The sequence below is a fragment of the Crotalus tigris genome, unplaced genomic scaffold, assembly GCF_016545835.1.
Source record: "Crotalus tigris isolate CLP2741 ecotype Arizona unplaced genomic scaffold, ASM1654583v1 scf7180000017999.2816498, whole genome shotgun sequence".
Lineage (NCBI taxonomy): Eukaryota > Metazoa > Chordata > Lepidosauria > Squamata > Viperidae > Crotalus > Crotalus tigris.
The window spans coordinates 267,734-381,588 of NW_024096765.1; the positions used below are offsets into that span (position 1 = coordinate 267,734).

Below are 113,855 nucleotides of genomic sequence, written 5' to 3' on the forward strand. Positions count from 1 at the left end.
ATACATACCAGTTGCCAAGCATCCGAATTTTGATCACGTGACCACGAGGTTGCTGCAACGTTTGTATGTCATGAATAATTGTTCTAAGTGATTTTTTTTTCAGTGCTATTGTAACTTCAAACAGTCGCTAAACAAATGGTTGAAAGTTCAGGACTTCTGTATATTGTTTTACAAGTAGTCCTTGACTTACAACAGCTCGTTTAGTGACCATTCAGAGTTGCAACAGCACTGAAAGAGGTGACCTGTGACCGTTTTTCACTCTTACGACCAGTGTGGCATCCCCATTGTTATGTGATCAAAGTTTGGGAGCTTGGCATCTGATTCATATTTATGACCGTTGCTGGGTGCCGGGGTCATGTGATCACTTTTTGTGACCTTCTGACAAGCAAAGTCAATGGGGGAAACCAGATTCACTTTACAACCATGGCAGGAAAGGTCTTAAAATGGGGTAAAGCTTAATTAACAAATGTCTCACTTAGCAACAGACATTTTGAATTCATTTGTAGCCGTAGGTTGAGGACTGCCTGTATTTTGAGGCTCTAAGCCACCCAGACTTAAAAATGGTGACTATACTAATGTTTTAAATAAATTGAATAAAATTAATATTCAGTCTTGTGGGCTCTCAGTTGCCAAACCCAGTTCTAGCAGCTTTGATTCTGAGGGGTCCTTGGTGCTCTCTGAGCTTGGTGGTTTTCTTGCAGATGTTTCATTACCCAAACTGGGTAACATCATGACTAGCCCTGATGGTGTTATCTAGTTCAGGGCTTTTCAGCCAGTGGTACGGGTACTACCTATGTACATTGGCACCTGGCAGGTGGTACGCGAGCATCCTAGAAAAGTGGTAGTGGGGGAGGGGAATGAGCTGAACCACTGGCAGCACTGCACAAGCCTGAGCGAGAGATGGCTGGAGCTGCAGGGCTGTCAGGGCTCAGCGGAAGCGCCAGGATCAGCGCCAGGGTCTTGCTCGGCTGTGGCTTGGGGGGCACTTTTTTCAGTGCCATTGTAACTTCGAACAGTCACTAAGCGAACTGTTGTAAGTCGAGGACTACCTGTACTCTATCACTTTTTTCCTTTTTTCTTTTTTTTTGGGGTCATCAAGTTTTTGACACCTTGCTAGGCGACTGGTGGTACTCAGATGTTGCCGTATCCTAAAAGTGGTACAATGGGTGAAAAGGTTGAAAAGCCCTGATCTAGTTTGGTAGTGAAATGTCTGCAAGAAAACCACCAAGCTCAGAGAGCACCAAAGATCCCTCATTTCAAACTTGAGCTACAAATATTCTCCTTTATTAGCTTTGATCCTTGAGGTGACCTTTCAGAAGTTCTCACTGAAGTACAGTTCTGAGTTCAAGTTTTACGTCTGACATCTTGGTGCCAATCACTTTCAGAGCTTCAGGGCAGCTGACCGGGAAAGCCAGCCAGTTGAGGTTACAGTTGAGTTTACTTAGGGTTTAAAGGTTACAAAGAAAGGAGACCAAAGACTGCCTCAAGGAATTTTGATTGAAATTTTATAATGGAAAGTAAAATGTCTGCAGATAAATTGGGAGGTTGTTTACTAAACAGCTGGAGAGATTAAACTTGAAATGATCCTCAGTTAATCCAACCTCCCTCCAAAAATGATTTTTAAAAAGATAATAAGAACACTGCCAAACTGTGCTCAACTGATTTCTCGCATAAAAAAAAAAAAAACAGAGCTGCTTTGGAAAAGAAGAGAACATATAAAAATAACCAGAACCTAGTAAAAAAAAAAAAAGGAGAAGTTAAGGGACAGAAAGCCATTTTTATTTTTATTTTAAGTCTAGGAGTCTCTAAACATGTCTCTGCAAATCTATTTTAAAACAGAGGCTAAGAGAAAGAAAGATAGTCTTAAGTTAACCTCAAATTAAGTAAGAGGTGAGGGGCGAGACCTCTGATTAAAATATTTTATAACTGTTTTTATAAAGAGTATGAACAGGCTTGTTGGTTTATGCCTTTTGGCATGATACAGGGGGAATCTGAAGGCTAAAGAGATAGCAATGCAAAATATCAAGATAGAATTGCCCTAGCGGGAAGGTCTGGAAGAACCAGGCAAATATGTATTATCAATCCTAGAATTCACTAAGATGCTTAAAATAATAGCAAAGGCAATCAGATCTCCCTGGAAAACTGAAAGGCAGAAAATGACAACAGACCCTCCTGCTGCTTGCTATCCCCATCCAACAATTGGCATTGACAGATGCTGGCTGTGTTCCCACAACATACTTCAAACCCAGTCAGTGAAAGATCTAGTGTTTGTTTCTAGTTTTCATCTTGATTGAGTGTCTTTTTGGCTTAGGATATCGTGTGTAGGAACATCCATGGGGAAGAGTCAAAAATGACAAGCTGATGGCCACAATCCGCACAACTGAAGGCCTGCCCCATTAAACTCCAAACTCTTTATCGTGATTCTCAGTCATCCAAGTCATGGCTGTCCCAAAGGTGCTTTTTTCAAAAGGCAACTGGAGTTTTCTTTGTTTTTTTTTTCACCTTGAAGACCTTTTGCTTCTCATCCAAGAAGCTTCTTCAGTTCTGACTGAAGAACTGAAGTCAGAACCGATGAAGCTTCTTGGATGAGAAGTGAAAAGTCTTCAAAGCAAAAACAAAGAAAAGTCCAGTTGACTTTTGAAAAAAGCGCCTTCGAAACACTTTGGCCTCCTCATAAGTGAGCTCAATGAAGCCACCAGTCCTTCAGATCCTTTGACGAAAAAGCAAACAGAATGTATTTCACATCTGGTCTAATAAGAATGGTTAAAGAAATGCAGAGAACATTTGTAGCCCTGCTGAATTCAGGATGAAAATCTTGAAAATTCCCTATCAGAGTTCTTACATTGTTTAAGACTAGCGAAAATGTTTAAAAACATTTTGAACAACTGTTGGAAATGCAAACAAAAAACAGGTACCTACTATCATATCTGGTGGGTATGCCCTAGTGCAGTGGTGGCGAACCTATGGCACAGGTGCCAGAGGCGGCACTCAGAGCTCTCTCTGTGGGCACTTGTGCCGTCGCCCCAGTCCTAGGCCTTCAGCTGGTTTTATAAAACCTTTTCGCTTTAGGCCTCCGCCACTGTGTGCAAAAAAAAAAAAAAAAAGGTTCAATCAATCAGTCAATTTCAACTTCTCGTGGGGAAAAAAAGATCTTGCAAAGTTGGAATTGATTGATTGAACTTTTTAGTCCCACCCAGTCTGCCGTTACCATTGCACCCACGCCTACCCAATGGGCCAGGCCCACCCAATGGGCCACACCCACCTGGCACCCGACGATGCATAAGTGGGTTTTGGGTTGCAGTTTGGGCACTCAGTCTCTAAAAGGTTTGCCATCATTGCCCTAGTGCAAAAAAATTTTGGCTTAAGATTCATACATGGTTGGAAAAGATGACTAAAATACAGATAGAATTTAACTCAGAATTGTTTCTGTTAGGAATACTAGGAGCCAAGTATGAGAAGGAGAAAGAGTATTTAATACTGCATACATTGACAGCAGCGAGAATAGCATTTGCCCAATATTGGAAAAATGAAAATTTGCCATCTGAAGAGATCATAATTAAGAAACTTTTAGAATGTGCAGAAATGGACAGATTAACCTTAGAGATTAAAGAGAAAGAAGATTCAGTTTACTTTAAAACATAGGATAACTTTTATCAATGGTTAGCAAAACGAACTAGTGAGAGATAATTGTGATATTTAATGGCGAATATATTTTAACAAGATGAAGGATATGTATGGATTAACTGAAATTGTTTAGGATTATTGTTTCTCATATTTACTATAGCTATTCACTATTATATTAATTACTGCTGTTGAACATATGTACCCGGACAATAGTCTGTTTGCTAAAGCTTGAAAATGTTATTGTGGGGTAACCCCATTGGTCTTCCTATCCCTGTTACAACTCCAGCCCTGATTCCTACCCAGAACCCCAATTCCTATACTGATCCCATCACTTCCCTAACTTTATAAAACTCAATAAAACTCTAATAAAAAAAAGAGTTCTTACATTGTTGAGTGTGATCCTTGGAGATCCGGCTTCTTAGTTCTAGGTTGCTAGTCCAATGCCTTAACCAGCAGACCCAACTAGCTCTGACTGCACATTGCTGATGTGCTTTTATCCAGGCCAGCTTCTGCTCTGGCTGAAGTGTTATCGGACATAAATTGAATCCATACAGAACTCAAGGCAATGGGTTCCGATATCTCAAAGGTTGCCATAAAGAAGAGGGAGTCAAGCTATTCTCCAAGGCGCCTGAAGGCAGGACAAGAAGCAACAGATGGACACTAATCAAGGAGAGAAGCAACCTAGAACTAAGGAGAAACTTCCTGACAGTTAGAACAATTAACCAGTGGAACAACCTGCCTCCAGAAGCTCTGAATGCTCCGACACTGGAAGTTTTTAAGAAGAGACTGGACAGCCATTTGTCCGAAATGGTATAAGGTTTCCTGCCTGAGCAGGGGGTTGGACTAGATGACCTCCAAAGTCCCTTCCAATTTTACTATTATTATAATTATTATTTTCTGGGACTTGCTCTGCTGATCTGGTCGTAACAATAAGAAAGCTTTATATTTTAAAATATCATCTGGATTATCCAAAAACCTAGTTAAGACTAATTTAGAATCTAATATAATGGCCTGAATAGAATCTGTTTTAATATACCTTTCAGTCCATGTAGCTTGCTCTTGGCTTTAGATCATACTACTGTATCTGTATTTATCTTCTGCTGGTTTGGCAAGTTTTGATTCTCATCATTATTTAAAGGGTGTATTGTTTAACTATTTCATCTGGGCTGTTGTCAACCCTGCAAGGTAAAACAGACTCTGCTGTGACCAATATAAACTGCATGTTATTTCAAAACAGCTGTGCTAAGACAAGCAGTGAAGTTTTAAAAAGACATGTTAAGATGGGATAAACTACAACTGTCATTGCTGGGAAGAAATTCAATGATAAAAATGAAAGTCTTACCTAGAATCAGGGTTTTTTTTCTCATAGAACGCCCAGAACGGAGTTCCGCGCCTTTTTTGGATGGAACCTTGTAGGGTAGGCAAGATTTGAGATTTGGGTGGCATGGATATTTGTGGCACAATACAGAGAGTTCTTGATTTACAACAGTTTATTTAGTGACTATTCAAAGTTAAAACAGAACTGAAAAATGCACTTATGACTTCACACTTACGACTGTTGCAGCATCTGCACGGTGAGATGATCAAATTTCAGAGTTTGACAACTGACTCATATTTAGGACAGTTGCAGTGTGCCGGGGTCACACGATCACTTTTTGTGTCCTTCTGACAAGCAGTCTCCATGGGAAAGCCAGATTTATTTAGCAAATGTGTTACTAACTTAACAACTGCAGTGATTTACTTAACACTTGTGTCAATAAAGGTTTTAAAATGGGACAAAACTCACTTAACAACTGCCCCGCTTAGCAACAGAAATTTTAGGCTCAATTGTGGTTGTTAAGTCAAGGACTACCTGTAAAGTCAAGGTTAATATGGATTTTAAAAATCATTATGGTAGATGTGCCATATTAAGAATAAGGAATAGATATAAACCTGAGGTGTGCCCAAAAACAGCTTTGTGGTTCTCAGCACAAGAAGCATTTTATAAATGAGAAATAATAGACAAACACAAATGGCTAACTTATCATGCAACACTAAAATTCTGCCAAAGGGAATGTAAAATAAAATAAAAAGAACTAGTGACAGAGGGATATAGTGATTGATGGTTCTCTTATTTACAGTTATTAGAAAGATATAAAGTAGAGAAAAGAATTTATGCTGTTGAACATTCTAAAACTGAGTTTGAAATGGAACCATGTATTCTACTTCTATAAAATTCATTTAGGGAATAGAAATGTATAAACCTTAATTGAAATTTGAAAAAGAAGAACAAGTGGGGAAAAAAACTATTAAAGAATGGGTTAAAATGTTGGTTATAATTTACAGATGGAACAATGGTGAAATAAGTAGTTGAAGGAATCAAAATTTGCATCGTGTTATAATCTTAAAAAGAATTTTTACAAATTGAAGTAGAGTTGCTCTAGGCCACCAAAGAAATTGTCTAGAACAGGGGTGTCAAACTCAATTTCATTGAGGGCCGCATCAGCATTGCGGTTGCCCTCGAGGGGCCGGGTGGGTGCGGCCAGGGTGTGTGTGGCGTACTGGGTGGGCGTGGATGGTGTGGTCTACTGGGTGGGCATGGCCAGCTCTACATTGTTTGCGTCAAGTGTGCCTGTGGGGACCTGGGCAGGAGTAGGGCAGATCTGAGGGTCTCTGGCAGAAGGGGGTGGGACCGGGGCAAGCGCCAAGGCATGGTCCATTTCTTCATTCCTCACAAAGGATGACACCTCCCAGCATGCACCCAGAAGGCAGGGCTAACACAGCAGGGGCTGGTTCCTCTCTGTTTCTAGACGGCCTTGTGGATCTAAGACTGAATGCGTTTCAGCATAGATGGCCACCACAAAATTGTACATTGGCTCCCGGCCGGCCTGGGCCAGGGCCAAGGCAGCGGGGGCCGTTCCCTCATTGTTTCCAGGATGGCTTTGCGGGCCACATGAAACCACTTCATGGGCCACATCCAGCCCCCAGCCCTTGTGTTTGACATGTCTGGTCTAGAATAAAGGCACTTCAAAGCTATGTTGGAAATGTGAACAACAAGACGGGACATCTTACCGTGTTTCGTGGACTTGCAAAATAGCTAGAAAATTTTGGATTTAAATACACACACTGATTCAGAGGATTTTTAAGATTAATATACCATTGAGACCAGAAGTTTTTTATTTTGGGATCAATGGCCAAACAGTTGGGAAAAACTGAGAGGAAGAGGTCAGGATACTCACAAAATGGTTGCCTGGGAAGAATGGCCTGCACAAAACAAGTGTTTTTCAGAAGGCAACTTAGCCTCCAGAATGCTACCATTATAGGAGATCAGCAGACAGAGCCTGGAGGTGGAATCAAGAAAGTAATCAGCCTAGAGTCCTTATGTTCCCACAAACTAAGTCCAACAGTCTTGAATTCCATTCACCTTGGTGCCAATTTAGTGTTGAACAGCAGTTGACTAGATTCTTGTTTATAAGCTTGAGCAACAAATCTTCTGAACTTGTGTGATCCCGATTCTTTGTGCCCATCCCTGTAGGACCTTTATAAGAGCCAAAACATTCTGACAACATAACACTAGAAATTGCTGCTTTGCTTTGAATTAGGGTAGGATTCATTTTTTAAAGTGAAAACAAACTAAGGAATCTTTCAAAAACTCAGATAGGGTTACCACAGGAGGGATTGGGGGTACTGAGGCCCACCACATCTTCCAGGAAGCGTAACAAAAGAGGCATTTAGACATTACTCAAGCTTTAGGTTTTCCCAGACACAAAATGTCTGCATTATTTCAAAAGCAGAATGACTCAAATCATCAACTCGGGTTTTGATAAAAAAGGGAAAGCAAAGTTTGTTCATGACTGCCACCATGGCAGTTCCTCCATCTTGATATGTACCCATGGAAAAATAAATACAACTCCCTGATTTCTCTCTTTTCCCAGCTAAAATGCTTGTTATCATTACTGAGCAAGGAAACCTCAAACTCTTTGGAACATTTTGAGACAATAGATCAAAGGCCTCTGATTATCTCTGGGTAAAGGAGCTGTTATTTTCAATTTGCTTCCTCTTGAACCTAAGCTACGCCTACTAGAAATATCTCTTTGACAAGCTGCATCTTCCTTTGCAAAGGTTTTTTTGGTCATCACAATATAAAAAAGATGTTGAGACTTTGGAAAAAAAGTGCAGAGAAGAGCAACAAAGACGATTAGGGGTCTGGAGGCTAAAAGATATGAAGAACGGCTGCAGGAACTGGGTATGCCTAGTTTAATGAAAAGAAGGACTAGGAGTGACATGATAGCAGTGTTCCAATATTTTGAGGGGCTCTTGAAAAGACAAGGGGGGTCAAATCATTATCGGAAGCACCAAAAGACAAGACAAGAAACAATGGAAACTAACCAAGGAGAGAAGCAACCTAGAATTTTCCTAAAGGTGAGAGCAATCAATCAATCAATCAGTTTGCCTCCAGAAGTTGTGGGTGCTCCATCACTGAATGTTTTCAAAAAGAGACTGGACAACCATTTTTCAGATATGGCATAAGGTTCCCTGTCTGAGCAGGGGATTGGACTAGAAGACCTCCAAGGTCCCTTCCAACTTCATTATTCTGATAGCTGGCTTTACATCCAGAAGCAAAGGATGGCTTGTCATCCTACATAAAGGATCATGCAAAGGGTTTAAACCTCAGTCTGAGAGTAAAGGTAAAAAGAAGCTGGGTCAAACCAAAGATGGATCTAGTGTGGACACTTTTAGATGGGCAAATGAGGAAGTGATGTTATATGTGTCGTGACCACATTGCACAAAGGATGCCAATGACATCCTTTAATAGAGTTGGAAGGGACCTTGGAGGTCTTCTAGTCCAACCCCGTCCTCAGGCAGGGAAAATCCTATACCCAGTGCTTTTTTTCTAAAAAAAAAAAAAAAAAAAGGTGCCGGAATTCACACACATCATATAACCCGCCTTGCCTACTCTACAAGTTTCCATTCAAAAAAGGTGCTGGAACTCCGTTCTGGACATTCTATGAGAAAAAAAGCCCTGCCTATACCATTTCACACAAATGGCTATCCAATCTCTTATAAATGTGCCATTCTACTAGAAAGCGCAAAATATGCTTCTCTTTTACTTGACTGCTCAGGGTCTTGATTCTCCACTCAAGAAGGCATCTTGATTTCTATGTCAGCAATGGAGTCACATAAAGCTGTCTTGGACATGGCAGCTTGTTGTGGCAAAGATATCTGCAGAGGTCACAGAGTTTGAGAGAGAGAAACATTGCAGCCTTACAAAGTCCTGTAATGCTCACAATGACTATGTTGGAATATGGAATAATAGGGTTGGAAGGGATCTTGGAGATCTTCTAGTCCAACCCCCTGCTCAAGCAGGAGACCCTATACCATGTCAGGCCAATGGTTGTCCAATCTCTTCTTTAAAGTGTCCAGTGATGGAGCATCCACAACTTCTGGAGGCAAGTTGTTCCTCTGATTAATTCTTCAGGAAATTTCTCCTTTGTTCTGGGTTGGTTCTCTATCCATTGCTTCTTGTTCTACCTTCCTCCTTTGAGTGATGGCATGATGCATACAATGTGATCATGGCTTGTACAGGATACCTATAGCACCTAAATGAAATAAAATCTTTATTCATTTGGATGGACTCATGTCCCAAGGGCCTCCATAGCTCCTCCGAGCCAATTTCCTTCTGGTCGCAATTCTTTGTATACCTACAATTCAATGCCACTGAATTCAGTGGTAATAAACTACAGGAAATCAGTGCAATTTATTTTGGAAGACATAACAGTAAGATGTTATTATTAGGGTAATATTTGCAATGCTTTTGATGTTCTGTGTGGGTTTGTGCAAAATATGTGTGTATGTATTCTGCTTAGAGGCTTCTGCTTATTCTCCAACATCCAATGGACAATTGTTTATTCATTTTGAAATAGCTGAAATTCATATCCAACATTCCACATGTTAGGAAAATGTTTATGATGTTTTTAATCACAGTTTATTTAATGGCAAATGTTTGGGGGAGAAAGTGGTATAAAATGATGGGACCACACAGAACTGTGCCCTGCATATTACAGATTTACAGAATTGTGTGCTCACAGATATAAGACACTGACTTAAGCATATAATAAGCTAATACCCTTTTATGATTACAGAAAAGAAGGGAAATTTTTATAGCGACAGTTAACATAGATGCTTGCTTTTTAAAGGAAAGTCCAGAACACCCTAGGACTACTAGACTACACTTTCTGATCAGCCCTAGAGTGCATCCTTTAATTTCTCAAAGACAGTATATACAACAGTTCATTTAGTGCCTGTTCAAAGTTACAACGGCACTGAAAAAAGTGACTTGGGACCACTTTTCACACTTAGGACCATTGCAGCATCCCCAAATTCACATGATCAAAATTCAGATGCTTGGCAACTGATTCTTATTTATGACTGTGGTGGTGTCCCAGGGTCACATGATCCCCTTTTGCAACCTTTTGACAAGCAAAGTCAAATGGGGAAAGCAGGTTCCCTTAATAGCCATGTTACTAACTGAGCAACTTCAGTGATTCACTTAACAACTGTGGCAAGAAAGGTTGTAAAATGGGGCAAAATACATTTAACAACTGTCTCACTTAGCAACAGAAATGTTGGGTTCAATTGTATTCATAAGTCGAGGATTATATGAACAAATGATTATTGTTCATTATGTAAGTACTTGTCTTTCTTTAAGATTATCTTGGCTGGAATGGCAGGTCCCAAAATCCCAAATAATGCCCACCAGAGATTGAAGCTTCCCTGTAGCTAGCTCATCCTTGATCTATACCCCCAATGTCATTCTGATATGAAAGAAAGAAAGTGTCAACGCTGCTCACATCGGATGTTTTTGCATTGACAACAAGTGGAAATGTAACCATCTTTTACCTTTTGCTTTTAGAGTTAGATAATGCTGGGAGGAGGGGGGATGTGAATGAGAGTCCAGCTAGACATAACAACACTAAACTTAGCGTGAGAATCAAGGTTATTGAGCCCAGAGCTGATAAAGAATTGGCCGGGCTAGAGAGCTGGAGAGGAAGCCCATGCTTCAAGCTAATTGGGGAATGTGATTTATGACTGTTAATTGGAGGAGGAAATTATGCTTTGATACTACCTGCTCAGGGGAGGGGAATTCAGTTTTTAGCTTTGATTATGCAGTGCCGATATTATGCTACTCAAAGTAAAGATTCTTTAAGGTAAACAATCCTCGAAGTTGTTTTGAAGAGTTTCATCTGTCTGGAACCATGACAAAAAGTCTGGGATTTTTTTCATCATCATTCTAAGTGATTGATGGAAATGATGTCTTCCTTGCCAATTTATATGAGAAGCTGGATAATGAAGGGGTTTTTTTTGCCTGCCCTGGTTCCTTTCCAATGCACCGACCTCCAGTTCCCATAATCCTAGGACAGTGATGGCGAACCTTTTAGAGACCGAGTGCCCAAACTGCAACCCAAAACCCACTTATGCATCGTCGAGTGCCAGGTGGGTGTGACCCATTGGCTGGGTGTGGCCAATTGGGTGGGCGTGGCTGCAGTGGTAACAGCAGACTGGGTGGGACTAAAAAGTTCAATCAATCCATTCCAACTTTGCAAGATCTTTTTTTTCCCTGGAGGTTGAAATTGACTGATTGAACCTTTTTTTTTTTTTTTTTTTTTTTGCACATGGCAGCAGAGGCCTAAAGCAAAAAGGTTTTATAAAACCCAGCTGAAGGCCTAGGACTGGGGCGACAGCGCGTGTGCCCACAGAGAGGGCTCTGAGTACCGCCTCTGGCACCCGTGCCATAGGTTTGCCACCACTGTCCTAGGAGCTGATGAGGTTTTTGTGGTTAATTAGAGCCGTTCTTTCTAAACCACATTAAGCTGCCCTTTGATTTGGTATTGGAGTCCAGAACGTTTGTCACAAGCAAACTTCAAGGTCACTTTGGGTGGAAAAGCAAAGTAAGACATTATAAAATGGGTACATGCATGGCAAAATAAAAGGGCTGTCATAAGTAAAGAGGTAGTTCGGTGGAGGGGTTAAAACCCCTAGTTGGAAACCAGGAGACGATGAGTCCTTGTCCCACCATAGGCATGAAACTAGCTAACCAAGTGCACAGGTGTAGTATAGGTGGTACCTTGCTCAATAGTAGTAACTGTGAGAGGGATCTTGGAGTCCTACTGGACAATCACTTAAATATGAGCCAGCAGTGTGCGGCAGCTGCCAAAAAAGCCAACACAGTGCTAGGCTGCATTAACAGAGGGATAGAATCAAAATCATGTGAAGTGTTAATACCACTTTACAAGGCCTTGGTAAGGCCACACTTGGAATACTGCATCCAGTTTTGGTCACCACAATGTAAAAAAGATGTTAAGACTCTAGAAAGAGTACAGAGAAGAGCAAACAAAGATAATCAGGGGACTGGAGGCCAAAACATATAAGGAACAGTTGCTGGAATTGAGTATGTCTAGTTTAATAAAGAGAAGGATGAGCGGGGATATGATAGCAGTGTTCCAATATCTCGGGGACTGCCACAAAGAATAGGGAGTCAATCTATTTTCCAAAGCACCTGAAGGCAGGACAAGAAGCAATGGATGGAAACTAATCAAGGAGAGAACTGAAGCAACCTAGAACTAAAGAGAAATTTCCTGACAGTTAGAACAATTAACCAGTGGAACAACCTGCCTCCAGAAGCGGTGAATGCTCCAACACTGGAAGTTTTTAAGAAGAGACTGGACAGCCATTTGTATGAAAAGGTATAAGGCAGTGGTTCTCAACCTGTGGGTCGGGACCCCATTTGGGGTCGAACGACCATTTCACGGGGGTCGCCAAACAACGCAGTCTGCCATTTTCCCCCCCTTTTCCTTAGCTGTGCTGCTCCCTTTTATTCTATTGGCTTTTGAAAGCCAATAGAATAGACTCTCTTGAATAGAGTCTAATTCTATTGGCTTTCAAAAGCCAGTAGGAATTATCCAGGCTGTCTCTGCCCTGCTGAGCCCGCCAAAAGTCCCATTCTGCAAACGGTGCTGCACCAGTTGAGTAGTCCTCGACTTACGACCGGTTGAGTAGTCCTCGACTTACGACCGGTTGGGGGTCACGGCATTAAAAAGGTTGAGGATCACTGGTATAAGGTTTCCTGCCTGGGGAGGGTTGGGCTTCACCACCAGCAATCAGCACTCAGATTAGCATAGATTAACTCCAAAGTCAACTTCAGACCAACAATCAAGCAAGCATACCCCAATCAAGAAACTGCTAAAGAGCCATTAGTAAACAGCCCAACCCAGCCTAAGACTGCCCACACCCACCAGTCAGGCAAGTCACCAGAATATAAACTGTTGCAAACAACACTCCTTCTTAGCACTGATGATGTTACCTAGTTAAGGTAATGAAAGGTCTGCAAGAAAACAAGCAAGATCAGAGAGCACCAAGGACCCCCCCCCCATCAAGTCAATGTCAGTTCTTAGCAACCACAAAGATAGACGTTCTCCAGGAGAATCTGTGCTTAACCTGGTCCTTCAGTTCTTCCAACAGGGCACTCATTGCCACTGTTACTGAGTGCATTCACCTTGAAGCTGGCCCTCCTATTCTTCTCTTTCCACCCCTGGCTGCAGGCTAAATTAGACTTTCCCACCCCTTCTTGTCCCAGAGTGGCTTAATGGTTGATAAAACAATTTATGGAGAAGTCAAGGGACTAGGGGAACTTGAAACAGAGAACTGTACAGTCCATGATCACATTGTATGCATCAAACCATCACTCAAAGGAGGAAGGCAGGACAAGAAGCAACACTAGAAACGAATCAAGAAGAGAACCAACCTAGAACTAAGGAGAAATTTCCTGACAGTTAGAACAATTAATCAGTGGAATGACCTGCCTCCAGAAGTTGTAGGTGCTCTATCATTGAAGGTTTTCAAGAAGAGATTGGATAACCATTTTTCTGAAATGGTATATAGGGTTTCCTGCTTGAGCAGGGGGGTGGGCTAGAAGATCTCTAAGGTCCCTTTCAACTCTGTTATTCCTCCCTCTTTTGATTCTATGAAATACAGATAGAAAAGGTGAAAAGGACCCAATGGATTTCCCAAAGGTGCTTTTTCCAAAAGCCAACTAGATTTTCTTAGGGTTTTTTTCCCCTTAAAAACGTTCCACTTCTCATCCAAGAAGCTTCTAACCTTTTCAAAGGAAAACACACACACAGAGAGAGAGAGAGAGAGAGAAAGTCCAGTTGCCTTTTGGAAAAAAAGCATCTTTGGGATAATCACGACCTGGATGATGGAGAATCTCCATAGACATGTCCTGATAGATAGGGGTGAAACAAATCAGATTATCATCCTATTTAATTTACTTCTTTCCCAGTAATTTTATTAAGATTTTAGAAAGAATAAAAGATATTATACAAAGGGGGAAAATGAAAAAGAACAAAAAAATCCCTTTTAAGGAAGGGAGTCCCCTCCCCTCAAGTATAAACAGTTTCATAAGCTCTTTATCACCTCTTAATAATAATAATAATAATAAAAAACACTCCATCCCATCTCTTAGTAATAAGCAAATCAAATAAGTAACACCTCCTCCTTATTTTTTTGACAAGAAGCCCATCTGATCTCTAAAACATTAGCATTAATTAACATATATAAAACTCAGGTTTTTCCCTATCAACTCTTAGCTCTAAGCAAAGCCCCCTTTAAAAGACATAACATGTTTAATTGAAGCTTAACATACATTAACCTGACATTAACCTAAAGTTTAACCAAAACATTTACATTTTTTTAAAGCCTAACGTTTGAGATAACAAAAAAGAGAACATTACTCCTTTAACTGACTTCTAAAGAGATGTAAAAATGTTTGTTTGGCAAATGGAAAAAAAATGACCAACACAATTGGGGAATGTTGCTAAATACCCAGTTGTGAGAACACATTTTCTTAAAGACATTTGCCTGAGAAGCTTATCGGCTCACCTGGTCTTGTACTAATCCCATCATGGGTGGGCTTCCCAGCAGATGAGTCACAAGTTCAGGTCAGCTATATTTGAATATTTTTCCCCCTGCAATTCATCTACAATGTTATCAACCTTCAGGATGTTCTCCAGTCTTTGTTTCCTTTGTTAAGGGTTCAATAATTGCATTTTTCCATGAACAGTAATTGGGTGTTCACCCTCTATTTTGTTTGGATACCCTCATTTCCTTAGCTAAATAGAAATGAATGCCCTATATTGCCAGATTCTGTCCTCCCCTCGCTTTTCCATCTTTCCGGGGAAAATCAATGATTAGACTAGACTAGACTAGACTAGACTAGACTAGACTAGACTAGACTAGACTAGACTAGACTAGACTAGACTAGAATAGAATAGAATAGAATAGAATAGAATAGAATAGAATAGAATAGAATAGAATAGAGTTCTTTATTGGCCAAGTGTGGTTGGAGACACAAATAATTTCTCTGGTGCAAAAGCTCTCATTATACATACAAGCAACCGGTGATAAATCATGATCATAATCAACATAAAATACATTCATCATAAATCATAAGATGCAACACTTAGTGATAGTCATAGGATACTAGCTAAGCCAGCAACATAAATCATACTAGGGTACTAAATAAAACAATATAAATCATAAGATATGCAACAAAGTAATAGTCATAAGAAGATAAGGATAGGTTATAATATAGTATAGTATAGTATAGTATAGTATAGTATAGTATAGTATAGTATAGTATAGTATAGTAATGTAATTAATATAATACAATACAATACAATACAATACAATACAATACAATATAATATAATATAATATAATATAATATAATAATAAAGTTGGAAGGGACCTTGGAGGTCATCGAGTCCAACCCCCTGCTCAGGCAGGAAACCCTATACCATTTCGGACAAATGGCTGTCTAGTCTCTTCTTAAAAACTTCCAGTGTTGGAGCATTCACCGCTTCTGGAGGAGAATAATAGTAATACAGCTTTACTAAGTAGTTTGACAGTGTTTTAGGAATTAGTTGTTTAGCAGAGTGATGGCTTGAGGGGGGGGGGAGCTTAGAAACAGAAGACTTACACCCTTGCTTTCCTGCAAGCAAGCTAACATTCCTGTTTTGTGAGAAATGTCCCTCTCCTTTCCAAGCCTTGGTGTTTCCTGCTTCAGAACATTCTCACCTGTCAACAAAGCTCCTGAGATGGAGTTGGAAGGCCATTTCTCATGGGCTACAGAGCAAAGACAGATAATAGCATGAAGTCCCAGCTAACAAAGGGCAAGGAAAGACATCCCAGAGCTGGATCATCTTTTTAATTTTTTGGTGGCCTAATCCAAGACCCATCTCTCCAGATACTCTCAACACTGATCCAATAAGATCTTTAAGGTTGATAGATTTCTGAACTTATCTTTTTGACTGCAAGAGAGAGATTCAGTTTTCACGTTGAATCTACCTCATGAAGTGAGCCTGCTTGCTTGCTTCTTAAAACTCTTCCTTTCATTTCCTTTCCTTTCCTATATAGGAGAAAGAGGTTTAATCATTTTTGTTATCTCCACCATACAAAGTTGGCTATGCCCTTTTCAGAGCAAAGTACTGCACCTTTATGGTAGGTGAGAATAAAAAATTGTCCTAGATCAGATTTTTTTGTCTTCTATTTTGTCATTTAGCTACATTTGCATGAAGTAAGCCTTCCTTCCTCCTCTCCCTTCCCCTCCCTCTCCTCCTCCTCCCTCTCTCCTTTCCTCCCTCCCTCCCTCCCTTCCTTCCTTCCCTCCCCTTTCCTTCCCTTTCCTTCCCCTTTCCTCTTCCCCCTTTCCTTTCCTTTTCTCTTTCTCTATACCTTTTCCTATCCTATCCTATCCTATCCTATCCTATCCTATCCTATCCTCCTTCTCTATTCCCTTCCCTTCCCTTCCTTTTTCTCTATTTCCTCTCCTTCCCTTCCCCATTTCAAATAGAATTATTAATTTTCCCTATGGAAACAATTAGCATTTGCAGTTACTGTATGTTGCTGCTCCCTTTAAAAATGGCTTAAAATGCCTCATTTCTGGCTACTTTGTGTGCAACATTAAAAAACCTGCAGCTAGAAGGGATTGTTGTACGGGTGGCAAATAGGTTCAGATCGCCCACCTGCATTTTGGGCCCCATCTGGTGATGCTGTTGTCATTCAGGTATTGGATTTTCCTAGAGGAAAAAAGGAGGGATAGAGTAATTTTATTTTAAAATACATTGCAAGCAGGGGCTTTCCTCCCCCCACCTTCCTCTGGGACATTCAGGTCTTTGAAAAATGCAAACTTTACAAAATTCAGCATCATCTCGTGGTGATTCAGGGAGTAATTTAGTTATGGCACAATTAAAACTGACAAGGTCAGTGGTGTTCTCTTGAAAGCATATAAAGCACTCTTTTCTTTTCCACCCCCTTAAAATAAACACATGGGCCGCCTTCTCGATAGAGAATCAAAACTAAGAAGTCGATTCCAAGGCTAAAATTCCTATATGTTCTGCTTTAAACTTCTGCATGGCTGACCTCCAGCCCTGGACCACTAGCATCCCTCCCCCAATCTCATTCTTTAAAAACTGAAATATATTTTAGCTTTGTAACTATTTTGAGACTTTACAACATGGATGCATAACCTTTTAATGAAAAAAAAATGGCCCACTTTCCTCTACGCAGGGCATTATATTATCCATAGAATATGAAGGGGTTTTTAAAATTTTATTTAGCATATGGCATATTGTACATGGACTGGCAATATTTATTAGTGTTTCCCCTAGATTAGTAAAGCACAATAAAATATAAATGTTAAAAAGATCTGGATTCAAATATCAATGTCTAGGCCAGGGGTAGGCCACCTTGGCTCTTTTATGACTCGTGGACTTCAACTCCCAGAATTCCTGAGCCAGCCATGCTGAGGGAAAAGGGAGGTTTCCTAGCTGAGCCATGCTGACTCAGGAATTCTGGGAGTTGAAGTCCATGAGTCATAAAAGATTGGGGGAGGGATGCTAGTGGTCTAGGCCATCTAACCATCAAAATGCATCACTGTTTATATTTAAAAAAAAAAATCAGATGCTGAACCTGTATATGCCCTCAGCTTGCAGCCAGCCATGATGTGATCTACAGTTTGACGTGGAACCCCACAATCACACTGAGGGGAGGATGCTGTGCCCCATTTATACAGAGAGTCCAGGCAGGTACCACATGAGGTGCGAATCCTATTCAGGTTGTCCATTGCTGACGTGGTTGTTCAAAGCCTGGCGCCATTTTTGTGAAGTCATGCATATGTCTTCCTATGTCTGGATATTCAGTGACTCATTTGGGAATCAATGTTAAAGTTGTTGGGCAGATATTGTGCAAGTCAACCTATTTTCCAAAGCATCTGAAGGCCAGACAAGGAATAACCGAGGGAAATTGATCAAAGAGAGATTCAGCCTAGAAATAAGGAGAAATTTCCTGACAGTGAGAACAATCAACCAATGGAACAGATTGCCTTCAGAAGTTGTGGGAGCTTCATCACTGGAGGCTTTCAAGAAGAGACTGGACTGCCATCTGTAGGAAATGGTGTAGGGACTCCTGCTTGGGCAGGGGTTGGACTAGATGACCTACAAGGTCCCTTCCAACTCTGTAATTCTATTCTATTCTAAGTGCAAGCAGAGGTATGAAGCTAGTTCCTGGATAGCGCGACAATGTAAACCTGGGGTCAAATGACCATTTCACGGGGGTCACCAAACCACGCTGTCCGTCATTTTTTTCCCTTTTCCCTAGCTGTCCTACTCCCTTTTATTGGTGGCCACACCCACTTGGGGGTCACCGCAACATGGGGAACTGTATTATGGGGTCACGGCATTAGAAAGGTTGAGAATCACTGGTGTAAACTAAATGAACTAGCAACTGCTGGCAGTCAGACTATTCTGTAGGCTTTCCTAGCTCAAACTACATGGCTACAAAAAATAGGAAGGTTAGAAAGCATCTTGGGAAACATCTAGACGAGCTCCTTGTTCAGTACAGAAATCAATTATTAAAGCACTCTTAAGTGATGGCCAACCTAATTTATTTATTTATTTATTTATTTATTTATTTATTTATTTATTTATGAGACTTATATACCGTTTTAAGTGCGAGCACTCTCTAAGCGGTGTACACCAGTAAGCAATGTATATATATATTTACATTGTCCCCAACAATCTGGGTCCTCATTTTACCTACCCCGGAAGGATGGAAGGCTGAGTCAACCTTGAGCCGGTCAGATTTAAACCGCTGACCTGCTGAACACAGTCAGCTAAAGTGGCCTGCAGTACTGCACTCTAACTGCTGCGCCACCTAATCTACAGCCAATGGTGGGATTCAGCCGGTTCACACCACTTAGGCAGAACCGGTAGCTAATTTTTTGTTGGCCAGGCCCAGAATGGACTTCCGGAAGCGGCATCTACACAGAGAAACATTGTTCACATATTTGAACCCCACCACTGTCTACCGCATATATATCACATTTCATTCAGTCATTCATTCATTCATTCATTCAGTCATTCATTCATATCTAATGTTCCAGACATAAATAAATTTTAAACATATAGAAAACAAAAATAAAATGGGATCCTATCTCTTGATATGAAAATGTTGGTAGTCCTCAAGGTAAGAACCACATACAATTGAGCCCAAAATTGTTGTGGCTAAGCGAGACATTGGTTAAGTGAGTTTTGCCCCCTTTTACAAACTTTCTCACCACAGTTGTTAAGCGAATCACTGCAGTTATTAAGTTAGTAACCTGGTTGTTAATTGAATCTGGCCCCCTCTTTGTCTCTGCTTGTCAAAAGGTCACAAAAGGGGATCACACGACCCCCCGGGACACTGCAGCTGTCATAAATATGAGTCAGTTGCCAAGGTGCCAAGTTTTCATCATGTAACCATGGGGATGCTGTAGTGGCCATGTGAAAAATGGTCATAAGTCATTTTTTTCAGTGCCGTTGTATCTTTGAACGGTCACTAAATGAATGGCTGTAAGTCGAGGACTACCTGCATACCCCCCCAAAAAAAGTCATACCAAGCAATACTCAAGTTATTTTCTAAATCTAAATTAAAGAAACTAAATAGTATAATTTTATTGTTAAAAGTATCGTAAAAACTATGTCACAGGGAAATAAGTGAGATTGCCTTGATAGAAAGAGATAAATACATTTCTCTTGAATCCAATCTTTAGTATCAGGAATAATGCCACTTTTCCAACTTCTCAAAACCATTTGCTGAACAACCTCCCTGGCTTGTTCTAATCAAATCATCTCAGATTTTCAGTTTTGGATCATAGCATTAACATTGTTGTTGTTAGTTGCGAAGTCGTGTCCGACCCATTGCGACCCCATGGACAACGTTCCTCCAGGCCTTCCTGTCCTCTACCATCTTCTGGAGTCCACTGAAGCTCACGCCTCCTGCTTCAGTGACTCCATCCAGCCACCTCATTCTCTGTCGTCCCCTTCTTCTCTTGCCCTCCATCTTTCCCAGCATTAGGCTCTTCTCCAGTGAGTCCTTCCTTCTCCTTAGGTGGCCAAAGTCCTTGAGTTTCAACTTCAGGATCTGGCCTTCCAAAGAGTAGTCAGGGTTGATCTCCTCTAGGACTGACCGGTTTGAGCACCTTGCAGTCCAGGGGACTCGCAGGAGTCTTCTCCAGCACCATAGTTCATAGTTTTTGGCACTCAGCCTTTCTTATGGTCTAACTTTCACAGCCATACATTGCAACTGGGAAAACCATGGCCTTGACTATACGCACTTTTGTTGGTAGGGTGATGTCTCTGCTTTTTAGCATTAACATATTTGACATTAAAAGATGTCCCCTCAAATCTACTTATAGTTATTAAAATATTATTCCCCAAAGATGTCAATAATTCACAAGATCAAATCACCTTTGCCTTTTTTTCTTTCCTTTTCCCTCTTTACACCACTTTTTTCCCTCCCTCTCCTCCCAGTTTTTTATTACTTTTTTGAATTTCTCTTTGTATTTTATATTTTGATAAACTAATAAAAATGTGAGATAAAAGTAAAAGAAAAAAAAAGAAAAAAATAGAAAAAAATCATCTTTCCAACAAACCCTCTCACATTTTTTTATATCACCAACTAAGAAAATCTGCCATTCATCCTTTCCATTATATTGTTGGGGTGCTTTGTAAATTTGAAATAAAATCTTGTTCCTCGACAGATATGGTCACCATATCACGAAAAAGATGTTGAGAGTTTGGAAAAAATTCAGAGAAGAGCAACTAAGATGATCGAAGGCCTGGAGACTAAAACATACAAAGAACAGCTGCAGGACTTGGGTTTGGCTAGTCTAAAGAAAAGAAGAAATAGGGGAGACATGATAGCAGTGTTCCAGTATTTGAGGGGCTGCCACAAAGAAGAGGGGGTCATGTTATTCTCCAAAGCACCAGAGGGAAGGACAAGAAACAATGCTTGGAAACTGATCAAAGAGAGAAGCAACCTGGAATTAAGGAGAAACTTCCTGACAGTGAGGAGAATCAACCAGTGGAACAGCTTGCCTCCAGAAATCGTGGGTGCTCCATCACTGGAGATTTTTAAGAAGACTGTCACCTGTCTGAGACAGTATAGGTTCTCCTGCTTGTTGGACTAGAAGACCTCCAAGGTCCCTTCCAGCTCTATTCTATTCTATTCTATTCTATTCTATTCTATTCTATTCTATTCTATTCTATTAGTTTTATTAAACATTATATTATATAGATATAACTAGACTAGTAAAATTACATAGTAAAAAAAACTATATTTAAAAACTAAAAAAAATCCATTATTTCCTTCTTTTTTTGTAGTCTGTAATTTTTAAATCCACCTGTAAGTCAGTTTCTGTTTTATTTAATGGGGCTTGTTCATCTTCAATTACAGCTTCTGATTCTACTATAGAGTTAAATAGCACTAACTTCTTTCCTGTATACAAACATCAAACATTTCCTTTAAATTAGGCATTTGGTGCCCTCTAGTGTCCAACATTCAAAGTGGTCTTAATGGTTTCAAAACATAAACAAGGGAATTTTCCTATGAGAAAAGATCCTTTTATTAGCTCTAAAGTCCTAAACTCATCTGAGCTCAATGGTGGGATTCAAATACCTGAACAAATGGCATGGACGCCACTTCCAAAAGTGCGTTCTGAGCCGGGAAGGCCTCTCAGGCCCAGAATGGACTTCTGGAAGTGCATGGATGCACTTGGAGACCTCCCTGGCTCAGAACAGACTTCCGGAAGTGGCATCCATGCACTTCCTGTGGTCCTTTCTGGACCTTGCAAAAAAGGGCTAGGTTAGGGCTTCAGCCGGTTCGCCGAAGTCAACAAAAAATTAGCTACCGGTTCTACCGAACTGGTGCGAACTGGCTGAATCCCACCATTGTCTGAGCCCTTAATCCATTTAAAATTTTCTAAAGCCAACATTTTGCTGTATATTCCAAAAAGGTTTCATTTCAAATCTTTAAATTTATAGCTGAACTTTTTTAAAAAAGATTGAAGGAAACTGACCAATTGATTTCAATAATACTTGCCAGTCTGAAGACTCTCAATCTTTTAAAAAAAACAGTTAAGGAAAAAAATTAAATTCAAAAATTAAGAGATGACCTTCAATTGAACTTAAACTCTATATAGGTGACATTAACAGCTAAAAAACATGATGAAATATTGTTATTTCTAACCATCATAAATCAAAGTTAGACAGTCAGTTTGGTCTAGTGCAGGGGTAGGCAACCTTGGCTCTTTTATGACTCATGGACTTCAACTCCCAGAATTCCTGAGTCAGCTATGCTGAGGGAAAAGGGAGAGGTTTCCAAGCTGAGCCATGCTGGCTCAGGAATTCTGGGAATTGAAGTCCACAAGTCATAAAAGAGCCGAGCTTGCCTACCCCTGGTCTAGTGATTAAGACATCAGGCTATAAAGCAGAAGTCCCTGAGTTCTAGTCCTGCCTTAAGCATGAAAGCCAGCTGGGTGACTTGGGCCAATCACCAGGAGACTATGAGTTCTAGTCCCGCCTTAAGCATGAAAGCCAGCTGGGTGACTTTGGGCCAATCACCAGGAGACTATGAGTTCTAGTCCCGCCTTAAGCATGAAAGCCAGCTGGGTGACTTTGAGCTGGTCCCTGTCTCTCAGCCCAACCCACCTCACAGGATTGCTGTGGAAATAATAGGATGAGAAAAATGTGTTGAAAATGTTTGCCCCCTTGAGTTATTTGTTCAAATAATAAAGGTGGGATACAAATAATTTTTTAAAAAATAAAATAAGTCAGCCCTAGGAGATATAAATCAGGACACCTGTGAGTCATCAGCATATTTTGCTCTGTTCTGACAAATTCTATTTTGCTTTGCACTTCTTTTTTCTTTTTTTTACTGGTTTGTCTTAGTCTTTTATTGTTGTATTTATAAACTTATTTACAATTTGACAGTCATCCAAAAGCTGTTCAAGACAGAACCTACTGGCTGGGGAATTCTGAGAAATGAAGTCCACACATCTTGAAGTTGCTGCCATTGAGAACTATTGAGTTAGAATAATATCTGTCTGTGATAAGCATATTTTGGTTCCTGTTCCTATACTGACTGAGGAATAAATAGGACAGGGGAAAAATCTGTGGTGTCTGTGGTTAGAATGTAGTATTGCAGGCTAATTCTACCCAAAGCCAGGAGTTCAATCCTGACCGGCTCAAGGTTGATTCAGCCTTCCATCCTTTTCAGGATTGTAAAATGAGGAGCCAGATTGTTTGGGGTAATATGCTGGCATTATAAACCCTCAGAGAGTGCTGTAAAGTGGGGAGCCCCAATCCCCAGTCTCTGGACCAGTACTGGTCTGCAGCCCGTTAGGAACTGAGCTGTGCAAGTGAGCAAAGCTTCATCTGCACATGTGCATGATCTAGGTAGTCATGAAACCATCTCTCCACCCTACAGCCCATAGAAAAATTGTTTTCCATGGAACTGGTCCCTGGTGCCCCAAAGGTTGCAGAGCACTGCTACAAAGCACTGTGGAGCAGTATATAGACTTATAGCAAGTGCAATCGCTTATTGCAGGAAAAAAAAATCATTGCAGCCCATTGAATTCCATAGTTGCAGAAGAGGAACACTCATAATCCTCCAAGCAATAAAGATTTTATTGCAGTTTAGAATTTATATTTAATAATAATGAGAAGGAGGAGGAGGAGAAGAGGAAGAGGAAGAGGAAGAAGAGGAAGAAGAAGAAGAAGAAGAAGAAGAAGAAGAAGAAGAAGAAGAAGAAGAAGAAGAAGAAGAAGAAGAAGAAGAACGAAGAAGAAGAAGAAGAAGAAGAAGAAGAAGAAGAGAAGAAGAAGAAGAAGAAGAAGAAGAAGAAGAAGAAGAAGAAGAAGAAGAAGAAGAAGAAGAAGAAGAAGAAGAAGAAGAAGAAGAAGAAGAAGAAGAAGAAGAAGAAGAAGAAGAAGAAGAAGAAGAAGAAGAAGAAGAAGAAGAAGAAGAAGAAGAAGAAGAAGAAGAAGAAGAAGAAGAAGAAGAAGAAGAAGAAGAAGAAGAAGAAGAAGAAGAAGAAGAAGAAGAAGAAGAAGAAGAAGAAGAAGAAGAAGAAGAAGAAGAAGAAGAAGAAGAAGAAGAAGAAGAAGAAGAAGAAGAAGAAGAAGAAGAAGAAGAAGAAGAAGAAGAAGAAGAAGAAGAAGAAGAAGAAGAAATAATTGGAAGGGACCTTGGAGGACATCCCTGCTCAGGCAGGAAACCCTATACCATTTCAGACACATGGCTGTCCAGTCTCTTCTTAAAAACTTCCAGTGTTGGAGCATTCACAGCTTTTGGAGGTAGGTTGTTCTCTCTCTCTCTCTCTCTCTCTCTCTCTCTCTCCCTCTCTCTCTCTCTCTCTCTCTCTCTCTCTCTCTCTCTCTCTCTCTCTCTCTCCCCTCTTCATATCTACGCTGGAAGAGGTCTTCTTTCATGGACAGTTGTGACAATGAACTTAGTGCAAAGGTTTTTATTATTCACCACTTTGCATTAACATTTTTGGGCAGTCTCCCAGGGCTAAGTATATACTTTATCTCATTCTGCACAATCCTGCACTACTTAAGTTGTTCCTTCTACCTAATGATTGCTCTCCTGAGCTATAAAGATTCAACATGCCAGATTTCCATCAAGAACCTGATCCGACCCTGCTTAGCTTTTCCAAGACAGACCACTTATACTTTCCTGATGATGGGGATGATGGGGATGTGGAGGAGGAGGAGGAGGAGGAGGAGGAGGAGGAAACATTTGAAAACATTTTGTTCTCATTCAAGAAGCTTCTTCAGTTCATTCAGCTTCTTGGATGAGAAGCAAAATGTTTTCAAAGGAAAACCAAAAGTCCAGTTGCCTTTTCGAAAAAGCACCTTTGGAACAACTATGACCTGGATGTTTGAGAATCTCCATAGACATTCAACCAAGATGGTTATAACTGAGGGGTCCTGGGTGCTCTTTGAGCTTGGTTGTCTCTTGCAGAAGTTTCATTACCCAACTAGGTAACATCATCAGTGCTAGGCTGACTATAGTTTCGGTAATGAAACATCTGCAAGAAAATGACCAAGCTCAGAGAGCACCAAAGACCTCATTTCAACCCCGATCTACAAATTTTCGCCTTTAATGGTACGTTATAACTATTCCAACCAGAACTGGAATTTTCTGCCCATCAGATAAAATATCTGTGAGATTGGTACAAGCTGGGCAGCTTCTAAAACCTCATAAAGTAGGAATCAAAGTATTCATCTATTCCATAAATATAAGAGCATCTACTTTTTGAGTCTTTGGGCCATATTCTGAAGACACCCCCTGTGTAAGTAGATCCCCCTGTGGACAATCATCTTGCATTGGTAGATCACGCCCCAGCAGACGTTTGAGAGCCATAATTTAAATTCTGCCCATGGAAGGGTGGATGGAGAGAACTCCATAGCCATCTAGAGCACAAAAGATTAAAAAAACGTCAGCTCCCCTTGGGAAGAATGAATTCCACCACATTCAGAAACCTGAGTAATAAGTAACTCATTTATCTGATATCGGCCACGAATGCTGTTTGCAAGTATTCAGCCACAGAGCAATTCAATAACACCATTGGGCCATTATCTGCTAATCATATAACACAAACATTTATGAAATGGACATTTCTGAAGGCTCTTTAAGGGGCATTTAAAATGTGTTGGTCTTTGAAGCTTTATCTTTGCAAGCTCACAGAGGCTGATAAGAGACCTGTCTCCTGTGAGCCAGTTCAAATCCTGTCTGTGCCAAAGATAATGACATCTGCTTCGGCTGGCAGGGGAGCTAAAATGGCAGGAGAAAATAGGGGCTCCCAAGCCATAAGGAGCTAATAAATATTCCCTCGAAAAGGTAACAGAATAACAGAGTTGGAAGGGACCCCCTGCTCCAGCAGGAAACCCTGTACCATTTCAGACAAATGGTGGTCCAATCGCTTCTTTAAAACTTCCAGTGTTGGAGCACCTACAACTTCTAGAAGCAAGTCGTTCCACTGATTAATTGTTCTAACTGTCAGGAAATTTCTCCTTAGTTCTAAGTTGGTTCTCTCCTTGGTTAGTTTCTATCCATTGGATGAGGATGATATAGATAGATAGATAGATAGATAGATAGATAGATAGATAGATAGATAGATAGATAGATAGGTGGGTGGGTGGGTGGGTGGGTGGGTGGGTGGGTGGGTGGGTAGATAGATAGATAGATAGATAGATAGATAGATAGATAGATAGATAGATAGATAGATAGATAGATAGATAGATAGATAGATAGATAGATAGCAATAAATGGATAAGGATGGATAGATAGATAGATAGATAGATAGATAGATAGATAGATAGATAGATAGATAGATAGATGCAGCTGTTCCTCGGTTTATGCAACTAATGAAATAATGCATAGGAAATAAATCTTATGATTTTCTGAAAAGCTGCCCATTAAACCCAACCAAGGAATTCAAAATTGGTGTTCGCCAAGTAGGCAGTGGTTAACTTATTCACCTTGAAATTTCTGTTTACATATTCATTCATTTTCAGAATTACAGGCATGGGCAACGTTTACCGATAGATAAGAAAGACTAACTATGAACAGACGGGGGAAGGCTGCCCCAAGGTTATCCGCTTGAATTTTGCTACTTGCAAAGGAAAAAAGAAAACAGAGTTCTGGGAACAAAGGAAACCTTTTCAAGGAAAGATTAGGCTCCCTTTTTTACAATTTCCACCAGGAAGTTCAGAACAGAAAAGATCATCCGATTAAGGGGAGGTGCAACGCATTAGCAAGGGGGTGCTCCACAAAGCATTTTGGTGGTACCGTTGGCCTCTTCTTGAAGACTTAAAGCAGCTGCCTCCATTCAAAAAAGCATCTGGCGGCTTTGAAAGCTATATTATGTGTAGGTATTCATAGCCCCTTTGCTGATCCTTCCAGTGGAAAGATGGCTTATTTATTTATTTATTTATGAGACTTATATACCGCTTTAAGTGCAAGCACTCTCTAAGCGGTGTACACCAGTAAGCAATGTATATATATATTTACATTGCCCCCAACAATCTGGGTCCTCATTTTACCTACCCCGGAAGGATGGAAGGCTGAGTCAACCTTGAGCCGGTGAGATTTGAACCGCTGACCTGCTGAACACAGTCAGCTAAAGTGGCCTGCAGTACTGCACTCTAACTGCTGCGCCACCTCAGCTTGCTAGGGTGATAACAATAGTAATAGCAATAGCACTTATATACTGCTTTACAGTGTTTTCAAGCCCTCTCTAAGTGGTTACAGAGTCAGCTTATTGCCCCCAACAATCTGGGTCCTCATTTTACTAATCTCGGAAGGATGGAAGGTTGAGTCAGTCAGGATTGAACTCCAGGTTGTGGACAGAGTCAGCCTGCAATACTGCATTCTAACCACTGTGCCTCCATGGCAAAAGAATAGAACAGAACAGAACAGAATAGCAATAGCACTTAAACTTATATGCCGCTTCACAGTGCCTTAGAGCCCTCTCTAAGAGGTTTACAGAGTCAGCCTATTGCCCCCAGCAATCTGGGTCCTCATTTTATCGACCTCAGAAGGCTAGAAAGCTGAGTCAACGTTGAACCGGTCAGGATCGAACTCCTGGCAGTCGGCAGAGTTAGCCTGCAATACTGCATTCTAACCACTGCACCACCAGTGGAATGGAATGGAATAGCAATATCAATATCAATAGCACTTAGACTTATATGCTGCTTCACAGTGCTTTTACAGCCCTCTCTAAGTAGTTTACAGAGTCAGCATCTTACCCCCAACAATCTGGGTTCTCATTTTTCTGACCTTGGAAGGATGGAAGGCTGAGTCAACCTTGATCTGGTCCGGATCAAACTGCTGGCAGTTGGCAGAATTAGCCTGCAATTCAGGTAGTCCTCAATTTACAACCACAATTGAGCCCTGAATTTCTGTTGTTAAGTGAGACATTTGTAAAGTGAGTTCTGCCCCATTTTACAACCTTTCTGGCAACAGTTGTTAAGTGAATCACTGCAGTTGAGAAGTTAGACACCCAGTTGTTAAGTCAACTTGGTTTCCCCATTGACTTTGCTTGTCAGAAGGTCATAGCAGGGGATCACATGACCTTGGGGCACAGCAATGGTCATATGAAGTATGCACCAGTTTCCAAGCCTCTGAATTTTGATCGCATGACCATGGAAATGCTGCAATGGTGTAAGTGTGAAAAAATGGTCATAAGTCACATTTTCCAGTGTCGTCGTAACTTTCAACGGTCACTAAATGAACTGTTGTAAGCCGAGATCTATCTGTATTGCACCATAGCTCTTATGAGTGTTTAACCCAATGGGTATAGGATATAATATTAGTGCATCAAGGAGGGAATTCTGCAAATTGGAAAGCTGTCTGCAAGTAGAGAACTTTTCTTACTTGATTCTGTTTACGGCCCAAACATATTGTGGGCAAAATCAGTTTTCAAATGAATGGGACTGTAGACAATTAGGACATCAGGAATGTGGCCTTGCAGCTCACAAAGCCTCACACGTTTTATCAGAATCTCCCCATATTAAGCTCTGAATCTCACGATGCAAATGTTTCTAAGAAAATAGTTCTCTGTAGCTACCAGAAGAGCAGGAAGTAGCCTGAGGCCTATTACATTATTACTTATGAATATGTTATTCTCCAGACCTGAGGGTAGGATTAGAAGCAATGGTAGAAGCTCATTAAGAAAGACCCAACCTGGAAATAAGGATGGGAATTTCTTGACACTGAGAAGAATTAATCAATGGATCCACTTACCTCTCAGACCTTTAGATGCTTCATCACTGGAGAGTTTCAAGAAAACATTGGACAACCATTTGTCTGGGATGGAATCAGGACTCTTGCCCTGGGAAGGGGGTTGGACTAGAATGCCTCCAAGATCCCTTCCAGCTCTATGAATCTATATTTCTATGTATTCATAGCAATAGCATTTAGACTTATATACCGCTTCATAGTGCCCTCTCTGAGCAGTTTACAGAGTCAGCATATTGCCCTCAACAATCTGGGTCCTCATTTTACCAACCTCGGAAGGATGGAAGGCTGAGTCAACCTTGAGCCGGTCAGGATCGAACTCCTGGCAGTGAGCAGAGTCAGCCTGCAATACTGCATTCTAACCACCACAGCTCATGTGAAGTCAACAGTTCTGTAGCTAATGTGTTGGCCTTCACTTGCTTCCTACTTTTTTTCCAAGAACCTTAGGATGTCGAAATGTATTGGTGCAGTGTATTTACCGATCCACGTAGTATTATATGGGTAATCTACAATTAAATTCACAGTCAAAGTCTGATGAAAATCTAATAATTCAAATCCCAGGAACTAGGAACTATTAAAGTTGTGTATGAGGATACAGGCAATTCCAAGCATGAAGCTCATGCACCATTTCCTATGCCTACATATTTTTCCCTTCTTTTCTGAAATGTATAAATGTAGCTGCCTCTCTTTGTCTGCAGGAGTGTGTCTCCCACTATTCCTTTGGAGGAGGCCCCCTCCAGTACGTACTGTCTAATAAACGGTTCCATGAGCCTTGATTGTTTACTGCATCCTCATGACATTGCCTTCCTCTAAATCTCAAGTCCACATCCTAAGTTGTATTCATCCTTAGTTTGTAGCGGTGTTACAATAGGGTTTCTCCTCTTATTTCATTGCAGGTTTTCCTATGGATACAATTTGATGCACTTCAATCATTCTGTCAGTGTTGCAGTCAGTGGTCTCTGAGGAGGTTGGATTAGTTTAGCTCCTGTTGGACACATTAGATTGGTGTTGGCAAACCCCCTCCCTTATATTCTCTGTCTTCTAAGACCATCATCATTACTTTCAAAATAGGTTTCCCTTCTATATCTATCTTGATCTGGAGCCCTACATCAGCCTGAATAGCAGCTGACCAGGAGTGATGGGTAGAGTTGCAAGATAAAATGATGAGACAGACGGGTTGACAGACAGATAACTCATTCTTTGTCTCCACTGCTTAATGGTGCAGGTCCCCCTGCCCATTCATTGCCTGGGATGACTTTGAACACAGGTATCCTTCAGAAAACTGCTGAAGCACTCTTGAGCATCCTCCCAGAAGAATGATGAACTCCTGTCCCAAAGAAACCCAACTATCAACTAATTTCAGAGTAGCACTCTTCTCCCATTGAAACAAAGACTCTGGAAAGAGGGACTAAAACGTATGAAGAACGGTTGCAGGAATTGGGTATGTCTAGTTTAATGAAGAGAAGGATGAGGGGGGATATGGTAGCGGTGTTCCAGTATCTCAGGGGCTGCCCCAAAGAAGAGGGGGTCAACCTACTCTCCAAAAACGCCTGAAGGCAGGACAAGAAGCAACGGATGGAAACTAATCAAGGAGAGAAGCAACCTAGAATTAAGGAGAAATTTCCTGACAGTTAGAACAATTAACCAGTGGAACGACCTGCCTCCAGAAGTTGTGGGTGCTCCATCACTGGAGGTTTTTGAAAAGAGACTGATCTTCTGGATCAGTCTAGAAGACTCCAAGGTACCATCAAACGCTGTTATTCCTTCCTCAGTCTTATTTCCTAGGACAATGCCTGATTAAGGCATATTTTTCCTCCAACGGCTGTGACATGGTGAAACACTTGGTTTAAAGCAGTGGTTCTCAACCTTTTTAATGTTGCAACCTCCAACCGATTGTAAGTCGAGGACTACTCAACCGGTCGTAAGTTGAGGACTACTCAACTGGTGCAGCACCATTTGCAGAATGGGACTTTTGGCGGGCTCAGCAGGGCAGAGACAGCCTGGACAATTCCTATTGGCTTTTGAAAGCCAATAGAATTAGACTCTATTCAAGAGAGTCTATTCTCTCTATAAAAGGGAGTAGCACAGCTAAGGAAAAGGGGGGGGGGAATGGCAGACTGCTTGTTTGGCGACCCCCGTGAAATGGTTGTTCGACCCCAAATGGGTCCCAACCCACAGGTTGAGAACCACTGGTTTAAAGGCCTTGACTACTTTCACTTAGCCCTGACAAGACCATGGCCAGACCACCTTCTGATAAAGTAGCCATTTCCCCTTTATTATGACTGCCTTCCAAGCCAGACCAAGTATGTATATAACCTTTTAGGCTTCATCACCCAAATATCTTGGAGAGAAGACAGAGACTGGCAGTAACTGGGAAGGGAGTCTTCACAAGGGAATCAGCAGCAGGTTGGTTCAAGGATGGGTGAGCAGTAAGTTACAGCCGAACCATAAATAATGATGAGAAACCAAAAAAGGTTAATGCCAAATGTTGCAGGCAAATACATTCCGTGTTTGTTCCAGTGGGATAAAAGGGAGGCTGGATGGCTGGATTTATTTGGATTGATTGATTTGATTTGAGGGCTGCCTGCCTCATCTAGAAGACCCTCAAGGTCCCTTCCGATTCTGTTATCTAGAAGCGACTTTGGGTGGCTTAAAAACCAGTCATCACTAAAACAATAAAACAATACAGGTAGTCCTCAACTTACAACAGTTCATTTAGTGACTGTTTGAAGTTACAGTGGCACTAAAAAAAAAGGTTATTTATGACCGTTTTCAAACTTAAGACCATTGCAGCATCTCCCTGGTCACATGAACAAAATTCAGACATTTGGCAACTGACTCATGTTTATGACAGTTGCTGTGTCCTGGAGCCGACCTTCTGTTATGTAGTTTAACGAAGAGAAGGACGAGGGGGGACATAGTAGCAGTATTCCAATATCTCAGGGGCTGCCCCAAAGAAGAGGGAGTCAAGCTATTCTCCAAAGTGCCTGAAGGCAGGACAAGGAGCAACGGATGGAAACTAACCAAGGAGAGAACTGAAGCAACCTAGAACTAAGGAGAAACTCCTGACAGTTAGAACAACTAACCAGTGGAACAACCTGCCTCCAGAAGTGGTGAATGCTCCAACACAGGAAGTTTTTAAGAAGAGACTGGACAGCCATTTGTCCAAAATAGTATAGGGTCTCCTGCCTGAGCAGGGGGTTGGACTAGATGACCTCCAAGGTCCCTTCCAACTTTATTATTATTATTATTGTTGTTGTTGTTGTTGTTATTGTTATTATTATTATGTGTACACCTTGAGGGCAAGCAACTAAATTTTAATGCCATTATGCTTGCAGTAAAAAAATGACAATAAAGGTTATCTATCTATCAAAGTCAATGGGGAAAGCCAGATTCACTTAACAACTGTGTCATTAACTTAACAAGTGCAGTGATTCTCTTAACAACGGTGGCAAGAAAGGTTGTAAAATGGGGCAAAATTTACATAACAAATGTCTCACTTAGCAATGGAAATTTTGGGCTCAATTGTGGCCATAGGTCCTTGTAAATAACATTGATGATAATTTACACTGAATTACATTGAATAATTGAAAGATGCCTCTTAATTCGATGGCCACCTCCAGAGTGGTGCATCCCTTGGATGGATGGAGGGAGGGAGGGAGGAAGGGAGGGAGAAAGAGAGAGGGATGGATGGATGGATGGATGGATGGATGGATGGATGGATGGACAGGCAAAAAGACAATGAACTTAGTCATCTTCAGTGAGATACTTGCCATTCATATCCATGGATCAACAAAGGACACACACACACACGGCTAGTCTTTATACGTGCTGAATCATTCTGGATCTTGCCAAGGAGTTAACTTTCTGAGAAAATGTGCAAGACAAAATTGCTCAATATTTGTAGAGTTTTGCTTTTGAAACCAGCTAGGGCCCCTAATCAAAGAGACATATTTTAACTTCCCAACTAGCCTAAATGGATGGTTTTGCAAACAAAGAGTTTAATTCTTCTTTTGATTCAAGGTACATCCGCAGAATTGTCTGGTTCCGCCAATACTTCAGTCGTTTGTTACAAGCCTCCGTCTGTAGGTGGCTCTGTTCAACCATTTTGCCTTGCAGATAGTAATGCTGACTTGAGGATGAAAAGAAGTAAATATATATATATATATATATATATATATATATATATATATATATATATATATATATATATATATTCACAGCACATGGTTTAGTCCTTGGACCAGCCTATCACTCTGCATTTTACTGCAGTGTGCTTGGTGGTACATTAAGTTATAATGTCTTGGTAAGGCCACACTTGGAATACTGCATCCAGTTTTGGTCACTACAATGTGAAAAAGATGCTGAGACTCTAGAAAGAATGCAGAGAAGAGCAACAAAGATGATCAGGGGACTGGAGGCTAAAGCATATAAGGAACAGCTGCTGGAATTGGGTATGTCTAGTTTAATGAAGAGAAGGATGAGGGAGGACATGATAGCAGTGTTCCAGTATCTCATAAAATTAAATTGTATGTCATATAGAGTATGACATAATTAGGTTTTAATTAGGATGCTTCTGACGTGAACAAACAAACATTTTACACATGATAAAGTTCTTCTTTTCAGGCTGGCTGGAAAAAGGAGAACATTCCCAGGAAAAGTGAACCCAGGCAGTCCTCAGCTTACAAGCATTCATTTAGCAACGGTACAAAATTACCACAGCAGTCCCATGGTCACATGATCAAAATTCAGGGGCTTGGCAACTGGCATGTATTTACGACTGCTGCAGCATCCCAGACTTTTTCAGCTGCCCTATGACAAGCAAAATCAGGGGGTGGGGGAGCCAGTTTGGCTAAACAACTGCATGATTCACTTAACAAATGCACTGATTTGTTTAACAACCATGGCCAAAAGGGGCTCGTCAGAGAGGGCATGTCTCATTTAACAACCACCTTGCTGAACAGTGAAAATTCTGATACCAAGGGTAGTCATAAGTTAAGGAGAACAGGTTCTTTAAATTCTTTCCAGTTCACCAACTCCTTTTTTAGTGTAGGATTTTTGCAGGCAAAAATAAGAAGCCTAATTCTATTCCTAACAACCTCACTCTGGGTGGAAACAAATTCCAGTCTGAACTCTTGGACCCGGCTGCCGAGAATCCTAAAATTAGATCAGGTGGGCTGATTGGGGGGTATCAGCGGCCAGTTTCCTGTGTTCTGGCTTGGTAAATACAGGTTTAGGACCTGTATTTGCTGACCTAGCAGGTCTTACTGCCTCGGCAGTTGACACAAAGGGTGGAAACAAGGGTGCGTTCATTTCAGCTTCCCAACAGGTACAATTTCCGTCAAACGAACTGTTGCTCTGCGTTTCGTAAGGGATTACATCCCGGAACCTTCTCACTCTCAACCACAGGGGGTAGGGAGGATCCACAGGCAGACAATGTTTCTCTTTTTAATTTTTGAACACTCCTCCAGCTACACAATTTTGAACTGGTCTTTTAGTGTCTTTTGCTACAGTTCTTCTGCCTGAGGTGCGCGGGATCAATCAGCCGATAGGTGCAGTTCCACCTCTCGGCTTCGAAGCAAAAGGGCGCCCTCTAGTGAACACTAATGCACAGATAACCTTTATTGTAATTTTTATTTTTATTTTTACTGTGGGCACACTTGTTGATAGTTGCGAAGTCGTGTCTGACCCACCCCATGGGCAACATTCCTCCAGGCCTTCCTGTCCTCTACCATCTTCTGGAGTCCCTTTAAGCTCATGCCTACTGCTTCAGTGACTCCATCCAGCCACCTCATTCTCTGTCGTCCCATTCTTCTGTTGCCCTCAATCTTTCCCAGCATTAGGCTCTTCTCCAGTGAGTCCTTTCTTCTCATTAAGTGGCCAAAGTACTTGAGTTTCAACTTCAGGATCTGGCCTTCTAAAGAGCAATCGGGGTTGATCTCTTCTAGGACTGACCAGTTTGATCGCCTTGCAGTCCAGGGACTCGCAGGAGTCTTCTCCAGCACCATAGTTCAAAGGCCTCAATTCCTTTGCGCTCAGCCTTTCTTATTTTTAATTTCATTAAAAATGAAATTGTGTCACCTGCTTTCCAAAGTGTACACATACATAACACACATATAAACATGCTATATACAGACGTGTGTACCTACACCCTTACATATAAATATTAATCATTGTCCATCTTGAATACATAGCGCAGTGGTTCTCAACCTTTCTAATGCTGCGACCCCATAATACAGTTCCCCATGTTGTGGTGACCCCCAACCACTTATACATCACCGGGTGCCAGGGGTGTGGCCAAAGAAAAGGGGGGGGGGAAATGGCAGACAGCCTTGTTTGGCGACCCCCGTGAAATGGTCGTTCGACCCCAAATGGGGTCCCGACCCACAGGTTGAGAACCACTGACATAGCGGAAAGAGGAAGCTTGAGAGATCAGAAGGTTGATACTGTATGGAAGAAAACCGGGGCTGAATCTGGATGTTCTGCTTTGGATACCACAAAGTCTCCTCCCAGAAGGTAACAAGGAAAACAGGTTGTGAAGTGGGTGTGTAGTGTCTCAGACAATCTTGCGGACCCCGCTCAAGCAACACTTATGTGCCATGTCCTGGATGGAAGGGAGGGAACTGCCAATGATCTTTTCTGCTATCCTCACCACTCTCTGCACCGCCTTCCTGTCTGAAGCAGGGATGCTCCTAAACCAGACTGTGATGCTGTATGACAGGATGCTCTTGATTGTCCTTCTGTAGAAAGTGGTCAGGACAGGGGAAGGAAGATGTGCTTTTCTTATGCGATGCAGAAAATGCAGGCACTGCTGTGCCCCCTTCACCAGTGTCTCATGGCTGAGTGACCAAGCCAGCCTATCTGTCACCAACAATCACCACACTGGGTGCTAAATTTCTGCATTCAGCAACAATAGAGTTATTGTATAGGTGGTCCTCATCTTACAACACTTTGTTTAGTGACCGTACAAAGTCACAACAGCACTGAAAAAAGTGACATGACCATTTTTCACTGTTATTTATTATTATTTATTTATTTTTTATTTATTATTATTTTATTTTTAAAATTTATAAGCCGCCCCACTCCCGAAGGACTCTGGGTGGCTAACAATAAAAAACACACAAAACATAACAAAACAACAGTACAAGACAATCATCCAGGGGTTAGGTTTTATAAACCCCAGGCCTGCCGGAAAAGCCAGGTCTTAAGTAGCTTATGGAAGACCAACAGGGTGGGAGCAGTCCTAATCTCTGGGGGGAACTGATTCCAAAGCGTGGGCGCCATCACAGAGAAGGCCCTCCTCCATGGCCCCGCCAAATGGCACTGCTTGGCCAACGGGGCCTGAAGGAGGCCCAGCCTGTGGGATCTAACCAGACGTAGGGAACTATGAGGTAGTAGGCAGTCTCGCAAATAGCCTGGCCCTGAGCTAGGCTATTTTCAGCATCCTCAGGGTCATGTGATCAAAATTCACTGTTGCAGCATCCCCAGGGTCATGTGATCAAAATTCAGACGCGGGACCACTGGTTCCTACATATAAGAGTTGCGGTGTCGCAGGGTCATGTGATCATCTTTTGGGACCTTCTGACAAACAGAGTCAATGGGGAAGTGAGATTCGCTTAACAACCATGTTACTAACTTAACAACTGCAATGATTCCCTTAACGATGGTGGGAAGAAAGGTCGTAAAATGGGGCAAAACTTGCTTAACAAACGTCTCACTTAGCAACAGAAATGTTGGGCTCAATTTTGGTCATAAGTCAAGGACCAACTGAAATGAAAGAAAAACCTCTTTCATAGATGAAGAGAACTTCCAATCAGGATAGATAGTCCAGAGTTAATTAAAAAAAAACTTCTCAGGAAAGGAATGATAGAGAAGAAGCTTCATTTGGGGAAAACAATGAATGAAAATCAGAAACGGCCCTAGTTCTAGAAACAGCCAGGAAATCTACATCTACTCTTCCATGATCAAAGGTCTGGAGACAAAAACACATGAAGAACAGCTGCAGGATTTGGGTTTAGCTAGTGACTAGTGGTGGCAAACCTTTTAGAGACCGAGTGCCCAAACTGCAACCCAAAACCCACTTATGCATCACCAGGTGCCGGGTGGGCATGGCCATTGAGTGGGCATGGCCACCGGGCTGTCAGGTCGTGCTCGCTCGCTGTCCGTTCAGACTTGTGCTCGCTCTCTCGCTGTCTGAAGCAAATGCTGCTTCCGTCGAACGTTGCTCCTTTTATAGCCTCTTGCCTATTCCCAGACTGCGCATGCGCGGAGAGCTGCGCATGCACGGAGAGGAGGAGGGAACAGCTCGGCCCAGCAATGGCTCGCGTGCCACCAGAGACGGCTCCATGTGCCGCCTGTGGCACACGTGCCATAGGTTCGCCACCACGGAGCTAGTCTTAAAAAAGAAGAAATAGGGGTGACATGATAACAGTATTCCATTCTCTGAGGGGCTGCCACAAAGAAGAGGGGGTCACATAGAGGGCAGGACAAGAAACAATGGATGGAAACTAATCAAAGAGAGAAGCAACCTGGAATTAAGGAGAAACTTCCTAACAGTGAGAACAATTAACCAGTGGAACAGTTTGCCTTCAGATATTGAAGGTGCTTCATCACTGGAGGTTTTTAAGAAGAGACTGGACAGCCATTTGTCTGAAATGATATAGGTCTCCTGCTTGAGCAGGGGGCTGGACTAGAAGACCTCCAAAGTCCCTTCCAGCTCTATTCTATTCCTCTTCTTTTTTTCTAGAAACTTTTTATAGGCAAGGCTACAAACACATTCACAAGAGAAGGAGCAACCAGGTAGGAATATGAACTGTTTACCAACCTGCTACTTAAATAAGGAAGTAGTCAGAAAGATGGCTGCTCCATCCTGTATAACTGGCTGATGCGGACAATGAAATACATCAAGAGATTTATATCGGCCCATTGCAAAAACAACTGGGAATTCCACTTCAATAATTCATCCAGGATGTATAGAAATGCAGCTTGTGGCTAGCGTGAACACAGGCCCAATTCCCAGCACTGACATTAAAAAAAAGTTGCAGAAATTCATCCTGGGGTGTTTTTTTTTTAAATCATGCATGCAAGAAGAGCAGAGTTGAAACTGGCTGGAGCAGAATTTAAACTCAGAATTTGTTGGGTTTAAAATAAACTTGGACCTTAAATCTGTGAGATTTGAATAAAATTTATTGCAAGAGGCTGGAAAGACAAGTAATATGAAATGAAATGCAAAAATAACAAGTGATCTTAGCCCTTGTGGCATATTCTAAAGTTGTACAGTATTGCTGGTGGAATTTTAAGAGCTGAGAAACAGGGTTGAATAGCAGAATAACAGAGTTGGAAGGGACCTTGAAGGTCTTCTAGTCCAGCTCCCCCCCATTCAAGCAGAAAGTCCTATACTATTTCAGACAAATGGTTGTCCAATCTCTTGTTAAAAAACCTCCACTGTTTGAACACCCACAACTTCTGGAGGCCAGTCTTTCCACAGATTAATTCTAACTATGACATTTCTCCTTAGTTCTAGGATGCTTCTCTCCTTGATTAGTTTCCATCGGTTGCTTCTTGTCCTGCCTTCAGGTGCTTTGGAGAATAACATCAAGATGGTGGCCACAATTATAAGAAAAAGACTCAGGCATGTCTTGAGCGGAGATTTGAAGCTGCTGCAGAGCTGCTTGTCACAGCTTGAGACAGCTTGAGAATCTCTGGGTGTTTATTGGTTTTTATATACTTTTTACATACATAGGCTTTACCATTAAATGCTGACATTTTACATTCATAAGTTTAACCATTAGATGCTGACATAAAGTTTCTTCATTGGAAAATTCCTTCATATAAGCAACTATTTTCTATAACATATTACCTGATCAAAGACCAGGTAAAGAACAAATACAGTAGATCAAAAGGAGAAAGAACTGACAAAGGCAGGAAGAGATAGGAAGTAACTTAAGCATATTATCTATTTAGGTAGGTGAGGCATTAAGTCAAAAGGGGATCACCTTCTGGCTGCTTCATTGGGACAAAGGGTATCAAAAGGTTATGAGGTTTGTGGGGGGGAAAGCACGGCAGTTTGCTGCGAGTGCATTTTTCCCCAAACACAATCATGTGATGGAAGTTCCATCCTTTTGTACATGGACCTCCTCCATGGGGACCCATGTTTAAGGATGTTGTTAATAGTTCCGGCTAATGAAACATTTTAAAGAACTTCCAGGCGTTATTTTCCCAAAAGTCTTTTATTGTTACAAAATGTCGGCACAGGCACAACGGAGGGATGCTAGGATCTAAGTTCTCTTCCTCTGAGCAGCATGTTCCCTCCCTAAATTAGCCGTCATATCTCACATTATCCAATTAGTGTGAAGGTCAAATGTTTTCTTCCTCTTTCTTTCCCGGGCTTTACCCCCAACCCCCCTTCTGCTCTGTATTAACCCCATAATTACCAGACAATTCTGCATATTGTCAAAAGCAAGAATGTACAATATTTGCAGTATTGACATCCGGGCCCCCCCTTACAAGAAGGACAGATCCTGTAAAGTAAACAAAAGCATGTGTTAAGGGTTATCTTTCGGTTTGTTGGGTGTTTCATTGCATCCTAGCACGTTGTTATGGTTCCGGCTAATGAAACATTTCAAAGAACTTCCAGGCATTATTTTCCCAAAAGTCTTTTATTGTTACAAAATGTCGGCACAGGCACAACAGAGGGATGCTAGGATCTAAGTTCTCTTCCTCTGAACAGTTAAATTATCAGCATGTTCCCTCCCTAAATTAGCCGTCATATCTCACATTATCCAATTCATCCAAATGTTATCTTCCTCTTTCTTTCCCGGGCTTTACCCCCAACCCCCCTTCTGCTCTGTATTAACCCCATAATTACCAGACAATTCTGCATATTGTCAAAAGCAAGAATATACAATATTTGCAGCGTTGACAGATGTCTCTCTAGCAAGGATTCCTCTGGGGGCAGTTATGGGCAAGCAATGCAATGTGTACCATAATGTCACAATGCAAGCTCCATGCTTTAGATCTGGCAGTGTTGTAGCTCTGCAAAAAAGCACTTTGTTGCAATGTCACAATCCACACTTCATCGTTTGGGTGTCATTATGGCTGGTTGGGGACATCCTGCTCTCTCTCCTCCTTCCTTTTTTCCTAGCCATGCCATCATTTTCAAACTGGACCCCTTCTTCATCCATCTCTCCCCTTCTAGAGGCATCTGCAGAGAGGACTCAAAAATCAAGATGGTGATTGCAGTCGACACCCTGCTTCTTTTTCACAAGCATCACACTTGTGATGCATGTTAAAAAGGAGCAGGATGCCAGTTGCGTAGTTGCAGCCATCCCTGTCGATCCCTCACACCCACATCTCACCCGCTTTTATATCTTCTATATTCTCTTGAGTTTCTATTCTTTTTTACTTTTTGGGACAACCCAAGCCACTCAGGAGGTCCTTAACTCCAAGTCCACTATGTCTAACAACAGCTTATCTTTTCTCTAATCTTTTTCTAGTGGTTTGGTTTATTGGTTTTATTAAGGGTTTCTCTAGTAGTTAAGTCATCAGGCTAGAAACCAGGAAAGTAATAGTAGTAAAGTTGGAAGGGACCTTGGAGGTCATCTAGTCCAACCCCCTGCTCGGGCAGGAAACCCTACACCATTTCGGACAAATGGCTGTCCAGTCTCTTCTTAAAAACTTCCAGTGTTGGAGCATTTACTGCTTCTGGATGCAAGCTGTTCCACTGATTAATTGTTCTCACTGTCAGGAAGTTTCTCCTTAGTTCTAGGTTGCTTCTCTCCTTGATGAGTTTCCACCCGTTGCTTCTTGTCCTGCCTTCAGGACAGGGTGGGTGACTTTGGGCCAATCACCAGGAGTCTGTGAGTTCTAGTCCCAGCTTTAGACCTGAAAGTCAGCCGAGTGACTTTGAGCCAATCATCAGGAGACTGTGAGGTCTAGTCCTAGCTTTAGACCTGAAAGTCACCCGAGTGACTTTGAGCCAATCATCAGGAGACTGTGAGTTCTAGTCCCACCTTTAGACCTGAAAGTCAGCCGGGTGACTTTGAGCCAATCACCGGGAGACTGTGAGTTCTAGTCCCAGCTTTAGACCTGAAAGTCAGCCGGGTGACTTTGAGCCAATCACCGGGAGACTGTGAGGTCTAGTCCTAGCTTTAGACCTGAAAGTCGTCTAGGTGACTTTGAGCCAATCACCGGGAGACTGTGAGTTCTAGTCCTAGCTTTAGACCTGAAACAGGGCTCTGTTCTGGGCCCAGTACGCTTCAACATCTTCATCAACGATTTGGATGAAGGGATAGATGGGGAACTCATCAAATTTGCAGATGACACCAAGCTGGCAGGAATAGCAATACTCCAGAAGACAGGCTTAAGATACAGAAGGATCTGGACAGACTTGAACACTGGGCACTAACTAACAAAATGAAATTCAATGGTGAAAAAAGCAAGGTTCTACATTTAGGCAAGTAAAACCAAATGCACAAGTACAGCATAGGTGGCACCATGCTCAATAGTAGTAACTGTGAGAGGGACCTCGGAGTCCTAGTAGACAATCAGTTAAATATGAGCCAGCAGTGTGCGGCAGCTGCCAAAAAGGCCAACACAGTACTAGGCTGCATTAACAGAGGGATATAATCAAGATCACGCGAAGTATTAATACCACTCTTCAATGCCTTGGTAAGGCCACACTTGGAATACTGCATCCAGTTTTGGTCACCACGATGTAAAAAAGATGTTGAGACTCTAGAAAGAGTACAGAGAAGAGCAACAAAGATGATTAGGGTACTGGAGGCTAAAACATATAAGGAACGGTTGCTAGAATTGGGTATGTCTAGTTTAACGAAGAGAAGGACAAGGGGGGACATGATAGCAGTATTCCAATATCTCAGGGGCTGCCATAAAGAAGAGGGAATTAAGCTATTTTCCAAGCACCTGAAGGCAGGACAAGAAGCAACGGGTGGAAACTCATCAAGGAGAGAAGCAACCTAGAACTAAGGAGAAACTTCCTGACAGTGAGAACAATTAATCAGTGGAACAGCCTGCCTCCAGAAGCGGTGAATGCTCCAACAGTGGAAGTTTTTAAGAAGAGACTGGACAGCCATTTGTCCGAAATGGTGTAGGGTTTCCTGCCTGAGCAGGGGGTTGGACTAGATGACCTCCAAGGTCCCTTCCAACTTTACTACTATTACACTTACCAGGAGACTGTGAGTTCTAGTCCCAGCTTTAGACCTGAAAGTCGGCTGGGTGACTTTGAGCCAATCCCCAGGAGATTCTGAGTTCTAGTCCCAGCTTTAGACCTGAAAGCTGGCTGAGTCATTCTCCATCAACCCAACTCACCTTACAATGTTATTGTGCAGAAAATAAAAGAAGGGAGGAGTGCTAGGCTTGTTTGCTATCTTAAGTTACTTATAAAAATAATAAATGTGGGATAAATAATCTAAAGTATAATAATAATAATAATAATAGTAGTAATAATAATAATAATAATCTATTTCCAGATGTCCCTATTGCCCCCATTTATTAAACAATAGCAACAGGTTTTAAATGTTTACCCCTCTCTTCAACAATAGCCACAGTTTCCAGCTACCTCAACTTACAAATTTTTCCAACTAGATTTTAACTTTTTGATTATGTATTCCTGGCAAACTCTGACCGGCACCAATGCATGAGTAGTTTGAGTTCTCTGAATATCTCCTTGATCTTCTGGATGATTGGCACCAGTCAAATAATATGTTCATCATTTCAGCCAAGTATGAAATGAGCATAACCAGCAGCACCCATGGGGAGAACAAAGAATCCTTGATTTGATTTGATTTGATTTGATTTCTATAGCCTCTTATCTCAACATATGACCCAGGGCAATGTACATGAAATCTTTGTCTTGTACGTTGGCTCAGTATGTTACTTATTCCTTTACATTAAAGCCATTGTCTTACAGATGACCACAAACATATCAACTACAGGATGTACTGTATCTTGTCAAGGTTAGAATTTTAAGATATTTTTAAAACTCAGATTGTGTAATGATATGTGTGAATGACCTTGGGAGGGAGAGTCACAAAAAGGACAACCAGCCTATAAAAGATATCTTAGCCCACAAAGAAAGAGACAGCATGAGAAACATTCTAGAAAAGTCCCTCCCTAGTTTTCCTAAAAGTAAAAGAAGAGGAAGGGAGAAAGGTTTTTCAGCCTTGTCAGATTCTGTTAATGTAACTTTACAATAAAGTTAGTACTCAGTTATTATGCTTCTTGTCTGGACTGCCTACTAGGAGAGCATAAATCTCATTTTTATATCCATATGTGATTTATAGCCTACCTAGCAAAGAACAGCCAGGGTTGATTTCCTATAGGATTGACTGATCGGATCTCCTTCCAATCTAAGGGATTCTCAAGAGTCTTCTCCAACATCACAATTCAAAAACATCACTTCTTCGGCGCTCAGCTTTCCTAGAAGAATCTCTCCAAGCAAAGAGAGGGACAGACAGGGGATGACCACAGAGTTGGTCTGTCTGTCCATTGGCTTGTTCATTGATTTATTTAGGAAATACACCAGGATATCTATCTTAAGCAAATGAACTCTGGCCTATCTCACAAGGCAAAATGATAAAATAAGGTGACCAACTGTCCTCCATTAGGGAGGACAGTCCTCCTTTTGTAAGTTCTGTCCTCCCTCAAAAAGTGTCCTTCTTCATGTCCTCCTTTTCGATATTTGAAGACTAATCTGCAGGGCTTTTTTTTTTCCCTCATAGAACACTCAGAACGGAGTTCCGGCACCTTTTTTTGATGTTTTTTTTTTTCAACTTTTGCATGAGCTGTGCTACTCCCGCTATTGGCTTTCGAAAGCCAATAGGAATTGCTGCTGAGCGCGCCAAAACACCCGGCTGGCAAACTTTGCACATGCAAGTTGTCTGTATTATTGTTGCAATGAATAAAATGTTTCTTTTATTTACGATATTTTTTTCTTGAATTTATTTGTGTCCTCCTTTTCATTGTAAAAAAGTTGGTCACCTTAGATAAAAAGAACAAAAATACATCATCAATGCAAAAGGCCCAAACTGAGGAACCTCAGAGGTTATCCTCGATCACAGGTTGATCTTTATCAGGCTCTGCTTTGCAACCCAGCCTTAATTCCTGGGGGGGGGGGACCCCAAGTTCTTGCATCCTTCCAGAAGGACAACAGAGTTGGGGGCCGTTCAGATCTCGAGGAGCAGGAGGCTGTTGCCCAAAGCAGGCACTATAGTAGTGGGATAGCAGGTGGGATTCAAATAAGTGAACAACTGCTTCTCTGCGTGGATGCCACTTCTGGAAGTCCATTCTGGGCCTGGGCAACAAAAAAATTAGCAACCAGTTCTACCGAACTGGTGCAAACTGGCTGAATCCCACCACTGACTATAACTCACAGTCTCCTGGTTTCTTGCCTAGAGCCTTTCACAACCGCACCCAATTGGTTCTGATTAAAAAATAAATAACAGTGAGTGCCAATACTTTAGATTGTGCCCATTTAAGCACATCAAGAGTTCCTTATCTACGGTGGAAAAATCCAGATGACCTCTCAATGGCTGCAAGGAATTTTATTTTATTTTATTTTTATTTTTTTACTCCTATCTAACCGTCCGCTGGATTTCTGGGGATTTCTGGATCTGGGAATCCTAAGCCATTTTCATGGAAAGGGTTTCTCAAGTTTGGCAACTTTAAAGTGGGTGGACTCCAGCATACTGGCTTCAACATGCTGGCATGCTGGCTGGGGAACTCTGGTTGTTCCAGTTAAACCAGCATCGCAGAAGAACCCAGTTGCAAAATGCCACTTTGTCTGTTTGTTTGGACTGCTGGAGAGAACAATTATAGGAGAGCTGCATAGTTCTTCAGCAACTGGAACGAGGAAAAAAAATATATCAAACTCCTATCGCGCTTAACCAGACTTCTGTTTTTCCCCATGAAATTTCTCTACAAGTTTTTATCAAGTCTGAACTGTACACGTTAATCCTTGGCTTATTGGGACCAAAAATTTCTGTTGATAAGCAAAGCAGTTATTTTGTGAGTCACACTCAATTTTATGGGGGGGAGGGGTTGGTGGTTTTGTTTTGTTTTTTTGCCAAGGTTGTTAAGCACGTTACTGCAGCATCACATTGTTGCTAAGCAAATCATCAGTAACTGAGTATAAACAGGCTTGGGGTAAGCACATGTCCATCATCCGGCAGAAATTAAAGATAGAAATTAATAAAATATAAAAATAATAGACGAATCAATTACAAAGAAAACAAAAAGCAAATAAATTCAAAGGGCAGAGCTGAACCACTAAGTCTTTTTCTGCTGTCTGTTTTCTATGTTTCTGTTTCTACCGTAAATTTGGCTTTTCCCCCATTGAGTTCACTTGTCTAAAGCCAGCTGGGAAAGTTGCAAATGATGATCACCCAAAGGTGCTTTTTCACAAGGCAACTGGACTTCCTTATTTTTCTTGAAGACGTTTCGCTTCTGCTCCAAGAAGCTTCTTCAGCTCTGACTGGATGGTGGGGAATGGAAGGATTTATACTCCTTGCAGACAGCTGGTCATTTGCATTCTTTTAGAGAGTCACTGAGGCCACCTCTGTCCTCAGGGTCACCCGAGTTGTGCAAATGGATGTGGAGCCTTCTTGGAACTGCTGAAAGGACTCTGTTGTAGACTGGAGATAGATGATGTCGTATCCCTCCCCCTCTGTTGAGAGAGGGCTGTTCAGTTTTGACATAGATGGCCTCTTCGATCCCTCTTTCAAACCAGTGGTCCTCTCTGTCCAGAATGTGGACTTTTCTGTCTTCCAAAGAGCGGCCTTTGTCTTTTAAATGCAGATGGACTGCTGACTCTTGTCCTGATGGCTTTGCTCTCCTATGTTGCACCATGCGTTTATGAAGTTGTTGTTTTGTTCCCCCAATTTACAGATCTGGTGTTGTAGCCACAACAGTTCCAAGAAAGCTCCACACCCATTTGCACTCCTCAGGTGATCCTGACAACATAGATACACTTCCAGGTGGCCTCAACGACTCTCTAAAACAGTGATGCCGAACATTTTAGAGGCTGAGTGCCCAAACTGCAACCCAAAACCCACTTATGCATCGTCGGGTGTCAGGTGGGTGTGGCCCATTGGGTGGGCATGGCTGCGGTGGTAACAGCAGACTGGGTGGGATTAAAAAGTTCAATCAATCAATTCCAACTTTGCAAGATATTTTATTTTCCCCTGGAGAAGTTGAAATTGACTGATTGATTGAACCTTTTGTTTTTTTACATGGCGGCGGAGTCCTAAAGCAAAAAGGCTTTATAAAACCCAGCTGAAGGCCTAGGACTGGGGCGACAGCACGCATGCCCACAGAGAGGGCTCTGAGTGCTACCTCTGGCACCCATGCCATAGGTTCGCCACCACTGCTCTAAAAGAATGCAAATGACCAGCTTTCTGCAAGGAGTATAAATCCTTCCCTTCCCAGTCCAGTTGCCTCATGAAAGAGAATCTTTGGGACAACCATGACCCGGATCACTGAGAATCTCCATAGTCAAATGATGATCACATGACTCTGGGACACATGCTGGTTGCCAAGCATCCAAAATTTGATCACATGACCACAGGGATGCTGTGAGAGTTGTAAGTGCAACTGGTCCTAAGTCACTTTTTCAGTGCTATCGTAACTGCAAAAAAGGCCACTAAACGAACGGTTGTAGGTTGAGAGCTATCTATAACTGTAATTGGCAATATGATCAGAAACCGTCTATGGAGACCCTCAGTCATCCAGATGATGAGATGACTGCAAGGAATATAAATCTTTCCATTCTCCACCGTTCAGCCAGAACTGAAGAAGCTTCTTGGATCTGAAGAGAAAAGTCTTCAAGGAAAAACAAGGGAAAAAGCACCTTTGGGACATGATCAATAACTCTAATATATTATGTCATGTTTTAAACCTGAGTTTGGAATTCTGTCATCTCATTGAGGCTTGCCTTTCTAACGCAGGGGAAGTGCAAGGCATGGCCCAAAAAAGTCAAGATGGATGGCTGCACCTTAAAAAGCAGGCAGAGCTTCAATGGCCTCCATCTCAGCCAAACCCTGCAGATTCCCCTGTGCCCTCAAAACTGTCTACTGTCTCCCGAATTTCCTTTAGCAACGGGTCACACATCTGTTCTGCGATTGTGTTCAGAATTCTAAAAGGAGTGCAAAATTTTATAGTTTGGTATCAAGTGAAAAGAACTGGGTTTTTTATTTTGTTTTTTACCCAGTGAAGAAAGAGGGCAAGGACAGGCAAGTCTCAAAATGCCAGCCAAACATTATGGGAGTTAACATGTAATCTACTTTGATCACTCATTCTGCAAGTCAGGCAAGTATCTGGGAGAATGTGCTCCATACCTTAAATAATCAAAGGAAAGTGATACATCTATGTGTGTGTGTGAGAGAGAGGGGGGGAGGGAGGGAAGGAGGGAGACACAGAGAGAGACAGAGAGAGAGAGAACACTGTCATAGCACTGGTTGATATTTCATCCACCACCAAGGTCCATTCTTTGTCTCTTTTCCCCATCTGTCAATTCTATATCTATTTCTCCTCTTTGTGAGAACTCTGTACTCATAGAAGAAAATATTTACAGCCCCTTCAGCTCCTTGGAGTCCTTGATGCTCTCTGAGCTTGGTGGGTTTCTTACAGACATTTCATTACTAAACTAGGTACATCATCAGTGGAGCACTGATGACGTTCCCTGGTTTGGCAACGAAACATCTGCAAAAAAAACCCCCTCCAAATGCAGAGAGCACCCAGGGCCCCACAATTCGCTACTCCTTGTAGACAGTAAGGGAGATGATCTTGACAGAAATATGCAAGAACCACTCCCCCCAAAAAGAGAGCTGAAATGTTCTTTTAAGATCGTCTTCGGATTCCCAAAGGTGCTTTTTCAAAAGGCAGCCGGACTTCGTTTTTTCTTGAAGATGTTTCGTTTCTCATCTAAGAAGCTTCTTCAGCTCTTAAGAAGAACCTTCTTAGATGAGAAGCGAAACGTCTTCAAGGAAAAACAAAGTCCAGTTGCCTTTTGAAAAAGCACCTGTGGGAAGTCAGCCCCCCCAGAGAAGGAAATATTAAAAGGGCAGGAAATATATTTCCTCAAAGGATCTGGAAGAGGCAGGAAAGTATGCCCAGTTTTCCTAATAGCCCTTGGTCTCCCTCCCCCAAGCAGAGGCCAGCTCTGTACAAATGCAGATGTAAATAATCCAGGAAGGTTGCAGGTCCCCAGCTGGAACATTAAGAAGACAAAGACCTAAAATCTGCATACCCCACCTGAGATAGGACATTTTAGGATTAACTCACAAAGGCCAAAGGGCACACCCAGATTCAGGTCAGAATACATGACACAGGAAATAGCCTCAAAACAGGAACAGGAAATAACTCCAAACAAAAGGCTCCAGAGGGTATAAAAACCCATTCCCTACATATGCTAGTTCCTTTTCTGCCAGCCATCCTCCTGTCTGGTTCTCCTTTTCAATAAACTGTAACCTTCTTTCTAAAGCAGTCGCTATATTGTTTATCCCCGGCTTGGACTGAACCATGATGAAGACTTTTCTTCACATCTATGGGACAACCATAACCTGGATCAGTGGTTCTTAACCTGGGTGATATCACCCCCCAGGGGGCGATTTCATTTCAGGGGGGCGATGGAACAAAAAGGGGCGACGTGGGGGTGAAGGAATAAAAAGGGGGTGATATGGGGGCGATGGAGCAAGAGGTTTTGAGGACACTTTTGAGACTTTTTCGTACAGTGAATCGCTGTATATCTGTCATACAAAAACATCAGATCGCTCGCTATTAGTGGATTGAATTGTGTTTTCAAATGTTCCTCCAGCTAGCTTCAGTACAGAACGCCGTACATATGTGAATATGCATCGCTTATCTTCATGTGCGTTGCGCAGCAGCCTCTACCCTTTTTATATTTCTTTTTGCGTCTTAAATTTCACTTGTAATTCAATCATTAAATATTACTGTTTTTCTTTTCGGGCATTTCACTTTCTCGCAATTGAATTTTGTTTTCAATGGTCATTACATTTAAGAGTCTTGAATAACTAAGATAATAATGAAATACATGTATCACGAAGTTTGGGAACAAAGTGACGGGTGGCACCAAAATTTTCACCCAGTTGAGATATGGGAAAAAGACTGGAAATAAATTATTTGCATCGATATGTCCTGATGACAATTTTAAAGAAAACAAAACAAATGTTTGCATAAATTGAAGAATTATTTCCTAAGTTGTGATTGAGAGGTTATGTTGGGGGAGGGGGGCGATGACAACTTCCTCATTGGCTCAAGGGGGCGATTCGTTCAAAAAGGTTAAAAACCACTGACCTGGATGACTGAGAATTTCCATAGACATAATGTTTGGAGGTGATTCAGACAAAACCTCCCTGGCTCAGTGGGATATAAGAGGGAGGGGAGATTGAGCACCATCACTCTTGCAAGATTTTATTATTATAGCCAGGCTACTTCCCTAAAGTACAGTTCTGGTCTTCCAAAGGAGTTGATTTTCTGGTTTGGTCTGCCTTGTAGAGTCTGGCACTCCTTTCCAGAACGATCCCAACCAAACAGGAATCCACATAGACTAGACATTGGCTACCAGGCCCGATGCCACAGCCACTTTGATGTGGCTTTATTGCTGAGATTTTTCAAAACAAACAAAGCCAGTGAAGGTCAAACTGCCAAAACTCTTAACTATCCTTCCTGAAGAGAAGAATACTGTCATTCTTTTTTTCTTTCTTTTTTTAAAGGCAGTTTATGAACAAGATGTGTCTGAGGTGAAAGAATAGGAGCCATTGCCCTGAGGGCATGATCCAAAGTATGTCTCACTGTTTGAAACCCTCAGAGAAATCAATACTTTTCATTCAAGGGAGTGAAACTAGCTGGTGTTTTCTCACCGTCTCCTATTTACCGGGCCATTTACTTCAACAACAAAAGACAATAGAGGACATTCAGACCCCTCTCCCCTTGCCTGAAGGTCTTCCGAAAGGCTCTGGAGGTGAAAGATGAAGTTATGTCAGGGAAAGTCACCTCATTGATGGTCACTATGTAGGAAGGAAGGAGATAGAGGGAGGGAGGGAGGGAGGGAGGGAGGGAGGGAGGGAGAAGGAAGGAAGGAAGGAAGGAAGGAAGGAAGGAAGGAAGGAAGGAAGGAAGGAAGGAAGGAAGGAAGGAAGGAAGGAAGGAAGGAAGGAGATGGGACAGGGAGAGGGAAGGAAGGAAGGAGATGGGATGGGGAGGAAGGAAGGAAGGAGATGGGACAGGGAGAGGGAAGGAAGGAAGGAAGGAAGGAAGGAAGGAAGGAAGGAAGGAAGGAAGGAAGGAAGGAAGGAAGGAAGGAAGGAAGGAAGGTTGGTTTTCAATGAGTTTTTTTATACTCCTCGACTTACTCCCACAACTGAGCCAAAAATTTCTGTGGCCAAGTGAGACATTTGTTAAGTGAGATTTCCCCCATTTTATGGCCTTTTTTGCCACGTTCGTTAAGTGAATCACTGCAAATCTTAAGTTAGTAACCTGGTCGTAAGCATGAAAAACAATCAGAAGTCACTTTTCTCAGTGCCCTGGTAACTTTGAACGATCACTAAACAAACTGTCGTAAGTCGAGGACCACCTGTATTTGTAAAAGAAGTTTTGTTTCGTTTAGGGGTGGTTTTATTGCTTGAGAATTTTTCTTCTCCAAATCTGTGGCCGGGGGGAAAGGGGGGCCTCAAAATAATGAAAGAAAAACTGACAATTGGCAATGCTAAGCATCAAACAACTTTCCTGCAGTGCTCATTTAGAATTATTTCCTAAATATGAAAAATTGAGGAAGTAGTCCAACTGAATAGGCCAACGTTATGCTGTGTGTGTGTGTGTGTGTGTGTGTGTGTGTGTTAAATTTGGATTACTAACAAAGAGTTAAAGGGAAGCTGGTCTGGTATAGCTATTTCAAGCTCCTTAGCTCTCATCAGCCAGATATATATATATATATATATATATATATATATATATATATATATATATATAATATATATATATATATATGTTTTCTGAAGTTTTCGCGGGTGTTTGTATGTAGGTCTTTGGTTGTTCAGGTTTTCTCCCGCGTAAAATTGGAAGTGCCTTGGCGACGTTTCGACGAAGTCCCATTCGTCATCTTCAGGCTGGTGTTTATATAAATTTATTCATTGCTCCTAGAAGCACGAAGCCGAAAGCACCAGCCTGAAGATGACGAATGGGACTTCATCGAAACGTCACCAAGACACTTCCAATTTTACGCAGGAGAAAACCCGAATAACCAAAGACCTACATATAAATTTATATATATATAAATTGAAATTGTCAAAGGAAACCATGCTTCTGATGCTGTTCAATGACTGAAGGGGAGCAAGGAGCTGGGGGGGGGGAGAGGAAGTAGCAATTGTTTTGTTAAGGTGAGCGTCTTTGATCAACAACACTGAGCTATAATTATGGGAAAACAATCAAATCTCTATGTGGACTTTGTGAAGGACTTGTCTGACCACTTCTTTGTATTATAGCGAGACTGGTTTGGCAGCCTCAGCTCCGCTGAACCTCCTTTCAGCTGCTGGGTTAAAGAAATGCAAACTGGAAGAGCAGGTCGGACCGAAATGCGAAAAAGAAAAAAAAATGGCTTATTGTCTGTGCAGATCTACCCACACTTCTCCTCCTTGCTATCTCTGCTGCATTTCCTAGCATGACTTCAAAGAAGGACAAAGCTGCACAAATCCAGGAGGCAGAAGAAAACGAAACGGAGAGCAACTGAGAAAAAAGAGAGAGGACTGGGGGGAAAAGAGAGAAGATTGTGGAAAGGATGCACCCATTGGACGTGAGTACTGCTACTGGTTGAGGGATGATTTTTAACCCAGATTGCTTCCGGTATTGAACAGGGGCTGCCTTTAGCATATGGTTTGTAGAGAAGAAGTTTTGGGACCTTATTGTAAAAATATACCTTGGAAAAATATGTGCAGTGGGTACCCTGGGAAGTGGTTCCTTGAAGTGAGAACTTTTTTTTTTTCTTTTTTCATATTCAGGAGTTTGGAGAGATATCTGAATGCCTTAACTTGCGCACACTTTTATAGGAGCAGTTCAGAAACCTTTTGAGCCCTGTCCATTTTCACTAGTAATCATGAATGGTTATTGATGATCTGGCTGAAACAATGGGTGGAAACTAATCAAGGAGAGAAGCCACCTGGAATTAAGGAGAAACTTCCTAACAGTGAGAACAATTAACCCGAGGAACAGCTTGATGAAGTGGTGGGTGCTTCATCACTGGAAGAGACTGGACAGCCACTTGTCTCAAATGGTATAGGGTCTCCTGCATGAGCAGGCAGTTGGACTAGATGACCACCAAGGTCCCTTCCAGCTCTATTCTGATTGATAAAAGCTGGGCAGTGCATAGGGTGATCTAAGCAGCCACCTGTCTAGGATTGTCTTCTCAATATATCTGGAGGGTGGACATCTTTCCTGAATGTCCCACTACTAATTTCAAACGAAAGCATCCTTTTACAGCTTTCTACCCACTCAATCCCTATGTGTGCTGGAGAACAGCTTGGCTTTCTATTCTCTTAAGAAATAGATTAAGGGAAATAAAAGCATCTGACTTTAAATAATAAGTTGATTCTCAAAACAGTACAAGTTGGGGTCAAAAATTAATATAGCACCATAGACTCTGGGGCTATATGAGTTAGGCCTTTGTGCCACATAGTAAGATCACTCTTAACTTTGATCAGGCAACTTGTGAGTTCAACCTCTACCCATTTTATGGGTTTTATTTCAAACATCAGGGAGTGAGCTAATCCAGTAGTCAGATTGTGTTGCATAAATGTAATACAGTACAGGTAGTCCTTGATTTATGACCACAACAGAACCCAAAATGTCTGTTGCTAAGTGAGTAATTTGTTAAGTGAATTTTGCTCTATTTTGCAGCTTTTCTTGCCACAGTTGTTAAGTGAATCGCTGCAGTTGTTCAGTTGCTCAGTGACTCAGTGACTCAGATATTAAGTGATTCTTCACTTGAGCCCGTTGCCAAGCGTCTAAATTTTGATCATGTGACTATAGGGAGGCTGCAATGGTCATAAGTGTGGAAAACTAACTCACTTTTTTCAGTGCCGTTGTAACTTTGAACGGTCACTAAATGAACTGTTGTAAATTGAGGACTACCTGTAGACTTTGTATTTGGGGGAAACCAATTGACTCAGGCTCTGTCCTTTAGATTGGAGGTAAGAGAATAACAGAAGGGACCTTAGAGATCTTCTAGTCCAACCCCCTGCTCAAGCAGGAAACCATATACCATTTCAGACAAATGGAGCACCCACAACTTCTGGAGGCAAGTCGTTCCACTGATTCATGGTTCACTGTCAGGAAATTTCTCATAAGTTCTAGGTTGCTCCTCTCTTTGATTGGTTTCTGTCCAATGCATTTCCCGTGCAGGTGTCCGCATTCTATCTTCAACCAATTTTTTCACTAAGGTGGTATGAAACTCCAATCAAAGTATATTTGCCAGATGTCAGTTTAAGGCAAACCAAGATGTAGGAGTGTCTTCAGTCGTGGGCCAAAAAGCTCCAGATGTTGATCAGGAAGGTATCTCCGAAGCTCTGCCCATTTTCACGTAGATCATGGGTGTGATGTCTAAACAAAACCAGGCAGAGCTTTGATCATATCCCATAGCCACTGTCTTAACTTTCCTTAGCCACATGCTGTGGGTCCCCCTACTTGGATGACTGCTGCAAAACCTTGACATCCATCTGAGATTATCAGGGTGGAGAAGTCAGAGAGACCCCGAACAATATTTCTTTAACTGATGATAACCCTACTAGCTAAAGGGCACTATAGCTTGCTATTTTTCATCTCTGCGGAAGAGAAGTGTGCAAGATTAATAGGAAAAATTGCTTTAGCCCAGCTCAATGCAGGCTTGTTTATTATTTATTTATTTATGAGACTTATATACCGCTTTAAGTGCAAGCACTCTCTAAGCGGTGTACATCAGTAAGCAATGTATATATATATATATTTACATTGCCCCCAACAATCTGGGTCCTCATTTTACCTACCCCGGAAGGATGGAAGCCTGAGTCAACCTTGAGCCAGTGAGATTTGAACCGCTGACCTGCTGAACACAGTCAGCTAAAGTGGCCTACAGTACTACACTCTAACTGCTGCGCCACCTCGGCTCAAGTCATTGTTGTGCTGACTTTTGCAGTTTTCATTTGTTCAATGACCCCCTCCCCCATAGATAGTCATCCCATAATGCAAATCAGAGTCCTTGGTGTTCTCTGAGCTTGATGCTTTCCTTGCCGATGTTTCATTACCAAACTATGCACGGATGATGTTACCTAGTTTGGTAATGAAACGTCCGCAAGAAAACAACCCTGAGCTACAAATATTCTCTTTTATTGGTATAATGCAAATTGTCCCAACTGGGGCTGAGAGGTTACCACAAAGAGGAAGGAGGTCAACTTATTTTCCGAAGCACAAAGGGCAGAACAAGAAACAATGGATGGAAACTAATCAAAGAGAGAAGCAACCTGGAATTAAGGAGAAACTTCCTAACGGTGAGAACAATTAACCGGTGGGACAGTTTGCCATCAGAAGTTGTGGGTGCTTCATCACTGGACAGTTTTTAAGAGACTGGACAGTCACCTGTCTGAAATGGCATAGGGCAGGGGTGTCAAACTCAATTTCATTGAGGGCCACATCAGCACTGTGGTTGTCCTCAGGGGGGGCGGGTAGCTGTGGCCAGCCTGGGCGGGGCCTACTGGATGGGCATGGCTGGAGTGGGTGTGGCCTACTGGGTGGGCATGGCCAGCTCTACATCGTTTGCGTCAAGGGTGCCTGTGGGGGCCTGGGCAGGAGTGGGACAGATCTGAGGGTCTCTGGCAGAAGGGGGTGGGACCAGGGCAAACGCCAAGCCATGGTCCACTGGAAGAGCCTGCCGAAACCCCTCCCCCAGAGCCCATCAAGCCAGATAGGTGAAGTAGGCGAGGACCATTTGCTGGCCACTTCCAGGCGATGGTGCATTTCTTCATTCCTCACAAAGGGTGACACCTCCCCAGCATGCACCCAGGGGGCAGGGCCGATGTGGCAGGGGCTGGTTCCTCGCTGTTTCTGGACGGCCTTGTGGAGCTAAGACTGAATGTGTTTCAGCATAGATGGCCACCACAAAATTGTACATTGGCTCCCGTCCGGCCTGGGTCAGGGCCAAGGCAGCGGGGGCCGTTCCCTCACTGTTTCCAGGATGGCTTCGCGGGCCACATGAAATCACTTTGCGGGCTGCATCCAGCCCTGGGCCTTGTGTTTGACATGTCTGGCATAGGGTCTTCTGCTTAGCAGAGGGTTGCAGTAGAAGACCTCCAAGGTCCCTTCCAGCTTTATTCTGATTGATTGGGGCACCTAGTCAAGTTTGACAGATTTCCAAAAACTTAAGCGGGGTTCCCTAGGATTAGTACATGGATTGGAGACTGCCACATAATTCCAGGACTGCTGGCGAGATGGAGAAGTCAAAACCACATTCCAGAAGGGATCAATGGTGAGCCACGTCTACATTGTTGGCACAATCACTAAGAAAGCTTTTCCATGACCTCATCAGAAGTGAACCCAGTTCAAGAGAAGCTTACCCTGTACACAAATTGTCTGGACGACAGGCAAGACAAAAGCAGTCCTAACCTGCAAAACAACAACAGCAACAATGACCACAACTACAAGAAGACGACCCTCCACAAAACCATGAAGGGCACATTACAGGTAGTCCTTGACTTACGACCACAGTTAAGCCCCAACTCTATGCTGCTAAGTGAGATATTTGTTAAGTTTTGCCCCATTTTACGACCTTTCTTGCCATATTTGTTAAGTGAATCGCTGCAGTTGATAAGTTAGTACCACGGTTTCTGGCTTCCCTGTTGACTTTGCTCTACAGAAAGTCACAAAAAAGGTGACCACATGACTTCAGGACACTGCAACCGTCGTAAGCACGAGTCAGTTGCCAAAGGTCTGAATTTGGATCACATGACTGAGGGGGATGCTGCAACAGTCATGTGAAAAATAGTAATTAAGTCATGTTTTTCAGTACCGTTGTAACTTCAAATGAACTGCTGTAAGTCGAGGACTCCCTGTAGTGTAACAGTGGGTAAAATGAGAAGGTCTTTATGTAATGACAAAAATACTCAAAAGACATTAAGAAAAGGATACCTCTGGAAGTTAGACTTTTTTTATGTCACATTAATAATAATAATAATAAAGTTGGAAGGGACCTTGGAGGTCATCTAGTCCAACCCCCTGCTCAGGCACGAAACCCTATACCAGTGGTGGCGAGCCTATGGCATGGGTGCCAGAGGCGGCACTCGGAGCTCTCTCTGTGGGCACACTTGCCGTTGCCCCAGCCTTGCCTCCCCCTGTGACCCCCTCCTCTCCAGCAGCCCCCCTGAAGGAGAGTCGCCCCCTGAAGGAGAGTGGCCCACACAGAGCAGAGCAGCCAAGGACATGGCAGCCAGGCAGCGTAGACAAGACTCTGCCCTCACACCCCATCATGCAGTTGATGCTGCAGGGCACGGGCAAAGGGTGTGGTCGCCATAGCGCTGCTGGGCTGCCTGGGTGATCTGCAGCGGTCCCTGGAGGCAGTGAATAGTCCTGTGGGCAGGCAGGGCAGGGAATGGGGGGGCAGAGCAGGGGTGTGGAGCAGGGGCAGGGCCAGTTTTGGGACACTCGGTCTCTAAAAGGTTCACCATCACTGCCCTATACCATTTTGGACAAATGGCATTCATTCTAAACTGCCCTGAGTTGCTGGAAGTCAGGCGGCATGCCCTTTTAATAAATTATTATTACGGTTGATCTCACAGTCAGCCTGGTGTTCAGACTGGAATTGGCATTTTGATCCACCTCTCCAGTCCTCCCCAAGAACCTAGGAGAGGCAGGTGTGGATGTTTGATGGTGTTAGAGATATTGTCACAGGGGATAAGCTGTTCTGAGTAAAGCTTCCTTTTGCAATTGCCAATGGTATTGGTGCTCCAGATGTTTTAGTAGTGCACCCAAAGCGCCTATTACTGTTGGTACTACCTTTGCTTTCTTTTGTCAGTCGTTCTGTTTTTATTTGCAGGTCCTTGTGCTGTGTTTTGTTATCTTCTCCTGTTCTTTCCCTTCTGTTCTGCTGTCTCCAAGTACTGCCACGTCCACTATTCCGACTTTATTGTCTTTCCTATCAACAGTTGTTAAGTCTGGGGAGTTATCTGACAGGTGCTTGTCTGCTTGAATTGTAAAGTCCAAGATAACTCTATTATTGTTGTTATTATTATTTGTTCTCAATAGCAATAGCACATAGACTTATATACCACTTCATAATTCTTTACATCATTCGTTAAGTAGCTTACAGAGTCAGCATATTGCCCCCAACAATCTTGGTCCCCATTTTACCGACTTGGGAAAGACGGAAGGCTGAGTCAACTTTGAGCCCGTCAGGATCAAACTCCTGGCAGTGAGCAGAGTCAGCCTGCAATACTGCATTCTACCCACTGCGCCACCACAGTTCATTTGAAATCACAGTTCTTTAGCTAGTGTTGGCCTTCCCTTGCTTCCTAGTTTTTTTCCAAGAACCTTAGGATGTCATAATGTATCGGTGCAATGTATTTACTGATCCAAGTAGTATTATATGGGTAATCTACAATTAAATTCACAGTCAAAGTCTGATGAAAATCTAATAATTCAAGTCCTAGGAGCTAGAAACTATTAAAACTGCATATGAGGATATAGGCCAGTGGTTCTCAACTTGTGGGTCGGGACCCCATTTGGGGTTGAACGACCATTTCAGGGGGTCGCCAAACAACGCAGTCCACCATTTTTTTCCCCTTTTCCTTAGCTGTGCTACTCCCTTTTATTCTATTGGCTTTTGAAAGCCAATAGAATAGACTCTCTTGAATAGAGTCTAATTCTATTGGCTTTCAAAAGCCAATAGGAATTGTCCAGGCTGTCTCTGCCCTGCTGAGCCCACCAAAAGTCCCATTCTGCAAACGGTGCTGCACCAGTTGAGTAGTCCTCGACTTACAACCGGTTGAGTAGTCCTTGACTTACGTCCGGTTGGGGGTCGCGGCATTAAAAAGGTTGAGAACCACTGATATAGACAATTCCAAGCAGGGGAGGGGAGCAGAGGGGAGGGGGAAGGGGAAGGGAAAATGAAAAGAGAAAGGGCGAGGGGGAGGAGAGGGGAGGGGAGGGGGAGGAGAGGAGAGGAGAGGAAAGGAGAGGAAAGGAAAGGAAAGGAAAGGAAAGGAAAGGAAAGGAAAGGAAAGGAAAGGAAAGGAAAGGAAAGGAGGTAAGTTTGAGAAATAAAGCCAGCTGGGTGACTTTGGGCCAGTGGAACAACCTGCCTCCAGAAGGAAGGAAGAAGGAATTAAGCTATTTTCCAAAGCACCTGAAGGCAGAACAAGAAGCAATGGATGGAAACTAATCAAGGAGAGAAGCAACCTGGAACTAAGGAGAAACTTCCTGACAGATAGAACAATTAACCAGTGGAACAACCTGCCTCCAGAAGCAGTGAATGTTCCAACACTGGAAGTTTTTAAGAAGAGACTGGACGGCCATTTGTCTGAAATGGTATAGGGCAGGGGTGGGGAACCTTTTAGAGACCGAGTGCCCAAAAACTGGCCCCGCCCTTGCCCCGCCCCCACCCCGCCCCCACCCCACCTGCCCGCAGGGACACTCATCACCTCCAGGGCCCGCTGCAGATCACCCAGCAGCGCCATGGCAGCCACGCCCTCTGCCCGTACCCCACAGCATCAACTGTGCGCGATGGGGCATGAGGGCAGAGTCTTGTCTACACTGCCTGGCTGCCATGTCCTTGGCTGACTGCTCTGCATGGGGGTGACTCTTCTCCAGGAGGGCTACTGGTGAGGGGGTCACGGGGGGAGGCAAGGCTAGGGCAACAGCATGTGTGTCCACAGAGAGGGCTCCGAGTGCCACCTCTGGCACCCATGCCATAGGTTCGCCACCACTGATATAGGGTTTCCTGCCTGAGCAGGGGGTTGGACTAGATGACCTCCAAAGTCCCTTCCAACTTTATTATTATTATTATTATTATTATTATTATTATTATTATTGATCATCACACAGTCAGCCAGATGTTCAGACTGGATTTGGCATTTTGTCTACCTATCGAGTCCTTACCCAGGACCTGGGATAGGCAGATGTGGATGTTTGATGGTATTACAGATATCGTCGCAGGATGGAAGCAGTTCCTAGTAAGGCCGCCTTTTGCAATTGACTAATAGCGAATTTGTCAATGCCAATGGTGTTCAAGTGGTGCTCCAGTTGTTTTGGGATTGCACCCAAGGAGCCTATGACTATTGGTACTACCCTTGCTTGCTTTTGCCACAGTCTTTCTATTTCTATTTGTAGGTCTTTGTATTTTGTTATCTTCTCCAGTTCTTTATTATTATTATTATTATTATTATTATTATTATTATTATTATTATTATTATTATTATTATTATTGTCACTCAGTCTCAGCCCAACCCATCTCACAAGGTTGTTGAGGAAAATAAGAGGAAGAAGAAATATTTGGATATGTTCACTGCCTTGAGTTCCTTATAAAGTAATAAAGGTGGGATTAAAGATGTAATAAATACAATCCACGACTAGAGACAATGCCAACAGCTTCTTGTCATTTGGCCCCAGGGTTATTCAGATGTGTTCTTCCTCTGATTAGGGAAGTGGATTAGCTATTATGCTCATAATAGCCAGATGAATTATGTTTCATTTCAAGATGACGGTATGCACCAGTCACGCGCTTAGTGTCAACAGAAAGCCCCATTCTTATTGTACAGGGAGTCCTCGACTTAAGACCTGAGCCCAACCTTTCTGTTGCTAAATGAAACATTTGCTAAGTGAATTTCACGCCCTTTCTTGTGCCACAGTTGTTATAAGTGAATCATTGCAGGTGTTAAATTAGTAACAAGGGTTGTTAAGTGAATCTGGCCTCCCCATTGACTTTGCTGGTCAGAAGGTCACAAAAGCTGATCACAGGACCCCGGGACACTGCAACCGTCACAAATATGAGTCAGTGGCCAAGCGTTCCAATTTGGTCCACGTGAGCATGGGGATGCTGCAACGGTTGTAAGTGTGAAAAAGGGCCATTTTTTTCAGTGGCGTTTAACTTTGGTCACTAAATGATCTGTTGTAAGTTGAGGACTATCTGTAACCCTAATGCAACCTTGAATTAGGACTCTCGTGCCAACCTCTTGGGGTTTACTGGACCTTAATTTCAGATTCAAACACAACCGGTTATTCCACCAGCAGTGTGTTAACACCGGATGAATGCTTGCGAGAGGAAGAGGTATTGGGTTTTGTTGAAATGTGTTTACTTTGAGCTTAAGACCGGCCATGCAACTTTGCCCCAACATGCATTCTCGGATATCGCAAAGGCCAAAATTATTCTAGTGCTAAAGGCAGTGCGCAGCAATAGCTGTGGTGGGGTGGGGAACCAGGATCAGTTCGTGTCTGTTTTACTTGCTTGGTGAGTTGATGCTAAAAGATGCCTTTAGCAATAGCAATAGCACTTAGACTTATATACCGCTTTGCAGCCCTCTCTAAGCAGTTTACACAGTCAGCATATTGCCCCCAACAATCTGGGCCCTTGTTTCACTGACCTCGCAAGGATGGAAGGCTGAGTCAACCTTGAGCCGGTCAGAATCGAACTGTCAAGCTCGAAATGTGTGTATAATGTTGCCAGCATTATTGCTTCTCAGCTTCCCAACGCATTAGGGGAGAGGGGAGGGAGAAATGGAATGCAGGTTCCAGACATCCAGAAGTCAGCCCTTGTGAACCAAGGACGTTTCAGCAGATGTTTGCAAACACAGAGAGACACTGTCTCACAACAATATATTGGCACTTGATTGGACCATATGACCTGCACTAAGAGGGGAAGGGAGAATTCTATATTTTAACTATAGTAGATTACGCGGGAAATAGCCAGAGCTGGTTTTGCTTCTTTTGTACCAAAATGATGTACTCAATAAAGTTTTGCCTTAAGAGATTGGATAGTCTTGATGGTGGGTTTGTCAGTCGGAACCTTGACATAAACTCCTGGCTGTGAGCAGAATTAGCCTGTAATACTGTATTCTAACCACCATGCCACCACGGTTCTTATATCCTCTTATTGATGAAATATGTGTCTGCTTGCAGCTGGCCAGAGATGGATTAGTGCAGGGGTAGGCAACCTTGGCTCTTTTATGACTCGTGGACTTCAACTCCCAGAATTCCTGAGCCAGCTTGGAAACTTCTCCCTTTCCCCTCAGCATGGCTGGCTCAGGAATTCTGGGAGTTGAAGTCCACGAGTCATAAAAGAGCCAAGGTTGCCTACCCCTGGATTAGTGGCAGATTGCATTCAGCATCCTCGACTTACAACCATTCATTTAGTGACCTTTCAAAGTTACAACACACTGAAAAAAAGTGACTTACGACTGTTTTCCCCTCTCACCGCATCCCCGCGGTCACATGATCAAAATTCGAACTGGTTCATATTTATGACGGTTGCAGTGTCCCAGGGACACGTGATCCCCTTTTACAACCTTCTGACGAGCGAAGCCAATGGGGAAGCCAGATTCACTTAACAACCAGGTTATTACCTTGCGAGTGGAGCTGTGATTCATCGTCCCAGGATGGTGTGAGCTGTAGAACCAGAAACACTGGAGTTCATAGAACCTCTCTTTGCATTGTTGGAGAACTGGATTAATCAGGGCAAGTGCTGTTCTGTTCTTTCTTTCCTGGTTAGAGAAAAGTCCAGCCGGTTTCACCGCCCCGGTATCTTACCGCTGGGAATGAATCTAGAGATTTTGTCTTGGGAAACGGAGTTGCTTTCACTTAATTCCTTAAAACAGGGGTCCCCAATCTGTAGGCTGTGGCCCACTACCGGGCCGTGACCTGCTGGCCAGCGGACTGTCGTACAAACTCACACTAGCGCCGCCACCACTACACAAATGGGGCACCGTGTGGCAAAAATGGGGTGCCATGTGGTAAAAATAGGGCGGTGCTAGCGAGTGTCACGCAGGCACTAGCATTGCCCCATTTGCATCGCGTGTGCTCAGGGCCCTGTTTGTGTGTCTGTGGGCACACACGTAAAATGCTTCCCCCTCCCTTTCCCTCCGGTCCGTCAACCAAGAATGTTTGGAGACCTCTGCCTTAGAACATAGAAAAATAAAATTGGAAGGGAACTTGAAGGTCTTCCAGTGCAACCCCAGGAGACAGTGCAACCTTGACTCTTTTATGACTCATGGACTTCAACTCCCAGAATTCCTGAGCCAGCGTGGCTCAGCTTGGAAACCTCTCCCTTTTCCCTCAGCATGGCTGGCTCAGGAATTCTGGGAGTTGAAGTCCACGAGTCATAAAAGAGCCAAGGTTGCCTACCCCTGCATTATACCATTCCAGACAAATGGTTGTCCAGTCTCTTCTTCTTGAAAATCTTCTGGAGGCAGGTCGTTCCATTGAATTGTTTGCACTGTTAGGAAATTTCTCCTTAATTCTAGGTTGGTTTTCTTTAACAATCTTCCACCCATTACAGGTAGTCCTCAATGTACAACCACAATTAAGCCTATAATTTCTGTTGCTAGGTGAGACTGTTGTTAAGTGAGTTTTGTCCCAGTTTACAACCTTACTTGCCATCGTTCTTGCCACCGTAAGTAAATCACTGTGGTTGTTAAGTTAGTAACATGGTTGTAAAGTGAATCAGAGTTCCCCCATTGACTTGGCTTGTTAGAAGGTCGCAAAAGGGGATCAACTTGATCCCAGGACACTGCAACCATCACAAATTGGAGTCAATTACCGACTGTCTGAATTTTGATCCTGTGACCAGGGGGGTGCTGTAGCAGTCGTAAGTGTGAAAAATGGTCGTAAGTCACTTTTTTCTGGCGACCTTGTAATTTTGGACAGTCACTAAATGAACTGTTGTAAGTCGAGGTCCACCTGTACTGCTTTTATTGTAAAGCTAGATAGGTAATCCTCGACTTACGGCTGTTCGCTTAATGAAGATTCAAAGTTACGACAATCTCAGAAAAAGTGATTTATAATTGTCCTCACACTTATGACTATCACAGCACCCCTCCCCCCACAGGCTTGTGATCGCAATTCGGACACTTGGCAACTGGCTCACATTGATCAGTTGCAACCAGTTACAGCATCCTGTGATGTTCAAAATCTGCAACCTTGCCAATTTCCAACAAAAGGAACCTCAGTTGCGGAAGCTGGATTCACTCACTCTGCAATGCTACTGTTCACAGTAGTGGAAATGTTTATGAGCCGTGACTCAGCTGTTTTAAAGGTTGTAAAACATGAATTGTGTAGATTAGACGTGAATGGAGTTATGAATTGGGAGGATTGTATTTTCTTTGTTTTGTTTTTGCCATTTTTATGCGCCGATTCCTCTAGAGCAGGGGTAGGCAACCTTGGCTCTTTTATGACTCGTGGACTTCAATTCCCAGAATTCCTGAGCCAGCATGGCTCAGCATGGAAACCTCTCCCTTTCTTCTCAGCATGGCTGGCTCAGGAATTCTGGGAGTTGAAGTCCACGAGTCATAAAAGAGCTGAGGTTGCCTAACTCTGGTCTAGGCCTAGGCCGCTTTATGACTCGTGGACTTCAACTCCCAGAATTCCTGAGCCAGCATGGCTCAGCTTGGAAACCTCTCCCTTTCCCCTCAGCATGGCTGGCTCAGGAATTCTGGGAGTTGAAGTGCACAAGTCATAAAAGAGCCAAGGTTGCCCACCCCTGCGAGCAAAAAGCTGAGAAAGGCTGTTCTATACCAGGGTTCTTCAAATTTGGCAACTTTAAGACTTGAGGACTTCAGCTCCTGGAATTCCCCAGCCAGCCAAGTTTTGGGGAATTCCAGGAGTTAAAATCCACAAGTCTTAAAGTTGCCATGTTTGGAGATCCCCTAGTCCAGTGGTTCTCAACCTTTTTTTTCTGGCGACCCCGGTCATAAGGACGCGGCGCGCATGCATGGCGGTGCCCCCGTGTGCGGCGTGCATGCGTGGCGGTGTCCCGGTGCGCTGCGGGCATGCGTGGCGGTGTCCCCATGCACGTCGCACATGTGCGGTGCCACCCCATGTGCAGCGTGCATGCGCAGTGCCACCAGCTGACAAAAAAATGCCGGATCGCGTTGTTTGGCGACCCCCGTGAAATGGTCATTCGACCCCAAATGGGGTTGCGACCCACAGGTTGAGAACCGCTGCCCTAGTCTGATTAATTGTTCTGTCGGGAAATTTCTCCTTAGTTCTAGATTGGTTCTCTTCTTGATTAGTTTCCGACCATTGTTTCTTGTTTTGCTTTGGGGTGTTCTGGAGAATAGCTTGACTCCCTCTTCTTTGTAGCAACCCCTGAGATATTGGAACACTGCTATCATGTCCCCCCTCGTCCTTCCCTTCATTAAACTAGACATACCCAATTCCAGCAACTGTTCCTTATATGCTTTAGCCTCCAGTCCCCTAATCATCTTTGTTGCTCTTCTCGGTACTCTTTCTAGAGCAGTGGTTCTCAATCTTTCTAATGCCGTGACCCCATAATACAGTTCCCCATGTTGTGGTGACCCCCAACCACTTATACATCACCGGGTGCCAGGGGCGTGGCCAAAGAAAAGGGGAAAAAATGGCGGACAGCCTTGTTTGGCAACCCCCGTGAAATGGTCATTTGACCCCAAATGGGGTCCCGACCCACAGGTTGAGAACCACTGTTCTAGAGTCTCAACATCTTTTTTACATCGTGGCGACCAAAGCTGGATGCAGTATTCCAAGTGTGGCCTTAGGCATTGTAATGTGGTACTAACACTTCACATGATCTTGATTCTATCCCTCTGTTAATGCAGATTTGAACAGTTGCTAAGCACTTTTTTATTCAAAATATTCAGAGTGAGACAGTATGCATAGTAACTGCAATCAAGTTTGAGAGCTTTCACGACATCATCCTGGGGTAACAATTCAGCCAGGCTCACAGGCTCAGGCTGAATGGAAATTGGAAAGCCAAGAATACCATCACTTGCAGTCACAGGCTGGTTTATGATTCTGGAACAGGTGCCATGTGTCCGATTAGAAACAGTACTGTATTTCCACCAGCATTCCTGGGCTAGCTTTCAGCTCGAAACTGTCCTACTTTGACCTTAATGGCCTATGCCAAGTTTGATTTAAGCCGGATGGAGCAAGAGGGTAATGTGAGCCGAGAAGTCAGATTGAAGAAACAGATTTGCAATCCCTTGGAAATTCTGATTTAAGTCTCAGGCCTTGCAGAGTGAAGATACTTCATAAAGAATCTGGTGGAGATTGCTCTGGATGCCTGGGGATTTGCAGGAAAGATGTGGGGTGTGGATGGCTTATTAGAAGCTGATGTTAGACATTATTCCACTTGTGCTACAATTAGATCTAGACCAGTGGTTCTCAACCTATGGGTCGGGACCCCATTTGGGGTCGAACGACCATTTCACGGGGGTCGCCAAACAAGGCTGTCCGCTATTTCCCCCCCCCTTTTCTTTGGCCATGCCCCTGGCACCCAGTGATATATAAGTGGTTGGGGGTCACCACAACATGGGGAACTGTATTATGGGGTCGCGGCATTAGAAAGGTTGAGAACCACTGGTCTAGATGTTTTCCAAGATGCTTTCTAACCTTCCTATTTTTTGTAGCCATGTAGTTTGAGCTAGGAAAGCCTACAGAATAGTCTGACTGCCAGCATTAGAAAGGTTGAGAACCACTGATCTAGACAATGCTGCTTCCTTGCACTGGTCAACTAAGTTTGGCAGAGGTCCCTTTTGTAAACTTCCAGAGAAGCACAGATTGGAAAGCAGGAAACTTTACACTATTTCAGACAAATATACTTTCTTCCCTCCCTCCCTTCCTCCTTCCCTTCCTTCCTTCCTTCCTTCCTTCCCTTTCCTTTCCTTTTCTTTCTATCTTAATATTATTATATAAAGTTTTACAAATAATAAACGATAATATAAATTAAATTCCAGGAGAGTGAGGGAAAATGAAGAGTAAATGAATAGAAAGTGGAAGGAAAGAAGGAAGAGAGAAAGAAATGAAAGAAAAAAAGCAATAATTAAAGAAGCGACTTCTGACCTTCATCACAAGTACAGGCAAACTGAATATTTCTTCCAACCCATAAGAGTGTATGCATGCATCTGTTCTTCCAATAGTCCATCCTTTATCCATTTGCAAATCCATAAATCATTAATGTTTCGGTCCAGATATAAGCAAAAGTTCGTAAAGGGGCTCCAGAACTTTATGAAATTATACCTTGCTTTAACCCTGATTGAACAAACTGGCTTTAAATTTCTTGCTTTTGCTTCAAAATGTTGCTTTTTTGCTCCAAAAGCCGTATATAAGTAGCTATTTAGACATTTGGCAATTTAAAAAAAGAAGCATGAAATGATCTAGAACAGACAGAAGAAGAGTGTCCTACAACCCAGATCTCTGGCCAACCCCTTCTGACTTAACTGGTGACCTTTTTTGTTTCTTCCCTTGCCTGTTTCTTTACTAAACTCCCCTGACAGGTTTATTAATAGCATTGGAAAGCGGGGCCATGCAAAGTGTGCTAGCCCATGAAAGCATCTCTCCTCCAAGCATTAAAGCAGCTGCATCCTTAAGCTTTGCACAGCTCTTCTGAAGATTGTTTCTGGTTATTTAACCAGTTGTCAGAAAAACCAACAGCTGTTTGGTTTTTCTGGCAGTCCCAGTTGAAGAGTACAAACAGCCACATAAAAAAATCAGAGGCTACATTCAAAGCAGCACACGTGATTTTCCAAAGGACACATAGGTAGTCGACTTACCACCATTTGTTTAGGACAGGGGTGGGGAACCTTGGCTCTTTTATGACTCGAGGACTTCAACTCCCAGAATTCCTGAGCCAGCCATGCTGAGGGAAAAAGGAGAGGTTTCCAAGCTGAGCCATGCTGGCTCAGGAATTCTGGGAGTTGAAGTCCTCGAGTCATAAAAGAGCCAAGGTTGCCTACCCCTGGTTTAGGAACTGTTTGAAATTACAACTGCATTGAAAAAAAATGACTGATGATTGTTTTTCACACTTACAACCCTTGCAGCATCCCCAGGGTCACATGATCAAAATTCAGACACTTAGCAACTGACTCATATTTATGATGGTTGCCATGTCCCGGGATCATGGGATCCCCTTTTGCGACCTTCTGACGAGCAAATCAATGGAGAAGCTAGATTCATTTAATGACCCTGTTCCTAACTTAGCAACTATAGTGTTTCATTTAACCACCATGGCAAGAAAGGACGTAAAAGGGAGCAAAACTGACTTGACAAATGTCTCCCTTAGCAATGGAAATTTGGGGCCCAATTGTGGTCATCACTCAAGGACTATCTGTAGCCAGTGGTGGGATTCAAATAGGTGAACAACTGGTTCTCTGTGTGGATGCCGCTTCCAGAAGTCCGTTCTGGACCTGAGCAACAAAAAATTAGCTACCGGTTCGGCCGAAGTGGTGCGAATTGGCTGAATCCCACCACTGCCTATAGCTACTTTCATATTTTGAGGAACAGATGTCTGTGGGAAGTCAGCCCCCCAGAGAAGGAAATATTAAAAAGGACAGAAAAATATATTTTCTCAAAGGATCTTAAAGAGACAGAAAAGCATGCCCAGTTTTTCTTAATAGCCCCAAATCTGCCTCCCCCAAGCAGAAACCAGCTCTGTACAAATGCAGATGTAAACCATCAGGAAAGTTGGAGCTAGGAGATTAGGAAGACAAAGACCTAAAATCTGTATACCCCACCTGGGACAGGACATGGTAGGATTAACTCATAAAGGCCAAAGGGCACACCCAAACTCAGGTCAGAATACATGACACAGGAAATAGCCTTAAAACAGGAACAGGAAATAACTCCAAACAAAAGGCTCCAGAGGGTGTAAAAAACCTATTCCCTACATGTGCTAGGCCCTTTATTCACTTCTCTTGCTGCCAGAACCTTCTTCCTGGCTCTCCTCTTCAATAAACTACAACCTTCTTCCCAAAGCAGTTGCCATGTTTATTCCCAGCTTGGATGAACCACGATGAAGACTTTTCTTTCAACACGTCCTCCAGACATATTGACATGCTTTGAAAATGTGGTGCTTTCTGTCTGTCTGTAGGAATGTTCCCCAGCAAACAAGAGCAGTCTTTCCTCTGTAGCCATCAAGTCTAGCTGCCAAAAAAAAAAAAAAAAATTGCACTATGATGTTCTGTGCAAGTCTCTTAGTTAGGCTCAACTATGACTATAACAGCATAATAGAGTTGGAAGGGACCTTGGAGTCTTCTAATCCAACTCCTGCTCAAGCAGAAGACGCTGTATCATTTCAGATAAATAGTTGCCCAGTCTCTTTTTAAAAGCCTCCAGTGATGAAGCATCCCAACTTCTGGAGGCAAGCTGTTCCACTGGTTAATTGTTCTTACTGTTAGGAAATTTCTCCTTCGTTCCAGGTACCTTGTCTCCTTGATTAGTTTCCATCCATTGTTCCTTGTCTTGCCTTCCAGTGCTTTGGAAAATAGATTGATCCCCTCAAATATTGGAGCACTACTTTCATGTCACCCACCACCCTTCTTTTCATTAAACTGGACATACCCAATTCCTGCAACCATTCTTTCTATCAGTGGTTCTCAACCTGTGGGTCGGGACCCCATTTGGGGTCGAACGACCATTGCACGGGGGTCGCCAAACAAGGCAGTCCGCCGTTTTTCCCCCTTTTCTTTAGCTGTGCTACTCCCTTTTATTCTATTGGCTTTTGAAAGCCAATAGAATAGACTCTCTTGAACAGAGTCTAATTTCAAAAGCCAGTAGGAATCGTCCAGGCTGCCTCTGCCCTGCTGAGCCCGCCAAAAGTCCCATTCTGCAAACGGTGCTATACCAGTTGAGTAGTCCTCGACTTGCAACCGGTTGGGGTCGCGGTATTAAAAAGGTTGAGAACCACTGCTTTATATGTTTTAGCCTCCAGTCTTAAAAGTGCCAGGATTGAAGACCCCTGAACTAGCTGGTAGTGGTGCATATTAATAAACATGGATAAATTCATCATACATTTGTCAGTGCAAAGGGAAAGTGGTTCAGCAAAAGGAACAGCCAAAGAAGACATTTTTAAAACTGGTACTTTTTTTCTTTTTTTCTACAGTTTGTAATATTTTATTAGAGTATAGAATAAAATACAAAAGCAAATAGTAGGACACAGTGGGGAGGAAAAAAGGGGAAAAGTGAGGGGGAGAAAGGAAAAAGAGCAGACTTCCTCTGATGCAGTAGAAGGAAGCATTAAAATTGAACCTCAACTTTTTACTTTTCCATAATATTATAAACTACCCATTTCTACAACAACAAATGAATCTAATCAGTAAAACCGAAAATCCCCCCCCCCTTTTTTTTAATCAAGTTTTTGACACCTTGCTAAGCACTGGTGGTACTCAAATATTGTCATGTCCTAAAAGTGGTACAATCTGTGAAAAGGTTGAAAAGCCCTGCCCTAATCATCTTTGATGCTCTTCTCTGCACTCTAACATGTCTGTGTATTTTATCCAGCAACTTCTCTCCGTAATATTATATACCAGTGGTGGCGAACCTATGGCACGGGTGCCAGAAGCGGCACTCAGAGCCCTCTCTGTGGGCACGCGTGTCGTCGCCCCTGTCCTAGGCCTTCAGCTGGGTTTTATAAAACCTTTTCGCTTTAGGCCTCCACTGCCATGTGCAAAAAAAAAAAAAAAAGGTTCAATCAGTCAATTTCAACTTCTCCCAGGGAAAAGAAAAGATCTTGCAAAGTTGGAATTGATTGATTGAACTTTTTAGTCCCACCCAGTCTGCCTTTACCACTGCAGCCATGCCCACCCAATTGGCCACGCCCACCCAATGGGCCACACCCAGCCAATAGGCCACACCCACCCAGCACTCGACGATGCATAAGTGGGTTTTGGGTTGCAGTTTGGGCACTCAGTCTCTAAAAGGTTCACCATCACTGTTATATACTATCTCTTTCTGAAGTCAGGGATTAGCAACCAAAGGAGGTTTTTTTCCAATTTAAATAAACCCACAGATTTCTTTTTAACTTCCTTTATTAGTGGAGTTACTAAGCCTGCATTCCAACCACAGGTACGTATTAATGCAATTTGAGCTTCCTGGAAAGATTTATCTTCCTGAAAGCTTTTCCCATCAGACTCTGTCACGGGTCCTGAACGGAGCTGGCAAAGCTTCAGACTTGTGCAATAAAACTTTTGGAAACCCCTTGGGGAAATGAGACACTATTCAATGGTCACGATAAATTAAGACTGGTAGCTAAAGGAAATCTGTGCAAATGCAGTAATTACCCATGACGAGTAGGTAATTTAGGACATACCTAATCTATTTTCTTCCTTCAGCTTCCTACAATTTATTTGGGCCTTTGAAAAAGTGCTATAAAGTACTCACCTATGGTGAATCACAGTAATCCTCCAGGGGAACCAGGCAATATGCTTTATAGGCATATTTTATGTTTCACTCTGTGGATCAGATATGTCATGTTTTATTTCCTTTTATTAACTTATTTTCCTTAAAACATAAAGGTTGGACATAAAATATTCTATAAACTAAGCAAAAGCATACCCACAGAGAAACCATTATTTATATTACACCCAGAAAACTGCTTGTAGAGTCGACCATATTATCAAATACTGTCTTATTAAAGTTGTTAAACCACTTTACAAACTGTTCAAACTGTCCAATATTCATTTCCAAGACAATGGCTAGACTATTGTAAGAAAAGGAGTGGCAGAACCAGAAGGCAGAGTTAAAAGAGGTATCAGCCTAGAATCCCTACATAGCCACAAGCAGCTGCTAACCATTAGTTGAGAAGATTCCTATGCATAGACTATTCATCAATAAATCAGTTTAATCAGCCCTTCATGTGTGGACTGGTCTTTTGCGCCTGTCAACTATTGTGTCTAAAAATCAGAATTTTGGAGTAGTTCTTTGAATGCTTTAATTACACCAAAAAAAGCATTTGATTTTGTCTAATTTTAAGCAATTGGATTTTCACTTTCTAAAATGCATGAATGATCAATCCCATCTCCCAAAAGGATAAGATCACCATCCAAACATCAGCTTCCTTTCTCCCAACCCAGTAATAAAAATATATTAACGAAAAAAGTTAATAAATACCTAGGTTTTTGACCGTCTATGGCAGGGGTAGGCAACCTCGGCTCTTTTATGACTCATGGACTTCAACTCCCAGAATTCCCGAGTCAGCCATGCTAGGCAACTAATGTTTATATACAGGTAGTCCTTGACTTACAATCTATCATTTACTGACCATTCAAAGTTACAATGATGCTAGGAAAAAAATGACTTCTAACAGTTTTTTTTACACTTATGACAGTTGAAGCATCTCCGCGGTCAAGTGATCAACATTTGGACATTTGGCAACTTGGTAGTTATGACAGTTACCATGTGCCAGGGTCATGTGATGACCTTTTGTGACCTTCTGATAAACAAAGGAGACATTTCCTGACAGTTAGAACAATTAATCAGCAGAACAACCTGCGTTATCAACTTAACAACTAGTGGTTCACTTAACAACTTGTGTCAGGAAAGGTCATAAAATGGGCAAAACTTACTTAAAACTGTCTTGCTTAGCAAGGGAAATTTTGGGCACAATTGTGATCTTAAGTCAGCAGAAGTAATTACCTGTGCTAGTAAAGCTCTCCTATGTGTCTATTTGTAACCTTCAATTGGGCGAAATGGTGGATTACAGGGCGGCCATTTATGAGTCAACCTACCTCAAGTAGTCTAACTTGCAGAATGTGTTCAAAATCCAGAACTCATGACTCTCGTGGGATTGAAATTAGGTAAAATGGTGGTGCTTCAGTGTCGCCATGCTGCTGTGGTTGCTCTGCCACAGTCAGATGATCATCATTTCTGACTCTCCCTACCAGAAAGCAAGGAAGCAAGAGAAGGAGTCAAGAAATTTAGATAAGGAATATCTCTACTAGGAAGACCCAGGGCTTTTTTTCTCACAGAACGCCCAGAACGGAGTTCCAGCACCTTTTTGGGATGGAACCTTGTAGGGTAAGCAAGGCGGGTTGTATGACGTGTGTGAGTTCCGGTACCTTTTTTTTTTTTTTTTTTTTTTTAGAAAAAAAGCACTGGGAAGACCCATTAGTCTTCCTATGGTCCATTAGTGGGTGAAAGTGGCAAGAAGGTGACAAGCAACAGGGAGAAAGCAGAACTATTTAACTCATTTTTTGCATCTGTCTTTACACAAAGGGAAAAAACAGACCAACCTACCAAAAATAGTGCCATAAAAAACAGAATAGAAACGCAAGTTAAGATAGGCAAGAAAACGGTAAGTGAGCACCTGTCCAGCCTAGACGAGTTCAAATCACCAGGACTAGATGGATTACACCCCAGGGTTCTCAAGGAACTGGCAGTTGTGATCTCAGAACCATTGAACTATATTTTTCAAAGATGCTGGAGCATTGGGGAACTATCGGAGGACTGGAAAAAAGCTGATATAGTTCCCATCTTCAAAAAAAAGGAAAAAAAATGGACCCAGGAAATTACAGACCTATCAGCCTGACTGAAATGGTATAGGGTTTCCTGCCTGAGCAGGGGGTTGGACTAGATGACCTCCAAGGTACCTTCCAACTTTATTATTATTATTATAGATTGTCAAATGTCAATGCTGCTAACATTGGATGTTTTTGCTTTGACAACGTTTTCTTCTTATGTTTTACTCTTAGAGTTAAAATTAGATGATGCTGGGGGGAGGAATGTGCATGAGAGTTTAGCTAGACATAACAATACTGAACCTAGTGTGTGAACCAAGGTTACTGAAATAAGAGATGATAAGAATTGGCTGGGTTGGAGAACTGGAGGGGAGGCCTTCATTTCAAACTAATTGGAGAATGTGATTTATGACTGTTAATTGGAGGAGGGAATTGTGCTTTGATACTATGTGCTCAGGGGAGGGGAACTCAGTTTTTGGCTTCAATTATGTTAGTGCCGATGCTATGCTATTCAAATAAAGATTCTTTAAGGTAAACAATGCCTAAAAGTTCTTTGAAGAGTTTCATCTGTCGGAATCATGACATCAAGTCTCAATGAATTCTGAGCTCCCAAAAAAAGCATCGTATCATGCATCTTTTGACTAGGAAATAGCAACATCAGAACTATTCAGAAAGGATTTTTTTTTCTTTTTTCATCTCTAATTCTTCCCTCTTAGGCCACAAGCTGAACACTGGAGAGAGGGAGAAAACTGATCTGAAACCATCCAATCCAATTACTTTCTCCCCACCTCGGACCCATCCATGTAATGATACAAGGAACATGGCCACTGAAAATTTTGCGGAAATCTTGAACAGACTCAAGGAAACACACGAGAAAGAAGTCCAAGGTAAGTAGTGTGTGTTTGTGTGTGTGTGTGTGTGTGTGTATGTGTGTGTGTGTGTGTAAAATAGGGCTTACACACTGTCTGGTTAGTTGGATGAATAGATTTGTGGCAGAGATGTTTAAAATGTAAGAATCAGGTGAAAAAATGGATGAAAAGTGGAAGGATTGCTGATTGTGTAGAGTTAGCTCTTTGTGAACTCAGCCACTCTTTGAGTTGTCAATTGCAAATACAGTTAAGACTGACATGCCAGCTTTCAATCTTGATAGGTTGTGCAGATTTGCTTGCTTGCTACCTGATTTAATGTTTACATATATACTGTAGAATGATTTCAGTTTAAACCTGCTCTATCATCTATCACAGTGGTGGTGAACCTATGGCACAGGTGCCAGAGGCAGCACTCAGAGCCCTCTCTGTGGGCACGTGCGCCGTCGTCCCAGTCCTAGGCCTTCAGCTGGGTTTTATAAAACCTTTTCGCTTTAGGCCTCTGCCGCTGTGTAAAAAAAAAAAAGGTTCAATCAATCAGTCAATTTCAACTTCTTGCGGGGGAAAAAAAAGAACTTGCAAAGTTGGAATTGATTGATTGAACTTTTTAGTCCCACCCAGTCTGCCGTTACCATCGCAGCCACGCCCACCCAATGGGCCACATTCACCCAATTGGCCACACCCACCCAGCACCCGACAATGCATAAGTGGGTTTTGGGTTGCAGTTTGGGCACTTGATCTCTAAAAGGTTCGCCATCACCAGATATACATAAATGTACATACCTATATACAGTATACACACACATTTCTACACAGGTAGTCCTCAACTTACAAAAGTTCATTTAGTGACCGTTACAATGGCACTGAAAAAGTGACTTGTGACCATTTTTCACACTTATAACCCTTGCTGCATCCCCATGGTCAGGTGATCTACATTTGGATGCTTGACAACTGACTCACATTTATGACGTTTGCAGTGTCCCAGGGGGTCATGTGATCCCCTTTTGCGACCTTTTGACAAATAAAGTCACTGGGGAAGCCAGATTCATTTAACAACTGTGTTACCAATTTAAAAACTGCAGTGATCAACTATGGAAAGAAAGATTGTAAATGTGGCAAAACTCACATAAACAATTATCTCACTTAACAACATAAATTTGGGGCTCAATTGTGGTTATACGTCAAGGCGTATCTGTCGATGGAATTGTAATCTAACTAAATGGTTTGGATTCATGCGGTTGGTTAAGCCACAAGGAACCAATCATGGTTTCCATCAACCAAATTGAATGTGTTCTGTGATAGCCAATCATTAGATCTTTAATTGACCAGATTGAATTGTAATGTTGTACATCCAGCAGCAAAGATCACAGATTGTTTCTGAACTCTTCCAGGCCTGCAAACCAAACTGAACGAACTAACCAATGAGAAATGTCGGTGAGTGTGTAACAAATGCCATTCTGTTGGGCATGGGTTCGTGGACTTATGTTCTTTAGAACAAGACAGAATAAATTAAAATAGAAAATAAAGTTTAAGATCCATCCCTATCATCTTAAGAGCTTTGGGGCTAATGCTGGAATCAAAATCTTTGTTTAGCATCTATAGAGGGGAAACATCTGGACAAACTGAGTTTTGAATAATGGTTTGATGAATAAACTACTATTGGCTGGTTGGTCCACACTAAGGCATAAATTACTGCTCACAAAGCACAGTGGCTTTGTCAAGCCAGAATGAAGCCACATTTTGTTTAGCCCAGGGGTAGGCAACGTTGGCTCTTTTATGACTCGTGGACTTCAACTCCCAGAATTCCAGAGCCAGCATGGCTCAGCTTGGAAACTCTCCCTTTCCCCTCAGCATGACTGACTCAGGAATTCTGGGAGTTGAAGTCCACAAGTCATAAAAGAGGCAAGGTTGCCTACCCCTGGTTTAGCCTGATGGGCGAACAATTTCTGTTTCCTAAGTACAGATAATTCATGATTTACAACCATTTGTTTGGTGACTGTTGGATGTTACAATGGCACTGAAAAAATGGACTTGCAACTGATCCTAGCACTAGTGACCGTCACACCATCCTCAGAGGACACGTGATTAAAAAATTTGAGTACTTGGAGACCAGCATGAATTTACGAGAGTTGCAATGTCCCAGAATTGTGTGATCACCATTTGTTGCCTTCCCAGCCAGCTTCCATCAAACAAAGTCAAGGGGGGGGGGAAGCTGGATTTGCTTAACGGTGGCATGACTCGCTTAACAACTGCAGCGATTTGCTTAACAATTTTAACCAACAAGCAAAAATGATCATTGAATTGGTGCGACGCGCTGAACAGCCTCCTCCTGGTTTAGCGACAGAAATTCTTACCAATTGTGGTCATAGGTTGAGGACTCCTGTACTTTATCTCAGGGGTTTTCAAACTTAGCCCTTTTATGACTTGTGGACTTCAACTCCCAAAATTCCTCAGCCAGGCACATGTGCCTGGCTGAGGAATTTTGGGAGTTGAAGTCCACAAGTCATAAAAGGGCCAAGTTTGAAGACCCCTGCTTTATCGAGTCTTAATTGTCCTATCACAGAGCCCTCTCTGTGGGCATGCTCGCCATGCCCCAGAAATGGCAACCATCCTTCTTCAACCAGCAGCCCACTAACTCGCCGAGGTCCCACATGGCTGGATGCATCCCAGCACCCATGTGCTCGCTGGGCTCTGTGTGCAGGGGCCGATGGTGTCAAGCAGCAGCCACCCCGGCCCCTGCCTCACCTTGCCCTGTGACAATGGCACCCCGCCCTGCCTCACCTTGCCTTGCCTCACCCCGCATGACAAGCCTCCTGCCCACCACCCCACCTGCCAGAGACCCCCTGGATCTCCCCCAACCCTGCCCAGCCTCCACAGGTATCCCTCCCCACAAGCTACATTGAGGTGATCACGCCTACCTTGGCCACACCCACCCAATCTGCCATGACCACCACAGCCACGCCCACCCAGTGGGCCACACCCATCCAGCACCCGGTGATAAATAAGTGGGTTTTGGGTTACAGTTTGGGCACTCGGTCTCTAAAGGGTTCGCCATCACTGTCCTATCAGCTCCTATTACTTTAGTTCTCCTTGAAGTTGGAGAGAGAGAAAGAGAAAGAGAAAGAGAAAGAGAAAGAGAAAGAGAAAGGGCAGAGATGCATTTTGAGACCTGGGAATAAGGGTCTTCTCATCTTCCTCCCTGTTCCTCCCCCTTGACTTAGTGACAACCAAAGAATTGAAGAGCTCTTTACCAAAAACCACCAACTGCGTGAACAGCAAAAGGCACTTAAAGAAAATGTGAGAGTTTTGGAAAACAGGTAAACAGCTTTATCCTATCCCAAGTGGGGCATCTGGAGAGGAGGGGGGGTTCAAAAGTATCATGATGGGGGCCGCAATCACTTGGCTGAACCTCTCTTTCATAAAAGTTAAGGTTAACTGGTAACCAGATTTGGCAAATTTGTGTAAGCCCAATTATTCATATCACATGTATAATATTTAACATAGGATCATCATCATAATAACAATGCACAATGTAAAAAAGATGCTGAGATTCTAGAAAGAATGCAGAGAAGAGCAACAAAGATGATTAGGGGACTGGAGGATAAAACGTATAAGGAGCAGTTGCTGGAATTGGGTATGTCTAGTTCAACGAAGAGAAGGACAAGCCCCAATATCTCAGGGGCTGTCACAAAGAAGAAGGAGTCAAGCTATTCTCCAAAGCATCTGAAGGCAGGACAAGAAGTAATGGATGGAAACTAACCAAAGAGAGAAGCAACCTAGAACTAAGGAGAAAATTTCCTGACAGTTAGAACAATTAATAATTGGAACAACCTGCCTCCAGAAGCGATGGAAGTTTTTAAGAAGAGATTGGACAGCCATTTGTCTGAAATGGTATAGGGCTTCCTGCCTAAGCAGGAGTTTGGACTAGAAGACCTCCAAGATCCCTTTCAACTTTGTTATTCTATTCTATTCTATTCTATTTGCATGCACATATGTACTTAATGTCAATGCTGCAAATATTGTATATTCTTGCTTTTGACAATATGCAGAATTGTCTGGTAAATATGGGGTTAATAAAGAGCAGAAGGGGCGTTGGGGGTAAAGCCCATCTTCACACTAATTGGATAATGTGAGATATGACAGCTAATTTAGGGAGGGAACATGCTGATAATTTAACTGCTCAGAGGAAGAGAACTTAGATCCTAGCATCCCTCCACTGTGCCTGTGCCAACATTTTGTAACAATAAAAGACTTTTAGGAAAATAAATGCCTGGAAGTTCTTTGGAATGTTTCATTAGCCGGAACCTCAACACTTATGTACATTAAAAAATCTCCACTACTAATTGGGGATATGAGGTAGCTATTGAAAACTGTGCCCGTTTGATACAATTTCTGTTCTAGCAGAACTTGACTTTCAAGCATTACATCCTGATGAGAAAATGTACATTAGAAATAGAAAAGGGGAATACAGAACAACAGAGTTGGAAGAGATCTTGGAGGTCTTCTTGTGTCCAACCCTCTGTTCAAGCAGGAGACTCTATAACATTCCGGACAAATGACTGCCCAGTCTCTTCTTGAAAACCTCCAGTGATGAAGCATCCACACTTTTGGGGGTCAAGTTGTTCCACTAATTAATTGTTCTCACTGTTAGGAAGTTTCTCCTTAGTTCTAAATTGGACCTCTCTTTGATAAACTTTCACCTGCTACTTCTTGTCCTTCTCTCAGGTACATTGGAGAATAAGTTGATCTCTTCTTTTCTGTGACAGCCCTTCAAATGTTGGAAGACTGCTCTCATCTCACCCATAGTCCTTCTCTTTGTTAGAGTAGACATATCTAATTCCTGCCACCATTCTTCATAAGGTTTTTTGCCTCCAGTCTCCTAACCATTTTTTTATAAGTTATGGCCAAATAAATAATAATTCTGAAAAAGTATGAACCCCAAAGTGGGCTGAAAGAAATAACCTTGAGGAACAAGAGGAAGAGCCAGTGTCTAGAACAGGGGTAGACAACCTTGGCCCCTTCAGGACTCATGGACTTCAGCTCCCAGAATTCCTGAGCCAGCATGGCTCAGCTTGGAAACCTCTCCCTTTCCCCTCAGCATGGCTGGCTCAGGAATTCTGGGAGTTGAAGTCCACAAGTCGTAAAAGAGCCAAGGTTGCCTATCCCTGGTCTAGTAGGTCGGAGAACAGAAATTTGAGTTCGAGGCAGAAATGTAATTCGAGAAAGTGTCGTAGATGAGACCCTCCCCAATTTTCACCAAAAATAAACAGAGGGAGGAGGGAAGCACATTCAGACTTGCAAGATTCTATTACTGGAACCTTATAATAAAAGTAGTATTAGCTTTTATGAATTTGGTTTCCAAGTCTGGTCTAGCTTGAAGTACTGACAGTGGGGTTGGTTTGGAATGTCTGCTCCCAACTGGTTTTGGTGCTCTAAAAATGTCACACTGCTATTTTTATTACTTTGAAGGTTGCGAGCTGGGCTGTGCGACAGATGCCAAGTGACTCAGGAACTTGCAAAGAAGAAGCAACATGAGTTCATGAAGGCCCATTTTCAAACTCTTCAACACATCTTCATCCTCAGTAAGTTCAACAAATAAATACCTAGATTAGATTGAATAGAAACACGGAAGATTCTCCGGTTGAAAATTTTTGAAGACTTTTTGCAGACTTGTATACAATATGGGTAAAGGTAGTCCTTAACTTACAACCGTTCATTTAATGACCGTTTGAAGTTACAACATGACTGATGACCATTTTTTCACACTAACAACCATTACAGCGTCCCCATGGCCATATGAACAAAATTCACATGCATGGTAACTGGCTCATATTTATGACGGTTGCAGTGTTCCGGGATCATGTGATCACCTTTTGTGATCTGCACATAGAATAACAGAGTTGGAAGGGACCTTGGAGGACTTCTAGTCCAACCCCTTGTTTAAGAGACCCTATATTTTTTCAGACAAATGGCTGTCCAGTCCTTCTTAAAAGCCTCCAGTGATGGGGCACGCACAACTTCCGGAGGCAATTTATCCCACTGGTTAGTTGTTCTCAATGTTCTGACAACTAAACTCAATGGGGAGGCCAGATTGACTTTACAACTCTGTTTCTAACTTAACAACTGCAGTGATTCACTTAACAATCATGGCAAGAAAACTCATGTAACAAGGGTCTCCCTAAGCAACAGAAATTTTGCACTCAATTGTGGTCGTACGTCAAGGACTTCCTGTCGTCACAAATGAAGGCAAATAGACGTGTCCTGGGATAATGTTGCAGGATCCAGTCTAGGTCAGTCACCGGGACCAGGGGTTTAGTCTTCTGAGCTTTCGGACTCCATCCTCAGGGAAACTTCTCTCTCACCAGGAGGGGCTCCAAAACAAGTCCGAAAGCTCAGAAGACTAACTTCTGATCCTGGTGACTGACCCAGATTGGATCCTACAATATGTATAGTATCAGAAACCACTTTTGCTGATGATGAAAAATACCATTTCTTGTATTACACTTGTAGATTTATAGGGGGGAGGGTTGGTAATTTTTCATTGTAAGTTTTGTGACAGATGCAAAGAATGTTAGACAGTTGGTGCGTCCTTCTGTCCAATTGTCCATGACTTCCTCTGACTGTTCAGATACCTGGTAGCCCTGGGCCTGTGACATATATGTTCTCGTCTGATATAACCTTGACACCATCTCAGCCATAAGCTATAGAATAAAATAACAGAATTGGAAGGGACCATATAGATCATCTAGTCCAACCCCCTGCTTAAGCAAGAGACCCTATACCAGCAGTAGGCAACCTTGCCTCTTTTATGACTCATGGACTTCAACTCCCAGAATTCCTGAGCCAGCGTGGCTCAGCTTAGAAACCTCTCCTTGTCCCCTCAGCGTGGCTGGCTCAGGAATTCTGGGAGTTGAAGTCCACGAGTCATAAAAGAGCCAAGGTTGCCTACCCCTGCCCTAGACCATTTCTGACAGATGGCTGTCCAGTCTCTTCTTGAAAGCTTCCAGTGTTGGAGCATTCACAACTTCTGCAGGCAAACTATTCCACTGGTTGGTTGTTCTCCCTGTCAGAAGTTTTGGGCCAGGGAAAGTTGATCTAATTCAATATTTTCCTCCTTTTTCCCCATTCCAGCTAATGAAATGAATAAGCTGAGAGAAGAAAACAAGAGCCTGAAAGAAGAGCTGAAGAGGTTATGTGGCCCAGAGTAAGCTTTCCTAACTTTATCTCTTGGTGTTTGGGATACTTGTAAGACAAACCAATATGGCTGATGTCTTCCTAGCAAAGGTGGGCTATCCCAGTAGGCTTTTCTCCCAGAAAGGTGATATGTCTTGAGAAGGTCGGAGAAACGTCTAAGGTTCCTTGGCCAATTAGATTTCAGCTCTGCACACTGAGAAGTTCAAAGCAAGATGGATCTGAAGGATCTCAGGAGCTTCTGGTAGGCTTCATGTTCCATTACTGGAGAAGAAAATGTCCTGGTTCTGTTCAGAAAGAGGATAAGTCCTCCCACAAATAGAAAAACCTGTAGTTGGACCATATATTTTAGCCTGCAAATGAGAACTTGCCTAAAGGCTCCAAAACAGAGTACTCAAACGTCTGCCCTGAAGAAATCTAGTGGATCAGAAAGGATTCTACATCTTGACATACGCAGTCCTCAGCCTACAACCCGTTGTTTAGTGACCACTCGAAGTTACAACAACACTGAAAAAAGGGACTTGAACCATTTTTCACACTGACTACCATTGCAGCCTCCCTAGAGTCACATGATCAAAATTCAGACACTTAGCAACTGGCATGTACTTATGACAGTTGCAGTGTCCCAGGGTCACGTGATCACCTCTGACCAGCAAAGTCAACGGGGAAGCCAGATTCACTTAACAACCATGTTACTAACTTAACCACTGCAGTGATTCACCTAACAACTAGTCAAGAAAGGCCATAAAATGGGGGCAAAACTGGCTTAACACTTATCTTGCTTAGCAATGGAAATTTTGGGCTCAGCTATGGATTTAAGTCGATGACTACCTGTATCTAATTTTCTGAGAGATTGTCTAATGCAGGTGTTCAAGTGAGTGTTTAGCACTAGTGTTTGGCTTTTCTGTTAACTATCTGGAAAATGGGTTAAGTATAGGTAGTTCTCTACTTACAACCATTCGATTAACAACTGTTCCAAGTTGCAAGAGCATTGTAAAAATGCCAATGAAGGAGAATATTTGCAGCTGAGGGTTGAAATGAAGGCCCCTTGGTGCTCTCTAAGCTTGCTTGTTTTCTTGCGGATGTTTCATTACCCTAACTAGGTAATATCATCAGTGCCAGAAGGGAGGGTGTTTGTGAGGAGGAGAAGGACTGTGGGGACCTTGGTGATCTCTGAGCTTGGCAGTTTTCTTGCAGATGTTTCATTACCCAACTAGGTAATATCATCAGTGCTAGAAGGGAGGGTGTTTGGGAGGAGGAGGAGGAGGACGGCGACTATGGGGTCCTTGGTGCTCTCTGAGCTTGGTTGTTTTCTTGCAGACGTTTCATTGCCCAACTAGGTAACATCATCAATACCAAAAGGGAGGGTGTTTGTGAGAAGGAGGAGGAGGAGGAGGAGGAGGAGGAGGAGGAGGAGGAGGAGGAGGAGGAGGAGGAGGAGGAGGACTGTGGGGGTCTTTGGTGCTCTCTGAGCTTGGTTGTTTTCTTGCAGACATTTCATTGCCCAACTAGGTAACATCATCAGTACCACAAGGGAGGGTGTTTGTGAGGAGGAGGAGGAGGAGGAGGAGGACGAAGACGACAACGACTGTGGGGTCCTTGGTGCTCTCTGAGCTTGCTTGTTTTCTTGCAGACGTTTCATTACCCTAACTAGGTAACATCATCAGTGCTATAGCAGTACTACATCTAGTTTGAATAATGAAACGTCCACAGGAAAACAACAATGCTCAGACAGTGCACAGGACCCTTCACTGTAAAAATGACTTGATTTAACAATGTCAAGTCAAATGACTTGGAAAAAAATGACAATTCTCACACGCCGATCACAGCATCCCCACAATCACACGGGCAAAATTCATGTGGGGGGGGATTTTTGTAGCTCAGGGTTGACATGAGGTGCTCTCTGAGCTAGCCTGTTTTCTTGCAGACGTTTTATTACCCAAACTAGGTAACATCATCAGTGCTATGCCTAGTTTGGGTAATGAAACGTCTGCAAGAAAACAAGCAAGCTCAGAGAGCACCAAGGACCCCTCAGCTTATCTCTATCCTAAACTTGCCATTTTGGTCCTTGTCCTTGAAAGTTGCTCAAGTTTTTCATTATCTCCTTTGGCTTTTTTACAATAAAGTTTGTTTTAGTTCTGGGAAGCCAGAATGGCTGGCAGTATAACCGTGATATATAAACTATCCGAGAAGATTTCATGGGTCTTCTCCAAAGATGACTTCAGCATTCATTTATTTAATGCTGTTGACATTCCAAGGCATTGGTGATAATTTATGGCTTCCCAGCCATAAATATACTATAAATATAAAAAAAAATGCTGAAACCCTAGGAAGACTGCAGAGAAGAGCAACAAAGAAGATAAGGGATCTGGAGGCTAAATTGTTTGTGGGAATTAGGTGTGTCTACAAAGAGAAGGATGAGGGTTGATATGATAGCAATCTTCTAATATTGAGTGGCTGTCACAGAGAAGGATGACCTGCTCTCCAAAGCATCTCAGGGCAGGAGAAGAAGTAATGGATGGAAACTAATCAAGGAGAGAACCAACCTAGAACTAAGGAGAAATTTCCTGACAGTGAGAACAATTAATCAGTGGAACAACTTGCCTCCAGAAGTTGTGGGTGCTCCATCACTGAAAGTTTTCAAGAAGAGACTGGATAGCCTTTTGTCCACAATGGTATAGAGCAGGGGTAGGCAACCTTGGCTCTTTTATGACTCGTGGACTTCAACTCCCAGAATTCCTGAGCCAGCATGGCTCAGCTTGGAAGCCTCTCCCTTTTCCCTCAGCATGGCTGGCTCAGGAATTCTGGGAGTTGAAGTCCACGAGTCATAAAAGAGCCACGGTTGCCTACCCCTGGTATAGAGTTTCCTGCTTGAGCAGGGAGCTGAAGTAGAAGACCTCCAAGGTCCCTTCCAACCCTATTACAGATAGTCCTTGACTTACAACAGTTCGCTTAGTGACCATTCAAAGTTACAACGGCACTGAAAAAAGTGATTTATGACTATTTTTCACAGTTACAATCTTTGCAGCATCCCCATGATCATGTGATCAAAACTCTGGATGCTTGGTAACTGGTTCATATTTATGACGGTCACAGTGTCCCGGGATCATGTAATCATCTTTTGGGACCATCTGACCAGCAAAGTCAATAGGGAAACCGGATTCACTTCACAACCAGCTTACTAACTGAACAACTGCAGTGATTCACTTAACAACTGTGATGAGAAATGTCACAACACAAGACAAAACTCTCTTAACCAATGTCTCCCTTAACAACAGAAATTTTGGGCTCAATGGTTGTCATAAGTCAGGGGTAAGCAACCTTGGCTCTTTTATGACTGGTGGACTTCAACTCCCAGAATTCCTGAGCCAGCCATGCTGAGGGGAAAGAGAGAGGTTTCCAAGCTGAGCCATGTTGGCGCAGGAATTCTGGGAGTTGAAGTCCACGAGTCATGAGGGGGCCATAGTTCCCCCGTGCTGGCTCAGGAATTCTGGGAATTGAATTCCATGAGTCATGAGGGGGCCATAGTTCCCCCATGCTGGCTCAGGAATTCTGGGAGTTGAAGTCCACCAGTCATGAAGGGGCCGTAGTTCCCTCATGCTGGCTCAGGAATTCTGGGAGTTGTTGAAGTCCACGAGTCATGAGGGGGCCGTAGTTCCCCCATGCTGGCTCAGGAATTCTGGGAGTTGAAGTCCACGAGTCATAAAAGAGCCAAGATGGCCGACCCCTGTTGTAAGTCAAGGACTACCTTCATTCTATGTTCTAGATCTAGAAAGTGACTTCAACTGTCAGCAGATGGCACTATTGCTGTATTTAAATTTAGCATGAGGAAACCTCTCGAAATGCAAATCTGGCAGTGAAGAAAGTGTTCCTTCCTGATTACCATGCTTGTTTTGTCCTGAACTTGATCGCAGTCCTCTCTGCTCTAGGTGAGGCTATAGTGAGAAAACAGTTAACCTGTCAAAGGCCTTTCAAGGGTAAAACCAAAGTAAGATCAGCCCTAATAAGGCCACACCTGGAATACTGCAGCCAATTTTGGACACCATATCACAAAAAAGATGTGGAGAGTTTGGAAAAAATTCAGAGAAGAGCAACTACAATGTTCCAAGGCCTGGAGACCAAAACATTCGAAGAACGGCTGCGGGACTTGGGTTTGGCTAGTCTAAAGAAAAGAAGAAATAGGGTAGACATGATAGCAGTGTTCCAGTATCTGAGGGGCTGCCACAAGGCAGAGGGGGTCACGTTATTCACCAAAGCACAAGAGGGCAGGACGAGAAACAATGGTTGGAAACTGATCAAAAAGAGAAGCAACTTGGAATTAGGGAGAAACTTTCTGACAGTGAGGAGAATTAGCCAGTGGAACAGCTTGCCTCCAGAAATCGTGGGCGCTCCATCCCTGGAGGTGTTTAAGAAGAGACTGGACAATCACCTGTCTTGAGATGGGATCGTGACCCTGCAACCATCATAAATACAAGGCAGTTGCCAAGCCTCTGAATTTTGATCATGTGACCATGCTACAATGGTCATAAGTGTGAAAAATGGGCATTAATCACTTTTTTCAGTCCCTTTGTAACTTTGAACGGTCACTAAAATGGTCAAGGACTACTACTGTATCGCTAAGCATTGGGGTCATAAAGCCTAATGTCACATGACTGAGACAACTTTACAACAGTAGTTATGGTAGTCTCAGTTGCTGTTGTAGGGCAAATCCCACAAGGTCATAGCATCCCATAGTCATGTGACTACCATCTGTGCCCTGATTCACATTTAGGACGGTTGCAATGTCTTTGAATCATGTGACCCCCTTTTGTGACCTTCTGACAAGCAAAGTCAATGGGGAAGTCAGATTCACTTAACAACTCTGTTACTAATTTAACAACTACAGTGATGTGCTTAACAAACATGGCAGGAAAAATCACAAAACGGGTTAAAACTCACTTACCAAATTTCTCACTTAACAACATAAATTTTGGGCTCAATTGTGGCAAGTTGGGGACTACCTGCGCTATATTTGCATTGCATTTTTTATTCTTGGCGTAGGGCCTTTTTAACCTGATTAATGAAAATAGGGTTTGTAAACCACTTAGAATTAAATTGAGATAACATACAAGCCAAAGACGTAACCATAGTCCTACACATATGATCGCACTTGAGCTCAACGTTTTGGTTGCTAAGTGAGACATTCGTTAAGTGAGTTTTGCCCCCTTTTACAACTTCCTTGCCACAGTTGTTAAGTGAATCATTCCAGTTGTTAAGTTAGTGACACGGTTGTTAAGTGAATCTAGCTTCCCCATTGATTTTGCTTGTCAGAAGGTTGCACAAGGTGATCACGTGACCCTGGGACACTGAAACTGTCATAAATACATGCCAGTTGCTAAGCCTCTGAATTTTGATCACATGACCATGGGATGCTGCAATGGTGGTAACATGAAAAATAGTCATAAGTCACTTTGTTCAGTGCCGTTGTAACTACAAATGATCACCAAAAGAATTGTAAGTTGAGGACTACCTGCACGTACTTACGACTGAGCCAACTTGACCACTGTTATAAAGTTGGCTCAGTCATGTGACAATAATAAAAATACCAGACTCTTCAAGTTTTCTCTCTGACATCATGGGTCCCCGCTCAACCAACACATCTCCATAAAATGCTTTGCTGCACTCGATGCCACCACTTGCAAGAGACATAAATGTGGCATGAATAAACCAGGATAAAAGCAAAATCCTCATATTTGATCTGGGATATTTTACGGTGTGGTGTTCTCAAGTGGTCCGGTGCCAAAGACGCCTGGCTTCTGGTTTATTTTTATTTTATTTCCAGAGCGGTTATCAAAACCACGCGAGATATCCAGACGGATGCCTTGAAACCCTCTCTCGTCTCATCTTTGTTTTCATCTTTGTTTCCTCTGTGCGGCAACAGGGACAGGCCGAAGGCTTTCAAAGGGCAGCCCAGAGAAGGAAACTTCACCCCAGACTTGTCTTTGTCCATCCTCTCCAGCCGAAGCAGGAAACTGAGTGCAGGGGGAAACCTGAGCCCAGAAACAGAAGACGAATATCACGAGACACTGGAAGGAGGCAGGTTCTCCTGCAAACTGGACCCAGTTTGCTCTTCAGTCAGTTCTAGATCTGGAGCCTAGTAGAACATCCAGCAGAAGAGAGACACTACCTTAGGATATTGGATTGGACAACCATTTGTTTGAAATGGTATAGGGTTTCCTGCGTGAGCAGGGGTTGGACTAGAAGACCTCCAAGGTCCCTTCCAACTCTGTTTTCTATTCTATTCTATTCTATTCTATTCCAGTCCAGTCCAGTCCATTATTCTATTCTGTTCTGTTCTATTCTGTTCCCTTCCTTTCCCTTCCCTTCCTTTCCCTTCTATTCCATTCCACTATTATTCTATTGCATTCCATTATTATTCTATTCTATTCTATTCTATTCTATTCCATTCCATTCCATTCTACTCTATTCCATTCCATTCCATTCCATTCTATTATTATTCTATTCTGTTCTATTCTGTTCTGTTCTGTTCTGTTGTTCTGTTCCCTTCCCTTCCCTTCTATTCCATTCCATTATTATTCCATTCCAGTCCTATTCTATTCTATTCTATTCTATTCTATTCTATTCTATTCTATTCTATTCTATTCTATTCTATTCTATTCCATTCCATTCCATTCCATTCCATTCCATTATTATTCGATTCTGTTCTATTCTGTTCTGTTGTTCTGTTCCCTTCCGTTCTATTCAATTCCATTATTATTCCATTCCAGTCCTATTCTATTCTATTCTATTCTATTCTATTCTATTCTATTCTATTCTATTCTATTCCATTCCATTCCATTCCATTCCAGTCCTATTCTATTCTATTCTATTCTATTTTATTCTATTCTATTCTATTCTTGTTCTGTTTTGTTCTGTTCTATTTCCCTGCTTTACATGTCAGAGAGCCCAGATTTAAGTCACTTCTTCAGGAAATCCTGGGAAATTTTTTTTTGCCAAAAACCATGCCCTGTTGCTCTCAATCAGAATCAGTGGTACAGGTAGTCCTTGACTTACAACCATTCATTTAGTGACCATTTGAAGTTACAAGGGCACCGAAAAAAGTTACTTACGGCTGGCCTTCACGCTTAAAACGATCACAGCATTCCCATGGTCACATGATGACAATGTATTTATTTAGTTGTTCAAATGTATTATTTATTTCGATTTTATTATTTTATTAATTGAACGTATATGCCACCTGTCTGGCAGACACGTGACTCTGGGTGACTTACAACATGCCAGATTTGGGTGTTTGGCAACTGGCTTGTACTTGCGGCGGTTGCAGTGTCCAAGGCTCACGTGCTCTCCGTTTGCGACCTTCCCAGCTGGCTTCCAACAAACAAAGCCAACAGGAGAAGCTGGATTTGCTTAACAACCACATGAATTGCGTAACAACTGCAGTGATTCGCTTAACAACTGTGGCAAAAAAAAGATCATGAAAAATCAGGCAGGGCTCAAATTCAAATCCCGATTGTGGTTGTAAGTCGAGGATTACTGGTACTGAGCCAAATGGATCCATTGTACTTAGTGCCTTCCCAGTGGATTGGGACTAAAACTCCCAGAATTTCCAGTATATCTTATGGGTGGTCATGTTGGTTAGCAATTTTAGGAGCTGGATTGTCAGTGGATCCAGAGAGATCCGTGTTGGGAAGAATGGTTTGCAGTTTAAGAAGAGAAAAGTCTCCATTTGCAGCACTACGTTGTCTGAAGTAAGTGTTTGTGGTCCTTTCTTGTTACAGATCAGTCTCCTGAACACAGATTTTCTCCAGAAAGCAGAATCTCTCCTAACATCCTTCTCCGGGGGGACCATGCTCTTGATATGGTAAACAATTCCCTGTCTGACCCTTGTCTTTTTTCTTTATTCTTTTCTTTTTTCTTTTTGTCTTCCTTCCTCACATTCAATTCTTGTTGTTGTTAATTGCGAAGTCGTGTCCGACCCATCGCGACCCCATGGACAACGTTCCTCCAGGCCTTCCTCTACCATCTTCTGGAGTCCATTTAAGCTCACACCTCCTGCTTCAGGGACTCCATCCAGCCATCTCATTCTCTGTCGTCCCCTTCTTCTACTGCCCTCCATCTTTCCCAGCATTAGGCTCTTCTCCAATGAATCCTTCCTTCTCATTAGGTGGCCAAAGTACTTGAGTTTCAACTTCAGGATCTGGCCTTCTAAAGAGCAGACAGGGTTGATCTCTTCTAGGACTGACCGGTTTGAACGCCTTGCAGTCCAAAGGACTCGCAGGAGTCTTCTCCAGCACCATAGTTCAAAGGCCTCAATTCTTTTGCGCTCAGCCATTCTTATGGTCCAACTTTCACAGCCATACATTGCAACTGGGAAAATCATGGCCTGGACTATATTCACTTTTGTTGACATGGTGATGTCTCTGTTTTTTAGAATGCTGTCTAGATTTGCCATAGCTTTCCTTCCCAGGAGCAAGCGTCTTTTAATTTCTTGGCTGCAGTCCCCATCTGAGGTGATCTTTGAGGCCAGAAAAATAAAATCTGTCACTACCTCCATTTCTTGACTTTGGGCTAAAAGGTCTCCTGAAGATGAAAATCTAAATTATTAGCTGGAAACAGCCTAGATCAGGGGTGTCCAACTTTAAGTCCTGTGGCACTTAAGTCTGGAAGTCCAACTTCCAGAATTCCCTAGTCAGCATGAGAGTTGAAGTCCACAAGTCTTAAAGTCGCCAAGGTTGGACACCCCTGACCTAAATGAAGAGAGAAAAGAAATCAAGTCACGGGCTTCTGTGTAAAAAAATGTTGACTATCTGCCAAATTATTAACCTTATGTTTCATAAGCAATTATGTTTAATGTTCCTGTTTTATACAAGCTGGAGAATTTGGCTTGCCAAATTCTTCTGACTGCAGCCTTCAAAGTGATCTATTTATATGTGTGATGAGCTGGTCTCCTTGGACTTTTCTAATTTAATGGCTCTGTTCTTATAACTTACCTAATTGGATCACTTGGGAGATAACGTATTATAGGGACAGCAAAACTGGGTTAATTAACTGACCTAGTCAACTACTGTAATCCCAGAGGGTTATTTTTAACCCAAACCAGATGCAGGCACTCCCAGGGTTAAATTCACCCCAACAGGCAAACATGCCAGGGGGACACCCAAATTCAACTAATGAAACCATTTTCATTCTCAGCCTCCAAGAAAAAAACCTGTAGGGAGGAGATGAAAAAGTAACCCTTGTCATATCTCATAGGGAAGAAGGAAATGGTTATCAATCTGTCTGTCTCTCTGTCTCTCTATTTCTATCTATCTATCTATCTATCTATTTCTATCTATCCATTTATCCATATGTCATATATCTAGCTAATCTATGTCTATCTCTGTTCATTCTCCTGTCTGTCTGTCTGTCTGTCTGTCTATCATCTATCTATTATTATTCTGTTTGTATCTTATCTATCTATCTATCTATCTATCTATCTATCTATCTATCTATCTATCTATCTATCATTTATCTGTTTCTATCTATCTCTATTCATTCATCTGTCTCTCTCTCTCTCTCTATCTATCTATCTATCTATCTATCATCTATCATCTCTATCTATCCATCCATCTAATCCAGGGGTGTCAAACTGCCAGCCTACGGGCCAGATGCATCATCGGGAAACTACACCCACCCCATTGCCAGCAATGGCGAAAAAGCTCCGATAACGTTGCGCGACATCATGTGACGTCATGATTTTGACATGTCTGCTCTAATCTATCATGATCATCTATCTCTATCCATCCATCCATCCATCTATCATCTATTTATCTTCATCCATCCATCATCTGTGTCTCAGTTTATCTATTTATATCTATCTATCTATCTATCTATCTATCTATCTATCCATCCATCCATCCATCCATCCATCCATCTATCCATCCATCCATCCATCCATCCATCCATCCATCCATCCATCTATCCATCTATCATAATCATTTATCTATCATGTTTTTGAACCATCCATCTCCCTCAGAGTGGGACTCTGGGTAGAGTACAGTAAAGGGATAAATTATAAAAACAGTGATTAAAAATTTAGAAGGAGATAAGGATGATTAAACGCTGCTAAAATTATTTAAAAGGGGAAGGGAGGACTCTCAGGGGACTAACCAGCCCCACAGCTGCCCAGCTCCTCTGACCCCCCCATGCCAGTTTACAGACCCGTGTTCTGACGGCTTTTCGGAAGGCCATGTGAGTTGCGAACTGTCTCATCTCTGGGGGGAGGGTGTTCCAAAGGGTGGGGGAAGGGCAAGGAAGGCTCTCTTCCTGGACCCTGTCCATCAGAGTTCTTCAAGTGACAACCTATATATATGACTTACATAAAAACCACATGATTTTAAGAGGGAATTAATGTTATGTACATTTCTATTTTAAATTCAGACTTGGTTCATTGCTTCTAAAGTCCGTTAAAGTATGGGGTCCTTGGTGCTCTCTCAGCTTGTTCATCTTCTTGCATACATTTCATAACCAAACTAGGTAACATCATCAGAGCTAGAAGGGAGCGGGGTTTACTTTAAATTAATACTAGACCAACTAGATCAGTGATGGCAAACCTTTTAGAGACGGAGTGCCCAAACTGCAACCCCAAACCCACTTATTTATCGTCGGATGCCGGGTGAGCGTGGCCCATTGGATGGGTGTGACCCATTGGGTGAGCGTGGCCCATTGGGTGGGTGTGGCCTATTAGGTGGGCATGGCTGCAGTGGTAACGGCAGACTGGGTGGGACTAAAAAGTTCAATCAATAAATTCCAACTTTGCGAGATCTTTTTTTTTTCCCCGTGAGAAGTTGAAATTGATTGATTGATTGAAACTTTTTTTTTTTTTTTTTGCACACGCCGGTGGAGGCCTAAAGCGAAAAGGTTTTCTAAAACCCAGCTGAAGGCCTAGGATTGGGGCAACAGCGCATGTGCCACAGAGAGGGCTCTGCGTGCCACCTGTGGCACACGTGCCATAGGTTCGCCACCACAGAACTAGATCAATGAGTAAAGAATACCCCCATCCAGGAGCTTGGTAGACAAGCAATCTATCAGTAAATAGCAGCCTAATCAAGAAACCACCAAGAACACTCCCAATAACATTAACAGGCAAACTACTATATATAAACAGAGCAAACCCCACTCCCTTCTAGCACTGATGAGGTTACCTACTAGGGCAGTGGTTCTCAACCTTTTTAATGCCGCGACCCCCAACCGGTCGTAAGTTGAGGATTACTCAACCGGTCGTAAGTCGAGGACTACTCAACTGGTGCAGCACCGTTTGCAGAATGGGACTTTTGGCGGGCTCAGCAGGGCAGAGACAGCCTGGACAATTCCTATTGGCTTTTGAAAGCCAATAGAATTAGACTCTATTCAAGAGAGTCTATTCTATTGGCTTTCAAAAGCCAATAGAATAAAAGGGAGTAGCACAGCTAAGGAAAAGGGGGAAAAAATGGCGGACTGCGTTGTTTAGTGACCCCCGTGAAATGGTCGTTCGACCCCAAATGGGGTCCCGACCCACAGGTTGAGAACCACTGTACTAGGGCAATGAAATGTCTGCAAGGAAACAACCAAGCTCAGAGAGCACCGAGGATACTATAATTCAAACCTGATCTACAATCTTCTATCAGGCCCAAAAATTGAAGTTTTATTGTCCTTGCCTATCCCTCTCTCCCTTCTCTGTTTTTTAGAGCTCTCCGAAGAAAGTCAACCAATTGCAAGGAGCCATTGAGCTGATGAGAACAGGATCCCGAACCTCCTCTCAAGAAAGAGATTACCCAGAAAGTGGATCCCCGCCCCTTCCAAGCAAAAGACCACCATCTCCTCAGTGCGACCAAAGTCCCAGCTTTGAAGCGTAAGCGGTTATCCCTCCAATTTTTTAGACATTTCGAAAATTTAGACTTTAGAAAAGAATTAGATTAGTAGGGGCTAAACTGGGGTTGGCCATGTGTGTTTGGGTGTGTATGCGTGTGTGTGTAATTTACACTAGGGCTGTGCATGGTTTAAAAAAGAGAAGTATGCGTTAACAGAGGCATAGAATCAAGATCACGCAAAATCTTAATACCATTTTATAATACCTTGGTAACACCAGACTTGGAATGCTGCATCCAGTTTTGGTCGCCCCGATATAAAAAAAATGTTGAGACTCCAGAAAGAGTGCAGAGAAGAGCAACAAAGATGATCAGGGGACTGGAGGCTAAAACTTACAAGGAACGGTTCTAGAATTGGGCATGTTTAGTTTAATGAAAAGGATTAAGGGTGACATGATAGCAGGGTTCCAATATCTCAGGGGCTGCCCCAAAGAAGAGGGGGTCAACCTATTCTCCAAAGCACCTGAAGGCAGGACAAGAAGTAACAGATGGAAACTAATTAAGGAGAGAAGCAGCCTAGAGCAGTGGTTCTCAACCTGAGGGTTGGGATCCCATTTGGGGTCGAACAACCATTTCACAGGGGTCGCCAAACAACGCAATCCGCCATTTTTTCCCCCTTTTCCTTAGCTGTGCTACTCCCTTTTATTCTATTGGCTTTTGAAAGCCAATAGAATAGACTCTCTTGAATAGAGTCTAATTCTATTGGCTTTCAAAAGCCAATAGGAATTGTCCAGGCTGTCTCTGCCCTGCTGAGCCCGCCAAAAGTCCCATTCTGCAAACGGTGCTGCACCAATTGAGTAGTCCTCGACTTACGACTAGTTGAGTAGTCCTCGACGTACGACTGGTTGGGGTCGCAGCATTAAAAAGGTTGAGAACCACTGGCCTAGAGTTAAGGAGAAATTTCCTGACAGTCAGTGGAACAACCTGCCTCTGGAAGTTGTGGGTGCTTTCATCACTGGAGGTTTTTAAGAAGAGATTGGATAACCATTTGTCTGAAATGGTATAGGGTGGTATTGAGCAGGGGGTTGGACTAGAAGATCTCCAAAGTCCCTTCCAACTCTGTTATTCTCTTAAGTGCTTTGGATCTGTGCAAGGCCTCCGTCCCTCTTTAAAGCCACCATCTCAGCTTCAGGCAAGCCAGGGAAATGCTGCCCTATTGCTAAAGAAGTTGACTCTTTAAATTTAGACTGACTCTTAAAATAGTGACATCTTTTTCTCTGGCTCAGAGAGAGACCCCTGAAAAAAGTCAGGCAGCTTTTATAAATTGGGAGGGAGCTACTGTGCTTGCCCTCCACGGGGCAGGAAATTCTTCCGATTAGCTTTATCAATGAAAAGTGTAAGTAGTCCTTGACTTGCAACTGTTCATGTAGCGACCATTCAAAGTTGCAGCAGCCCTGAAAAATATGACTTACGACCTTCACAGCATCCCCATGGCCACAGGATCAAAATTGGGGCATTTGGCAACCGGCATGTATTTAGGAGAGTTGCAGCATCCCAGGGTCACATGATCGCCATCTGCGACCTTCCCAAAATCAATGGGGGGGGGGCAGGATTGCGCGCTTTTCACTGAACAGCCTCAGCGATCCGTTTAACGTCAGACAGGGTTAGAAAATCGGATGCAACTCATTTAACAACTGCCTTGCTTAGCCACGGAAATTCTGGTCCCGATTATTTATTTATTTATTTATTTTATTTATGAGACTTATATACCGCTTTAAGTGCAAGCACTCTCTAAGCGGTGTACACCAGGAAGCAATGTATATATATATATTTACATTGCCCCCAACAATCTGGGTCCTCATTTTACCTACCCCGGAAGGATGGAAGGCTGAGTCAACCTTGAGCCGGTGAGATTTGAACCGCTGACCTGCTGAACACAGTCAGCTAAAGTGGCCTGCAGTACTGCACTCTAACTGCTGCGCCACCTCGGCTCATTATGGTCGTAAGTCAAGGACTACCTGTGCTAGGTCCCCTACGGAAGAACCGGAGCTGCTTACAACGATGAAATCTTGGCAGTCCGTTTTCCAAGCGCTGACGGTGCTGATTCTTTTAGATTTCTAAGACCCAACAAGTCAGACTGCCGGGCCTCCCCCTCTTCTTGTGAGAACCTGAGGTTTACCACCAAAAAAGAACAGCTCTACCTCTTCAACCAAAGTTTAGCCCTGCATCATCTTGGCCTCCGGAATAACCCCACCGGCAAAGAGGGCGATTTCCCTCACCATCTATTCCTGGCTAAGGAAGCAGGCAGCCGAGTGAAGCCCCAGGATGAGTGGGACGACCAAGCTACCATCTTGGAACTCCCTGGCGCTGTGCTGTACATGAAGGATCGTCATCTGGAAAACAGGCTCCAGCTTCTTAGCAGCTCAGAGAGACTCCGCTGTTTGTTGATGCAGCCGCAGCACGAAGGGAAAGGAAGAAGAGAGGACAGTTCAGATCAATCTTGGTGCCAGAGCCCTTCCACGCTGCCAAGTGTTGGCAAAGAAGGAAAAAAGGAAAGAGCCAGCCCCAAAGATTTGATGGACGATACACTGGAGCAGCTGTTCCAGGTCAATAGAGAAAACCTGGATCAAGGAGAGAAAACCACATCTGGGCAGGACAATTCCGCCGAAATGCCTCTGGATTTATCGGATTACGGAAGGGGTAGAGAAAGTGGCACCAACTGGCATCAGTGCTCAGTGAAACGTGAAAGGCGAAGTCCAGGCAGAGATGAGAATGAAGAGTCTGTTGTTCCGAAAACCACTTTATCCAGCTGGCTTGGTATAATCCAGAAGCAGCATTACAGGAGCCAACAACTGGGACAGTTCACGGCTGGAGCCAAGGAAATTAGAGCAGTTTCTCCGGTAAGAAATATATTTTCCATCTCTATGTCTTTTCTGCAGCTATTTCTGCCCCAACCATTTCCTCTGTGTATTCAGCTACTGTGTTTTCCTGGATCTTATATTAATTTTTGCTCCAAAAGACGCATTAGGGCTTATTTTTCAGGTAGGTCTTATTTTGGGGAAAATACGGAACTAAATGCGTCCGTCTGACTGACAGTCTTAACTGGGGCTTATTTTTGGGGTGGGACTTCTATTACGAGCATCCTGAAAAGTCATGCTAGGGTTTATTTTCCATCTGGGTCTTATTTTCGGGGAAACACAGAATTCACACATAATGCTAGTCCTTGACTTATAACGATTTGTTTAGTGACCGTTCGAAGTTACAACGGCACTGAAAAAAAGGACTTATGACCGGTTTTTACACATATGACCATTGCAGTAACTCATTAGTCATGTAATCAAAATTCGGGTGCTTGGCAACTGACTCATATTTATGACCGTTGCACTGTATTGGGGTCATGTGATCACTATTTGTAACCCACCCAGCTGGCTTCCTACAAACAAAGTCAATGGGGAGAGTCAGATTCACTTAAGAACTACACAATTCGCTTAACAACCATGTCAAAAGCTCATAAAATGGGGCACAACTCACTTAGCGACATCAATTTTGGCCTTAAATGTGGCCATAAGTTGAGGACTACCTGTATTTTGAGGCCACTTATAATGGCTTACAATTACACTTGCCTGTTAATAGCGTTGGCCTAACTAAGGTTTGATTAGGAGGCCATTATGCTACACTAAAGTCTTGATGGTCCCTGAGAATCGACTTCAGTTAATACTGAATTAACTGAATTTTGAGTTTCATTCAATATGTTGAAAAATAGACTAAGATCTGAGTTTACCTTGTGAATGAAGTCACGACAAAGGAAATAAGGTAGAGTGACACCTCAGTTTAATAGAGTGTTCTGGGGAAGGGTTCTCCATTATTTTTATTCGTTATTTTGATTTGTTAAATTTATTTACCGCCTACCTTTCCAGGGGGCTACTCTAGGAGGCTTACAATAATAAAAAAGAAGAAAAATCAAAAGAGTGTAAAGAGAACGGAAGTAAAATAATAGAACAATGAAATAAACAATGACAAAGTGTTTCCATTAAAATACCCAGCAAAACTAAATGTTGCTTAAAGCTTTTCCCCTTCATTTTTTCTTTCTTTCCCTGGGTGCTGATCGTCCTTCATTCTTCACAAACCTTCTCCAAGGCCTATACATTCTATACCAGGGGTCTTCAAACTTGGCCCTTTTATGACTTGTGGATTTCAGCTCCCAGAATTCCTCGGCCAGCATGCCTGGCCGAGGAATTCTGGGAGTTGAAGTCCACAAGTCATAAAAGAGCGATGTTTGAAGACCCCTGTTCTATACATTCCCCAAGTAGGAGAGAAGTCTCAGCTTTGGGGATGCAACCCAGATGTACATTTTGTCCATTGTATTTGAAGTCTGCTAAGCCAAGTTCTGTTAAATTGAGGGCTTACTGTACCAACTAGCCAAAGTTGGCCTGTGGTACAAATGCAGATGGTACGTCTTTCACTCACCTGAATACAATAATTAAAGAGAGAAGCAACCTAGAGTTAAGGAAAAAATTTCTGTCAATGAGAACGATTAATCATTGGAACCACTTACCTCCAGAAGTTGTGGGTGCTCCATCACTGGAGGTTTTCAAGAAGGGACTGGCCAGCCATTTGTCCGGCATGGAACAGGGTCTCCTGCTTGAGCAGGAGGTTGGACTAGAAGACCTCCAAGATCCCTTCCAGTCCTATTATTCCATGTTCTGTCCTCTAGCATAGTCATTGTGAACGTTACAAGACTTTGTAAGGCTGTAACTTTTCTCTCTCTTAAACTCTGTGGCCTCTGCAGATATCTTTGCCACAAGAAGCTGCCATGTCCAAGACAACTTCACATGATTCCACTGCTGTCCAAGAAGTCAAGATGCCTTTTCGAGGGGAGAGTCAAGACCCTGAGCAGCCAGGTAAAAACAGAACCATATTTTGCACTTTCTGGGAGATTGGAACATACTGTATATAAGAGACTGGACAGCCATTTGTCTGAAATGGCATAGGGCAGAGGTACCAACCTTTTGAGAAGTTCAAAGAGGAACAAGCTTTGAGAAGTTCAAACAGGAACAAGCAATCACAATTTATAACCATTCATTTAGTAACTGTTCAAAGTTACAAGGGCACTGAAAAAAGTGAGTTATGACTGATCCTCATACTTACGACTGTTGGAGCATCCCATGGACACATAATCAGAATTTGGGCATTTGGCAACCAGCATATATTTATGATAGTTGCAGTGTACCAAGGTCATGTAATCACCATTTATAGGATAGGATAGGATAGGATAGGATAGGATAGGATAGGATAGGATAGGATAGGATAGGATAGGATAGGATAGGATAAGGTAGGGTAGGGTTGGGTAGGGTAGGGTAGAGTGGGGTAGAATAGAATAGAACAGAACAGAATAGAATTATAATGGAATGGAATGGAATGGAATGGAATGGAATGGAAATGATAGGATAGGACAGGACAGGACAGAACATAATAGAATAATGATAGGATAGGTTAGGATAGATTAGGTTAGGATAGGATAGAACAGAACAGAACAGAATAGAATAGAATAGAATAGAATAGAATAGAATAGAATAGAATAGAATAGAATAGAATAGAATAGAATAGAATAGAATAATAACTCTATTGTCACTTTAAATGTACACTAGTCAGCTTGCATTAAAATGAAATTTTGTTGCATTCAGCTCTCAAAGGGTAACCACCTCCAATATACACTTCATAAACATGACCTCCCCAGATGGCTTCTAACAAGCAAAGACAATTGGGATATGTTTAATGACCACATGATTCATTTAACAACAGCAGTGACTTGCTTAACGACCATGGTAAAAACCGGGTGCAAGTCATTTAACGGCTTCCTTGCTTAGCCACGGAAATGCTGGTCTCAAAGGTGGTCCTAAGTCAAGGATCACTGTACACTTCAGATACATCAGATATCAATTAATTAAAACTTGAAAATGGTTTGATCAACCACTGGTTCTAGAGCAGTAATCTCAATGCATGTTGGGGTTCTAGAAGGGTAAGATATGTTACCCATTCTTGAGCCAGGGACATTTCTCAGGATGGACAAATCGCTAGAATACGAAACTTGAGATCCTTCATTTTCTCACCCGCTGTCATATGTAGCTTCCAAAGAGCCCTTGTCATCGTCCCAGGAAATGCTTAAAGTTGCTCAACCAGTAATTTCATTTCTCTTACAAGGGAAGGCTTACATCCAAGATTACGTGTACCACAAATCTTGTTAAACAAACACCTCGGAGTTTAAGTAAACGTGGAGTCTATTAGACAGTTGGCCTTTTGTGCTCAACTATGGAACTTTGAGCCTTTCATCAAGAATGACTAGAAATTTTTGGCGCTCATCCAACTTTATACAGTCCTGAATGAGCCCCACCTTATCAAATCCTGTGTCCAGGTCAACATTTTGACTTGGAACAGCTCCCCAGAGTCTATAGAGCTCAAGCATTGCCTCCCTCAGTACCAAAATCAATCAAGGGAATAGCTTGCCTTCAAAGGTTGGGGTACCCCATCATGGAAGCTTTTAAAAAGAGAGTGGACAACCAAAGAAGAAATAGGGGAGGCATGATAGCAGTGTTCCAGTATCTGAGGGGCTGCCACAAGGCAGAGGGGGCCAGGTTGTTCACCAAAGCACCAGAGGGAAGGACGAGAAACATTGGTTGGAAACTGATCAAAGAGAGGAGCAACCTGGAATTAAGAAGAAACTTTCTGACAGTGAGGACAATTAACCAGTGGAACAGCTTGCCTCCAGAAATCATGGGTGCTCCATCACTGGAGATTTTGAAGAAGAGACTAAACAGTCACTTGTCTGAGATGGTATAGGTTCTCCTGCTTGAGCAGGGGGCTGGATTAGAAGACCTTCAAGGTTCCTTCCAGCTCTATTCTGTTCTATTCTATTCTATTCTATTCTATTCTGTTTCTATTCTATTCTATTCTCAGGGGGTTGGACTAGAAGACCTCTGAGGTTCCTTCCAACTCTATTATTCTATGTTCTAAAACTGGAACACGGCACCTTCTACAAATAAAGCAGAAGTCAAACACACAACTGAGCAATGGACCCACAAATACTTATGCAATACTGTATGAATTATCCCTAATCCTGGCGATTAGAAAACCACGTGGTTCTCTGTTTTCTGAGCCCTTAAAGGGGGAAAACTCTTTTCTGCCCTACATTTCTCTACTCACAAAAAGAGAGGGAAAAAATGGCGTTTCTAGACCTTGTGACAGACGTTGATCTCCTTACATGCCTTTGTCTCTTTCAGATAATGGCGATTCTGACTCACTGCAGGATGATTCTGATGGGACCATCGTATCTGAGAGTGAGGTCCGTTCCCATGTTTTGAAGGGGTCGAAGTCATCCTGTCTTTCAAAGATGGGATATGACATCATCAGACAAGATGGGGAAATTGGGTCTTCTGGATTTTGCTGAACTACAATTCCAAACAACCTTTCCTATTGGCACTGTTGATATGGGTGGCTGAGAAGAATATGGGTAGTCTTCAACTTTACAACCATTCGTTTAGTAGCCGCTTGGAGTCTTAAGTCAAGGACTACCTGTGCTGTAGTTCAGGAACTTCTGGAGATCTTCAGCTTCCTCACTACGGGTCTGAGAATTTTGTAATTGCTTCTTGTCTCATTAGGCTTATTATTTAAGCCAGGGGCCTCCAAACTTGGCAACCTTAAAACTTGTGGGCAACCTTAAAACTGGCTGTGGATTTCTGGGAATTGAAGTCCCCAAGTCTTCACTAAGTGACCCCCTGATTCAAACCACAATATGAACCGCTTGTCTTATGGCTGTAGCTAAAAGCACATGTCCTTGTGGTCATGGGAATATAACCAGACCTGATTTGACCATTTGAGAGTGGTGAAAAACCGAACAGTATTTTCAATGTAACTGGAAAAGAAGACAGATTCCCTAAATCAGAGGTCCCCAGCCGTGGCAACTTTAAGACTTGTGGACTTCAACTCCAGAATTCCTCAGCCAGCTTGGTTGGCTGAGGAATTCTGGGAGTTGAAGTCCACAAGTCTTAAAGTTGCCAAGGTTGAAAACCCCTGCTCTAAATTACCTGACGTTTTTCTTCATGCATCTTAAACCTGTCTTTATCCATTTCTCTGATTTATATAGATGGTTGGTACTCGTGAAGAAAAAGCTCTCTCAAGAACTTTGGTAAAAGAAGAATACTGCTATGTTACTGAGAACATTCAGAATTTGCAGAGGAAACGGAAAAGGGGCCACGATTCGTCAACAAAAGGTAGAAAAATCTTCCTTTCCAACTATTTCAGATTTTGCATCCCAAAATGTCATACATTGCCCTGATTTGCGCATAAGATAATCCATAAATATAATCAAGGATTAAAGTGCTGGCTTAGAAACTAGACCTGAGTTCTAATCCTACCATAGGCATGAAAGCCAGCTGGGCGACTTTGGGCCAATCACAGGAGACTGGAAAATTTAATCCCGCCTTAGGCATGAAAGCTGGCTGGGTGACTTTAGGCCAATCACAGGAGTCTGGGAAGTCTAAACCCGCCTTAGGCATGAAAGCTGGCTGGGTGACTTTAGGCCAGGGGTAGGCAACCTTGGCTCTTTTATGACTCATGGACTTCAACTCCCAGAATTCCTGAGCCGGCATGGCTCAGCATGGAAACCTCTCCCTTTCCCCTCAGCATGGCTGGCTCTGGAATTCTGGGAGTTGAAGTCCACGAGTCATAAAAGAACCAAGGTTGCCTACCCTTGCTTTAGGCCAATCACAGGAGACTGGGAAGTCTAATCCTGCCTTACTCATGAAAGCCATCTGGGTGACTTTGGCCAATTATCAGGAGATCATGAGTTCTACTCTTTAGGCATGAAAGCCAGCCCGGTCCACCTCACAAGGTTGTTGTGGAGAAAATAGGAGGAGGAAGGAGTCTTAAGTGTGTTTACAACTTCCCGGCAAAAGGGCAACATTTTCATCCTGCTCATTCCAGTAAAATTATGATTGCAATATCCATTCTTCTCCTCCTCCTGTAACCTGGAAGCTTTCAAGAGACCTGGAAAACTTGATCTTACCCAGCCACAATCGGTTTCCCATTTCTCTTTTTAGACCTTCACGCTTTTAGACTTAGTGTATTTCCCTCTGACTTCCAGTACGTGGAATTAGATCTCTGTCGATGGACTTCCTCCCATTTTCAAACTCCATCCTTATTGTCAACTACAGGAGGCAGTCCTCAACGTATGACTACAACTGAGCCCCAGATTCATGTCACTAGGTGAGAAATTGGTTAACTGAGTTCTGCCCCCTTTTACAAACTTTCTCACCACGTTTGTTAAGTGAAACACTGCAGTTCTTAAATTAGTAACCTGACTGTTAAGTGAATCTGGCTCCCCCATTGACTTTGCTTATCAGAAGGTCGCAAAAGGAGATTACGTGATTGCCAGACACTGCAACCGTCATAAATGGGAGTCAGTTGTCAAGCATCTGAATGTAAATCCCGTCACCTGGGTCTTGCGTCCTTCGCGAAATGGCAAGACACGAGAAGCAGTTGTAGTTCTCAAGACTTCTTTATTCTTAGTTCAGCTTACAGTTGGAAGACACCGACAACGCCCAAAACTCCTGGCCTCTTATATAGGCCATTCCCGGGTCAATCTGCAACTTTTGGCGCGCCAGCACTTGCGCATGCGCACAAGTACTAGCGACAGCCTGTCTGGTCCCGGGCAACTTGCACCTGCCCGGGACCGCTTGCAATGCCCTGAGCCTGCTTGCACAGGCTCAGGACATAACACTGGGGATGCTGCAATGGTTGAAAGGATGAAAAGTGGTCATAAGTCACTTTTTTTCCCAGTGCTGTTGTAACTTCCAACAGTCACTAAATGAAATGTTGTAAATGGAGGACTATATAGACAGGTTTCCATGCCTTTGTGTTTACTTCCTGTGGGGCTCTTTTCTAACAGTCTACTCTGGGCTCTGACAAATTACTGATGGGGTTGATTCAAGAAGAAAACCGCCAAAGGAATTATGGTCTGTTGTTCCTTCCATCCTGGATTCCATGCTGTGTAAATATTTAACCCAAGTTATACAATTGTGCTGCGATAAGACACGGAGCAGAGACTCCAGTGTTTTAGCACGGGGTGGGCTTTTCTCTAAATGGTGATCCAGCCTCCAGCTGGGAGAGGGAAAGAGGAAAAACTTCAGCTTGAGTAAGTGTGGTACGTACACAGTCCCGCTTGTTTACTTGGCCTTTTCTAAGGAGTCTTGATTGACAAAGCACGCCCAGGTTCCCTGAAAGAACTATTGACTTTGCCCAAAAGCGTTTTCACACAAACGGTGTTTATTCTACAAACGAAGATCCACAGAAGGGGTAAGCTGCACACAATGGACGATGTTGTACAGGTATTTCCTACAGGTGTGACTGAGCAGGACATTGATAAGGCTGGGCACAAAAACCCTCTGGCCTGATAACCATTTAAACACTTCGCGTCCCAAGCTGCTCCCTTCGTTCTGTTTGCCCAGTCAAAAGTTAGGAGAGAACCGAGTTGACCAACTAACAGAGAGATACGGTGGTTGCAGGGTTTAAAAATGGGACATGTTTGACAAGGGCCACCGTGCCTTTCCGACAGGCTCTGATTAATCTGGACGGAAAATATTAGCGTTTTTTTCTTGTTCAGCCCTCACAAAGCTTGGGCTGGGAAGATGTTAGACAGGCAGCAGAGAAGAAGACTGGAGCAAGCCTGGATCTGACCTGGATCACACTGCTGAACTTATAAGAGAGAATATGTACAGCTCAGGGTTGAACTATGGGGTCACTGGTGTTCTCTGAGCTTGCTTGTTTTCTTGTAGACATTTCCTTACCCAACTAGGTAACTGCATCAGTAATAGAAGGGAGTTGGGTTTGCTCTGGGTTAATACTAGACCAACTAGATCGAAAAATAAATAATATCCCAATTAAGGAACTTGGTAGGCAAGCAAGCTATCAGTAAATAACAGCCTAATCATGGAAGTTCAGTAACACTGATACTGCAAACTACTGTATATAAACAGAACAAACCCCACCCCCTTCTAATTCTGATGAGATTACCTAGTTGGGTAATGAAATGTCTGCAAGAAAACCACCAAGTTCAGAGAGCACCAAGAGCCCCACTGCTGAATATTGTCAGCAGGCTATTATTTGTAGCTCTGTCTCTCTTTAAAAAAAAAAAAAGATTCTAAAAAGACAAAGGCTCCCATCGGCTTATTTTGTTTATTGGGTGAAGTAGAGTTTAGGGTTTCCTCTAATCTTGATCACTCCTTTAAAAAAGATGGTCAGTTTTGGCCCAAGCCCTCTAGTGATGTCCTCCATATCAGCATCCTGCTTCATTCAACAATAGCAATAGCACTTAGACCAGTGGTTCTCAACCTTTTTAATGCCACGACCCCCAACCGGTCATAAGTCAAGGACTACTCAACCGGTCGTAAGTCGAGGACTACTCAACTGGTGCAGCACCGTTTGCAGAATGGGACTTTTGGCAGGCTCAGCAGGGCAGAGACAGCCTGGACAATTCCTATTGGCTTTTGAAAGCCAATAGAATTAGACTCTATTCAAGAGAGTCTATTCTATTGGCTTTCAAAAGCCAATAGAATAAAAGGGAGTAGCACAGCTAAGGAAAAGAGGGGAAAAAATGGCGGACTGCGTTGTTTGGCGACCCCCATGAAATGGTCGTTCGACCCCAAATGGGGTCCCGACCCACTGACTTAGACTTATATACCGCTTCACAGTGCTCTAAAGCCCTCTCTAAGTGGTTTAAAGAGTTAGCCTATTGCCCCCAGCTATCATTTTTTCGACCTCGGAAGGATGGAAGGCTGAGTCAACCTTGAGCCGGTCAGGATCAAACTGCCGAACTGCTGGCAGCCAGCAGTCAGCAGAAATAGCCTGTAGTACTGCATTCTAACCACTGCGCCACCACGCTTCTTCAGCACTTGGAGGACCTTCTTTTTAAGTGGAATAGAGAGAGAAATTAAGGGCCAGAGAAAGAGACAGAAAAAGGAAAGTGGCAGAAATTGGGGAAAGGGAACTGCAGGAAGATGGGTAGCCCTACCCACTTTATCCTGGCCACATCCACTGCTTGCTCAAGCCGGCCCACTCTGCAGTCCCGCCAGATCAACCTAGAGACCCCACGGTTGGCAACTCCAAAAGGGTTTTTTTATTCTTTTTCAAGTTTCAGGTAGTAAAGCACACTACATTTGACTGTGTTTTATCCATTCCAAGTAGTCCTCAATATACGGCCGGTTGTTTTACAACCGTTTGGAGTTACAGTGACCTTGGAACTGGTGTTTTGCAGCTTGTAAAATACTACCGGCCTTCATGAAATGTCACCCTACCCCAGGGGTAGGCAACCTTGGCTCTTTTATGACTCATGGACTTCAACTCCCAGAATTCCTGAGCCAGCATGGCTCAGCTTGGAAACCTCTCCCTTTCCCCTCAGCATGGCTACCTCAGGAATTCTGGGAATTGAAGTCCACGAGTCATAAAAGAGCCAAGGTTGCCTTCCCCTGCCCTACCCCATCTCCCACAGTTACATGACTGTATTTCAAGTGCTTGGTTACCAGCTCTTCTTTATGACCAGTTGTGGTGTCGCGCAGTCACACAACCACAATTTGTAGCATTTCTTTTTTGCTGGTTTCCAGGGTTATTGGGGGGTTTTGGGGAGCAATTTCCAGCAAAAGAACACCCATTTGGAAGAATGGGCTTGCTTAACAACTGCACTGTTCACTTATAACCCCATGATTCACGTAATGACTGATGCAACAAATATAAAAAAAAGAGGTCCGGTCATATGGGTGCTGTTATGTCCCGAGCCTTGCAAACGGCTCGGGCGTTTGCAGGCAGTCCCGGGCAGGTGCAAAGCTGCCCGGGACCAGACAGGCTGTCGCCAGCGCCGCGCGCATGCGCGGGTGCTGGCGCGGGAAAAGTAACCCATTTACCCGGGAGTTGCCTATATAAGAGGCTGTGAGGCGTTTGGGCTGAGCTGAAGCCATCTTCCTGTAAGCTGAACGCTGAATAAAAGAACCTGAGAACTCCAGCTGTTTCTCGTGTCTGTTTTCCCGCCAAGGACGCAACACTGGCGACGAAGGTGGGATGCCTTGCACTACCTGGAAAGGAAAAAGTGTAAGCTTACCCAAGGAGTCCTGAGCGGCGGAAGAGGAACGGTGTTGACTCAGCAGCTGCCCGCCAATCCAGTGCGCATTCGGGGGTAGGCTGGCTGATAGACCCGTCTCCTGAAGATCCGAAGATGGCGAAAATCGGAAGGCTTGCGGAATTCGACGTCTCACATCCAGAGCGGTGGGAGTCCTACGTATCCAGAATGGAGAACTACTTCAAGGCAAACCAAGTGAGGGAAGATAGCTTGAAGGCTGCCACCCTGCTTTGCGCTTGCGGCCAAGACGCCTTCGAAATCGCAGAAAACCTTGCAGCACCTGTTCCAGTAGAGTCTGTAAGCTACGCAGACCTGAAGAAGCTGCTGAAGGACCACTTCCACCCCAAGGTGTCCGTTATCTCATGGCGCCACACCTTCGAGCAGAGGGATCAACGGTCCGGGGAGTCAGCCAAGGAGTACATCGCCGCGTTACGGAAGGCCGCCAAGCCCTGCGAGTTCAAGGACCTCGAGGAACGACTGAGGGACCGATTCGTGTGCGGGTTGAGGCATCGAGAGCTACAACAGAGACTTTTCGCTAAGGACGAATTATCCTTCCAAGACGCTTTAAGGGAAGCCACCGCGGAAGAAGCAGCAGGCGGCGCCGTCAAGAACATGCGGCCGATCAGAAGCAGTGCAGAGGGTGCGTCCGTGCACAAAGAAGACGTCCGACGAAACTCCGAGGAGGATCCGGACGAAGAAGTCGACCGTCTACACCCCGCGAAGGGAGAAAATCAGAAGGAAAGCTCTTCAGCTCCGCTCAAGTGCATCGGCTGTGGAGGTCGCCACAGGAGAACCGACTCCAAGTTCCGCTCCGCTACCTGCCGGGCATGCGGCAAACAAGGGCACATTGCAGCTGTGTGTCTGGGCCGACGAAAGGCACAACCCCAAGAAGAACGCCTGAAGGGTACCAGAGTCCCCAGCCAGAATAGGGTAGGTTTTTGCGCTTCGCGTAGAAACATCTGTAGGACAGGCACACACAAGCCCATGAAGAAAAAGCTGTCACTCAACGTGAAGCTACAAGGGGTTCCATTATCTATGGAACTAGACACAGGGTCTGCCCTTTCCATCATTTCATTGCATACATTTAGGAAGATTTGTTCCAGTAGTGGGACTAAGGCCAAGTTAAGGCCTTCTGATATTGTATTAACTGATTTTCAGAACTCAAGAGTGTGTGTTAAGGGGGAGGCCACCCTTAACGTGCAATACAAGAGTTTGAAGGTCCACTAGACTTATTAGTAGTAGGGGGTGAACGAACGAGTCTCATAGGACTCGATTGGTTTGAGGCCCTGGGGATACACGTCACAGGACTCAACAGCTTACAAACACTCGACCTACAGGAAGTCTGCAAGGACTTTGCAGATGTTTTCAGCCCCCAGCTGGGCACATTCAAAGGACCACCTGTGTCCTTAAAGCTAGACCCCACTGTCACTCCCATTAGGATTAAAGCAAGAAGGGTCCCTTTTGCTTTAAAAGTAAGATTGACACTGAATTAGACAAACTAATCCAACAAGGAATCCTAGAACCTGTTGATTCCAGCCCATGGGAGACCCCCATTGTCACGCCTCTAAAGGCAAATGGGGACATTCGCATTTGTGCTGATTACAAATGCACACTCAATAAGGCATTGCAGCAACATGCCTATCCTGTTCCTGTGGTCAGTCACATCCTGGCCTCTCTCAAGGGGGGGCGTGTTTTTGCAAAGCTTGACCTAGCTCAAGCATATCAACAGCTGCCTGTTGATAATGATGCTGCCATAGCTCAGACTATTGTGACCCACAGGGGAGCCTTTAAGGTAAAAAGGCTGCAGTTTGGAGTGAATGTCGCTCCTGGGATTTCCCAAAGCGTAATGGAAAACACACTACGAGGTATACCAGGGGTCTGCCCCTACTTTGACGATGTCTTGATTGCAGGAGACTCCACACACATTCTAGCTGAAAGGCTTAGGGCTGTCCTGTTAAGATTCAGGAAATCAGTCCTTAAGCTCAGAAAAGACAAATGCAAGATTGGGGTGCCTTCTACTGAATTTCTGGGATTCAAAATTGATGCTGCTGGGATTCATCCTGCTGAATCCAAACTAACTGCTATTTTAGAAGCACCCAGGCCAAAGTCTAAGGCCGAACTTCAGGCCTTCTTAGGCCTCCTGAATTTCTAAAATTCTTTTCTTCCACATAAAGCTAGTGTAGCTGAGCCTCTTCACAGGCTACTAGACAAACAAGCTGTGTGGCTGTGGTCACAAGCACATGAGGATTGCTTTAAAGAAGTCAAGGCCTTGCTCACTTCTAACAGTGTTCTTGCACATTTCAACGAGTCTCTCCCTGTGTGCATCGCTTGTGATGCATCCCCCTACGGGGTCGGAGCTGTCCTGAGTCACCTCCGGTCTGATGGAACTCAGGTTCCTATTGCATACTACTCCAGAACATTGTCTTCTGCCGAGCGCAACTACGCTCAGATAGACAGGGAGGCTCTGGCTGTTTTTGCTTGAATTAAAAAATTCCACGATTTTCTATATGGCAGGCATTTCACGGTCTTCACTGACCATAAGCCTCTGCTGGGACTGTTTACCACACGTAAGCAGACTCCCCACATCATTTCCCCTAGAATGCTTAGGTGGTCTATTTTTTGTCTGCATATGATTTTTCATTACTCCACAAGCCTGGGAAAGAAATGGGCCATGCTGATGGCCTCAGTAGGTTGCCTCTGCCAGTAGTAGAAGCTGACCCCGCGCCAGCTGTCAACATTCTATCAATCCAAGCCTTGCCCGAGCTCCCTCGTAGTGCCAGGGATGTTACCGCTGAAACCGGTACAGATCACACACTTTCACGTGTCCGCTCCTGGGTCCTGTCCGGGTGGCCTGAGCACTGCCCTAGTCCTGAGTGTCAGAGTTTCTGGTCCAAAAGGAACGAATTGTCCCTTTCTCAGGGTTGTTTGCTTTGGGGAAACAGAGTTGTCATTCCCACCTCAATGAGGACTAGGGTCTTAGAATCCCTCCACGAGGGTCATCCTGGCATTGTTCGCATGAAGGCTCTTGCACGCAGCCAATTGTGGTGGCCTGCTTTAGATAAAGATATTGAGGCTAAGGTACACGCATGCCACATGTGCCAACGATCTCGCCCAGAGATGCCCCAAGCTCCTGTGCATAAATGGGAGGAAACACAGTCCCCATGGTCTAGGGTGCACATTGACTACGCTGGGCCCTTTCAGGGCCAGTTCTTCTTGGTCCTTGTTGACAGCCATTCAAAATGGCGTGAGGTTGTGCCTGTCTCGTCCACCACCACTGCAAAGACTATTCAGGTACTGAGGGGGATTTTTGCTGCACACGGGCTGCCAGATGTCATTGTGTCTGACAACGGCCCTCAAATCACCTCCTCCGAATTCCAAGCTTTCTTACAGGCAAACCTGATTCGTCATGCCACATCTGCGCCTTTTCACCCATCCACCAACGGTATGGCTGAACGCATGTTGCGCATCGCAAAGGACGCCTTGAAGAGACTCACCTACGGGGACTGGCATCACAGGTTGGCTGACTTTCTCCTTTCTTATCGCACCACACCGTCCACTTCTACAGGGAGAAGTCCAGCTGAACTTCGTTGGGGGCGCCAACTTACTACGAGACTTGACCGGTTGCATCCGGACAGACTGCCTTCATCTAACTCACATCCTAGGGCACCTAGACAACTACTTGTGGGTGCCCCGGTTTGGGCTCGCAATTACGGGCCTGGTCATACATGGGTCCCCGCTTCTGTGTCCAGGATCACAGGTCCTCTCTCCTACGAGGTTGCCCTGGACAACGGTCGTGTCCTGCGTCGGCACAACGACCAACTCCGCTCTAGGCGGGACTTTTCTGCTGAAACTCCTGGGTCTTTTCCAGGGGGGGAGGGGGACCCTTTGGAGCAAAGGGAAGGGCAAGAGCTACTGCCCATCGCCACTGAGGGAGCCACAAACGGCTCGTCCCAAGAGTCTGCAATTGCTCCGAAAAGGAAGTCTTGGAGCTTACCCACACAACAGGCACTCACGCCTACTCCAGCCAGGGAGTTACCCCGGGGGCATACTCACTTTCCACACACAGCACACAGCACTCCAGCAACGGAGGATACCCGGGGGCATCCAAACAAATCATTCCCCGCAAGAGAGCTGGCACACAATGCCCAAGGTTGGCCTGACCTTACCCCAAATCCTACAGGGGGTCAAACATACACAGAGCTAGTCGAGGAACCAAGTCCCGACTACAACACCCCTAGCACAAATCAGGGGACACCTGAGTTTTGGGAGAGTACAGAAACCCACACGAGCCCAAAAACAGAATGGGGTTCAGGGAATAGACAGCCTCCTGACAGGTCTTGGACTGACCTAGGGGGTTCTACAGAGACGCCCAGCAGTGGCTATCACTTCAAGGGGCCTGAGGGGCTACAGCTAGGTAGGACAACCAGGTCCCAAAGCAACAGAAGCCCTGGCCTGACGAGCCCGGTGGGCAAGCAAGCAGGCCAGGCATCGGGGCACAGTCCTTGGAAGACACCAGGGCACAGTAGAGAGAACAGGCTCACGCCTCCCTCCAGTCAGGGGACTTATGCCAGTAACCCAGAGCTAAGAAGGTCACAGAGAGCAAAGAAATCTCCTAAGTACCTAGAAGATTACATAACATTGTTGGCAAGACAAAAGCCAGTAAACAGTGGGAACACTGGGGAGCAAATTGTCGTGTAAAATAAATGTTGTAGGTTGATAGTAGTTTTAGCCCGGGGGAAAGGGGTGTTATGTCCCGAGCCTTGCAAACGGCTCGGGCGTTTGCAGGCAGTCCCGGGCAGGTGCAAAGCTGCCAGGGACCAGACAGGCTGTCGCCAGCGCCGTGCGCATGCGCGGGTGCTGGCGCGGGAAAAGTAACCCATTTACCCGGGAGTTGCCTATATAAGAGGCTGTGAGGCGTTTGGGCTGAGCTGAAGCCATCTTCCTGTAAGCTGAACGCTGAATAAAAGAACCTGAGAACTCCAGCTGTTTCTCGTGTCTGTTTTCCCGCCAAGGACGCAACAGGTGCCTTGATTTATGACTGTAACAACTTATGACTGGCTTTCTGGTCCCAATTATGGTGGTAAATAGAGGACTATTTGTATTAGTAATTTTTAGAGAGAAGATTAATATCCCAGAATGCACTCTGTTCTAATGCTCCATTCATTCCATTTCTTCTCCACAGCCTGCAAGACGTCAGTACGAGGACGGGAGAGTGAGGCAGCCACCCACATCCTGCCTGGCCCACAAGATACGAAGGAAACAGCAAACCACAATCCTGCTTTCAGACAGGAGGAGCACGAGGAGACATAGCTTAAAAACATTCTCCCTTGGACCTGCTTTGTAGACTAAACTGCAGTCAAACTTTTCCGGTTTCTATCAAGAATCCTACGACGGCCACCAAAGAATTTTAGATATTCCAGCTGCTCAAGTTAAACAGCCCTCCACGTTGCACCAACCTACATATGCAGTTATTCTGGAATTACAACCGAGATCGTGAGAAGTAGGACCTCTCAAGCCAGGCGTTGTAGGATAATTTTAAGAATCACTTCTCTGATCATACTGGTAGTAAGAGTAAAGGCAGTCCTCAACTACAATGGAGCCCCAGATTTCTGCTGCTAAGCAAGACATTCGTTAAGTGAATTTTGCCCCCTTGCTTGCATGGCTGGTAAGTGAATTGCTGCAGCTGTGAAGTTAGTGACACGCTTGTTAAGTGAATCTGGCTTCCCCACTGACTTTGCTTGCCAGGAGGTCACAAAAGGGGATCATCAGATGACCAGCAGACCCTGCACCTGTCATAAATATGAACTAGTTGCCAAATCTCTGAATTTTGATCACGTGACCATGGGGATGCTGCAACGGTCATAAGTGAGGAAAACAGTCCTAAGTCACTTTTTTCAGCGCCGTTGTAACTTCAAATGGTCACTAAATGAAGGGTTATAAATCGGGGACTACCTGTATAATCCTGCCAATCTAGTGCTTTCTTCACAGGGTGCACGGCAATAATAAAGACTTTGTACATGAATAAAAAAGAAAGAAATGAATTTGATATGCTGAGCACCCCAGAGCCAAAACCACCTAAAACATTGCCAAGTACTTGTTCATCAATGCTGTGTTGATTAAATTTCTGCACAATCTGAAGTGTTACGTCATTATTGTTTGGCCAAATAATTTGCTAGAATTCTACATTCAAGAAGATAAGATAAGCAGACTCGTAATAGGCATTTCCTGTAGGAATTAACAGAGCTCCAGGGTTAATTTTGATAGGCAATGAAAGCGTTTCATCAGGGATCGCCATCTGAATAATACGGTCTTCAGCCGTGATGGCTCAGGAATTCTGGGAGTTGAAGTCCACAGGACATAAAGGGGACATTGTTGCCCATCCTTGGGCTAAAGCAAGGGTCTTCAAACTTGGCAACTTTAAGACTTGTGGACTTCAACTCCCAGAATTCCTCAGCCAGACAGCTAGGCATGCTGGCTGAGGAATTCTGGGAGTTGAAGTCCACAAGTCTTAAAGTTGCCAAGTTTGAAGACCCCTGGGCTAAAGGAACATTTGGGCTCACATTAGGTAAATACTAGCCAACTTTCCCACAGCAGCTTACAAGACTTTAGAAGATTATGTCATTTTTGTCCTCCGGCATAATTGACACTATCATATTCTCATGCAGGTTCCAAAGAGCTAGATGTCCTTCTCAATCTATACTAAATTTCCAGAGAAGATCAACAAGGCACTTGAATCAGCCAGGGATAGGAAAATAGGCAAGCAGGTTAATCACAGTGTTTGCAAATAGGCAAATACAGACATGATGTCGCATCTTTGAATTTTTCTTAAAAATATATATATTTAGAGGGTAAATATTCAGGCATGCAAATGGCTGCAGATGCTTTTATTACTTTATTTCAATAATTTAATTATTCCCAAGAGAATGGTTGGCAGCTGAGCATCGGAAGCAAATCCCTCTTATGCCAGTTACTTTGACATGTGTTTGTGTGTGAGAGAGAAAGAGAGGGAGGGAGGGAATATGTGTGCAGGCTCTAGAAGTAAATTTAAAGTGTAAATCCTCCCCCCTCAGATTTCCCTCTCCCTCCCCAGTGAGCACATGGTTTTGAATTATATATGGGTATTAGAATATTGTCAAATAGTAGCTGTATTTCTGCCCAGAGTAATGCCATAGCTGTGCCATAGGACCATTAAATAGGAGCTCTATAAGCCTCTTGCTACACTTTAGAACAGTGGTTCTCAACCTGTGGGTCAGGACCCCATTTGGGGTCGAACGACCATTTCACGGGGGTCGCCAAACAACGCAGTTCGCCATTTTTTTCCCCTTTTCCTTAGCTGTGTTACTCCCTTTTATTCTATTGGCTTTTGAAAGCCAACAGAATAGACTCTCTTGAATAGAGTCTAATTCTATTGGCTTTCAAAAGCCAATAGGAATTGTCCAGGCTGTCTCTGCCCTGCTGAGCCCACCAAAAGTCCCATTCTGCAAACGGTGCTGCACCAGTTGAGTAGTCCTCGACTTACGACCGGTTGAGTAGTCCTCGACTTACGACCAGTTGCACGCATTCTGCAAACTGGTCTCTGGAAGAACTCAGAGCCCATGTTGCACTGATGCTGAAAATATATGCCCGTTGGCAATTTGCTTCTGGCATAATTCAGAAAGCTGGCGGTGAGCTTTAAAACCGCTTCTAGTTCAGGCCAAGAGAGAGTTTGATGTAGTGATGAAGGCACCAGGCTAAAAACTGGGAGCTTGTGAGTTCTAGTCCTTCTTGGAGGCGAAGCCAGGTCGGTGCTCTTGGACCAATTGCTCTTTTACAGCCCAGAGAAGGAACTTGAGATACAGGTAGAGATAGTCCTCGACTTACAACAATTCATTTAGTGTCTGTGCGACGTTGCAACAGCACTGGAAAAAAAGTGACTTTTTTCATGCGAGGCTACAGCATTTCTGTTGTGGGAAGAATTCAGAGAAAGAAATATTTTGGGGAATATTAAAAAGGCAGAATATATTTCTCCAAAGGATCTTAAAGGAAGAAACAACCCCCACCCTCCAAGTCTCTCTGTCCCAAACAGAAACCAAGTCTGCAGAAATGCAGATGTGATAATCTTGTCAGAAAGATTGGAGCCACGAAGTTTGGATTAAAAAAGACGAAGATCCCTAGAATCAACAATCCCTGATGCCAAAAATCCAACAGTCATCAGCCACAGCCCCAGGGAAGCCAGATATGACCTTTAGGACATAATAGGATTAACCCACCACTATCAGAATACCAGAAAGGCACACTCAGGTCAAAGTTGATGCCACAGGAACAACTCCAAACAGAAGCTCAAGAAGGTATAAAAGCCCACCACTCCCTACTACATGTGGTCAGTTTTTTTCCCAGAGCCATCTTTCCGGCTCTCCTCTTCAATAAACTGCAACCTTCTTTGTAAAGCAGTCTCCATTTTGATTATTCCCGGCTTGGACTGGACTCTAATGAAGATTTTTCTTTCAACACTGTGGTCATGTGATCAGAATTCAGGTGCTTGGCAACTGACATGTATTTATGTCCCGGTGTCATGTGATTACCA

General features: G+C 43.3%; 1 protein-coding gene and 1 long non-coding RNA gene across 2 annotated transcripts; one reads left to right on the forward strand and one right to left on the reverse strand.

The window, feature by feature from the left end:
• Positions 1-51,363: 51,363 nt before the first annotated feature.
• On the forward strand, positions 51,364-111,430 carry RBBP8NL (RBBP8 N-terminal like). The gene is made up of 14 exons (XM_039346482.1): positions 51,364-51,610; positions 72,965-73,135; positions 74,506-74,548; positions 76,336-76,431; positions 78,584-78,696; positions 80,246-80,318; positions 86,226-86,380; positions 88,084-88,166; positions 92,011-92,174; positions 94,244-95,030; positions 96,920-97,031; positions 99,408-99,469; positions 100,271-100,397; positions 110,475-111,430. Exons 2-14 carry the CDS (start codon positions 73,069-73,071, stop codon positions 110,600-110,602), a joined length of 2,010 nt encoding a protein of 669 aa, XP_039202416.1. The 5' UTR covers positions 51,364-51,610; positions 72,965-73,068; the 3' UTR covers positions 110,603-111,430.
• Positions 67,588-71,815, reverse strand: LOC120309342. Its single transcript, XR_005557067.1, has 3 exons — positions 71,520-71,815; positions 70,174-70,244; positions 67,588-67,934 (listed from the first exon to the last, which is right to left on the reverse strand). It is a non-coding gene; the product is annotated as an uncharacterized LOC120309342 (long non-coding RNA).
• Positions 111,431-113,855: the final 2,425 nt, after the last annotated feature.

What these genes read in the sequence shown, in the direction of transcription:
- RBBP8NL (XM_039346482.1), top strand. Translation starts at nt 73,069, where the DNA reads ATGGCCACTGAAAATTTTGCGGAAATCTTGAACAGACTCAAGGAAACA. An exon ending in CAAAGTCCCAGCTTTGAAGC is followed by an intron (nt 92,175 to 94,243) that starts GTAAGCGGTTAT and finishes TGATTCTTTTAG; the next exon opens with ATTTCTAAGACCCAACAAGT. An exon ending in TCAAGACCCTGAGCAGCCAG is followed by an intron (nt 97,032 to 99,407) that starts GTAAAAACAGAA and finishes TGTCTCTTTCAG; the next exon opens with ATAATGGCGATTCTGACTCA.